Source organism: Etheostoma spectabile, chromosome 7 (genome assembly GCF_008692095.1).
Source record: "Etheostoma spectabile isolate EspeVRDwgs_2016 chromosome 7, UIUC_Espe_1.0, whole genome shotgun sequence".
NCBI lineage: Eukaryota > Metazoa > Chordata > Actinopteri > Perciformes > Percidae > Etheostoma > Etheostoma spectabile.
Genome location: NC_045739.1, coordinates 5,904,091 through 6,020,305, shown reverse-complemented (window position 1 = coordinate 6,020,305; position 116,215 = coordinate 5,904,091). Strand labels below are relative to the sequence as shown.

At 40.1% G+C, this 116,215-nt stretch overlaps 2 protein-coding genes and 1 long non-coding RNA gene across 22 annotated transcripts; 1 reads left to right on the top strand and 2 right to left on the bottom strand.

Moving 5' to 3' along the window:
• Positions 1–15,692: 15,692 nt before the first annotated feature.
• On the top strand, positions 15,693–105,424 carry LOC116693150 (membrane-associated guanylate kinase, WW and PDZ domain-containing protein 1). Of its 20 annotated transcripts, XM_032521897.1 has the most exons (25): positions 15,693–16,497; positions 45,473–45,589; positions 67,252–67,371; positions 69,619–69,807; positions 70,898–71,165; positions 71,474–71,521; positions 71,789–71,871; positions 72,439–72,477; positions 74,408–74,465; positions 74,791–74,900; positions 76,547–76,669; positions 77,269–77,454; positions 78,031–78,642; positions 86,564–86,598; positions 89,319–89,574; positions 92,626–92,717; positions 93,545–93,740; positions 93,893–94,195; positions 97,423–97,626; positions 98,820–98,907; positions 99,036–99,096; positions 100,204–100,347; positions 100,489–100,627; positions 101,254–101,345; positions 102,205–102,410. In XM_032521897.1, the coding sequence occupies exons 1-25, from the start codon at positions 16,200–16,202 to the stop codon at positions 102,259–102,261; spliced, it is 3,918 nt and encodes a 1,305-aa protein (XP_032377788.1). In that variant the 5' UTR covers positions 15,693–16,199; the 3' UTR covers positions 102,262–102,410. The 20 variants fall into 20 exon arrangements, with proteins under 20 accessions (XP_032377788.1, XP_032377790.1, XP_032377774.1 ...); XM_032521899.1 differs by lacking the exon at positions 71,474–71,521 and having other exon boundaries at positions 15,694–16,497; positions 70,943–71,165; positions 72,442–72,477; XM_032521883.1 differs by lacking the exon at positions 101,254–101,345 and having other exon boundaries at positions 15,695–16,497; positions 97,459–97,626; positions 102,205–105,424.
• A 53-nt stretch (positions 105,425–105,477) lies between these two features.
• LOC116693183 (uncharacterized) lies at positions 105,478–106,770 on the bottom strand. Its single transcript, XR_004332861.1, has 2 exons — positions 105,891–106,770; positions 105,478–105,605 (listed from the first exon to the last, which is right to left on the bottom strand). It is a non-coding gene; the product is annotated as an uncharacterized LOC116693183 (long non-coding RNA).
• An 876-nt stretch (positions 106,771–107,646) lies between these two features.
• Positions 107,647–109,144, bottom strand: LOC116693174 (rhodopsin). The gene has a single exon (XM_032521964.1). It carries the CDS (start codon positions 109,037–109,039, stop codon positions 107,987–107,989), a length of 1,053 nt encoding a protein of 350 aa, XP_032377855.1. The 5' UTR covers positions 109,040–109,144; the 3' UTR covers positions 107,647–107,986.
• Between the last annotated feature and the right edge of the window lie 7,071 nt (positions 109,145–116,215).

The window sequence follows — 116,215 nt, the reverse complement described above, 5'->3', positions numbered from 1 at the left end:
TTGACGCAATGCTCAGACTCAAAAATCCTTAATGCCTAGTCATTTTGTGCTGGTTCTCACTGTGTTTTGTTTTTTTACCACAGGGAGAAATCCCAGTGTCTGGCCTGTAAAGTTGGGGTCATGTTTTGGCACTTTACCAACCACCCACCAGTCGAGCCAGAAGACATGTGGGGGTCCACGTCAGCCACAAGCTCAGACAGCCAGAGGAGAGGTCAGAGTCTATCACAAGATACTCCCTGTGAGAAAAGTGATAGAGTGGTTACGCACAATTTAGAGACAGACATTACTTAAAACTGCAACAACACAGTATTGCAGTAAGATTGAGTAACAAATTTGAGCTCTCTATGATTTATGTGCACTTGGACAGTTGGGAACATAAAAGCCTTAAAGTTATCTGTATTTGACCTGTTTAAAAAAAAATTCAAAGCAGTTATAAACAATATTTTATGATAACAATGCATCAAATGACCATGTGAACGCAAGGTTTACCACTCGTAGTGATGAACCTACTAACAGTGGTGGAATGTAACTGAGTACATTTACTCAATTACTGTACTTAAGAATAAATTTGTGGTACTTGTACTTAACATGAGTATTTTCTTTTTGTACAACTTTCTACTTCTCCTCCACTACAGCACTTCATGGAGCATTATAGCGAGTTTGAGCTCATCGTTTAGCTGTTCAGTCTGCAACTTTACTGTTCTGGTTTAGCAGGCCGCTGTTTGCAGTGAGAACGCTCCAATATCCACTGTACACAACCTGCTCGGCACTAAAGAGCTGACAGACAAAGTTAGCAACTAGTTGGTGAAGAAAATGACGCGTTTAACAGCTAAAGAGTCAGATATTTCCCTCAGAAGTTGGTAAAGACCAAAAAGGAATGTGAAAATTGGGGAACATGAATTTCATTGATGTATTACTTTAATTCAGGAATTTAACTGTCTGTCATTTAAACCCAAAAATAAAAATAAAAATAATTAAAATCATGAAATCAAGTGTCAGTATGAAACAAATAAAACAAACACAATGTGTTGGTCTGTACAGTTGTGCTGTTAGTTATAGTTTGCTGCTAACATGAAGCCTGACGTCTGACCCCCCCAATACCAAACAGCTTCCTACACACATTGTAAAATGTTTTGTTAGCATCATGTAAAACTGCAGTAATGCCTGTGTATTTATTTATATATTTATACATAGGCTCGTGGTGTACATGGGCTTGTCAGAGCTTTTTCAATAAAACATTAAATAAGGGCAAAAAGAGCAAGGGGCTAAGAAAAGCTTTGTTGGATGATTTCCGTGGGTTCATCACTATAAGTGATTCCTTTCACTTTACACATTACGTCATTTGATCCTTCAGTGATATTAAAATATTGATTAGTGCAGCTTTAAGATAACGCTTTTAACTCAGCAAGATGCCAGAATACCTGCAGTGTCTGTCTGTCCTACAACTAGGCCCTGCAGGCTGGTTTTGACAGAACATTTTGGGGACAATGTCAGAGACATCTGACTCTTGACTTGCTTTGCTAAATTTTCTTTCCCACACTGCCTGGAGGGACTTATACGTCACCCCTGCTTGGCCTCCCACCTTTCCAGTCAGTCCACGCCACTGATGGGCATGGGAAATGTATAAACCCTGGAAGATGATTTATTTGAGGTTCATGTGGTTTTTAGTGTCCTTGATATGTCCTTTGTGGTCCATGCATCAAGTCAGAACTCTTTGATTGGCTGTAGGTAAATCTTAAAAAGTGATACTTTTCTGTGCATTAAACAATCTAAGTGTGGTTACAAAAGAGTCAGCTGTTGAGTAAGGTGAAACAGACCACCTCAAATGAGTTCCTGCTGATAGACAAACATCAGAGGCAGAATTCACATGAGAAGGATGCTAAGATTGTGAGCTATTTCTCATAATAAGAAAGATATGAACCACAGCAGTTGTTGTTTGCAGGAAATGAGACTTGAGGGAAGTTATCACTCAAACACACAAGGCTGACTCAACTTTAGATAATATGACTAGCTGGTATGAGCTGCAAAAATGTGTGATGTTTCTGGCTTATTTCAAAGGAGTTGCTTCGTACAAATAAGTCCACGAAAAAGATTTCACTGATTCCATGTTAAGTTATGTTTTTTAAGCCAATGAATTCCAATGAGAAGATGAGACTGGGATTCCATCTGGAGACAATATGTATGAAAATATGTGGGACAGTCTTCACAACAGGAGGTCAACTATGTAGAAATTGAGACTGAAGGATGTAGTGAAACCATATTTTATGTGCGTACGTATGCTATCCATCCCCAAGAGCACTTTGAGAATTAAAGCTGGTTAATTTTTTTAGTCAGCAGATTCATCAGCATGAAACACTTTTAATTTTTTACATGTTTTTTTCTCTTTGAGACTTTTTTTTTCCGGCGTTGACATGATGTATCACTCCTGACCAACAGAGAGCAGCATTAGACCTAAAACATATTTGTGTGTGTGTGTGTGTGTGTGTGTGTGTGTGTGTCTGTGTGTGTGTGTTTGTGTGTGTGTGTGTGTGTGCGTGCGTGCATGTGTGCCTGCGTGTGTGTGTCATTCACTTGTTGTTTTATTTCTGTGTCATAGACAGAACCGACTACTACAGACAGAAACATGAAATGTGTGGCAGGGATTAAATCCAATTTAGACATCCTGCGTCTGCATAGTACAAAGTTGTCCATTTATTGGATGCATATTCCTATTGCAGCTTGTTTCTCAATGCTATAGACATCCATTTTTGACCAAACACTGTTTGTAAAAAGTGTAGTAGTGTAAAAGTGTAGTAAAAACACATCAGTGAGCCACATTATTGCACTAAGTGATGTTCCATCATTAAGATAAAGATAAGCGCTGTAATTTATTTTGAGTCAATCTCACATACATGTACAGTGGGGCTCAAAAGTTTGGGCCCCCCAGGTAAAAAATTGTGTTAATGTGCATAAAGAAGCCAAGAAAAGATGGAAAAATCTCCAAAAGGCATCAAATGACAGATTAGACATTCGTATAATATGTTACAAAAAGTTAGATTTTATTTCCAAAACAGAAAACAAAAAAATTGACGTCCGCAAAAGTTTAGCCACCCTGCAGAGTTAACACCTTGTACTGCACCCTTTGGCAAGTATTACAGCTGGGAAACGCTTCTTGTAGCCAGCCAAGAGTCTTTCAATTCTTATTTGAGGTATCTTCGCCCATTTGTCCTTCCAAAAGTCTCCCAGTTCTTTGAGATTTCTGGGCTGTCTGTCACACTGCTCTTTTAAGGTCTAGCCATAGATTTCCAATTATGTTGAGGTCAGGAGATTGTGAAGGCCATGGCAAAACCTTCAGTTTACGCCTCTTGATGTAATCCACCGTGAATTTTGAGGTGTGTTTAGGATCATTATCCATTTGTCGAAGCCATCCTCTCTTTAACTTCAGCTTTTTCACAGATGGCATCAAGTTAGCGTCCAAAATTTGCTGAAATTTTATTGAATGCATTTTTCCTTCTACTTGTGAAATGTTCCCTGTGCCACTGGCTGCAATACAACCCCAAAGCATGATTGATCCCCCCCCCCCCCCCCCCCATGCTTAAAAGTTGGACAGAGGTTCTTTTCATTAAATTCTATGCCCTTTCTTCTCCAAACGTACCTTTGCTGATTCCGGCCAAAAAGTTCTATTTAAACCTCATCGGTCCACAGAACTTGTTTCCACAATGCACCAGGCTTGTCTATATGTTCATTTGCAAACTTAAAACGCTGATTTTTGTGGTGAGAACGTAGAAGAGGTTTTATTCAAATGACTCTTTCATGAAGACCATATTTGTACAAGTATCTCTTTATAGTGGAATGGTGTAGCACAACTCCAGGTCTTTCTGGATGATTGTGCAGTCAAAAGTGGGTTTGGATTTGTTTTTCTCACAATCCTGCGAGCTGTTCTGTCTGATATTTTTCTTGGCCTTCCAGATCTTGCTTTAACTTCCACTGTTCCTGATGACTGCCATTTCTTCACTACATTCCAAACAGAGGATATTTGCATCTGAAAACGCTTTGCTATCTTCTTATAGCCTTCTCCTGCTTTGTGAGCATCAACTATTTTCAGTTTCAGTTTTCTAGGCAACTGCTTAGAAGAACCCATAGTGCTGATTGTTGGGGCAAGGTCAGATGAGTCTGGGCATTTAAAACCTAAAGATTGACATCTCTTGGTCTTTCCAGATGAGGATCCATGACACTGTCAGGTCTCAGCTTTCCAAAGGGGGAGGTTAATGCTATAAACTCTCTGCTATTTTTTTGTTTTCTGTTATTTTGAAAGTGTAAATGATGGAAATAAAGTCTTTTTGTGACATATTTTACAAATGTCTAATCTGTCATTTGATACCTTTTGGAGATTTTTCCATCTTTTCTTGGCTTCTTTATGCACATTGATACAAATTTCCCCAACCTTTGAGCCCCACTGTACACTGTCCTGTTGCTGCTGTTATTCTGTTGGTGACAAAATGTGTATTACAGTAATCCACAGCTGGAAACAAATGCAGTATTACAATGAAACAATAATGTTACTACATATTTGTGACCCATTTCTTTTCTTTCTTTTTTTTTTATATATATGTCTTCAATGAAAATGAATGGTTTTGGGGCTGAGTGTCACAGGCAATTTTGGGTCAGTTAAGGACATTTTGAGATGTTGTTGGTTTTGGTCTCTTTGTGGGATTCGGTGTCAGTAAGAAAAGTAAAAAAAAAAAAAAATCAGCCTTATCCTTTAATGCAAGAGTAACAAGCAGAAAAGCCTTATGTTGGCCTGTTGACTGTTGCAGTCCTTCTTCAAACAGGTACAGTAAATAGTGTCCAAAAAAAGGTGAGGAGGTACACAGACATCAGGAAGATACAACACAAAATACAAGGTCAAAAGAAAACAACATGAAAAAATAAACTAAAATCACATAAATGAATACATAGGCCTTTTAACAGCAAACATTTTAGCAGTACAGTAGTAAAAACCACTGGTGTTACTTATAACATTAACAATAATTCTGTTCTTTTAAAGTGCTAGTAAGCCATGCCAGAGAGCCAGCATGCCCAACACAAGGACCCTGAAACTGCAACAGCTAAATGGGATTGAGCCCTCATTCAGTTTATTATTTACACCTGTGTTTGTCCTATCTAACTATGACATTTCAGAAAAAAATGTGTGAATGTGCGAACTTGTAGATTATACGGTAAAAAGAAATGAGTCTGTTTATCCAGAAAGAATAAAGAACACATTAATAACACAATTATTCAAGATCATTAAGCTCACATGTACAGTGAAATAAGGTTAATCAATGATCTGTATTCACCTATCAAGTTGTATCACACTACATGATGAGTGCATGCATGTGTGTAATATATGGCTTATCTGGTTTGTGTCCTGTGACGATGCACTCCAATTCCCATGGAGCTCTATTAGAAAACATCTGGTGAACACACAAGAAACCATGACAACAGCGTTTGCTTTGCTGCTCAGACGCAACAAAGTGTGCCAATCCATCACCTGGACCCATGCATATTTAATAACAGCAGGCCTGCAGTCACACATGAATATACATGTGGATGGTCTTATTACTATTACTGTAGGAAGCTCTGATTGGTACTTGTTCGCCTCACATATCTTGTTGACAATCTACATAATTTCTTATTCATTTTAAACAGTTTGCTGGTGCAATGCACACTTCTGTAACTACACACTTAGCTATGGTTCTCACTGTACAAATAATACTGGGATTCAAGTATTTAAAGGTTTACTTGTCACACACACAGTATATGTTATCAAATGCAATGTGAAACTACTTCAGCAGTGATACATAATTGCTAAGAAGCAACCTTCAACTTTTAATTTGTGTGTGTGTGTGTGTGTGTTGATAATAGTTTAACTTAAGTAGGTTTTCAACTGCAGGACTTCTACTCGTAATGAATAATTTTACATCGTGGTATTTACTTAAATGTAGAATCTAAATACTTTCAGCTTGTTCTGTTGTGCCCCAGGAGAAAAAAAACAAACACACAAAAAAATAATAAATGCAGCTTTAAGATTATAAGGACTTTATAGGTCAGCATGTCTTTGCAACATGTTCTTATCCGCTGTTGGTAAAAAAAATCAAGAAAATCCTTGCACATCATAGCATTTTATTGATGGTTGCATACAGTTTTGCGTATCTTGACTGTGAAAGTACCAAATGATCCCTGATGTTAGCCTGAAGACCAAAACCTTGTTAATAAAGTGAGAACAAATGATCGACACGTGCAGGATTCTTTGCTTCTTACACTCTATTGAAATAAATTCATTTATTGCACCAATCATCGATCTAATAAAGTCTACATGTGTGGCAGTAAACAAAAGTAATTTAATAAGACTCAGAGAGGTCGTGGTTACCTCAATCACATGACAGGATCGTGTACACAGGATATCCTTATTAAAAAAAGCATCCTCCTTTAATTGCACAGCTTTGTGACTTCCTGGAAAACAAGCATCCATATCCTCACTACCCCCCAAACATCCTCACTATAGTGTTCACAATAACAGGCTGACTCATCTCATGGAAATTACTCATTGTTTCATCCTATTGTTGTCATCGCTGTTGTCTCAAAGGTCTTCGTTGTTTTTTTAATTTTTATTTTGGTGATGAATGCTTTGTTGCTTTGTACTGTGTTTCCTAGCAGTACAGTTTGAACTACGTTGCCAGAATTTCCTAATACCCTCAAATAAACCAAAATCACGTGCAGCTCTCAAGGTTACAATCATTACTCACCAAAAAATAAAACCGTTGACAAACAACTTTGCCAATCTCAGAGTGGCGACAGAGTAAAAGCCATGACATTTCAAACTCTCCATACATGGATTAAACCAACAAGATCTAACGGTTAGTTAGTTAGTTAGTTACTTAGTTAGCATTAGAGGTGCAGGTAGGCAGATTTTCTTTCTTATCATCTTTTCCGCAACAAAGAGACAATGATGATGCAACACAAGACAAGACATTACAGCAAGTAAAGAAACAGGCAACAGAACAAAAAAGGGCACAAAGTAAAAAATGACATACAGAACTAGATAAATACAACATACTGTTATGGTTGTGTGTGTGTTTCTGTTTCCTGTTTTATTTTGGTTTTTCTGTCTTGTCTTGTTTTAGTTCCTGTCTTTGGGTTTTCCAGCCTTTGTGATTGTCTGACACCTCTTTCCAGCCCTTGTGTCACCTGTTCCTTGTTTTACATCGTTGCCTCTTGTATTTAGTCTCTGAGTTGTCTATGTCTAGTGTCAGGTCATTGTGTTGTGTAGGGTGTTTGTGTGCGCGAAGTCTACCCTATTGTCTCTGTGTTCCATATTTTGGAATCCTGTTCTTTTGCTTGGTCTGCTTTCTGGGATGATTGTGCCTGCTGCGTTCAGGACTCCTTTGATTGGTATGGACTTTATGATATTAAATCTTCAAGCTCAATTTCACCTGCTGTCTCTGCATTTGGGTCCGACATTCTCTAACCTTGTGCCACATAAATGTGTAGCACTTGAATTATAAAAATAGTAGGAATATTAACTTTTTTATATGTTTCTTTCTTTATTTACAGAATATTAAGAATATATTAGAAATGAGACCACTCTTCATCCGATTTTACTTGGTGATTATTACGCATATTTCCCCAAATGATAAATTAGTCCTTTAAGGCCTGCCAATTTCACACATCATGTTTTATCAGAAATACTATAGAGGAGAAACGTGTGGGTCGTGTAAGCTCCCATAAAAAGATTTTAACATGCGGGCAGTTACCGTAAAGTATAATGCACATATTAAGACTCCCGAGCAGCTGTGGATCATTGGTAGAGCGGTCGCCTGCCAATTGGAAGGTTGGTGGATCGATCCGGGCCCTTGAGTCGAAGTGTCCTTGGGCAAGACACTGAACCGTGAGTTCCCCCTAATGCTGCGCCATCGGAGTGTACGTGTGTGAGTCTTTATCTGATGAGCAGGTGGCACCTTGTATGGCAGCCTCGGCTACAGTGTGTGTGAATGGTGAATGGTTCCTGTACCATGTAAAAGCGCTTTAAATAGTTGTTGAGACTAGAAAAGTGCTACACGGTCCATTTACATTTACTTCAGCTGAGAGCTAAACCTCAAAATCCGTTGAATAGCAAATGACTAATATCAGTCCAATCCTCACATCTTTGAGTGCTTCTTCTTATTCTTCGCATCACTCGTTGATGCTCACTCTATTTTTAGATCAAAGATGATAACTTTGCTTTTAAGCAGGGGTGCTGAGTAGTATTGTTTGATTCTCTCTCCTTGGCTTCTGTGCAGCTGTGTTTTTTTTTTTTTACATTTCCTTTGCATGGTCAGCCACAGTATCAATCCTAGACTCTTTATACAAAAACATCTCTTCCTGTGTGCTAAATAACCATTTTACCCAAAAAAGTCCAGTCTGTTGCCAGTCGTCAGCAAATATATAATAAAATAGCAATGAAGTGGTTATTATCATAACTGCAAGAAGGGTTCAATCAGCAAATTGAAACAGTTAGATTAAAACTGAGGAAATTGTGCATTAAAACACGTTAAGTGCATATTATAGACATAAAAGATGATAGTAAAAAAGCATTACTGTGAACGTGAAACAGATATTCTGTTTGGAAGCAAATGCAAGCAACAAAGAAAACATGTCATCTCGTCTTTATGTAAAGAACAAGGCACTTAACAGAATGGAGTTTGGATAATAAACCATTCAGATCGGATTTATGTTTTGTCATGTTGCCTTTCTGTCTTTTGATTGTTAAAAGTGTCTAAATATTTTACAATCTTAGAATTAGGTTTAGAATTATGTGGTGTTCATGTGGATATGTGATGTTTGATTGGAGGGAGTTGTGGCAGCATCTCAGAACAAATGAAACACATTTTTGATGCCTGTTGTGAAAGATTTCAGCTATTGATCTCAGATGTAGCTACAGTTATGTCAGGCTGAAAGAAAGTAGTCTACATTTAAATAAAAACTCACAAGTCAGCACAGATCAACAATTCCAGTTAACTCAATTCTTTTCACTTATGCATTTTCTAAATATAAAATCCATCATATTCATTCCTGTCCCACATAGCTCTACCTTGAGTTATTAATCTGTCAGTCCTCATTAGGTGCATTAAACATGCCTCAAAGGCACAAATGTCCCTAATTTGTCATTCACACCCCGTGAGATTAAAGCGATTAAAATAGGAAATGTGGGGACTATGGTTTAATTTAGTGGACAGACTGCTCATTAACATGAACCCAAACAGAAATAAATTGAACATTTGGATTTTATTTGCTTAAATAAATAGTGGACAAGTAAGACAGTGAGAACTCAGGTTCAGATGACACAATCATCAAACATGTGATGCGTGAGGAAATTCACATCAAAGACCGCCACCCACTCCTACTTCAACAACTCGTACTTTGTGATAAAACTTTATGTCCACCTCACTGCCTGAGAACTGTGGGCTACTGTGATAACGAGTAGAGGTGGAAAACAAACTCATTATCTCGTTTAGTGAAGTATTTTTAAACCAAGCCTGACATCTGTGGGTGATGTGACTCTCGTGGCTGCTAATAAAATAAGGGTAAAATCTTGTGGAAGTGTGGCAGCAGGGAATGTGTTTGTGTGTGGTGGAAAAGTACTCCGAACCATGAAGTAGCAATATCCAAATGTAAAGATACTCTTTCACAAAAACGTCCTATCACAAAGTGCTCTTACTTTTTATTATCCAAATACTACTTATGATGAATAATGATGCGACAACATGGCAACATTTTAACGCATCATTAAAATAGTAATAACTTTAATCATATGGCACATTTTTACAAACAGTGTTTACAAAGTAATTTGACAAAGAAGAGGAAAAGCAGGTTTCCCAGAAGGAAGTACATGTACGACAACCGGAAGCCAAACTGTAAGGCCAAACGACCCAAATTGGGTCAATGAAAACCAGAAGACAAAAAATATCAAAATGTGTCAAATGAAAATAAAGAAAAAGCAACAAAAACATAAAAATATCAGCTCTTATAACGCCACCTCCGTTAAAGAGCAGCACACAGCCGCTTGCCTGAGTTTTATTGAACCATTCAGCGATGTAACCCAAGCAGCAAACAAGGGGCTAGTTTCTGTCCATTTGATGAATATAATTCAATATCCCCTATCCTTTTAGCTATGCCTGCTGCATCTGGAAATAATGTTTATGAGAGTGGTGAGACCCAACTATAACTTTGGGCTTTAAGATGATATAGAGCTCAGTTGGGCGAGGGGAACTGCAGAGCCAGGTGATAATTCTGTGAGGGTTTGTCACTGTGAGTAACACTTTTCACGTACAATTGGATCAATTGTTATCATACAAATGTGGATGTGTGTAGCTTTAAGTAAAGTACTTGAATAAATAGACCTGTTGACCTTGTATCACTGGTGTGCAGACATACAGTACATAATAAACACCATAATACACATTTTCACACAGCAAACAGAGAAACACATGGGGAATTTGCATAACATGCTTAACATTATCTTTTTGAATTCTCATTGCTTTGCTTTCCAGACTTAAGTCAACACAGTTCTCTTCCTCTGTTGCTGCAATGTTCTCTGTGCCTGAATAATTCAATATTGCTCACTGTCTGCTCCTGTTGTGTACTGCATGGTTAAGAAGCAGTGAAGGGGAAGGCTCAATGCATGGGGACAGGCCTTGTGTTCTACGCCCGCAGCCAAGCGTGCGTCTTATGTAACGAGGGGGGGGCGCTTGGGGGTGGGGGGTGGGCCAGTGTACAACATCCACTGCATGACAACTCCTGTCGCTTTGTCATAATGTGTCTTCCCCATCATGACTCTCATTTTCTATGAGTTATGACCTCACCAATGCCCTAATTGTTGGTGGTTAAAATCATCGTCACAAACAGTTCTCCTTTGCAATATTTCCTTTTCTGTCAATCTTTTGTCATTCTGTCTTTGAGTCGGTCCCTGTTTCCATATCTTCCTTTAGCTCTTCATCTCTTTCATCCCAACCCCCACATTCTTCTTGGTTTTCTCTTAACAGGCAGACATTTTTGTCATGATTACCATTTTAGATGTCTTAAGGAGCACTTTATTTTGGCAATTTTGTGTTTCCGTAAAGCGATTTTACCACATTTCATGTGAGCAAATGTTTGCATGTACACACCAAAAGGGAGGATTTTTCTCATTAAACTGTAACTGCTGTTCACTCTAGCTCCTTTATTACAAGTTTCTCTAAGAAAAGATTTGAACCCATTTATCCTGTGAGACATCTGGAATATGAGGATTCAGCTGTTAACTGCTACATTATTTAACAAACACCATCTGATCCTTCGCAGGTGTACATCACTGTGTTTCTCATGATTTCACACAGCACAAACCCTGTGGCCCTCAGATGTTTTTCTGATTTACAAATAGCCACTGAGTTCTTCTTGTTGTCAACATGCTTTGTCTTCCACAACTTGGAGTTGTTTCTGCAGGCTTCTCAGGTTGTCTGGTAATGATCAAAAACTTCCCATGCGATTAAAACACTGCTTTTAATACAATTTTGTGCACTCATCAAATGTGCAGCAATATATGGAACACATTGTTTGCAATGCAAAGTCAGGGCATGTGGGTATTTGTTTCATGTGGAATAGAATGAAATCTTTCTAAACTCCACTGGCCAGCTGTTCAACTGTGTTGCACTAATCTCTCTCACATGTACAAGAAGGTAACTGAAAGCATCAGCCTACCCATTACACACACTACTGGCTGGCTGACTCGACTTCACAGTAGTATTTACTTAAAACGGCTATAATCAATATTGTTCACAATAATAGATTATTGAATGTCAATGTCACCGGTACAGTTTGAGAGAGAGAGAGAGAGGAACATATTTCATGTATTGGACGAGTGGGTCATTCGGTCTGCTGTAGGACACCATATGCTCAGAGAAAGAACCAAAACTATTTTTAGATTCTATACAAAAAACTCTGGAGTCAGTTTTAACTCCTTTCTTTTAGTGTTTATGTGTGATACATTAAGCATGAATATATGCAGCAAGACAATGAATACATGACTATAGCAAGAGCATGAAATTGGAATTATGTGATTCATTGAAACACCCTGAGTATCTTCGTTGTCACCAACCTGCAGTATTTTTTATTCTCTGACCACCGAGACAGATCGATACAATGTTTGGAAAACTGGTTAATGGTTAATTACAGAGCCTTGATTGTGGACTCGTGACATTCCCGAGGTTTGGTTGGCCAAATACTGTCACTCATTATTTAAACACCGTCTCTGTTACACAATTCTGGAGGATTTCAATTCTTATTTCACCAGTTGTTGTTGCAGACTTGACTTCATATAGTACTACAGTCAGTCATGTACTACAGCCCTGGTCCAAAGGCTGGTAACAAAAGCTACCTAATTCCTGGTAACAAACTCTGCCTAGCAGCACCTCCAAAGCTCACAAATTGAAACATTTTATTTTTTTATTTTTTAATCCGTACAAAAATTGTGCAGATTCCATCTAAAAACGTTTTTGTGCGATAAGAAAACACTGTCAGACTTTTGATTTTGATCTCTATTCTATGAACTTTAACGGATTGTTTGTCTCGTTTTTAAGGATGTCATAGAAATCAAAGTGCTCATATTATGCTTTTTGGCTTTTTCCCTTTCCTTTATTGTGTTATATATCTTTTTTTATGGAGGTTATAGGTTTACAAAGTGAAAAAGCCAAAAGTCCACCCTAAAGGGACTTACCATTTCCAACAGAACACAATGTTCACTAACTGCTCTATTGTCATCCAGCCTTACTTCAAAGACAAACGTGCATCACTGGCCTAGATTCTAGCGTGGCACGCCCTCATACTCCGCTTCTTTATGGCTAATTTCCGTTAATTGGCTACTGTGCATGTGCGACTCCCAACAAAGATAGAACAGAAGTGATATACCTCACTCTGTAGCTAAAACAGAGAGCTCATCACACAGGGTGAAAAGAGGAGCTGCAGCAATGTGCAGTACAACAAAGATATGGTGTTTTTGTTTTTAAATTAAGCCATGTAAACCTATTCTGGTAGAACCTCTATATACAATTATGAACCTAAAATTGAGCTTAATATGAGTACTTTGAATATCAAGATGTTGTGAAAGCTCCATGACTCAAACTCAATCGCTAATACGCTCAGTGCTGACAGTTTAGAAATTCAGCTTTTTGTAGAACATCAGTGCAGCAAATCATCCAACACAAACTCTATGTAGATGTGACTGGAACTGGACAACACTAGCAACATTGCAGATAAATCTTTAAAGTATGAACTCATGTTTTCAGATGGTGATTTGATCACAGGGCAGTGTGTTAAAACACCTGAGCAGTCAGTGTACGTCAGAGCTGGATAGATGTCGTGTTCAGTAGCCTGCAGCTGTTGGTTCTCACCACTAACTGTTCTGTTCTTCTTCTATCTGGAAGAACAGAACTCACTTTTGCAACATGGAGAGTATGTTTAACAACACAGATACATATGAATCAAGTTAATACAGACCATGAGATACAAATGGAGAATGAGAGCCATGCAGCTGGATACAAATACCTTCCATATGACAAGCTAGAGAGGTAACAGTGATACAGTTGGGTCAACATGAACACTCCCAGCACTCAACACTGAGATGTAATGGGATGGAAAGCTGCCTTTTATGCACTGCTATCCAGGCCACTGCCCTTACAGCCCGTGAGTGCCAGTTACAGTGCAGGAAACACAGACAGACTGTTTTCCCCTGCAGTGGCATGTGTTTCTCACCTGATCCCTCCTTACTCTTTTCCAAACTGCAGATGCCACGGATATTTGCATTATGTTACTGTCGGACATGGACAAGGGTTCCTTTCACTGTCCAAAATAAAATTGGTTTTCCTTTTTTTAGGGCTGTCAGAGGAAAACCTATTTGACCTACAAAATGTGAACGTTTCAGGGACAGGGAAGAAAAACTGCTTGGTTTGCAACTTCAGGACAATGCACTTACAAACAGCAATAAATCAATGAAATGGAAATGTAGAGTCTAAATAAAACAATAACACAAACGATATCTGAGCTTGTCAAAAAGACTTAACAACAAACCTATTGAAAATTGTATAAGTTTCCGATAAGTTTGTGAGAGGGTGTGTCTCTAATCATTTTTGAATATCATGCATTATAGATTTGTCTGATTGCATTGCGCTTAAAGTAGTAAAATGGCCTTAAACAGACTTAAGTAAGTTAAATTACATTGTGTTGATCCATGCATTTAAGTACAAGTTTGATAGTATTACATTTTTTATTGAATGTTTTTTTTAGGAAAAATTGGGCAATTAGAATATTTGTGCTGCAGTGAGATCATAAAATTTTGGTCTGGTCCATCTGGAGATGCAGATCGGTTGCACAAACTAGCACGAGTTAGAAAAAGTTGGTGTAGCGCATTTAAGAAACACGTGAAAGTAAGGTTTTCTAATGTGCGATGTGTAATGTATGGGGGCAATAAAACATTATAGTGCCACCTAGTGGTCCACATGTGTAAGTTTTGGTATGTGAGGTCCATGACCCATTGTACATCTATCCTGTTAATTTAAATTTACTGAAAATAGTGTAAGTGTTGAATCCAAATGTGGGGAGCCCACATTTGGATTCATAGGCCATGGAGCACAGGCCACGCCCACTTTGACCAATCAGTACCCCACTATAGTGGTTGCCTTAGGAGTGGCCCTAGATGGTTCCCTCCAAATTTTGTAAAAAATCAGATGAGCCGTTCATGAGATACAAACGTTTGGCACTTGTAACACCCCCTAGTGGCCAATCTTTGTAAAACGTGTGGGGGACCTCCAAAGGGTCATGGCAAACAAGAATCTAAAGTTTCACATTGATAGCCTTAATTTTGGTCCAGATATGGCAAAGTTGGTGTTTTCATAGATATCTACACATATTTGTTTGTGCGTAATATGCAAAATATTTATCCCGTAAAAAATATTTTCATAAGTTTTTGTCGGGTCTGTCTGGAGATACTATTTACCAAGTTTCATGAAGATCGGTCGCACAATCTAGGACGAGCTCGGCAAAGTAGCTTTTCAATAAATTGCAATTTTTCACATAAAAGTCTGGGCGGAAATGGGCGGGGCCTATGTCAGTAGATACAGTTGGATCCAGGGAACACAAGGCTATATGATTTCTGAATATGTGATACACGGTTTGGGAGTTATAGGGCCAAACATGTTTTTTGTGCTATAGCGCCACCTAGTGGTGGATATGTGGACTTTGATCTGAGTAGTATTCTGCATATTCTACGCACTCTGTGTAGATTTGCTACCACCATTCCTACAGCCCCAGGTTTAGACCCCAAATTAACTATATTTACCTATGACTATAACATTTGCTGTGAATTTGTAAAATTTCCAGTAAAAAAACAAAAACAAAACCCCTCTGGTGTCACATTGCTGCTGGTTTGAAGTTTGAACCAACAACCTCAATAAACTCGCTCTGTGTTAAGAGAGAAAACTGGTTTCTGTGGTGCGGCTGGCTGCATTATTTATGAATCTAGCTCCTGTTGGGATTAGACGCGGAGATGGTTGTAATCCGTTAAGTATTGGTTTGGGAACGCGTACGGGGAGGAGTTTGGACCCGGTAGGTGTGGGGTCGGGTAGGATTCCCTCGTGGAGTAGCAGCTGGACGCATGCGCCACTTTCCCCTACTATTCTTCCATCCACAGTGCAGGAGCAAATAAGATGAACTTGTCGCGTTACCTGCTTAAAGGCGCCGCGGGCTGTGTGAACAGCCTACCTGCTCTCGGGATAAGTGAATGGTTCCCTATGGAAAGTTTAAAAAAGGGGGAAAACTCGACAGAGCAGGGATCAGAACTAGAAGATTAATGAGCACAAGAGTCTTTGAATGTAAAACTGGCGATAAGAGAGCGGATCAGATCCCAGAGCCAGGAATCAGAGCGCGTGTTGTTGTTAAAAGGTGCGGAAACAACAACCGAAGCAACAACAAACTGGATTTTGATCCACTGGGATATTTACACGCGCTGGGAGCAGCATGTCTTGGCTTAGGAGAAGGGTGAAAATTTTGCAACTTGGAGTGACACCCAAACACCCTGAAGTTTTCTGCATGATGGGACTATTTATGTGCTATGCATCGGCTTGTTTTAACACCATTCCGCGGAACTAACGGGTTAAGTTACGACCTGAGTCATTATGTCAAAAGTCATTCAGAAGAAGAACAACTGGATCACCAAAGTGAACGACTGCCTGGTTATCCGGGACGCGTCCGGGGAGCTGAATGTGGACCTGCGCGGCGGAGCTGAGAATGGAGAGTTTCCGTATATCGGGCAAGTTAGGGAGGATGCTGTGATTTACCAGGACGGTAAACTCTGCGAAGGGGAGCTGCTCCTGGAGGTCGAAGGGCTACCTGTGTCTGGATTACCCCTCTATGACATTTTAACTGTGATTAAGTGCTGCAATGGTCCCGTCAGGTTGAAAACTGTGCGCCAAGGTAAGAGAAACATGACCATTACTGTGTGCTGGTGTGTATATTTGATGGTTTGACAAAGTGTGGGATTTGAAGGATGTACAGTGTGTGACTGCAGTCCAACATCACACACAGATACACATTTCCTTTTTAAATTAAAGCAGTTAGACTGAATGCCATAGCATTGTGTCTTCAACATGCAAGATGCTGTACTAGGACCAGTTACACCAGCTTGTCTAACTTAGCCTAGTTGTATACCTTTAAACTCCTGCCATAAAACATACTGGACTTTTAATTATGTGGAATGGACACAGTGCTGTGTGCGTGTGTGGTGTGTGTGTGTGTGTGTGTGTGTGTGTGTGTGTGTGTCAGTTTAACACCCATGCACAAATAAGTCCCAGTGGAAGTTGTTTTTATAATTGCCATGTGGCATAGCATTATGAGCAAAGTGGTGATGTGTGTGAAGTAGGACAGAGTAGCGTGCAGGGTGCTGCTTGCTGCTCATCTTCTCTTCCGCAGCAGCCTGGAGTTTTCACAGGCCTTGACATGAAGCTGCCCTGACAGTCCTCCTGCCCTCGTTTGTCTAACATTGCCAAAGCCACTCTGGGTCAGACCTGCGGGGTCACAGATTAGGCCGCTGTCAGAGACTGCAAGCCCCAGAGCTTTGTGTATACCCAACACCTACAACAAACATTTTGGACTGGCAGTTCTTTGACATGTGAACTCTTGATACCTTACTTTCTTTCCTGAAGCTTTTAAAAGCCACTGTCACCTTTTGTGTGGCTTGTTGTTTCATCAGCTGATGGTAGTGTCCCATCTGCAGTGTACAATTTCAGCTGCAGCAACTAACAATTATTTTCATTATTGATAAATCGGTCTATAAAAATGCCAATTTCACCTTCCCAGCCTTCCAAGGTGATGTCTTCACATATCTTGTTTTTTCCGACCAACGGTCCAAAACCCAAAGACATTCAGTTCAGTGTGATATGAGAAAGAGAAGCAGCAAATCTTACCATTTGAGAAGATGAACCCTGAGAATGTGTCACACAGTACTTTTACACTATTTTTCTCCAACTAACCGATTAATCGACCAATTGTTCCATCTCTGCTTCTTCACGTAAAGTAATGTTCTATTGGTTAACTTAGGGATGCTTTGTTTGTGAGAGCAGGACACCACTCACGGGCAGCTGGGCTTATTTCTGGAAGTGCTCCCTGTGTGTTAGATGAGCTTGACCCATTGCCCACAGTCTGCTGCATCTGCGTCTGTCTGAGAGACTCCTAGAGGAAGCCACTAATTTAAACTTTTTTTCCCTCAGAGTCTCGGGTGTATACTGTCCATAGTTTGGGTTGTTCTTCTTGTTGGCCAAATCTGGATGTTATGTGATGCCTGAGTGAATACTGAAAACATTTTTTGGGGCATTTGTACATTTCACCATAACTGTCTCTTTCGACACACGCTCCCGCTCATGGTCACTCCCCGTTCACACACTCGCACAATATTTGAAAGAGCTCAGAACTCCGTCTCTGGGGAAATCATTAACTGTGTTATGTAACAGTGGTTTCTTTCTTGTGTACTGTATGTCCATTAGTGGTTGCACAGTGAATGCTTGACCGCTGGAGCTGAAGTCTCAACCCCTGGGACAAGAGCTCAGCACCAACACTGCTTTGTGTTTGCAGAACAGGCGTTTATTTGACATATGATCCGACCAGTGTTGCACCATGGGTGATTTCTAATATCCATTAACCATTTTCTAATTATTCTGAACTCTTATGGAAACACTTTTTATGCTACTTCTAAAGACTGCTACAACACCAAAGTAGGTCTTGAGTTTTGTTATTAGTTTCTTACATGAGTCAGCAGATCTCTCCTTGTCCGTAATTAAAGGAGCGGGGATATACCTCTATCTGAGTAGCTCACAAGACCTCCATTGTGCCTCGCAGTCCGCTGGGCTGCCATGCAGAACCGGCCATGGATGGATCACATCTCTCTCCCTTCCCCTCCTCCCCTCAGCTGTGGGTCGTATTACAGGAGGCCACATCACCTGAGTGCTGTAGTTGGAAACCGTCTCGGTTTGTGCAGGTAGGCAGGTCGTCACTGTGTTATACTACCCCCCCCTCCTCACAGGTGTGTGGCTCCCTTGAAAAATGCAGAAGAAAACCACCTGAAAGAAGTCTGGGCCCTCCTGTGGTGAAAAATGTGGAATATATAACACTCCAGTGGTTTTGAGTCTGGGTTTTAATTAAGCTCTTTAAGTCACACTTGAAAAATTGTAAAGGGATGACAGAGATGTGAGAGAGAGTGTTATTTACACAACAAATGTATAAGGATTTGGTCTTTCAACGAAAATGTATATTAGATTTTCAGTGCAAAGTTCACGTTTTTGTCGTGCACTTTTATTTTTTGTGTCTTCTTAAGCATTTTGTTGTTGCGTACGTTTAGCATGGTTACAGGTGGCGTTCTCATTTATCGCGCGGTTAGTGGAAAAGGCACTGTCAACTTTACACACACAGTGTCCATTTGACTGACTCTCCTCAGTAAATCCAACTATTGTTATAAACTGTTTGAACGGAACCGCTCTCTCCTGTTGTTCCTGCTCACCTACAGCATCACCACAGCAACCTGCTCTCTCCACGTGTTTACAGAAGCCCACGTGAATGATGAATAGATTTACGGTATGGCTGGCATAATTCAGAGTTTAAAGTGCAACAAGGAAGTACTTTTAGACATATCAAGACTTTGACTCACCAGTGTAGCTCCTATCTGTAATCATCATCTCACAGGTGAAAGGTTTTGTCTCTTCACTGTATTTTAATGAGCAGTAGTGCTCTTGGCGCCTCCCAACCGGACCTGGGTACCCTGACACCCTATGTCAAGTCCACGGCGACTAACCTTGGTGTTAAAATGGATAGTGAGTTTTAACTACAGAAGCAGTTTCTTTCAACTCAGGCTGGATACCAAACTGAAGCCATTTTTTATCTTTCACTGATTTTGAGAGGGTTATACATGCTTTTATTACAACTCGCCCGGATTACTGTAATGCTTTATATGTGGGTATTAACTAGGCTTCCCTGTCCAGATTACAAATGGTTCAAAATGCTCATTGCTTCATTGGCTACCGGTTTGCTTCAGAATACATTTTAAGATCCTGTTGTTTGTTTTATGGTAGAGCCCCAGCGTATATCGCTGACTTACTGAAACCGCACACTTCTCTGAAGTCATTAAGGTCAGCTGACCAGCTACTCCTTGTTGTCCCTATAACGCGGCTCAAAAATAGAGGAGATCGAGCGTTCTCAGTTGTGGCCCCAAGGCTTTGGAATGACTTGCCTCTGCATGTCAGATTGGCGCCTAGCCTCAGATTTTTAAATCACGACTTAAAACTCACTTTTATTCATCGGCCTTTAAATCTGCTTAAGAGTTGTATTATGCATTTTATTTTTTTAGTCTGTTATTTGTTTTAAATGTTTGTTTTGTTATTTGCGTATTTATGATAATTTTAATGTCCAGCACTTTGGTCAACCTGGTTGTTTTTAAATGTGCTTTACTAATAAAGTTGGATTGAATTGGATTGGATTTAACATAACAGTGGTGTGCCTCTAAAGGTGCAAAGGTTGTGTATCAGGTCATATAAAAGAGACACTTGGTTTAAAGTAGAGCTAATTACAGTATGTCAATTTGAGACTAAAATACTTAAAAAAAAACAAAAAAAAACAAGTCTGAACAAAACTGTGTTTTACAACTTTGAAGGCCTTTTTGGCATTGGGAGTTTTTTACCTTTTTTAAGTGAACCAGAAACCCCTCCAGCACTGAAAAGGTCTGGTGGTTTATGATGCTCTGATTACAGGTAGGTTTGGTTGGGTCTAATCTCTGGGACAAATGGCCCTTGGTTGCCTCAGATCTTGCCTTCAATTGAACCCAGCCAGAGGGAATCAGTGTAGCCTGCTGGATGCCAGGCATTCCTGAGAGGTGGCGTTCACTGGTACACCCTGATGAAACATCATCAAATTCTCCATTTTATTCCTGTTTCACCCTTTCTCTCAGGTTACTTCTTGCTTTTCCTTATCACCCTCCTCACTCCTTGGGGACAGGGTGGAATAGTGATTAGTGATCTGTTAAATCATTCACACCTTCAGGATAGTAAGCGTCTGTCCTGCTGATGTGTGTTTTATTTGTGCTTTGACTTACTTTTTTGTCATTTCACTAGTAGAGTTGTCAAGAAAGGAAAAATTCATACACCTATTTTTCTTATTGAACAGAAAAATACAACCCTACACCTTCTGAATTAAAGTTTCTCTTGACCAACTAATTGTGATTCAAATCCCTAGCTCCATTATAATTGACTCTGTTACGTAAAGATTTAACTAAGCTATGTCACTGACTTTGTGTTTGGTCTTTGTGCACCGTTAAAAAGGCTTACACATCTAGAGGATGGGACGGTTTTGTAGACACAGATCTCTTCTGTGATGTGCTTGTCCCAGAATGTAAGTCCATTATATTTTCCTAAGTATGAAGATTTTGTCCGTCTTTATTTAGCGCAGCCAATTGCACAAGTATATCCCTGAAAGGCTTGTCAACAGCGTGTGACATGAATGCTGCAGCTGTCTCTCCTCCTTCTCTATCTGGACCCTCTGCTTTTTACCTTTACTTTCACATCCACCATCCCTTTATGAGCACTTTGTATGTTTTGATTTTCTTTTTGTGATGTATGCACATTCTATGTGGGGTTTGTGTGTTCTTATCTTTTCAGATGTTAACCCTTAGCGGGCACAAACAGTGACACCACGAGTTTGATATTGCAACAAACCGTGTGGATGTCTTTAAATGAACTGTTAAAATAGCCTTGTTTGCATGTGTTGCACATGTTTGTTTACACACTTGTTAATACATTGGACTTTTACTTTGGTCTTGATGGAGTGACTTGCTAACACTGATAACAATGGCAGCATACCAGTAAAAGAGCAGTGACAAAACACACAAGCAGCTTGTGGCATTTACGCTTGAACAAACGACTGTAATTCAGAGGCTTTGCCTCAGGTGTTGTAACAATGAGGTTGGAATAGAGCACGGACCAGATGGGTAACAAGAAACCACCATCAGTACTGGGGATATAATACTCCAGCGACATTCATTGTGGCCTGTAGCCATCTACCAGTGTTTTTTTCCCTCTTATTATTATACTGTATGTGGGCTGGGCATCAAACCTTATGTGCATGTAACGCAGAATATCCAAAGCAAAAAATGGCATCAAATGTCTGGTCAGATGTGTAATCATGTTTACTTACTGTTGGATCAGATAGTTCCTGATTGAAATATAGACTGGACTAAATAGACTGTATTTTATCCATGCAAAGGTCTTGCAGCTGCTTAGAGGGTTGGCTTCCTTTTTTTAATAAAAAAATGTGCTCATATTTCTTAAAGGTGTCAAATAGATAATTTTAGTATTGGTGTCAAAATGTAAGTATTGTTACGGCACTTTTTTTCATTACCGATTAATCTCCAAATTATTTTCTTGATCAGTCACATTTGGTTGTCTAAATATATCATAAAATAGTTAAACATATCCATCACAGTCTACGAGGGTGTCCATTCAACAAAGAAATCCAGTACTCTTTAACATTTGAGACCAGGGGCTTCTTTTATAGAAGGGAATTTAGGTCAGAAGTGGCGTACGGACAATACAAAGGATGTGAGCACAGAAATATTCAGATTTATAAAACTGTGGCACACACGTTCAATGCCAGATTCCCTTTTTATATATCACAATTGACTCTAAATGTGCCGCAGCCCTGGCGGCTTCATGTCACGCCCATAATTAAAATAGTAAGTGAAACGACCTAAATTAATTTTCAATTAAAAAAGAGGAAAACAAAGCAAAGGACTTTCCCTTAATGTGAAGTTGTAGTTTTTGTTAGAGAGGTGGAAAAGAGGAAAATATGTTTGGAGGACACACTCTGGGCATTTCTAATGCCAAGAAAGCTAATGCCAAAGTCTTATGAGGTTGGAACAAGGCCCAAATTAAAAAGAAATGGTGCGATATTAAAGTTGCCGCAAAAATAAAAGACTAGCACTATGCCGAGAAAGAGGACACCCCTCTTGAAGTGGGACAGCAGGGGCGTCGGACTGGGAGGAAAAAGGGGACTGAGTACCCAGAGCCCTCATGTAAGGAGGGCCCAAAAAGATGCTACAATGAATAGATGTGGATGCGGGGAGGGGCCATAGAAAATGCCTCTCTACAAGGCCCAGAATTTTGCGCTAAGCCCCTGTGGGAAAGGCACGGCGCGGTGCTCCTCTGACACGCTGGGCCCAAAACAGCACAGAGATGCAACAGGACAGCTTGAGGCAGTCTGAACCGGCTTTGAGGCCACTCATCCTCGTTTGCCAGCAAGTCTTCTTGCTGTCGGTCTCCATTTGCCACATCTTCCAACACTGCAAAGCTAGCCATTGTGCATCTTTACGCATGGCATGCCTTTTGCTACCTATCAATTTGATTGTACCTAAAAAGCTAAAGGTGTCAGAATTAATCTAATTGTAAATAACAAATGGTTCTACGCAAGGAGCATGAAATCAGTAAAACTTTCTATTGCACCTTTCACAATTGTTAAAACATACTTTAGACCTACAATAAAAACAAATAAAACGATCTAAAGCCATAAAAATAAACGTTATATAAAACACTATAATACTGTAAATGATAATGAACCATCCCTTAGTTACGCTGCTATAGGCCTAGGTTGCTGGGGGACTTCCCATGATGCACTGAGCACCTCTCTCCTCCTCCTTCTCTCCATCTGTATGCAACCTTATTCCATTACTGCATGTCACTAACTCAACTTCTTCCCTTTCCTGGAGTCTTGTGCTCTCTCGTCCCTCCCCTCTCTCCTCCTATCGCTTCCTGCAGGTGTTTCTGGCTCTGGGTCTGTGGTTGGAGTCACATGCTGCCTCCATGTTCTGCCACCTCTGCCACAATTCTCCATGTCTCTCTCTGTCTGTCTGTCTGTGTCTCTCTCTCTCTCTCTCTCTCTCACCCCAACCGGTCGAGGCAGATGACCGCCCACCCTGAGCCATGGTTCTGCTCGAGGTTTCTGCCTCTTAAAAGGAAGTTTTTCCTTGCCTCTGTCGCCTAGTGCTTGCTCTTAGTGGGAACTGTTGGGTTTCTGTGAATAACATCACAGAGTACGGTCTAGACCTGCTCTTTTCTGAAAAGCGCTGTGAGATAACTGTTGTTGTGATTTAGCGCTATATAAATAAATTGAATTGAATGATGATCATATTAAAACGATGTGCTCTGCCAGATGGAGGTATCAGAAACCGAATCAGTATAAACATTATTTGTCCTGTTTATTGTATTATTCGTGAGAATAAATTCCATAAAATGCCAATATAATTACAGAACATTTGAGTTTTTTTTCCTGCAAATATATCTTCATTTGAAATTTACTATAGTAACTTGTTTTATTTTGTCTGTTTTTCACCACAGATCGATAAAACAGGTGTTTGTGTAGGATATTAATTGTAAAAAAGGTTATGTGAATTCATCATATAATCAATGAGAGGCAATATTTCAGTTTATTTTACACAATGGTCTCAGTTTCACACAGCTTCACACAGTTTCACGTGTTTAATCCATCTGCTGTACGCCTGGATCAGTGTCTGTGGAGGACTGCACATTTTCCCGTCAAGTTTGTTTTTATTAATCCCAATTCTTGTGTGTGGAACTGCGTACGTCTTCATTCGTGCTTACGCATACGTTTTATAAATGAGGCGTCAGAACAGAAGCTGTAGTCAGTGGGTATTTTAGGTAGTGTCAGCGTGTATGTAATGACCTCAGCTTTAAAGGAATGCTTCAGTTGATATAAGAGAGTGGATATGATGCCTGAACTGGTTCATGAAGACATACAGTACTCCTCCACTGCATGCCGGTTACATTATCAGTGTTAAGCATGGAGAGCCCACAGGGTTTCTAAAACACAGCATGTTTTTCTCTCATGGAGTTCACATGCATCATGTTTCATCTTTACCAGAGTCCTAAACAGAGACGTGTGCGTCATGAAGCTCGGTGAAAGCAGTAATTACATAGAAAAGTGCATAACTATCACATGGCTCAAATGTGAAATGACAAACATGTTTTGCCTCAGCACATTCCCTTTTTTTCTTGAGTCTGAAAAATACAATCTTGTCCTCTCGTTTTCTTCAGTGTTGCATTGCAGCCCAGAAACAAAACAAAACCATTATGTGTTTAAATGAAGTACATAACAGACAGCACAACTCGTACTTTCAACTCAGTTACCATGTAGGCTAAGTTTGCTACCAGCATTTACCAACTTCCTGGTTGTAAACTTAAAAATGTCAGACTTTAAGTGCTTTAACACGGCCCGCCTGAATGCACCTTTGGTTTTGTTCTTTTGGCGAGGACATGCAGCCACTCCTTGATCCTCAAACAAAGTCCGTTATTTAAGATAATTATTAATAATAGTATCTATTTCACCAGAGAACACTCAAATGCTGTAACAGTTGATAAATAAGCTTTTTAATATATGCCATAGTATATACCATTTCTTTTGTAAGGGTGGCAGATTTGTAGCAAATGCATGGCCTGTTGGGCACATACATCCTGTATTATTAAACTATAGGAGTTTGAAACCAGCTGAGTTAAAGTTCCTTCTTGTCTTTTTGCCCATTATCACAAACACCTTTTGCAGAGCACCCTTCCTCCTTGGATACGGTGTAATGGGCATTTTCAGCAAAAAAATACGATGCCAGTGAACTCATCACAAATCATATTGAGAGATTCTTTACCAGACTGTGTGTGCCTGTTGGGTTGTTTATCTCAAATTATCAAATATTTGTTATTAGGATTAGTTCCAACACAAAAGGGGAGATATGTAAACTGGTAAATAATTGAAAATGTTAACTTCTCCGGTATTTGAATGTTTATGTGTGCATCCAATATGTGACAGGGAATTTAATAAAAATGTGACATTTAGCTGTAATATTTACATTGTTGGTGATGAATAACATAATGTTCAGGTTAAAACCTTGTATTGTGATACAACAACCTCTTTAGTTCATCTACCAGGGTTTGTTTATAAGCTTTTCACGTGACTATAGTTACATGTGTGGATATGCAATGTGGAAGTAACGCGTGTACAGTATTGAGCTTACTTCACTCTAGTTATTTATATGCTATATAACTGCTATTTCTTCAAATCGATTGACCAGTTTCAATTACTCATGTTCTGTCAGTTAAATGTGTGGAAATGGACGTAGTAGGAGCGGCATGTTGAATGATAATCAGAACAACCATGACCTCTGAAAGATATATTACTGTACAAATGTTTGATTTGCATAAAACACAACTGAACCCTGGACAATGAGAGCGAGTGTAATGAGACCTGCTTGAACAGTCTCATCTGTATTTGACTTTGCATTGTTATGATGTGCATGAATAGCTGTGATTGATTAATGGGGATATAACAAGAAACTCCCTTTCAAAAGAAATACTTTTTTACTGATGTTCCAATGAAGATCTACCTATCTCCACTTAACTGAATATTTTCTTTTATTTAGTTAAACACTTGCATTACAAAACATCTCTTATGTGGCACAGCCAACTAAATGAAAAAAAACACATAATGGTATCACACATGAATTACCGCATTACGGCAAACAAAAGCAAGCAATCGGTAAAAATTAAAAGCCTTATATATGTATTTTCAAATTCGGCAGTACAATGTAATTCACTTGCCGTCTCTGATCAGCTTCCCCTTCACTGTCAACCGCTCAAATGTAAATGTGCGTCTCGCCAAACTAAGTGACAGTTGTGGATTAATGAAATAGAAATAGAAAATGACATCAGTGTGTGGAAATGAGAACACTTTTAACTTGTAGTTAAAATAAACAGTCTATCAAAGGCTTTTTATATTTTTTAACATAAACATGTCGTAGAACTACTTGTGTTGGAGCAGGCCGTGCTGCTGCTGACTGTCGTCTCCACCCTGCCTGCAAGAGTAAACCGCTTTGAATCAGGTCATCCAGAAAGAACAGAATACTGTGATACAGCTTTAAAAGCTGAACATTGGATTCTTTCACTTAGTCTTACTCTGTCTCTATCTGCTGCAGGAACATGCATGTGCAGTGACCTACACACATGCTCCGATCTGCCTCAGCGTTTCTCCTGAAACCTCCCAGGACAAAGCTCCGTACAATGGGAGCTCGGGCTTTTTGCACAGCTGCTCTCAGTCTGTGGAATGCTCTCTCTGACCACCTGAGGACACCACAGGCTGTGGATGCTTTTAAACGCGGCCTTAAAACCCACCTTTTTAGGAGAACTCTTGCCCTTTTCCTTATTGTTTTTGTTCATTTCATTTTTATTTTTCATGTGTTTTTATTTTTAGGGCTAACCTGTTTTGTCATGTAGCACTTTGCGATTTGCGTAATTATAAAGTGCACTACAAATTAAATTTATTATTATTACTATGTCAATCATTCACACACATGCGCGTTCACTGCAAGAGAGTCTCGTTTAGTGGAGATAAATTGACATTTAAGCTGCACTCCTCCTAGATTCACACATCTGGAAGGGATTACGCACCATTACAGGCTCCGTTTTATACATACTGAATCATAGTTCTACTTTTAGTCTGTTTCTTTGGTTTTGTTGCGGTTGTTAGGGTCCGTAATTACACCTTCCTAAAGACGCAAATAGCATAGTGTGAGAGACGTTCTAATTTTCCTAAGGGTCCTCTGTCATCATGCTGGATTTCACAAACTAAAGCAGTACTCATTGACTTCAGGGTTTACTTCAGAATAGTCTGTGCTCATATACTCATTTGACTGTTTGTTTGTTTGTAAAGTGACACTCTGCTACACTTGTAACATCATTCCTTTATGATGTTAATCTTGGCGTGTTGTTTGGCCATGGTAAAAGGTTTGCAGATGATCCTTAGAGGATTTCTCTTGCTGCTGATCTCTCTATCCCTCCCCTCCTCCACGTCCTTCAATCTCCAGAGATTCAGGTTGCTCATAAGCCCTTGAGAGGGCTGACCCGACCCTGCTCTGGTTACCAGTATATGCAGTATGCATATCGTCTGATATCGTGACACTAGTATTCACACTGTTTAATCTGAAAGCTTCTGACTGTAAGTACTAGTAAAACGTATCAACGTAATGATATCAGAGTTGAAGCAAAACAAAATGGGCACAGAAAAGCAAGAAATAGTTAGAACTCCAGTTGTAGCATTATTTGTTGTACTTACATACAGTATGTGTATATGTATGGGTATGTGTGGGATATACATGTGTATCTCTACATTTCTCATACTTTTAAGATGCTAGCTGTCTTATTTATATATCATCCTTTAACATTATTTATAATTGCATTTTTTTAACTGCTGAGTGGTTTTTTATGTTTGTTTTTATGGTGGTCTGATGCAACATAAAGTTCTACATTGCACTTCCAAAAGTGTTTTTGGAGTGACAATAAAAAAAATAATCTTGATTCTTGAATCTTGAATCTACACTGCATTGATGTTGACACCATTGGGTGAAGGCTTTTTATTGGCAGGTCACTGCTTGTTAATATTTAATGAGTTAGAGGATTGTCAATCTAATGTTGTAAGAGATTAACTTTCTCTGACTTGCACGGTACCTCTTCTGTTTCTGGCATTGTTGTCCAAATGGGTCACATTTTATTGAAACAACAAAACAGTGAGGAGGAGGAGGATGAAGAAGAGTTGATATTTATCTGAAATGTTTTAATGTTAATCTGCCTGGAAAGAAAGAGCTAAGCTATCATGTCTTCTTCAGTAAACAAAGTCCTGTCTCTTTGGTTTACAAAACATGCAGCCACAGTCCTCAATGCGGTAGAAATACTAATACAGTTGAAGAAAAGCAGCTGACCGAAATATGCCCATCGTTCAATATCTGCAAATCACAGCATGAAATTTGATTTTATTAGACTGCGGTATTGTGCTGCAAGTAAATATTATTTTTCTTATTGATTAAATCTGCAGACTATTTCTATGATTATGAAATGTCCAACAATAGTGAAAAAATGTCCATCCCAGCATCCATTTTGACGTCTTTTGAAGTTTTGTTTTGTCTGACCTAAAGTCCAAAACACAAAGAAATACTGTGGTATTACACACAGAAAAGCAGAGGGAAGTGAAAAGGTTTGGCTTTTTTATCTATTTTTGCTTGAAAAATGATTGAAACGATAAATAGATTATGAAAATAGCTTCCACTTATTTTTCCATCAAGCCATTAATTGATTTGCCTCTACTCTGGCGACGTAATGATTTCCTGGACTTGTGGAAGTTGTGATGGGAAAACTCTTTGACATTTTAAAGAGTAGATACATACAGTGACTGTATCTTTGTTTAGTCTTGGTGGCCTTTCTTGTTTTTATGCCAAACAAACCACTGTTGTTTATTAAAATTGCATCACAGAGGAAGTTTCATGTCAAAGTGAGAAGCCCAGTCCCTCATAATGTAGGTGTGTACCACAGCAAACCTCAAAGCCTGTAGGAAATGCCTTTATATTGGATCAGTGTTACATGGCATCGGTTGGCAAACACAGGCTTTTTTATTTATAAGAACAGCCTGGGATGGTTGCTATATTGCATAAATGTGTCAGGTAAAGCTGTTGTAGGGAAATATGTAATTTCAAGCACGGAGCCCTCTAGTGGTAGAATCATGGATTATGATGAAGGTGGATATAAAGGAATGATGAGGGCCTGTTGATGAATTGGTTTTAAAGTTATTAAGTGATGCAATCCACAATCTTTAATTGTTTTAGATAGTTTAAGAAAAGACATGGTAAAAAAATACTTACTTTACATTTTAGTAAATATGTGTGAGAAGTTATGAGAAACTTGATAATGATAATAAACCAGTATGACGGTTAAAAAGAAATGCATTTTTTCACAAGTCACATTCCAATTTAATTCTAAATTGATATGTAAGTAACCCACCATGTACCTTGTAACTTTTGGTAATGTTTTTGATTTGTTTATGATGATATGTAATACACTGTGAAGCCTTTACTACACAACTGCTATATTGAAGGATTTTCTCGGTACGAGTTTTGTTATGGTTTTTAGTAATATCGTTATGTCAACATCTGTCTTCAGTTCTGTTGCGGTTTACAGAGAGGTAAACTTGATGGAGAGGCTCTAATTCTCCATGTTGCACTTACACCCGACCACATACACAGGAGCTGGAGTCAGTAAGCAGAGCTAGCTTTGATCTCTGAGGTTTAGAGGAACCCAACTACTTTGCCATGGTCTGGTTCCCAGACTTTTCATCCGGGAAAAGGTGAAAAAGTTAAATCACACCAGATGACTGACAACTTTAAACAGGTGGTGAAGGTTCCTACATCTTCATGAGCTCTGTGTATCTGTGTGTACACAGAGTGTGTGTCCCAGAGCCCACACCATCTCATCCTTTCCCAGTTGTATCTCTGTGTCTTGTGGCAGGACATCCTATCTAAATCAAAGTAGCTTTGCAGGAACCGGCTTCCACCATCTGATATTTTCATTACTGTCCAGAAGCTTGAAGACGGTTCCGGTGTTGTGGTGGTTTGAGTTAGTCACAGTAGCAGATAGACAATAGAGGTGATTAGTTGGGGAATTCTCTCTGCTTTAGTGTGTGGTGCCCTTCAGCTGATCAAAAGAGCACAAAGATTGCAGCTAGTATAATTGACAAAGCTTTAATATAAAATAGTTCAAGTGTTTAGCAGCTTCACACAGTCTGATTGATGTGTTGCATACAGACAGCTGTTCGTGCATCTGGAACTCATCTGCATAATACCCTTAAGGCATTTCACTGTTGATTGGCACAACAGGATGATCAATCCTCAACATGCTAATGTGACAGTTTTGGTTTATTTTCTCAAAATGAAACCTTGTGCCATTTTCCGCAAAACACAGGCTATACACTACCAGTTACACCACCATGCTGTAAAATTGTTCACTTTACAGAAAATGTTGGCATAAACCAAAAAAGTTAGTAGTCGTATATTTTAAACTGAGGAAATTATTAAACTACACGGTCTCCCAGCGCAGGATTTCAGAGTTAGCTGTATAAGGCAAGTAAACCCTTGACAGCTTTTTATTAAAGTCCATGTTCCATATTTGATTGATTCAATTTTAACCAGCAATTAACCAGATACTTCTTTAAGCCTCAGGCAGACCTCAGATTTGCTTCAACCTTCCTTCATTATAGAATATAATAATTTGTTTAAGTATTTTGTAAATTAGTAGGACAAGTCCAAACAAGACTCCAGACAAGGCAGCCATAGCGAATGTCTCAGGCTGTACTTAGGCACAGCAGCGCTTTCAGCTTAATGCTGACATCAACATGCTAACATATCACAATGAAAATGCTAACACACTGATGTTAAACAGGTGCATTGTCTACCATGATCATCATCTTAATTTAGTGTGTCATAGTATGCTTACATGTACTAATTAGCTGAGGCTAAAGGGAATGTCATTAGTTTTTAAAGTATTTGGACAAATTGGCACTAGATGAGAAGTATGTTGGTGATCACAGTGCCTCTTAGGGGGGCATGAATGTCTGTACCACATTTCATGGTAATCCATCAAAAAGACATTTCCCTAGAAGCTCCAAATGTGAACCTCATGGTCGTGCTAGATGAAATGTCAGCAAATCATCAAAAGCCATAATATACTCCATCCTCTTGGCACCACGGATATCTATTGCATATTTCATGGCAATCCGTCTAAGAGTTTTTAAGATATTACATCTTAAAATATTTCAATCTGGACCAAAGCTGCAGATCGACAAAGTAACATTTCCCTCCCTAGAGACGTGCCACTACTGAAAGTAAAAATTCTTTTCATTATTTAAGAATCTAAAGTGTCCGAAAACAGTGAAAGTGAACCCGATTGCATGTTTAAATTGCTTGAAACAGAGAAAAGGAGCAAATCCTCACATTTGAAAAGTTAGTATTGGTTCATTTTTTTTGCATTTATGCTTATGTTGTCCTTCGGGTCAAAAACTGACAAAAAGTTGACATTTTTGTCCCTTTTTCAGACTTTACTTTTTAGTTTTCACGAACACCACCTTACTACTACTAGTTTTAAAGTACTTTTTGGAATTCATGGGCAATAATCCTCATGTATATAGAATTATACCTAATATTTGACTTATAAAAGCAGAAATTATGATTTATTTTGACTAATAGTTCAGAGGAACGTACAGATGAGTTTAGTCAGGAATGCAAGTGATCAATTGTATTTGCAGATAGCGTTGAATGGAATCCAATTGATTTTTTTTCTGTTAATTTGGTTAAAAAGAAACCCATATTTCCGATATAGACATTTTCTAAAGGCGTCAAATTTGACCTGAGGACAACAGGAGGGTTAAAAGATTAATTGATTATCAGTAGCTGGCAATCTGACACATCGATTCTCAAATGCATTTAAAGCCGTATAAACACAGATGTAATTTCTTCCTCTCTTTCCTGCTGTACATGTTGGACTTTCTAGCCATGACCAACCAAACAAACACACAAGCCTTCCTAAAATCCAATGTATTTGTTTAGTCTTTTGGAAAGCTTGCTTTTCATATACACATCTACCACAATCTGACACATGCCTGTGCTTATCAAATCACTTGCTGTTTTTCTTCCAGCTGTGCCTCTGAATCGCTATATTTCCAGATTAAATTTAGACTCTTGACAAAGCAACATAATGATAGAAACATTTTTCTTGAACTGTTGGTGTCAGCTAAATTTCCTTTGAACACTTAACTTGTGTAACTCGCTCTCTGTCACATCTTGTGTTATGCTGCTTTTGTAAACGTGACCTGAAACTGACTCAAATCTCATTGAGCTCTCCGCAGGCAAATTGTATTTTAGTCTTTTATTGTTCTCAATATAGAGCTCCAGAGTGAGGTGATATATGGTAGCTGAGGCTGTTAAATCACTAAACCGTCACTGCAAATAATATAATCTGACTGAAATGTCTTCAGATAACTGTTTTGAAAATAAAGAGCACAGACAGAGGCGTATTTTTAAAACAGGCAAGATGATAAACAGTAAAGGTCTTTTTCTAGAGATATATTACAGTACGTGGTGCAGATTTGTTCTGGGAGTGTTTGTAAGCTCCTGTCTGCTCGAGGGATGGAGGCTACAGGCTACAGTCGGTTAGTCTGGGTTTGGATGGCTCTGTATCTTTATTCAGATAGTAAAGATCTCTTAAGATCTCTTCTGTAGGCGGCCGGCATCTAGGCCCGGGAGTACTGGTCCTACAATCCTCTGTGCCGTTTTCACCACCAGGGCCAAGTCCTTTTTTGAAGCAAAGGTTATGATAATACATGTGGTTTGGCATGTTTTATTCTACAGTAATAACTACTCTTTACATCAACTATTGGAAAGATTTTATTTCTAGCAGAGCTGCGACACTTGCTTATACGCTGAACATTTAGTCCTCACATCTTGACGTTTTCATCTCCTGCTAAAGCATTTGCAGCCAGGGAACGCTCTGAAAACACTCCATTTTTGGTGTGTTCAAGGAAACATGGTTTGAGTAACCGTTTGCCTTTGATTTGTGATGCCATACCTCATGAGTGGAATGCTTGTTTGCAGCCAACTCTCACAAATTGAATGTCAAAGGCTCTGAGCATCCATGAGCTTTTAAACAAATTTTCAGTTTTAAAGGAAGTTGTGTTGTTTCTGTTGTTGTTTCATTTGTGGTGTAGCAGAATTAAACCGTTTCATTTCCATGCACTTGGCCATGCTGTTATCTCATTCATAAAAGCTTATTCTTAGTTTATATCTGTTTATAAGATATCAAGAACATGAACCCTGTGTTCCCTCCAACCAGAATATAAATGGGATAATCTGAGGAATTCTGAACAGGTAGTAACATTTCATTGACACAAAATTTAGCAGAACAGGTCAATTGAAGCGGTTTGATATTGTAACTTAATTTTAAGCTGTTCATCTTAAAAACATGACTCAAACGATTAATCGGTTTAATTCTAGTTACCAATTTAACTTTATGTCCATCAATTAATCAACAATGTTAAAATGTAAAAGATTATTAGTATGTTTATGTTAAAATAGGAAGAAAACCTCCCTGTGGATTATACCTTTCTGGTCTACTGTCTTGCATAGTTTTACTAAGAAAAGCTTTTTAAAAAGACACAAGGTCTTTACTATGTTTGGCCTTGATTAATACACATCCTTCCTTTTCTTAGGCCTTGAACTGATCACTTGCTTGAATGTGTCAAGGTAAGCATTGGGAATTGTCCAGTCCCATTGTCATCACTTCTGCAGCTCTGGTGGATTTCTTTGTCATCAGTTTGAAGGACAAGGGAAGGAAGGAATTACTTATCGTGTGTTACCGTTTATATGGCAATGGCCTTGACTGTAGAAGGAGTTAAATATAGAAGAAACACAAAATGAGAAATTGGCTCCATTTCAAAATCTTGAATCTTGTCGACTGTTTTCGTACTGCCGTCAGGGAAAAACATTCCTAATGATTCCTAATGATTCTCCATTGTGATATATGGTTGCCATTGTTGGGTGAGGCTCTCATTAAGAGAGATCTTAAAGGACAAGGACTTGACATATTGACTTGACAAGCACAGTGCCTCATTAAAGCCACAATTACACTGCAGAGGTAGAATTGCAGAAGTGCTCCATCTCATTTTAGTGATCTCAACATATTATTAAAAGTGTGATCATTTCTGATCCAGAGAAATTCATCATTTTTTTCCACATTTCAAAGGCACAGATTTTTCCACAGGATCCCATTATGTGATATTTTTTGATTGTCTCAACTCTACTGTAAATGAATCTTATAATGTTGAAATTAAACTACTGTATGTTTTGTGGAATCACCCTGGGACTTTTTCAAAGGCCTCCTCATCTTTTGAAGGGACTGCTCCATATCGCCACTCACTTGGCTCAACACAATAACGAACCTGCCCCATGAAGCTTCATCACTCCATTTATTCAAAAGGCCTCCACATCCGATCGAAACCTTTTGTTCCTCTCTCTGTCTCCATCACCTGTTGATATCTCCTGTCATACTTTTATCTCAAACATCTCACAATAATCTCCGTTTTTGGTGCGTTTTCCTACCGCCTGAAGGTCAGATATACTGTATAATGGTTTGACAGAGTGTGGTTTTTGAAGGATGTACAGTGTGTGGCTGCAGTCTAACATCACACACAGAGACATATTCACCTTTTAAATTGAAGCAGCAGACTGAATGTAACACACAAGATGCTGTACTAGAGCCAGTTACACCAGCTTTTTCCACTGTCAGTCAGCTGTGTGTTATCTCTGCTCTCACACACTTTTGATAGAGACCTAGACGTGTGCCACGCTGTAAGTGAATCATTTTTACATTTTTTTCTCCCCCCATTTTTTTGAAAGCAGCTTTCCTGAACTCAACTATAAAAACTGTATTTCATAGCAGTGTTGCCTCACTTTCTGGTTGAGAACACCTTTTTTCTTTTTAAGCATATAAGCTAAATCCTCTAACAAACATGCCCAGCTGGCACTTCTGAAATAGTGCATCCTCTAAGCACAAAATACTGGCGACAGCATCATTTGGTAACTAACTGAGGAAATTCACATGACAGATTATTTAATGAACCTCCCTGTGGGGCTTCTTGTCTGTCAGCTACTGTATCTCCCTAAACACAGCTCTGCATATCTGATGGATGGCTACTTGGTTAGAACTGCTATTTTTGTGAAAGTGGGTGTTTAATATATTTTAATGAATATTTGGTTTAGCAGAGAAGTCAGATAGATAGGTCACTGGATGTCATCATCTTCTAACCTCCCTTTCAAGTCAACACAACTAGTTTATTTGTGCGCCACTGCACAAGAAGCCCCTTCCATTACAACCCTCAAGGTAGAAATTAGTGGTTATTACACTCAATGGAAAAGCTTCTCCTCTTCCAAGCCTTCATCCAGATGCGTATACGCTATGATTCAAGCCTAATGTGTTAATTTCTCGACTTGTGTTTTATTGTGAGTTTCATCAAATTAGCCTATCTGGTGATGATGACGCGTCCCTGTGGTGTGATGATGTGTGGTGTCTGCTGTCGCTCCAGCCGACGGGAGGGAGGATGGGGACGTGTATCTCATCTCCTTCTCATTGCCCGTGGTCATCGACTCCTGTGAAAGAGGGGATTTTAATCACAGAGGCGGTCTTTGTGTGTGACGGCCAGGCAGACAATGACATTTAACAGAGGCAGCCAGTTACAACTGATGGCATGCTCGACTGAAGCGTGATGTTTTCCATCAGCGACAGGGAGGATTCAGTGTTTTTACATGTGTTGCCCAGGGGAGGAAAATAAGATACAATGGACACATTAAAATAGCTGCTCTGTGTGCTTTTTTTTTATAGAAATATGGCACAAAAAAGTGTTTTTCCTTAACTTTAAAAATGAACCCAGGGGATAAGAATGGAGATCCTGCCACCTGGAGTCTGTTGAGTTAAGTATTCCAGTATTTGACAGAAATAGTTTCCATGTTTAGTCTGTTTTAAAATACTTTTAGGCGCAGAATTTATAAACAGCATCTGTGTTTATCTGGGAATGAGCATACATCGTTCAAGACTGACCCTCTCAAGCTTTTACTCGTTGTTCAAGTCTTTACAATCACACTATCCTTTTTTTCTCCTCCCGGCCTCCTTTTCTCTTCCTCCATCCTTTGGCCTACTCAGCTATTAACACAATTCAGAGGGAGTGGTAGGCCTGGGTTCCTCTGGTTATATTTAGCAATGAACAGATGCAGCGCTCTGGAGCGGAACATACCGCCTCTACTTTGTGTTGTGGTGTGTGGTGTGGTGTGTGTGTGTGTGTGTGTGTGTGTGTGTGTGTGTGTGTGTGTGTGTGTGTGTGTGTGTGTGTGTGTGGTGTGTGTGTGTGTGGTGTGTGTGTGTGTGTGTGTTGTCGTTGTCGTCTGTGACTCTTCCTTCATACCAGTTCTCCCATCATGCACTGCTGACTCTGACTCGGCAGCACAGCACTGGAGAACTGGGTCAGAACTGGCCGCCTGCCTCCTCACATAAACCATATTTCTCTGTATGTCCAATATTCAAAACCAAAACCAGTGTTTAAATGGAACAACCTGGAGCACACCTTTTACAAGTTGACTCTCGTAAATTATGTCTAGGGTGACAACTAACGATTTTTTTTCTTTCTTTTTTTATTGATTATTTTCTCAATGAGTCTATAGAATGTTAGAAAATAGTAAAGAAATGTCCAACGCAATTTCCCACAGCACAAGTTGACATATTCAAACTGCTGGTTTTGTCTGACCAACGGTCCAAAATCCAAATACTCTATATTCAATGTAATATCAGCGATAGATTTTTTGGCATTTCTGCTTGTTGTCAATAGATTTTCTGGGCTAATGGGCTAATCCTTTCAGCCTTGTCTGCAAAATAGTAATTCAACATGGTTCTGATCATGCTTGTGTTATATTTCTTTTATTGTGTTGCACATGGTGATAGCATGACATTCATGAACTGTGTTGTCCCAAAACCAATTTCAGAAGACAAAACAAGTCAATGTAAATGCTGTGAAAAGTATATTGTGAAATTGGAAACTTCTTACATGAAATAATGGCAAGTAACTTACAGGTTTTGAATTTTGGAGCTTCCCATAATCACTTGAATGCACCTGCCTGGATGACCTTTCAAAGCAGCCTGTGTTTTTTTTTTGTTGTATCACCAGAAAATTATAACCTTACTTAAAATAAGGGAACCAAAACCCCAAAAAATAAAATGCTGAAGGCTGGTGCGTTTTGTGGACAGAGGTGCGGTGCACGGTGCACCAACACACCATAGATTACACTTAGACATCATTGCAACAAGGTGAGAAGTTTAACCTCTGGAGATCAGCTAAAAACAAGCTGCTGTCAAAATACTCTGATCTATCTTAGTTTCAAATCTCTGTAAGATGATATTCCCACCCTACTAAAATGATAACTGATACCATTTGTAGCCTGGAAACTAGATAAAAGCATTTACCAACCTAAAAAGCTGTGATACACTTCGGAATATGGTCAACAGTTATGTACTGTGAAGTACATGAATACATCATGCCTGTTGAAAATGAACCACAGACATTAAGTTTTCTGATTCATTATGACTGGTGTGAGTTAGGAATTCCGTCAAAAAAAGAGCCTCTTATCTCCTGTGTGGTTTCTCACTGAACACAGCTTTGAACTGGGATTAACATGAAAGCAGCTCTGGGTGTGGCTGGTTATGGAGGTAATAATTATAGAAGAAGAAGGCAGAGGACCAGTCTTAATCTTTACGACAGACCTCTCTGTGATTTTAGTTTTTTCCTCTCCACTCATGCAAGGCTCATGGCAGGCTGCAATAAAACAGCGGCAGCTTTAAGTAGTACAAAGAAGCTAAACACACTGCTTCTTTATCTGTGTGTGAGAAGAAGATGAATAGTGTGAATGTGTTTAATTGATATGAAAAAAAAGTGTTTCCCATGTTTAATATCATCATTATCATGTCTTATGTATCAGCTGTCATGACCTTTCAGCCGGGATAATGGCTGTATAATAGCTGGATATTGCAGCTATCTTTTTCACACCAAGAGAGCTGAGTGAAACCCATCACTGAGAGCAAGTGTTTGATTAGTTTTGTCAGTTGCAACCCTCCCGATGTTCAACTCTCTCAGACGGCCCCTCCTTATATTTCTGGATAATGTAGCGTTAAATGCTCTTATCCGTAACTGGAGAGTCTAGTGTTGACTGACGGGATGTCCTGAGACCCACAGGAAGGTGCTGAAACAATGGAATTTACTGTTTAAGAACCAGCATTTCCAGTTCCTACTTTGTTGCCATTATTTGGAATAGGCCAAAGGAAATCCAACAGTATTTGTCCTCTGGAGGAAATGCCGTCTCTTTGTGCTCATTTTGAGCTCTGGGTTATCAGCCTGAGATGGCTTGGGACGATGACAAAGGGGGCAATTTAAAGATTTAGAAGATGGTTTCATAGAAATACAGGAACTGTAATGGTGATTTTGTGTCTGTAATTGTGGTTAATTTTGTTGCTCCTCTTGTGCCACAGCGGTACCACACCAAATAGAAGCACGCAGACAGAGTGGAGCCTTCTTAATCAAAATGTGATAACAGCCAGGCTTATGAAATCCCCAACTGACCACTGCTTCTGAGATCTCTCTAGTTCTGAGCAACAATGCTATTTATTTAGCACATCTGGGTGTATTTTCTGCTTCTGTAGCATATAGACTGGAAACACGAGGAAACAGCTAGTTTCTATGAACATAAACATATTATGTAATGTATATATTATAGAGCTTTAGAGATGCTAAAGGGTGGATGTTTTTTAACCTTTGGACAGAGCCAGTATAGCTGGCTGCTGGTTACACATTTAACAGACAGGTAGGAATCTTCTTAGCTATCTCTCGGCAAGAAAGCTAACATTTCCCAAACTGTTTCTTTAAAGTATGTTTGGTTGCATGAAGTGTGAAGAAGAGCAGGCCTTGCACTTGGCTGTTTCCAAACACCTAGACAGGGTCACCTTAGCCCAACACCCTCTGGTGGGGATCAAGCTTGGGAGGACGTCTTGTCTTAATCCAATCTGTCATCACTACAGCTGGTGTTTTTATAGGTGTGTGTGTGTGTGTGTGTGTGTGTGTGTGTGTGTGTGTGTGTGTGTGTGTGTCACTCACTGCAGGATTGTCTGCTCTCCTCTACCCATAGTAAGGGCAACCTGCCTGTCATTTAACACCTAATCTCTGCCAGCGGCCACCTCCATGGGAGAGAGCAATCCACAAAGAAAAGCCTGACACACAAGACCAGAGCTCCTCTCAACATGTGTCGACCACCGCTGCATGCATGCGGACTCTCTTGGCTAGCATCCTTGTGGGTTTTCTCTCTTCTCTTGCACCAGCTGACTCCAGAATCTGGGTGGAGTAACAATTTAGTTTTAGCGGTAAAGCAAGAGTTTGTTTAAGAATGTTTCCATTCTCAGTATTACCATGCCATATTTCCATCTTCTCTTGTAATATGTATCTTGCTGGCAGTAATTAGTAACATACCAATTGCAGAGTATTAACTGTGTAGCATTCTCCCAGAGAGCAATTAGAATTTTAGGCTAGTATGAACCTACAAATGTATGTGTGTTCTGTATCTTAAAAGAAAACAATTGTTTTAATATTTTACTAAACCCTTATAGACTTATTTTGTTATTATATATTATTAGACTTATTTGTTACAACTTAGTTGCATGTTTTTTGTGCCTGCTATCCAACTGATGTTGCTGATGTTGGTACTTTTAGACTGACTTTTTTACTTTTTAGATGCATTGCAAACACTTCCACAGTGGTGGAAGAAGTGTATTTTAATTACTGTAAGTAAAAGTAGCAATACCACAAAAATGAAAGTTATACATTCAAGATTTTGCTTAGGTAAACATACTGGCCCCTTACATATACTATTATTCAAATAGTATTATTGATGCATAATAATTAATGTTACAGCTGGTAAACTATTTTATATAATATTTCATAGTTTCATGTATTTCTGAAAAAATGTAGTGAAGTAAAAGTATAAAGTTATGTTGAAAATATATATATAAATAAGTAGCTTACCTCAAAACAGTTGTGAAGGACAATACTGAGTAAATATTTTCAGTCCCTTTTAAGATATTAAAGTTTGTTTTGAATCTTTAAATTCCAACAGGGATTGAGAATCACATCTTTGAAGTGACATTTGGTAGGTCTGTTTTTTTAACTTTATAGACTTAGGATCCACCACTAGAGGGCAGCAGCCCATAATGACCGCACATTACTCATCTCATTCACTGGTTGGCTCTGGGTTGCTATGGTAACGATGTCTGTGTTAAGCAGGCTTTCACTGGTGAGGCTCAGAGACACAGAGGGCAGTGTTGAGCTGGAGGACGGGAGATGAATCCCAATGAGCAGCTGAACAGAGCTTTACACACACACACAGACACACACACACACGTTTTCTCAAATTAATGTTTGAGTGCTATTTGGATGTGTTGTACTCTTTTGAAATGGTTACCACCTGGCATGATTGTCAGGTAGTATCGGTGACTTGTAGTGACAGCTGTTATGTTGTACTATAGGCTGCAGCTGCTTGGCAGTCTTGATGTTTTAAGGAGTTACTACCATATGTTCATGCTCTTTTGCTGTCTGTTTTATATTTTGTTGAATCCTATTCTAATCCTAAAAGAAAGCTAGCTAAGATCATATCTTTATCTCTGTAGATATTTAAGAAACCAGCCCCCCTGCCCACACATACACACAGACACATAGTCCCCAAAATGAAATAGGGATGCATAACTAGATTTAAGGTTATGTAATGCTGACTGGAGGCATGGAGGATTCACTGTTATTTGGGTTAAACCCGTCTCGTCTCACTCTCTGTCTATTTGTAAAACGACATCTGGGGTTAAAAAGCAGCACTCTCTGCCACATACAGTCTTTTAACAGCCGGCTCCACAAACATCTCAGCTCCCAGGAAACATCTCTCCACATGCTAACGTCTCTAGGGTCTCAGATTTTCCCTGATGGAGTGATTTCATTGTTATGAGAATCAAGAATATCCTCTCCAAGCTCTCAAATGATCCATCTTATCATCAAGAGACAGACTGATTCTTAGTTTTCTTGACAGAAAGAATAACGTTTTTCCCAAAAAAAAGACTACTGTTTGGAGTGGTTAATGTTTTTATATAAATATCTTGTAAACTATTTACCTCAAAAACATATTTGCATAAAAACACTGATATTATCCTAATTGTATTGATTGTGCTATTAAAGAGGTTACAGATACAGGCAGCCACTATTGCATATCATTCAAATGTGTACTTGTAATAAATGGTTTAATCCCTTAATATAAGACCATTTTGTAAACATATCAGCGCACTGCAGATTTGTTATATAGAAATTTGGGAAATCCGACAGCTGTGGATTAGCGGGAACAGTGTACACAGCACATTCTCAGTAACAATACGCGGCATCTTATTCTATAACAGACAAGGATCTCCATTCAATACACATGCTGAATTGTTTTGTTCAAAATCAGCAGCGCTGTGGTTGTGGAGCTGAGATGATATCTCCTTTTTTTTCCTCACCACATCTGGTTGTTTTTGTTGGATTCCTTTTTGTTACACACTGCCGGGAAACATCTCTAAATGGGTCAGGAGGACAAAAGAACTATTGATTTAGTCCAAAATCTCAAATACCTTTACTTTCGTGAAGCTGAACGTGATAATACATTCGAAAATGAACCTGTAAAGCACGTTCTGGAGCTGTTTTCTGAACTGAAAATGAATCAAACTGTGACACAAATGTTTCATATCAAACCATGAGTCTGCTCTATATCTGAGAGGAACCGTCAAACAGCTAGATACCAGTACGTTTTTATTTTTAAATTTGACATCTACAGCACCATAACATCTTTCTATTTGTTTAGTGAAATCGCATTTGCATTTAAAAATCCTGGGAGATAATAGCGTATGCACTATACATACACTGACACACACACACACACTCACCACACACACACACACACACACACACACACACACACACACACACACACACACACACACACACACACACACACACACACACATACAAACAAAATGGAGTGATTGTAATCTCTGATCAACACGGTTTTAATCCTCATAAATATTAAATATTTGATGACTTTCTCATTGATGGAGCAAGACACCTGGGTGGCCTACCCTCTGCTAGCTGTATGCACCAACAGGAGGGGGTTGTTCCTGACAGCGGCTCTTATCTCACTGAAAGCATCTGAGCCAGCAAAACTGACACAACGCTGAATGAAAAACACTAATGTACATAATGTATAAAATGTTTTATTTTTAATGAGGAGCTGTGTATATAAGTGTGTGTGTGTGTGTGTGTGTGTGTGTGTGTCTGTGTGTGTGTGTGTATGCGCTGTTGTATCTGTTTTTCCTTTCACAATCTGACTGCTGCTTGCCTAGCAGGGACCGTAATGATGGTTGTCAGCACTGGCTGGTTGCTAGGTAACAATTACCTGACTGTGCTTTGCTTGCACTGAATTACACAGTCGGCTGTGTGCATGTGTGTAGAGGGACGGAAAAATACAGCAAGGTAGACTACCAACCAGTGTCTCCACTTCTGGGGAGAAAATGCCTTGCACCAGAATCAGAATCGTGGCTATGCTAATTTTAGCTTAGCTGTGTTAATGAATGTGATTTACACCTTCAATTGTTATCATCACAGTGCTAGACATTTCTCTGTAACCAATTTTTCAGAAGGACTGTTTTAAAAAAAAATCAGATTTAATATTTGTTCATCATCATTGTAGTATGAGATGTCTGCGTGTTGTTGTGCCTTTTGGGACACTGTGCTTCACATTTTCAGTGTTACATGCCTCAGTATTTATAGTAATGCCATGGGGGGAGGAGGTGGATGTAGGTTGACAGATGATGATGTCACCACAGGGCCACACCTCAGGGCAGATGACAGATAGTCCTCTGCTTTAAGACCATTTTTACTTTCTCAGCTGCTACACTGATGCTTCTAATCCGTCTGTCCTTGACTCTTATGTGTGTCTCAGCAGCAGCACTTCCTCTCAAGCTGCAAGCACTTCCTGCCTGGTTTAGAGGAATTTTCACTCCCAAACCTCAACCTTGAAGGTATAGTTTTGGGAAATACACTTATTTGTCTTCTTGCCATGAGAGCAAGCTTAAAGACCAGTAAAAGACTGAAGTTAGTAACTTCCCGGAGTGTGCTCAGCTTTCTCGGCAACTGGTCACGGCCAAGAAATAGTCCAGCACATAACCACGTGTAAAGCGGCAAATAGATGTTTTAACACTTTTGATTTTTGTACGGATTACCCCAACAAGACATGACATATTAATGAGTGAGCTTAAGAGGCTCTGGTATGTGGATGTTGTTACCTTTAGACTGAACCAGGGTAGCTGTTTACCCCAGTTTTCAGTCTTTATGTTGTATTATGCTAAGCTAACCAGCTCCAGCTAATTATTTATTGTACATTTACCAAATATATTATTGAGCTTCTCATGTACCTCTCCAATAGCCAATAAGTGCATAGAATGTCAAACTATTCCTTTAAACCAGTTATGAATAAAGTAAGCCTTTCACTGGTATGTTTTGCAACACAAGAATAAGCAATGTTAAAAATGTGGAGTTTCAAGAAGACACAATGACCGATTTCTTTTTTTTCTTCTTCTTTTTAAGTATAAAAAAGTCCCCCTATTTTTTTAACCTACTTACTTACTTACTTACTAAGCCTACTAAGCCTTACTTACTAAGCCTACTTCCAAAGACTGTGGTTGAGGTCTAATTTATTAATTTCTCCCTCATTTCAAATCCTGATCTCCTTACACTTTTCTGTTCCCCGTATTCTGTCTTTTATGGTCTGTAAAGTGACCTTGAGTGTTCAGAAAGGCGCTGTTAAATAAAATTATATTATTATTATTATTATTATTATTATTATTATTATTATTATTATTATTATTATTATCTAACAACGCTGTTGAGGAAGGTGTGTGTGGAGGTTAAACAGTCTTCTATAACATCGTATCACTGTGTATTTGCAAAGCCAAACCCACTTTTTAGTGATCCAGTCAAATGTGATCAATTTAGAACTTTACCCTATCCACGTATTCCTTTTCCCACTGAAATACATCTAATTACAAAAGCTAAAGACGCTCTAAATGTTGTTTCACTGTAACTTCAAACCATGTTAGAATTCCTATTACTTCCAAAGTAAACTCTACCTACCCAGTCAGCACACTGACCCTGCCATCTCAAAGCACCAAGCCAAGAGAAACTCCTCCGCTGTGGGCAGAGGCCAACAGGAGGCCATGGCACCTCCCCCAAGAACTGCTTGCCAGCTCTCTCAGACATGGATGATATATTTGGAGATCATTAAATGGTCCTAAATGAGACCCTGGCGTGAGAGCGAGCTCTGACCATCTGGCCCCATTGTGAGCGCTGAGGCTCTGTTCAAACTCAGCCAGCAGCATCGCCACCTCTGATTGGATGGATGCTGAGTAAGCCTGGGAATTCCAGCCAATCAGAGACTCTTTTAATCAATTACCCAAACCCGTCTCAATCTTTGTGTTTCTCTCTAAATGAAACATCCTGTTACATACCGATTGTATTTCTCTGCTCTACTCAAATTGTCAAGTTTATTTGCCTCATTACCATCTAATGAAATAGATCAAAGTTTGAATGAATCAAATCCAGAAGGTTGAGGCTCTAAGGATGGTTGCATCACTCTGTTAGTCTGTCGGTTGACCCACCAATTCAGTCCAGAGTAAAATATCTCAAAAAATATTTTAGAAATTGCCATAAAATTGTGTACACACATTCAACTTTTCACACAGGATGAAGACAGTTGACTTTGGTAATCTCCTGACTTTACCTCTAGCGCCACCAGTAGTTTGATGTTTTTGGATTATAGTCAAAAATCTCAAAAAATGTAACGGTTTACCATGCAATTTGGTGAGAACATTAATGGGATGAAATAATGTAGAGTGAGTCGGTCATTATTGCGAATTATAATGCTGAGGATGGGTCTTAAATCTTAAATCTTACTTTACATTATCCCTTACTTAACATTAGCAAGTTTGCATTGTCACTGTGAGCATGCGTGTGTTAGGCATGTTGTATCACATGGACTTAAAAAAGAAAAATATGTGGTGATTGCATTTTTTATTTATGTGTAAACACAATCTTTAGCAAATGTATTTATTTACTGGAGAACTCCTGTGTTTCTAAATCGGCTAAGGGGGGAGAACAAGGCCTGTCTTGTTCTCCTTTTAGTATCCAGGAGCATTTCAACAACGGAAATGTCACGGCCTTTCATGATCTTACTTTTGGTAAAATGACAGCGTGTAAACAGCGAAGAGACGAGCCGGCTTCTTCTGTGGAGGCTTGTTTATTGAGCTGTTTTTTTTTTTCTGTCTGCTGTTTCCAGGTCACAAGCTCAACAAGGACCTGAAGCACTACCTGAGCCTGAGGTTTCAGAAGTCTTCTCCCGACCACGAGCTGCAGAAGACCATCCGAGCCAATCTGTATCGCCATGCCGTGCCTTGTGAGTAAACTATATTGGTAATCATGATAATGTGGTGGTGGGGGCTTTAACTAGGACATGTGGTTGAGGAATTTAGCCAGCATCATTTCTTCATCTTTACCACAAAGACCTATTTTCTTTTGGCTTCTTTCATATTTGCTTCTTCTCCTTTTAATCTCATTCTTCCCTTTCACTCACCCATAAATTATTCTGTGACACTTAATTTCCCTTTCGTGATTTGAAATCCTGTTCTGAGGAGCTCTGAAAAGAGAAACGAATATACATTTTCCAAACACCATCACTGTAGATTTTGTTTCGCATTACTGTCGATTAGAGCCACTCATGTCTTCACAGAGCCAGATCACCATTTTTGTAGCTGTCTCACATAACCGTGAAAAATACAAAAGTGTGGCTCGAGCCAAACACCCAGCACCGTGCCAGACTCCACAGCTGGTCTTGGTTGCATCACAAACCGTTGAATCTGTGGTGGGGTGACACTGTCCAGCTCTACTCTGTTTATTTTTCTACTGTACTCATGTCATGTTTGTGTTCAGAAAAATGACTGTTGTACTGCTGGAGTTGTGATGACCACAACGCTTGAGGCTTAAAGTGTTTCAACAAAACGACACAGTGGATCTATTGGGGATGTGATTAGAGTGTGTGTGCCTGTGTGCGTGCGTGCCTGCGTGCGTGCTTGTGCATGTGCTTATGCATGTGCTTGTGTGTGTTTCCCCCCTGAGGATTTTTTTGATTATCACATATATGCATAGACATGATTTAATCAAGAAAGGGATCATGATTCCGCTTCCTCTTGTTTCCATGGAATGGGGCTTGGCTGTACGTGTTCGTTTGCATTGTAGTGCTACAGTACCTAATAAAATGTGGCTTCTATACTAGGTTAATGTGTTTTCCCTCTTTCTGTCTCTCTATGTCTTTGCTTATCCGCTCTCTACCTCTGCCCTGTCTCTGTCTGTCTGTCCTACTCTTGGGCTCAGCCATGTGACGGGTAAATCCGCCTCTCTGAGCCTCCCCCGACGCCCTGCCTGGGATTATAATGTTCTGATATATTGAAACTAGATTCTTGCCTGATTATGTGATGAACATGTTGGGCTCTTGCAAAGATCCCAGGACTATGGAAAGGCCTCTGCGCGCAGAGGACAGACCGCATTGATATCAAAATTGAACATAGACAAAGTTAAAAAGAATTGGACGGAGGGGTCACCAGATCAAATGAATTAAATTTGTTGCCTTTATTTCACTAATATTGTCTTTTTTTCCCCTGCAAATGCTGGATACATTTACCTTCTAATGCCTCTAAAATGTACAGACTAAACGTTAACATGCTGGATCCTTTCACCTCTTTGGAGTCATTAGTAGACATTGCTTCATATTTGGGGGTTAGAAGACAAATGTTAGAACCACATGAAGAATGCTGATTGAGTATTTTTTACTTTTCTGACTACTTTTCTCAACCATGAAAAGGGTGAATGATGAAGAAGTCAACAAGAACAAGTACCTGTGGTACAAGTGGTACATGCAGAATAATGTATAGACCCCTTGAAATCCTGTCTGCTGTATTCTCACATCTGAGCGAGTCACTACAGGGACTGCGGTTTTGCCAAAATACTGTGTAAATATGTAAAAGAAGTAAGCAAGACAATCTGTTTATTACACAGTCACCTGTCCTGCACACGCCCATGCAGAAACCAGGGCCCGTGGTTATTTAATAATTGGAAATATTACATTATTATTTTTCTGGGTTGTATCTCAAACTAATAGAGTGTCCCTAGATAAATTGACTCAGCACCGTAGCTGTAGTGAAGACACTTCAAAAGGTAGGGCTAGCATTTAATTTTTCTATTTCTTATTGTCAACTAATCTCATGATAAGAACTAAACTAACAATGTGTTAGTCTGTTAGTCTTAGTCTATGTTGCTACTGAAAACAATAATCTAAATCAGTCACAGAAGTATAGGAACTCAGAAAATGTGGCTCAAACAGGAGTCAAAGTGTTTGTTGGAGACTATTTACAGACATGAATTTGGTGTTTTAGGGAGTATTTACAGCAGCAGGATGGTGTATGTGGGATTGTCTTAAAAATATTGCCTACGTTCATGTTGATAAAGGAACTTCATCCAGTGAAACACTGTGACCCACTGATGGGTTTTTTAACAGTGGTGTATGCCACAGAAGAATAAGACACAGCAGGCTTTGGCTAAATGAGCAATACTTATAAATATGATCAATTCTTTGTTGGTCTTTTCATGAAATGTGTTAACACTAAGAAAAAATAGGTTATATCACTAGACTATGTGTTAGGCTCTTTGACTGTATTTGTCTTCTATCTTTTTCTAGTAATGACAAAGAAAAAGGCAAAAATGGGCCACAACACAATGTTGGTCAGTCTAATGTTTATACTGTCAAGCCCTCCTTCTCTTTCTTCCTGTCCCTCCCTCTATCCCTTTCTTGGTGACCTACTATTGCTGCCACCTCCTGTTTATTGTCTATCTCGCTCCCACACACAAACATGCAAATGTTTTCTTGGCATGACAAGGCAGAATGACAAAAGCCCAGTCAAATAAAAGCCACACTTCTCAGCCCTCTGTTTCCTTTGTCTCTGTGTCTGTCAAGTCCTCCCCCTCTCCTGGGCACATGTGTTGCTCCCTCTTGCTTGACTCGAACAGGTGCCTTTCCCTCCACCACTAGTCGAGGTGTTTTTTTCCTTGTCTTTCGAGGCATGTGTGTGAATGTGTGTTTATAAGAAGCCCCCTCCTTCTCTGTCAAGCCATCCTCCTCCCCTCTCCTTCATAGTCCCGCTGCTACAGATGGCCATTGTTATCATGTGCGGCAAATGTCACAATTGATAGAGAAGTCGGTCTCTCATGGGATTCATTTCCCTCGCACATCTACAGCTGCTGCTTGGGGATGAGGGTTATCTCGGCGTTATCCCATCGTTTGAGCCACATAGCAAACCAACCCTCCCTCCCCCCATCTGATCTCTCCCTCCCTTTCTGCTCCCTTCTCTGTCGCCCTCTTCTCTTCACTTTAAATCCTCCAGTGAGTGTCAGCGTCCCTGTGGCTTGGCGGTGACTGCTGCCTTCCTCTATCTCTCTCTGTCACACTCTAGCTGCTCCCACTGTCTCCCTGCCTCTGCTGCTCTCACCCTCCATCTCCTCTCTCTCTCTCTCCCTCCCCTCCTTGCTGTCCTTCACTCCCTCGCTTCCTTGTTTTCCACTCCACTGTCGTTCTCGGGGAAATCATTGTTGGAGACAAATTTCTCTGTTTGCCGCTCACACAAAGAAAGGGATTACGGCTTGATTTGCTGGCTCCGGGCTCGCTCTGCATCAAGGCAAGTGGCAGCTCCTTATTCTCTCCTTGTTTTCTCCTTCTTCTTTTTCCATTCTCACTGCCATCCGCCATCCGAAGCCTGTGATGTATGCATGGCAGAGAGTGTGTGTATGTGGTTGATGCTGTGTATATAGGCTAAGGGAATCAGGGACGGTGGGGGTAGGGGTGAGAATTATGTGAGGGAAAGTGGGGGGGCAAGCACACTCGGAGCAGGCACGTCCAACCCAGAGGGACAGATGGCCAGTAGCCCTAGTGCTTTTTCCTCTTTGGTTTACTAATTCACCCTGCAGGCTTTGTGTAAGGCCCACTAGTACACAGACCTTCTTTTCAGCAAGCAAGAGATGGCTGCTCTCCTTAGCTAAAAGAGGGAGGGAGGGGAGTATCTGTGTGAGGAGAACGGACATGGTATAGGAGAAGAGAGAAGGCAAGGAGGAGGAGGAGGAGGAGGAGGAGGGGTGCTGTAGAGGCAGAGCCGGCTTTTAACTGGAGGTTAGGATAGGAGAGGATAGGAGAAGAGATCTGGAACTGAGAGGGGGGTCATCAGCCTCAAATGCATGGAGGTCAGGTCCAGATGCTGCTCAAACAAAAGGGCTTCTCTGGGGGAAACGGCAGGGGGAAGCGTGGCACTCGCCATTGTGTGTGTCGCTGCATTGCAGGGTGCAGCCGGGGAGCATCATGCTAATGATGGCCATTCATTCTTATAACAGATGAGTGGGCCCCATCTTCTGTTCGCCTGCTTTTCACATATGCTTGGTTCATATTTTGTTCATGTGACAAAATATCTGCTGTGTTAACACACGATTTGCTCTGGAAACGACAAGGGATGGGAAAAACAAAGGCTTACAAGCTCATTGAGGAAGCTGGGCAAATATGTTTTTTTTTTGCATAGTAATGATGTTTAAAGACAGGTGCAGCCTGTCTGTGTGTGTGGTTGTGTTTACATGGACTATGTATGTGAGGCTTATGTTAAATGCATGTTTGTGTTTTCATTGCCTCATTTAGCATATTTTACAGATACACTCACAAACTGGCATCGTTTGGTATCATTAGAATAAATCACATACATATAGGCCAAAAGGACTGCATATCTTCCTTCTTGTTTCTCTGTGATTGGCATGTGGGTGGAAGGTGGCACTGGAGGCTGTGGTCTCTGATGTTGTTTTTGTTATTGGCAATCTCCTCCAGGCCCCTTTTTAAAGGCATCTTAAGGTCCGTTATACCCAAAAGAAACCATTGCAACAGCACAACCTCTGTTTCTGTTTCTGCACCTGGAGTTTGGAACAAGTTCTACTTTCAGTGTGGCCTTACATCAACTTCATTAATTCTGATGATAAACCAACGTTATTGTGAATATAAAGTGTAGCTCACAACAATATTATTGTTAGTCAAAATCCTCATTTGTGTTACCTTGCCAAGCTCATGTAAGAGTACTCAAGTAAAGATGTTGTATCACCCCAGAGTCACTCGGATCAATCTAAAGTTCCTGATTAATGAGCCACTACTGTGTTCAAAAACTGCAGAAATGCTTCAGGTAGTCCTGTACCGCGGGTGGGATGACTCCAGTCCTTGCCTGCTTTAACCAGAGTGATACTTCAGCCAAACTAGGAGTCCACATGGAACAAAAACAGAGTTTTGGATTGTTGTTTAAAGCAGGTGTGAATTCTCTTAACCAGTATTTGCAGAGTATAATTTAGACAGTGCGTCTGTTTTTGTGGGATGATAATGATAACCTCGTCCTTAAGGTCAAGGAAATGACGTGTGCTAATTCACTGACTAAACAAAAGTTCTCTGTTATGATCTTTTACAAGTCTTTTACAAGACTAATCTGTGTGTGAGTGTCTTGTGATGGTTTGGATGTGGAGAAAGCTAGCCCACATACTGTAGCTCCTGTAGCTCCAGTGTTTGTGAGCCTTGATGCCTCCAAGCAGTGAGTGTGATGATGCCAGCTTGATCTGAAATCTGATATGCTTTAACTTTTTTCACTGAACTTTGTGTTCATGTGGCAGCATACAACATCTGTATATGTACTACTGAGTACTCTGATTATCCCAGGGCTTTATTTGGTGTTTCTCCATAAGAAACTCTACAATCTACTGATTTGCAGATTTTACAGTATGTTTTATGCAGTTTTTGCCCGTTTGCTGTTTGAATAATTGGTTGTCAGAATAGCTGAGCAGTGCCATTTTGCAAACTGTAAATTATATATGTCACAAGAATGTTCTATTCTCTTACCCACCATACCCCTGCCATTTTGTCAATGTAGGTAATCCATGAAGGAACGATTTGACACTTTGGGAATTTATCAACTTTCTTGCTGGGAGTTATACTAGAAGATTAATACCAGTGTCATGTCTGTACGCCTAATGTAAAGCTACAGCCAGCAGGAAGAAATTGCTAACATGTTATATGTGTTTGCTCCTCGTAAAGGCTGCAGTAAATTATTATTATTATTATTATTATTATTATTCAGATTTTTCACAAGTAAAAAACCCTGAGATGTAAGATATACATTAGTGAGCTTTAAAGGTGCTGGTAGGCAGACTTTTTTACCTTTAGACAGAGTCACATTAGATGTTACCCACTGCTTTCGTTCTGCTGGCTGTAGCTTCATATTCTGTGTACAGTATATACACAAGAGTTCTTTTCATCTTTGTTTTGGCTATTAAGTTTATTTCCCAAAAAGTGTAGGTTTCCCACCTGTGTAGGTTAACCAATTATCAAACAGATATCAGGGAATGTTCACATTTTAGAGATATACCTGTATTTGCAAAATCTAATAAAGCACCGCACCAGTACATTCTGCATAAATTAAAGCAAAATCAGCTCGCAATATGTGGAGTCTTCTCTTGTTTGACATTGCAAAATTGTGCAGAAGGATGTTCAGTTTGCAAGCTACAAACTGAGTTTAGGTTTGTCAATGTAACAAAAAACATGTCCAACCTTGTCCTTCAGCTATTCACCAGTAACACGTGTTATTAGAGTCACAGTGCAAATACTTCCATTTAGCAACCAAGCTTGATGTAAATACTTAATAAACAAATAAACTATGTCACACTATTGCTTATCAAAACTGTATTTAAGATAACGTGGAACAGTTACATTAAGGTATAAAATGTAGCATTTAGCACTTTCGTTGATTCACTTCAGAAGTGCCAGTACAGCTACTATGCTTTAACTTGTAGCAGAGAAACAATGAGGGCATGTAGGTAAGAGTGGACCATGTGAATCCAAAGAGAAAACTGCAGTCCTCTTCCCTCAGGGCAGTTCCTGGGTTGTGTGGTCAGGTTGCTTGGGCAGCAGTCCATGTCCATGCAGGTTCAAGCCTGCGCTGCCAGGTGGAGGCTTTTCTTTGGCCGGCCACTGGGCTCTTAATCTCCCGAGGTCCTTATGAAGTCCGGTTAAAACATAGTAAACAAATCCAACCTGTAACCCAACTCTGCACTCTCTCGTGTAAAACCAAAAACCTTGGTCATCATTTTTGCACAGTTATGACTTGCCAAGCTGGTAAGAACAGGAGCATCTTTTACACTATATGATACATTGATTATACAGTAGCCTCCTCCCGTCTTCCTTTCCATCTCATCCTTGTCCTGCTGACCTCCACACCCTTCCTTAACCCAACATTCACCCTTGGAGAACTGCCTAAGGCTGACCGTTTATCAGGACGCACCATGGTTAGGTAATGTCAAGCGTCTATATTTATGGCTAAGATAGGAGAAAGGAGAAGGGAAGACAGAGAAGACAGAGAGAGAGAGAGAGAGAGAGAGAGCACAAGGTAGAGGGAGGGAGGGAGAGAGAGAGAGCACAAGGTAGAGGGAGGGAGGGAGGGAGAGTGGGCGGGAGTATGAAGGGGGGCTGCAGCCATTGGCCTCAGACAGGAACTGGAGTGTGAATAGCTCACAATGGCTTAGCCTCTAAGCTGGGCTGGACCTCTAATTTGCTCTGCTTGTGGAGCTTTGAAGAAAAACGGCAGCTGCCTACTAGCTGCCTGCCTGAATGAGCTCACAAGCTGGAAGCTAGCACTCGCTCACAGAGAACTGGATGATCCATGGATGGGTTGGTTAGGAGAGGGAGACCAGAATTCAGCCTGCTTGGATTTATCTTTTTGAATATTTCTATGGAATAACAAGGAAAGCAGCAACAGCAGTGGCGGTATAGAGGTAAACCTGTGACATTTACTTCTTCTCCTGGGAATGATGCCCTGGCTTCCGGGATACAGTTGGAGGGGATTTGGGTGGGGAGAATAAACAGATACACAGAGGAGGCAGAAATACAGAGGCAGGTGGATTTTTTGTGACTGTGGGAATCAGTGCTGATGCAGATATGTGATGTGGTATTGATAAACTGATTTGTTGTGCCATTTGTCTGTGATGATGGCGGATGTGTGTGCACATACATGTAAGTCTGCCACATCTTTCCATCTCCCCCTCATTTCTACTTCCCTGGGTCACCCCTCCTTGTGCACTAGCTCCCTGCTCTCAGCTTTACTCTTTAAATGAAAGCTCTGTCCTCAATATTTCATCCCAGTGTTCTCCAATAAACAGGGATTTCTTATAGGTAAATAAAAACCTGCCATCTTTTGTACAATCCCTTTTACAAGATTTCCAGCTTCAGTGACGCTTCAGATTGTATTTTCTTGCCCACTATTCATTTTCAGCCCCCCTTCCTTCTCCCTCATTCTTCTCCCCGGTATTGAAAGGGTAGAGATGGGGAGGGAGCAGGGGGAACAGCAGGAGAATAGAGGCTGGGACTCAGCTGTAAGGAGTGTTGTGGCGCGAGCTGAAAGAATGGCCTGTTGTGTTGGGCAGCAGCAGTTGGGCAGCAGTATTGTGTGTCTGGCCTCTCTCTCTCTCTGTCCTCCTCCTCTTTAATGGGTAACTGCATCATCCCTTTATTCAAACAATCCCAGCAAGGAACCGGCTTTTCTTATAAAAAACAATAAAATAGGCTCCTTGGTAAGGGCTGGTTTATGTTTGGAATGATTTGATAGTGAAGCAGTACTTTTTAGATACCTTACTTTAAGAAATATAAGCTGAAGAACTAAAACAATTAGTCAATTAATCAATTAGTCAATTGACAGAATTTAGTATTAGAATTATTTTAATAGTCGGTTAATCGTTTCAGTCTTTTCAAGCAACCCCCACCCCCCAAACATTACCTAGTTCCAGCTCTTTAAATAGGATAATCTGCAGATTTTGGTCTTCTGTGACTGGAAACTGAACTATTGGTCAGACAGTGTAAGACATACCTTTGGACTTCAGGAAATTGTATTGGCCCTTTTCACTATTTTCTCGCATTGTTTAGACAAAATGATCAATCGGTTAATTGAAAGCATAATCTGCAGTACAATTAGTAATGTTAATTGTTCATCATTAGCCAAACATGGACGTACATGAATGAGACTCTTTTTATTGCAATGCTGCAGATACTTCAAAGCATCTTATAGGAACTTGTTTTGTTTAATAGTGACTTTTGAAGACAGTTTGAATGTGGTTTTGCATTTGTGTTTCAGTGTGGGAGGCAAAAAAGAGGCATTGTAGCTCTCTGCTGAAGCTTCCCCAACCCCATGGTAGTTAATTAAACTTGCTACAGCATGGCATGCTCTCAGCAGCACCTCGGCCCCTGATAGGATCTGGAGTGGGGCTGCTATTTGTTTAATCATTAATCTGAGGGCCTCCGCTACATTGATTCTCTCTCTGTTCCCCTTCATAAATCATTATGGGCCAGCAATCCCTTTAATGGGGGATGGAAGTGCTGATTGAACACAGCCACGGCACTCGGGATGTAATATTCACCTTGGTCTCTGGGTCAGTTGACCAGGACGGAGGAAACAGGTCCTACCTGTCCATGTCTAAGCCTTTAAGCATGATGATTTAATTAAAATAAGTTTAACCCATGTTCAGACCAAATATGTTGTAATAATGAGTATTAGTCGTATTAGCATCACTAAAATGATTTGTCCCGCTGACACCCTAATGGATGCAAATGGCCATCTATGCATAGTTTGCGGTTGAGATGCTCCCATCATCTTACCAGTGTATTAAGGGACTACTTGTGTAGATGAGGCCTTAAAGTGCTGCCTCAATCAATGCTGCTCCAGTAATTGGCTTAGAGGCCTAAGAGAGTTGCCTGACTCCCTGTGTGACTGTTGGCTTTTTCTGCCCCTCCCCTGCTCCGTCTGCTCTGAGATATGCAAGCAGTTTTTTCTCATGTCACCTCTCAGCCTCTGTTTTCATAACACACACTTCCCCATCAACACCAAGCATGTGTTTATCCTGGAAACATTCCCCAATTTATGCTTTAGCTGCGGATTTACGTGTTGGGAACGGGCCGTTAAAAGCATTAGTGGTGAAATTTTGTTTTTTTCAGAATTTAAATAAAAACGATTTTCCATTTCCCTCCACAATTTACAGTCCCACCATCAGGCTAGTCTCACTCTCAGGTCAGTTGGAAGTTGTTCTGTCTTGTGTGTTCTCCCCCCTGTCCCGCGCACACTCGCAACCAGCAGGGGTTAAAAACAGCAGATGTTCGGCTGAACCTGTGTGTGTGTGTGTGTGTGTGTGTGTGTGTGTGTGTGTGTGTGTGTGTGTGCGTCTACTAGTGTCTGTATGTCTGTGTTAGACAATGAGTGGAAGCTCCCCAGAACATCAACAGCAGGAAGGCAATTGAGGGTATCAGATGTCAGGGTGCTGACAGCCCCACTGTCTTTTGTTAACACACAGGATAGTGTTTTTTCACCTGGATGTGTGCTTGTGTATGTGAGTGTGAATGGTTTTGTGTTTGTTTGTGTTTTTACTTTTTTCCGCTTTCATGGTATTTATTGTGCTGCGTGGACGTGATCATGAGCAGTTAGTGTCTCTGACAACAACCGGCGGAGGAGTAACGATCAGAAGAGTTAAACCAGAGGTTGTGTGGGTGTGGACAGAGAGGTGTTCAGGTTATCCTGGCCCCAGGTAGACCGGGTAAACCCCACCCACTCCGCCGGCAATTTGATTTTGTCCTACAGGTCGATCTAAAACCTGCACGTTTAATTCTCCTGCTTCAGTTCACAATTTTGCTGTAACCAATCACAAACTGGCATATCTACCTGGCGCGCTATTGGCGAGTTTAACACGATTATGAAAGAGAAGCTACCAAGCAGCTACTTGTTTACATTCAACATAGCAGCCACCGAACACCACCGAAGCGCAGCAACCCGCAATCTGTTGGTTCTACGTCACCCGGATCGTTGGTCTGATTGGTTGAAGGAATATCCAATTGCGTACAGAGTCATTTGAACTATGCTCGTTGGTCACCCCTCTTGTGCAGTGAAAATATAGAGCACACTCCCCAGACCAATGCTAAATCTCAAATCTAATGATCTTTGCTTGGTCTGGTGATAGCCAGACTAGGCCCCAGGTATAACGGTGAACCAAACTGACCCAGGGGACAGAACAGGACATCAAGAGAGACACAGAGAGCGGTCGCAGACATGTAGGGATATACTGTGTCACCATTAGTCTGACGACCTGCACTTCAGTTGCACTTCAAACACCACTTAATTTTCACTCGTCAGCTTCTGCACAACCTAAGCATTTAAAAGAACACAAAACACTATGAACACCATTTTATTTTGGACTTTGAAGCATGCTCAACATTGCACACAATGGCAATCCAGTGCCCTAAAGTGACTATTATTATATTATATAACTTATTATATCAGTGAAAAATGAAGAACAATAGTGGGAAACACAGTCTGTACTGCAGACATTCAAGTGTCTAAATCAGGTTCCTTTCAAGGCTAAAAACAATGTCCAGGTTAAGCTTACTGTTTGTCTGTGCAGATTATAGACTAAATTGGGGATATTGTTATTGCTTCACCAGCCAACTGGTGTTCAACTAACCATTCGAAAAAAACATGTCAACAGAGATTAAGAAAATCGACAAGAGACATTGTTGCTTTTCACCTGATAATCAATACCAATTGTCCTAAATATATAATTAGTTTACATACATAACAAGAGTCTGCTGCCATGCCAACGGCTCTGCACTCAGGCACAGCAGTAATTTGAGCTAAATGTTAATATCAGCATGCTTACATGACAATGCTCACATGGCGTATAGTGTTTACCATGTTTATCATCTTAGTGTATCGTGTTAGAATGCTAACATTAGCAAAATTTCAAATTACCAAGACAATCGGTTTAATAGTTGTTAAGACATTTCCCTCAAAACCACAATTGTCAATCTCAATGTGGCACAATAGGAAAAGTCAGGGGAAGTTATTAAGATACATTGTTAGTACCAAATCATATTTATTTTTATCTGTTAGACTTCCCACTCATGGACCGTGCATAATGTTACATGTGGATATCCCTGGCAGGCTTGAGACACTTTTAGAAGATACAAACATTCACTCAGCTACATGAATGAAATATTTAGTTAGCTTTTACAGATAACAACTTCCCTCTCAGTATAAACTCACACGGATTGCATCAGCCCACTAGATGGGCCAAATGATGTGGAGCAATATATGAGAGAAAATAGGGATTTTTGGCTGCTAAAAGAGTGAAAGTTGAGCCCTGTGCATTGTAAAAGATTCAGTAGCCAGATGGCCTCTGAATCTGCTTTTCTGTGAAGCTAGATAAAATGCCTCTCTAAATGTTTTCCACTAATTCTAGCTCCTTTAAAGTACAGTAGCATTCAAAAGTATTTGGGAATGCAAACTCTAGATTCTGTCCGAGTCCATTTGGAAAAGATAAAGGAACTTGAATGTGGTTTCTATTAACTGTACTTGTTTCAGTGCCTGGGGGAGTGTTGTTTTACTTAAATGTGAAAGAACCAAAAAACAGCTTCTGTCCCTAAAGCCTCATCTAAAGCAGGTGTCTACATCTTGTCACGACATTACTGATCTTTTCCATAGAAAAACAACAGTTTTTTTCCAATGTAGTCTTCTTAAGTAATCCTAAAAGAGAATGTTGACAAATCAATCAGTCATTGTCTGTGTATCATGATTTGACTGTCAGGACATTGTTGCCATTATGTAGTTAGAGAAGGCCAGCCGGTAGAAAGGCCATTTTAGTCTTATCAGAACGCTTTTCTGCTTTCTGTGGTACCTTGCTGAGAGATCTTGCTGTGATACTGCACTTGAATTTGGTCTCTTTGGAAGATGTTAATCTTCTTTTCATACAAATCCTTAGCATTCTCCAAGAGAATGGCAGTTATGTGTGGATGAATAGTCACCTTTTTCAGTTCACCTCGGTTGATGTTAAAATGACTCTTGAAAGTGTCCATCATGATTCAAATACATAGAGTACCTACTGGAAGGTGATAACATTTCTCCAAGGTCTGTAATTAATGACGGAGGACGGAGCTCGGATGCTCCTGAAGTTTATGATCCGTGTTCAGTAGCAATGAGTGAGTGGCCCAGTAAAAGGAGACAGGATTTGGGTCATAGCAGGCACTCAAACAGGCCACTTTGGGGACACATGTCCCCTGCTCCGGAGCTTTTTATGAACTGCCAGTGAGGACAGAAACTGGCCTACACAAACTGCTATTTATAGTTCATACTCTGAATACACTATATATGTGTTTACACACCTCGTCTCTCCTCTATCTGTGTCTTGGGTTGTGTTTCTGTGTGTAGTTCTATAAGTAAATATACAGCAGAGTACAGTGGAGGGGAGTACAAGGTTTGTACTCAAGATTTGGCTCTAAAATGTGAAAAGAGCTATCTTTATGATTATTGCAGTTATTATTTAGTCATTAAAACTAAATAAATGTCTTGTTTGTTTTTCACCAACAGTCAAAAACCCAAAAATATTCAGTTAATGTTATAAAACAGATTAGATTAGTGGATTATCAGGAAACTAATCTGAAACAATTTTGATCACAGATGAATCAGTTAAGTAAATCTTTGGAAAAAAGGCCGAACATTCTCCGGTTTCAGCTTCTCAATTGTGAGGATGTTGCTTTTTTGTTTGTTGTATAATCATAAATTAAATATCTTTTTTTAGTTTTACACTGTTGGTCAGACAACAACAAAAAGCAATTATATGTCATCGTGGGCTTCGGAGAACTATGATGGTTCTGATGTTTTACAGACAATTCATTGATACGTTGAAAGAAAAATTGACAATAAAAATAGTCATTAGCTGCAGCCCTAAAACAGATAAAAGGATGATTCATGTTGTGTGCATTAACTAATCAGGCAACTACACTGGTGTGTTTTGCATTGTGCGGAGAGAACACAGTGCAGTGACAAAGACATAGAGACAATGGTAATATAGTGACAGAAACGAGGGAGATAAGACGCTTGCCTGGACTCCTTAATCCTTTTAGCAGTGATTGGCTCAATACTCACACATACAGACTTGCATGCATGCACACACCCAGCTCATCCTTGTGAGAAAGAGGGGGAAATGCTACTCACTTCAAAACACGATGCTCAGACAAGATGAAAGTGAAAGTGTGAGGAGATGCAGCACAGAGAGTGTGTTGCACAATAAACCAGAGGTGCGGTGTGTGTTTGTGTTTGGCTTCTCGTGGCGTGACGGTTGTTTGCCAGACGGCGAGAGGTGAGAATGAGGGAGGAAATGCGAGCTGTTGCGTTGTGCGAGGGATTTCACGTGCCCATTAGGTGATTGTTTTTCCTGAACTGCCCTTGTCCTCTTCCACGTACAGTACTCCATCTTTCTTCTTTCTGCCGTTCCACCATTTGGCAGATGCCCCCCTGTCACAACAGCCCTGTACTTCCTCCATTCTTCTCCCAGTAGGGATGGACTGGAGCTGCTGATTGACATGTTGTTAAGAGAGAGATTAATACTGATTGGATGTTGTGTGTTTGGTTTCTAAAATCTCCAAAGTAGCAGGGACAGCTCATCACACCTAGAAAACCCACTGCTGTGTCCGACCACTAAAGCCTATGAAAATTTTCCAAAGCAGGAATACAGAAATAGAAATAAATTGAACTTTCTTGTGGTGAGAAATGAAGATGAAAGTAGAGGAGGATTTAATGGAGAGGTAGAGGACAAAATGATTATAATATATGCAGAGCAGACAGTGAGAATTATATCTATTCATTACACAATAAAAAAAATAAATGCGTGGGATTTTTTTATTTTATTTTGAAAGCCATATTATGGATGCAGTCCAGCTGACTGACTTGCAACATTGCCTGCAACAACAGCCTAATACAGCCAGAGAGATTAATGGATTGTAACCTTGGTATTAACAGTGCAGCTAAATCTCTGACGGTAGACATATTTCTATGGTCTATACTAAATATCAGTGTATATATATACATACATATATATATATATATATATATATATATATATATATATATATATTAGGTAAATATATATATATATATATTAGGTAAATATTTCTAGGTAAATTGCAGTAGTATTGTTATCTATAAAAATCATCTTTTTTAGCCAATTGGGATGGCAATGTTGATCAGTCTGTCACTCCACAACTTTAAACCATCCTGAAATATCTCAACAACTATTGGATGTATTGCCATGACATTTGGTATGGACATTCATTTACCCCCTAGGGATCAATTCCAATTTGTCCATTACTTTAGTACACATTTGCAAAACCAATGGCATTACATTAGCCCCAGCTGTAGTCAATTGCATTCATCTACTTCTCCTGAGGAACGTTGTTTTGGAACTTCACACCTTCAGCACACAATGTCTGAACTTTGTTCTTTCTCTAGTCTTCTTTTAACTGCTGTTGTGTTAAATTTGCATTTTTTACTTTTCTACTCATTTCAAAGTAAAAAACACTCTTGAATAAGTCATCTATTGTGATCATGTTTTAGTCGCTCTGTTGAAATACAACTGATGAATGTCCCGTGTGGTTCTGCCTGTCAGCTTTCACTGTTGTTTATATTGTCCACTATTAGGTCCTGCAGGTGCCTCATCAATGTTTAAACCAGGACTGAAATGATCAATTAGTAAAATTATTATTTTTTCTTACCGTCCTCTTACCATTTTTATTTGTTGTAGTTTTACATGGAGTTACTGTATGTGTTGCCAAGAAATGGTCCCACACGTAACCTCCTGTAAAAGGTAAAACACTTTTTTTAGATTAAACTGATGAGATTCAACACGTTAATTAATGAGCTTCAGAAGTGCTGGAAGGTGAATTTTCTTCTGTTCAGGCAGAAACAAGCCCTTTCCCCGTTTGCTTCTAGTCTTAATGCTAAACTAAGGTTCAAGCTTAATATTTACAGAGATGAGACGAGCACAATCGTCTCATCTAACTTCATACAAGTTAACAAGTAGTGAACAAGTATTACTGTCAGTGAATGACGTGACTGCTAAACAGAGGAGTTGAGTACCGTACACATTCTCTGAGGGGGTAAAACTCCTTTCATCAGGTTTAACAAATGTAGTTCTGGTGTTTTGGTGGATTTAAGACAAACCAGCAGTGAACACAAAGCTTTAGCCTGGGCAGGATTAGTAGGCTATGTTTGGGTTACCAAGGAAGGAGCTCTTGTGAAGACTCTCTATCTGTAACAAGCTGTCATAAAAACAGTTGAGCCTGTTATATGAAAAAAAGTACCTCTCTATATGTTATTTTTAGTGGTATGTATGCATGACATGTGCATGTACTGTAAGTTATTTACATGAACCGCATTTCTGTCACTTACCACAAATTGAAATTACGGCACAAATACATTCACATGGCTAGAAAACATGCAGAATCAATACCTTGTAACATCGAAAATACTCTCTTTCTCACACACACACACACACACACACACACACACACACACACACACACACACACACACACACACACTCATACAACCTTGCACCATTTCTTACAGCCACTGCATTTTTTTATGAAACCTCAAAAAAAAAGGTTTAGAAAGTTTTTAGCATATTTTCAGTTGGGTACACTTAAGCCAATGTTAGTGCTGAATGAAAATTCCATCAGTAAAATCGAATATTTCTTTGAGTGAATAATCATAACCACTGGCGAAAGTGGCGTTTTCAGTAGAAGGCCCAGGCCTGTCACATTTGATTTTATGAAAGCAAAACAAAGTAGACAGCAGAACATGGAGATCTAACAGTAATTTTACCACAGTTCAAAGAAATATCAATCAAAACATCTTTCAGTTGTGATTAATTATTATAATAATTGTTTAGCAATGTACGATGGCTTTATAAAGCTTTTAATGTTTTTTCCCCCCTGGAATGTGTCTGTACTGGGAAAACCAAACAATAAGAAAAACAGGGAGTGGAATCAAATAACGTAATCCAATGCAATAGCCCTGCAATAAATGAAGTTTATGTTTAGTTTTTTTGGTGACAGAGAAATGTTGCTTAAGCTCTTTGGTTATTTTTAAGTGGTGGTTTGTGTTGTTGTATTGAATTGCATGTATTTTAGAGGGGTTATTGTGCCCACCCTCTGTGCCTTTTATAAAGGCTTTACGGCTGTTTTTCCTTCCCAGTACAGCAAAGTTCAAACGAAAAAAATTAAAATGAACTCATGTATTTTTGTATGCTCTCTGGATGAATAATTGCCCAATTTTTCCCAGAAAAAAGATTACTCTCTGCTTGGTTTGGTGGTATTTCAAAACTAAAGACATTTTCAAATGTGCTTGTATTTAATTTTTCCATTCATGAATGCACTGACTGGTTTCTCACAGTGAAAGAATGGAGCCCATTCATGACTGTCAGTGGAAGTTAGTTCATAAGAGCCAGGGGTCAGGACTGAATATGGCTCAGTCATTGTTTCTCCGGCCAGACGAAATAGAGACTTTCCACAGTGATAGTACGGAGAAGAGCCTGACCTCGCTTGTTGCTGTCATATACTGAGAGCATTCAGTCTCTCTCTCTCTCTCTTGTGAGTCCAGCTGAAGACAAGCTGCAGGGTAGTCAACAGGAATTATCTCCCAAACTCAATAGAGTCTCCATAGTTTATTATTCTGCCTTTTATGAAAAGTTGTTTCTTTAGCAACAGTGCATTTTATCATCAAATGGGCTTGAGCTGTCAAGTGCTAATGAAATAGATATTTTATCAATTTATGTATGCTATCATTTCTCAGTTATAGAAGATTTTCTATTTAATAGCGGTGGGCGATAAAACAATATATGAACCATGACACAATGTAGATTTGTCTACTGTCAAAGATTTGCTGTGTCGTTAACACCATAATAGCCATCCCATTAATATCTGGTTGTATCAGGCATTTGTCGACACCGTTGCAATCAGTGATTACTTTAAAACAAAACTGGATGGTTAGGGCTGCAACTAACAATTATTTTTGTTGTAAAATATAAATTTATAAATGTCCATCAAACTTTCCAAAACCCATGGTGTCATCATCAAATGTCTGGATTTGTCTTACAGTCTAACCTAAAATCTAAGTATATTCAGTTTACAATGATGATGATGGTGCTCTTTAGAAGCTTTCATATAGACCTTAGTGGTCCCCTAATGCTGTATCTGGACTCTCTTTCCCAAAATTCAGCCTTGGTGCAGAATTACAGCCACTAGAGCCAGTCCCACAATGAGCTTTCCTTAGGATGTGCCATTTCTAAGTCTGCAGCTTTTGAGGAGGGGGGCAAGGTGGAGGCTGGGTGTGTGGCCTTGAGCAACTGCCACTTTGCTCATTTGAATGCCATTAAGTCTCTCTCATGGGTGGGCCAAATTCTCTGGGCACGTACAGCAGAGAAAAGGGAGGCAACCTTGCCCCTTATGACCTCATAAGGAGCAAGATTCCAGAACGGCCCATCTGAGATTTCATTTTCACAAAGGCAGAGCAGGATACCCAGGGCTCGGTTTACACCTATCACTATTTCTACCCACTGTGGGACCAAAGGCAGGCTGGGGAACTCATATTAATGTTAAAAAAAACTCATAAAGTGAAATTTTCATGCCATGTGACCTTTAAACAATCAGGAAAATAGTCTTTGCCAATTGATTAATCAATGTTTCAGCTCTAATGAATTTTGCATCAATGTGGTGAAGCACGTGGATCTGTAAGCTACTTACATTTGCAGGATTAGTGAAAAACAGACATTCCTGTCCGTTTGCTCATTTTATCAATTTATCCATTAACCATGTTAACAATTATTCATTATTGATTCATCTTCAGATTTCTTTCTTGACTAATCAATTAATCATTTGGCTCTATAAAACTTAACAAAGCTGAAAAACTGAAACAGAATGTACTTGAGTATTAGTACACATAGTACTTGATATTGATATTATAATGATACCATGAACCATGTGACCCACTATGGAACGTGTCTTATTGCATATCTTTATATCTTAACATTAATGCCGCCACTTCTGGCATTGAGTCGGACCCACAACTGTTGTTGTCTCTTTGTGCCCGCTACCTTGACTGTAGTTTTTATAAACTGTGCTTGTTTACTGTATGTATGATGCACTGCTGGATGAAATTGGGTTTTACTGCCAAGCTTTTGTTGAACTAGTCCAGCTTTAAACTGCTGATAGATGCCTGTTGACCAATGTCTAATTTTTGTTTTCTAAGTTTTTCCATCTTCAGAAGAAGAGATGCTGCTTCTTGTTTGGGAGTAGGGTTAAAACACTCAAGTGTCCACACGTGAATTGTGTGTTTCTTTCTACCCCAAAATACTGGTATACTGCTGTATCATGATAATCATGACAATTGTCTTTTGTTTAAGTTTGCTGCAGTCAATAGTTTTCCATTAAGAATGTGAGATTCTGTTAGTGGTTCCCACTTTGCCATCGGGACATGCAGTACTGCATCCTTGGGCATCTATGACTGTGCTGTGACATCATAAATTACATCACAATGTGGCGACAGATGATTGATTGCTCCCACGCAGCAAGAGTGATGTCCTACTGAACTGAAAATACTGCATTTAAATTTCTGCAATATTTCATAGAGAAGAGTACAAACAGGAGGTCAACACAGTAGCACAACCAGTATCATTCTCTGATCAATAAACTCTGCCAATTTGATGCAGTACTACTCAAGTCATCAAGTGTTAAAGAAATCAGATCAATTGTTTTATGCCAAACATAATGACGCAACACATAACAGAAGTTTAAAGAGGCAGTGTTCAGCGTTCAATATTCTGTAATATAGGCACATCAGAATTACTCATCCTATCAGATACATCCACTGTGGGGAATAGCCTGGAATAACAGCTCAATTCCCTGACAGCATCATTAGAGCACACAGAGCCTCAGAAACATCTCGCACCATGGGACCACCTCATCCTATGACTCAAACTCCCTGACAACTTCACTTTCATCTCATCCTGATCCACTGAGGCATTTACAAAGCAGCACTTTGCTTGTGTGCTGCTGCTGTAAACGGTCAGTTTTTGTTTTGTTGCTCACATTCTGAGCACTACGTCTTGTCAACTAAATTGCCTCTTCCTTTATCAATTCACCTTGAGAATCATTTTCAAAATGGCAGGAAGAGAAAAGCGATAAAAAGAGAATTAGTGTCTGCCTTTGCAGTGCGGGTGCAGAGTTGGTTATTGTTATCAGGTGTTTGTAGGCTGGATGTACCCTGAGGGATGCAGAGTGTGAGCTTGCATTTTGGAGAGGCTCAGGTAAACACTTGGAACAAGAAAGTGTCTTGTTTCAAACATGAGCTTTTTCACTCATCTAGAATATAACATAGTAATGATGCTAAAGTGGTTGAAGAGTGATGAACTGTAATTTCTACTACTAAAAAGTTTTTTTTCATGGCATAGTTTTAGCGATAATAATGTGGGGCCACCACTTTGGTTCAGACTGAAATATGTCAACTATTGAACGGATTGCCATGGAATCTGGTGTATATATCCATGGTACGCTAAAGATGAACCTGAGTGACATTAGTGATCCCTGACTTTTACATGAGTGCCACCAAAAGGTCAAAGTTTGTACTTATTCTGTGACATATCTCAACATCTACTTGATGGACTGCTCCATAAATCCTAATACCGTTGGTGATTTGCTTTTTCTCTAGCGTTACCAATAGTTTGTGACTTTGACTGAAACTGAGGAATTGTATTGACTTTGTTGGCTCTCTGACTGTTTCTGTACAGCGCCATTGTCAGGTCAAACAATTCATTTGTCCATTGCTTTGATTTATGACCAAATACCTGCAAAACTAATGACATTCCCCTCATCTTCAGATGTAGTTTGTGTGCTATGATGTAGCACACAAATTCTGTTAGCATTCAGCTTAATTACAGCCTCACAGATGTGCTAGCATTACGGAATCTTAGTCTTGTTAAAAGGTTTCCATTTGCCATTACCATTGGCGAGACTCTGTTAGAAGCATTGAGTTTGGCCCACAATGCTTCTCTGCTGCTGCTGCGTATTACAATGGAGTGTATCTCGCTTTAGAGGGGTGTGAGATGTACCCGTGTGTTTGTCTATATGTATACACTCCTGTACTGACCACAGATGGGTTACAACGTCCATCAACCATCTGGCCTGTCATCTCATCTCCTTTTTGTAAAGACAGAGACACAATAGCCCTATCTCTATTGTCTGTTGTCAGTTTCCTCCTACAAAGTGAAGGCACTGCAGACAACTAATCATTAACTCCAGTGGGGGATCAGGCTCAGGTCACTAAGACCAGCAAGGAACATTTTAATGTTGGTTTACCTTTTTACCTGAATTTGAAACCAAAGAGGTGATTGAGGACCTCTAATGTGATATTCTTTCCGAATTATTTCACTGCCTGATGTTTTCTCTGGTGTCATGAAGGAATACATCCTGGTTTATATTGCCTCAGACTGAAGAGCTCTTATTATACTACACTGAAATCTAACACCAAAGAATGCAGTAAGTGTAGCTGTTCAGCATTGCAGTCATAACAAGGACAATGCAGCTTTAACAATCAATAACCGCTTAAGGAAAGTGACTATAATACTATTATGTTGGTGCATTTTCACAATCTCAGACTCACCATGAAGAAATTGATGGATTGTTAACAGAGTCAGGACTATTCCTTAAGGTGACCTTTATTTCTATCTCCTGACTTAGCAGGCAGCGGTTTCCCATGAGGAAGAGAGATGCAGATCCTCGATTTAATTTCCTGACGTAATATTCGCAGCCACTCACCAGTCTTTCAATCACACCCTCTTGATTTTAGAACTCTCTCATTTAGTGCTTCACTGTAGCGGTCATCATATCAAAAAAGCTGAATTAATGTTGGGACTGTGTTGTAACACTAATATTAGGCTTATTGAAGTATGTTGAACATGTTGTGCCAGAAGAAAAAAATCATATTTCACCTCCAGTCAATTGTAAGCAACATAGCTTGAATTAATTAAATTTGAATGGGTTATTGACAGTCATCTAAACTTTGCTTTTTTTCTTCCTGTCCTTAGGTACTACCCGCCCCCCTCGAGACGGAGAGGTCCCAGGGGTGGATTACAACTTCTTGTCTGTGGAGGACTTCCTAAAACTTGAGGATAGTGGCACACTACTGGAAATAGGAACATATGAAGGTGAAGAAGATGATCATAACTGACACTCAATGTAATTCATGAAAGCATGCAGGTGTCCTGATTCACCACAGATACAATGAGCACAGCAACATTTATTGTTTTCTACATGAAGGCTGGCTGTAAGGCTATGCACTCAGTTGATTCCGATTAAACTGTGTATTTGGGGGGGAGGGGGGTGATGCATCCAGGAGACAGCAGGACAGCAGTCCACATCTGCCCCTCTCACTCTGATTAGGACAGTGTTGTGTAGCGATAAGTCTCGTACCAACACAAACCTGTGTGTCTAAACGTGTGTGTGGGTTGGCGGATGTGTTGTATTCAGTTTGTATTTGCGTGTTATGCTGGGCTAAGCCAAATTGTGTGTGTGTGTGTGTGTGTGTGTGTGTGTGTGTGTGTGTGTGTGTGTGTGTGTGTGTGTGTGTGTGTGTGTGTGTGTGTGTGTGTGTGTGTGTGTGTGTGTGTGTGTGTGTGTGTGTGTGTGTGTGTGTGTGACATTAATCTGCTTGGCACTGGTTCTGTTTTGTGTTGGCACGTTCCTCCCTTTCGCGCAGACAATGTCAAATACCTGTCCAGAGGAGTCTGTGGCCAAGAGGAGATATGATTACATAGAAACCTCTTTGACTATACATTCCGTCTTGGGATTTCTCTCAATGTTTTTATTATGTACTTTTGGTAGATCAACCAGTAACCAGTAAAGAGTTGACAGGAAATGAAGGGAGATGAATTCAAACTGTTTAAGGAAAAGTTTGGCATTTAGAAACAAATGTTGCTTTCTTGGTGAATTACCCGGAAATATCAATACCACTTTCATTTATGTACTGTAAATATAAAACTACAGCCAGAAGGTGGTTAGCATAGAATAAAAACACTGGAAACAGTGGGTAATTGCTAGCCTGGCTTGTTCTGAAGATAACAAAATCTGCCGACCAGCATCTCTAAAGCTCATTAATTAACATCTCGTTTGACATCTCGTAGCTGTCTCGCCCTGTTTACAATCTTAATCCTAAACTAAGCTAATCGCCTGCTGCCTGTAGCCTTAAATGAAGGGACAGACATGAAAGTAGTATTGATGTAGCATGTATTTTCCAGACAACATGCAGAGAATCCAAGAAGTTTATGCCGCCAACCAAGAAATGGTCACATATAAGCCCCTGTAAAACAGCACATTGTTGTTTTTACACTTTGGGTTTGTACAGATTAAACAAATGAGACATACCGTTAGAGCTGGGAAATATATCAATATCATATCAATATCGTGAAATGAGACTAGATATCGTCTTAGATTTTGGATATTGTAATATGACATAATTGGTGTCTTTTCCTGGTTTTAAAGGCTGCTTTCCAGTAAAGTTATGTAATTTTCTGAACTTACCATATTGTTCTATCATTTGCCTTTACCCACTTAGTCATTATATCCACATTACTGATGAATATTTATCAAAAATCTCACTGTGTAATTATTTTGTGAAAGCACCGATAGTCAACACTACAATATCGTTGCAGTATCAATGTTGAGCTTTTTGGTCGAAAGTATTGTGATATTTGATTTTCTCCTTATTGCCCAGCCTTACATACCGTTTTAGAGAATTTTAGAGGAGCTGGTGGGTGGATTTTGTTACCTATTGAGAAAGCTAGGTTAGCTGTTTTTCAGTCTTTATGCTAAGCTATGCTAACTGATTGCTGGCTAATCCAACTCTTCTGGAAAGCGAGTAGCCTATAAGTATATTTCCCAAAATGCAGAACTATTCCTTTAATGGTGCCCTTACATGGTATGCATTGGATCCCTTGGTCACCAGGGTGCCTCTATCTCTTATATTTATAAAGAATATATGAATACATGATTTGTACCATACCAGGAAAAAAAAAACTTGATGAATTCTTTGTGTTCAACACTGACAGATTCAGTCACAAGAAGCTGCTAAAACAAGCTGGCTGTTGTGAGCGGGTCCATTGTTTTTGCATAGTATGCTTTCAGTGTCCAGACAATACAGCTCTGCAGCCCCAAACACAAACTACAAGTGATCTGCTTTACCACCAGCTGCGTATTTCGACTATTTGTGATCACATTTGTGATCAAGCTTCATGTCTTCTCGTCTCAGCGTATGATTAGGAGGTTTCATAGATCCTCTCCCTGCTACCTCTCTGTCCCTTGCTCTGCCTGTTTTTATCCCAGGCTTCCTCTCTCTCTGTCTCGGTTTCTCCTTCTGTGTCTCTCTCAAGCATGCTAATGTCCTTCTTGTTGCCTAGGTAACTATTATGGGACCCCCAAGCCGCCAAGGCAGCCCATCGGTGGTACAGTGATTCTCAGTGATGCAGGCTCCCAACAGTCCACCCCAAAGCGCACCAAGTCCTACAATGACATGCAAAACGCCCGAGTAGTGCCTGCTGACGATGACGATGACGACCAGGCCACGGAAATGAACAACAGTTTTACAGGTGAGGGCGTCGCTGCACTTCTCCAGCCTCATCAAAGTTTCTTTTGTAGTTCTCTTTGTCTGTGCATGTGTAATATTCTCCATCTGTGATGTGTTAAGTGCATGTCTGTTAAGGAGTGTCTATGTATGAATGTGTGTGCCCTGAGGTTAGGAATACAGGAGGAGAGAGATAATATGTGTACGTTTATAATCCTCTACCCTGGTGTACGGTGCTGGGTGTCTGGCGGTTACATCATGTCTTTGTGATGCTGACTCCTTTTTCTGTGAGCTTCCAAACACTGCCATCTGCCTGTGAGGAGGGGTGGGGGAAGATGTAGATCACAGGCTACACTCATTTTCTCTCACTGCTACAAGGCTTTAATCTTTTTCTAGTGGTATCCTACCACATCTTTTACTTTTCTTGCTTTTCCTCATTAAATACCTTCTACCATGTTCATCAATGTAAATATTTCTGCCTCAGGTGATAGCAGTATTTTCATACCAGAGTTTTCTTAGCACATCTTAGCTGAATTTGTATCGACATGTAAATCAATTCCATAATATACTATGTATAAAAAAAAAGAAAATAGGTGATGCGAGATTTTTATGCCACAGCTTCAGTGGCTTCAGTTTGAGTGAAAGAGATGGTTTCTTTTTCTTTCTTGATGCTGTGAATCTATGCCGGCTCTGTGTCCCCCTGCCAGGCTGCCAGTGCTGAATTAGCATTGGATCAAATCCTGAAAAGCCCATGGAAGTGGTGGACATTGGGCTAGAACTGGGGAGTAATGGGGGTTGGGACAGCTAGCTTAAGGAGAAAAAGGCTTATGGGTGGAGGGGTAAAACAGGGTGGGGGTCATAAAGAGTTTGGGAGAGACTGTTACTGAAAGAATTAGCATATTTCTGGGGCCCTTTCAGTACACTAGAAATGGGCGGAAGCCAAATTTCAGATAGGGGGAAGGGGAAGTGCTGGGAGTTGGGTTAGGTTTAAGTTGAATATGTGCTAAAAGAGTATCCAGAGTGAAGATATGTGCTTATTTCATCTGTTCTTTTCTTGCATGCACAATACATGAACTTTTTTTTTTTTTCCCTGTTGTGCCCGTTGTGTTACCCAGGATCTTTAGTGCGTAGCCTCTTCCCCTCTCCTTTGTTGTGCACAGGTAACCCTAACGACCAGGACGAGAGCCGCGGCGGCATCCTCCGGCCGTACCCCGCACGTGACAATGCTCTATCCTGTGGTCTGAACAATGCGGCCACCTCCACCACAGAAAGCGGGCAGCAGACCCTTGCTGAACCGCAGGTCTCACCGGAAGACCCGCAGGGGCCGCTGCCTGAAAACTGGGAGATGGCCTACACTGAGAGCGGAGAACTTTACTTCATAGAGTATGTATCAACAAGCTGCAAAATTTTAATTTGATCTGCTGCAGCTCACTCTTTGCACTGCCTGAATAAACATTTCTCACCATAGCTCATACCGTAGTTGGTGTTTTCTGTATTTTACCTGCACAATTATACCTTTTGTTCGTCCAGTGGCTTGTCTTCCCCCATGATTTGGTTTTTAGGCCTTCCCAGCCAACCTGCCCAGCCCCCTGGGTGCCACTGCTTTCCTGTTAATCCCTGCATGTCCCGATCTCTAAAGGAGATCACATCCTGATCACCTGACTACCTCCACCTCTCTGTCCTCTCTGCAGCACGGCAAAGGCACACCACCAGGACATGGCTGTGTATTTTCAGAGCTTGTATGTTCATTTCTGCTATCACTGATTTACAGTATGTTGTTGTTTAACAATAGAGGGAAATGTCCGGTCGTTTATTGTTGATATCCTGTGTGTGTCGCTCTGTTCTCATTTCTCTTTGCAGCAGGCGCCTTCTGTCCTCTGTAAACTTGCTGACGCGGTTTACTCTCTAATTCTTATTGATGCATTCACACACCCCTGCTGTGCTTTTATATGTCGGTTTGACGGCCTGTGTTGAATTATTCTGTTGTCTTGTTTGTTTCCTCTCAGCCACAACACAAAGACCACATCATGGCTGGATCCTCGGTGTAGAGACAAAGGCTCCAGGCCTCTGGACGAGTGTGATGACGATGGTAAGCTGCTTCACTTCATTGACACAATAAAAGTGTACATTTACACTTCAGCAAAGTGCTTTAGGAACCAGTGGGTGGTGTGTGAGGTCTCATACATTGTGCTCTGTAGTGTATTTATAAAACAAAAGATTTGTTTGAGTCCTACATTTGCCATACTGTAAATAGTTTGATTTTGTGATCTTTCCCAACAATTATCACATAACAAGATGACAAATAACTCCCAATGAAACAGCAACATTTTTGATTAATTCCAAATTGACAGTGGTGTGGTTCAGAATCCAGAAGTCTGCTTGCAAAATTGCACCATCAAGTGGTGAAATTTAAAGTGGCATGCACTTTCTACAATTATCCGTTTTGTTTCAATGTGGTTGTATCCTGCTAATAGAGGTTTTGAAACTAAGGGGTTTCTGTTTCCCTATTTGCCTTTCTCTGGACTTCATCACTTTGTCACTTCATTCTTTGTTTACTCTTGATTCCTCCATTCCTGACCCACTTCTCCTCTGCTATCCATCCCCTTTTCTATTCTTCATTTTGTTTTCTTTCTTTCATCCTGCTTTCATTTTGGAGAAGAAGGCATACATACGGAGGACCTGGAGACTGAGCTTGGTAAGGTTTCTCAAATCTTGTGCTTAAAACAAAAGTTATAGTGGCCAGGTTGGTTCAGTGGTAGAGCAGGCACACATGTACTGAGCAGTTAATGCCTCGACGCAGAGTACCCGTGTTTGAATGCCACCTGTGACTATTTCCTGCATGTCTTCCCCCCTTTCTCACCTAACTGTCCTGTCAAAAATTAAAGGCGGAAAAGCCCCAAAAATAATCTAAAAAAAAAAAAAAAAGTCATGCTGCTGCACCTTAGTCTCTAGAATAGGAGCTGAAGATGACTGCAAGCTTATGTAAATAAAGAAAAATAAATTGATTGAAAATGTGTCTTAGACCTCAAGGATCACGTTTTGCTGAAACTGTACACAAATCTTTGTTTGAAGCATTTAAGATTTTCTCTTTTTCTTGCAGAACAGATGTTATGTTTGGGATGGTAAACAACCGTCTGATGACTTTAATGTTATTGGTAGTTGGTTATATTACATTTCTGGCTCTGGTCTCCAAATGTTAACCCTGATCATTTCAGCGTCCAGATATATTATCCTGTAAGATAACACTGTAATGTCTGTGATTTAGTCATATTTTAATCACATTTGCTTTTCATGTAACAAATACAATATTCTGCTCCTCCCGGTCCACGGCATGCATTACAGGAGTTATTTGCATCATAGACACCCTTATGAACTATTGATATATTTACTTGGAGTTGCTTCAGAGACAAATGGAAAATGGCTCAGCTCCTGATTCTTGTCCCAGTTGCAAGTTGCACAAACATCCCCATAATGGAACCAGGGCTCAGTCTCAAACAAGGCCCTATGTGTCTGGCTGTAAGCCTTTATTGCTGCTGGCTGCTCCAATGCAGACAGTCTGTGATTATTGATTGTGAAATCCAAACTCTTATAAAAGTGTTTACTGGACCTGGGAGAAGCCCACAGTAACACAAGGCGGTAATGTCTTTGTCTGAAATCAAATACAGTGAGGAGGAGGAGGACTGAGATTTCAACATCTTAATGGGGATGTGTCAGTTTAATCCGTCTTCATCTGTCCGCCTCATGCAGAGTTTTTTCCAGACTTCACTTGTGTGTTGACCCCCTGTGTTGTGTTCACAAAATTTTTGGGTTTTTTATTTAGTTGTGGCAAGCATAATAAAAGTGGTTGTGGGCAGGAGAGTATGAGTCGGGTCATAATTTTGGTATGCATGTCTGTTGACTAGACATTCATTAGACATACAAGTGCTACTGGCACAGCTTTAAAGTCAGAATTTAATGAGTCCTTGGCAAGTAGAAATCACAGCTAAAATTTAAGAAACAGGATGAAACAGAAAAAGTTGTTTCACATAAAATAAAATTGGTCACAAATTATCCAGTTTTAAAATAATAAAAGTCTTTGCTTTGTTCGGTAATTTAATTTTTCTCATTGATGGAAGAATTTAAAAGTAAAAAATGCAGTGCCATAATTAACCATATTTACGAACACAACAAAACAAAACAATCTCTTACTCAGAACTGTAAAGAAAAACATTAACAAGGGCAGAGCGCAGATCTATGCCAAGGCCAATCCATTGGAAACTTTGACTGGTTCTTCCTGTGCCATGCTGCACCCTTCAACGCAGTTTCATGGAAATCGGACCAGTAGTTTTTTTCCAAAATCCTGCTGACAAACAAACAAACTGAAAACTTAACTGCTTGGCGGATAAGTCATGTGAACCCTTCAATGTCATAATCAGAGATGTTAGATGCAATGGAAGAATGTGATTCAGTACAAATTTGCATACTATATTTGTATATTACTATACTGTAACTGTATTTTAATAACTATGTTCGCTACACTGAATGTTGTGGAATCAACCCAACCACAGTATCTCACTTAGCTCTGCAAATGCCCGAGGTGAAAGTAATATTCTGTGTTTAATGGTGTGTTGCCTTCTGTATTTCAGAGCTGCCTCCAGGATGGGAAAGGATAGAAGACCCAGTGTACGGGGTGTACTATGTAGAGTAAGTTACCCTATTGACGCAAATTGTCCAAATTAAATAAAAAGACATACTTAAGAAGATATTATTATTCCTCAAGGAAAAATAAAAAAATGTCACTCTGTTATTATACACATTACACACACACCTAGGCCCAAATAAACACACATGCAAACAGGACTTTGCATTGCATGGAGAGATGTCAGAACAGTTCAGACCCTGTGAAGCTGAACCTTCGCATTGATAAGAGCACATTTGATGAGCCTGTACATACTGTAACTGTCATTTTTTTCTTCCTAACGAATCTTTACCTTTATTATCTTGTTTCTTCTCCTTCTCACTGTCCCAGTCATATAAACAGGAAGACTCAGTATGAGAACCCAATGGTGGAGGCACGGCGTCGAAAAATCCTGGAGCAGCAGCAGCCGCAGCCTCCAGAAGGTGAGCGGTATATTCGAGGTTCGTTTCCTGCCCTGGCACGGCACCATTTCTTTCTTTCTTCATGTCTGTGAGTGTCATGTCCTTCTAGTTGGTCCAGTGCTCTCCTGGGTTTTGGCCAGATGCTTTTCTTCTCTATTCTGTGACTTGACTTCAATTTCTGTCAAGACACAAGGGGGAAAAAACATTTTTATTCACCAAATGCAAATTTGGATTCTCATAGGGACCAAGTTTGACTAAACTAGAGCTGGCCCAAGCCCAGGTGTCGTCTTTGTTCAGGTTTTAATTTATGTGATGTAAAATCATAAATGCTGTATATCATTCTCTATTTGATCATTTAGTTTGATTCACCATTAAAAGGCAAGGAAGAGAGATTTGTACTTTAGCCCAGAGGTTTTCACACTGTGACGCACCCCCCCCCCCCCCCCCCCCCCCCCCAGGTGGGCCGGGTGGGAGTGACGTAAGGCAGAGAGACTGTGGGAGGGGAAAGGGACAGGTGCAAGCTAGTGTAGTGTAGTGTAGTGTAGTGTAGTGTAGTTTGGCCCAGTGATTTGACTCACTCAATCACTCGCGCACACACACAAATACACACACACACACACACACACACACACACACACACACTGCTCCAAGCCGTAAACATGAAGGGCCCTAGCTTGCATCTTGCATTTAAGTCTCACTTCACTGCAGTTAAAAACAGTACAGTTTTTTGGGACATGCAGCTGATGGAGGCAATTAATTACTTTAAAAAACTTAGCACCCAATTTCTTTTTATTTAGTGTTAGCAGTTCTCAGTCAAAGGTGAAACAACACAGATATGATGGGTTATAGTGTGACTTGCCATGCCAGCTCCATTAACTTTGACAGAAGTGGCATCAAAGTCTGGCACAAAATTCTACAAATATAATAATGAGTAATGATTCTTCCTTTTTTAAAGGTTCCTTGATTGCAAACAGGAACTTCCAATAGCTAATTCTGCATACTTTTAATGGTCTCAAATTGCACAAATATAGGCTAAAACAACTAAATCCATGGCAACATTATACTTTCTGTTTACATCCCCCAATGCCCTCAAATTAAGGGAACTGTAGTTCCAAAAATTAGAACATTATTATCCCCCAAATATATTTTAAAAAAAGTATAATAATAGGAGTGATGGCATCCTTTTAATATTGATTTTTTTCATGTTGCATTATAAATATTTTTTGTCTGTACTCTGCCTCAGATTTTCCCATCACAATGTTTTGTACCTATATTCCTGGAATAATGACACTCTCCTCTATCCATTTATATACAGATGTTTGCCCTGTGTTGAAAACCTCTGGACACTCGATTTTGTCTGAGCGGGGGGCCCACAGTATCAGACTTTGAAAACCCCTTATAAACATATATTATTTTGCAGAGATGAAATTTATATTTTTACATTTGACATTGGAAGACTACAAAAGTATCTTCCATTCAAGAAATAAGACTAGTAGATGCTGATGTAAATGAGTAGCCAATTACAACTGAGGTGTAAAATACTTCCAGATGGCAAGTATGTGTGTGCTTAAAGCTCTATGTGTCTATATGTTGCTGTTAAGTGTGTCTATGTGTGGCATGTAAATACATCTTTGTATTGAGTGTGTGTTGGTAATGTGTTTGTGTGTGTGATTGTGTCTATACAGAGTGGATAGAGGAGCACTCATCAGCAGCGGCTCCGTTAGCAAACTATGCTCCAAACCACCTGGAGACCTACAGGGACCCGCAGGTCCCACCAACTCTACCTCCCATGCCTGCAGGAGCCAAACGTAAATTGTTATGTGTAATAGACACTGTATATATTTCATTACTGCTGATTGATTTTTCTATCATGTGTTCTCGACACAATACATCATGCAGTTCAGATTAATAACAGAAACGTTTTGTTTTTGTTCACTACGTCTACATTGTAAATTACCCCTTTGCTTTGACATTTTCCTTTTATTTTCTGGTGGGAAAAAGGATTTCATTTCTTCTGATTTGTTTACACTCTTTTGACATGACCTTTTGAAGGACACCACCAAGAATTTTGGAAATTACTACAGTATATGTGGAAGAAAGAATGCATGCAGACAAAATTTTGTTTGGCACATGTCAAACTGTCTGAGCTGTTCATGCATCAGCAAACACTTCTAATAAGACAAAACAATCCATTGTTTCATGGCCTGTCACAGCTGATGATCCTGGTGCCTAACATTTGAGGAGTTGTGGTCTCCGCTTGCATATTTATTCACATATAACAATGAAGTCCACAAAGTATAATCCTGATCTCAGAGACAAAATGACAATAAAACATTATTCATGAATGTTGCATGAAGAATAAGTGAATGGACACAAAACTAAAAGTTGTTGCTCCGGTGCTCTGCAGGAGGGAAGCCGTTCTTCACAAGAAACCCAGCAGAGCTTAAAGGAACCTTTATCAACACAAAGCTGAAGAAGAGTCGTCGCGGCTTCGGCTTCACTGTGGTCGGAGGTGACGAGCCAGATGAGTTTCTACAGATCAAAAGTCTGGTGTTGGACGGGCCTGCAGCCGTGGATGGCAAGATGGAGACAGGTGCAGTACATAACCAATGTCTGCAGGGGGCACTGATTTCATTCAACACACTTTTCCACTACTTCTGTCTAGTGTAACCTCACAGACATTGACTTTTAAAGTCCACAACAGCTGGGGCTGTCCCACCGTAAATTTAGCACTAGTCGATTATTTAACCCTTTATACGCATTTTCCATAGATCTACAACTTGACAGACCTTACTTATGGGAATAACCTATAATACAAAGCGTTGTGATTTTAAAATGGCTGTATCTGAGGAATTTCATGTTTACCAAAACCTGCAGGAGACACAAGATGAGATTTTCCTGGTTATAAACATGCATGTCGCTTACCAGCAATGTATATTTGTACTGGTTTGTCTTATGATAAAAATAACAATCGTATAGGAGTGCAATGCTAAATTGGTTGAGGGGGCACACACGGTACAACCATTAGGTTGCCTAATACATTCATTACACTGAATGTAATTTCCCACCAGCATTGTTTTGACTTGATATATGAGTTTAAAACCCCAGATAATAGCTGTTAATTTTGTAAATGATGACATCACTAACAGTGTAATTTCCCTTGGTGCAGGTGATGTGATAGTCAGTGTGAATGACACCATTGTGCTGGGCTACACCCACGCTCAGGTGGTGAAGATCTTCCAATCCATCCCCATCGGTTCCATGGTGGACCTGGCCTTATGCCGTGGCTACCCGCTGCCCTTTGACCCTGATGACCCAAACACCAGCCTGGTGACTTCAGTGGCGATCTTAGATAAGGAGCCTATCATCGTCAACGGACAGGAGGCGTTTGACTCGCCTTCCAACCAGGCTGGAGCCGTTAATGGCATGAGGGAGCTGCGGCCGCACAGCCCCTCAGCGGAGGTGGCGTCCAACGGCTCACACGGCTACTCCAGCGATGTGGTCACCCTGGCCTCATCCATAGCCACGCAGCCGGAGCTGATCACCATCCATATGGAGAAGGGCGACAAGGGATTTGGTTTCACAATTGCTGACAGCCTGACTGGAGGAGGGCAGAGGGTCAAGCAGATAGTGGACTATCCGCGCTGCCGTGGCCTGAAGGAGGGGGATATTCTGATGGAGGTCAACAAGAGAAATGTGCAAAATATGAGCCATAATCAGGTGGTGGACCTGCTGAGCAAATGTCCCAGAGGCAGTGAGGTCACAATGCTGGTGCAAAGAGGTATGTATTACATCTTAATGTCAGATATTCGGATAAATAGATGCAAGAACTGGTGCTTTGACGTGTAAGGATGTGCGATTAAGCACACAAAAGAATGTACTGCTGTCTACTGAACAGACAACTGAACAGACAACAGCTTTAATAGTTGGCATGTAAAGGGTGACATAATGAGAAGGCAGAGAGAAAAGTGAGGAAGAGAGTGGGTGGCAGGTTGAAAATGCTCGGATTGGATGGGATGAAACGAAGAGAGGAAAAGAGACGATGGGCTGAGTTAGCATGGCAGTCGAGGAGCAGATGACTGTGGGAAGGAGTGGGAGGCTAGGTAGATGGGAGGGGGGGTGGAAGAGCACATTAGGTCAGGGGCTTGTATACGTAATGAATACAGATGCTGCTGAATTGGACCTCAGAGACTTTGTCACTCTTTAGGTTGGTGCAAAGGAAATATCGTTGGATGTTGCCTAAAATTTGAAGGGTGTGACTGTTTATTTTCTGCTGTGGATGTGTTTTATTTAAAGCTGTACCTGGAATTAAGAAGATATGAGAGATCATAGTCTGTCATCATTAACGGAAAATTACTTTTTTATTACTTTCATTTCATTGATTTTGATTCAAAAATTGATTATTCAGTTGGCTTACATTCTGCTGCTATACTGCTATTTTAATGTTTGATAATTTAGTCACACTTTATTGTATTGTGTTTAAATGTGGAATTTTAATGCCGGTTGCTACTTTTTTTACGGGATTATCAGCCTTTTAACTGCCACGCTATGCTTTTGGCCTGGAATAACCCCGAGATAAATGTTTTTCTTTTTGAAATGTCAAAACAAAACAAATTGTTTGCCGGAGGGTAAACTATCCTCGCAGACACTGAATGAAACTGGAGGTCCAGTCCTTATTGTTGTTAAATTGCCGACCATGCTGGCTGACCCAGATCTCTATTAGTGGCAGGTTGGGATTTGCACCCCACATCATAAATGCCCTCTAATGAGTTGACCCTGTGCACCGCTGCTGGAATAACGCTGCGGTATTGTGTTAAATGTCAGCATCATTATGGGCCTATGTGAGTGGGTCTTGAAAGAGAGAGACTGATATGGATGCAGGGCAATATTCCTGCTACCAGAGCATAGAGAGAGTGTTTCAAAGAGAGCAAGAGCAGGGCCGAGAGGAAAGGAAATAAAGGAGAGGATGAGAGGGAAGGTGGCTACAGGCAGTCACTTGGGCAGGCATGGCGACAGCCAGCAGAGTGGATCATCTATGTTAGCTTTGACACCAGCCTGTCAGTATTATGAGCTCAGGTGAGAGGCCAGCTGATGAGGGGCAGAAACTGCACATGCACACGCAGCCAGGGTGTCAGTTTTTAGATTATCTATAGTTTCTTTCTCAATGGTTAGAGGTAGGACTGAGTATTGCTTAAAAGTTGAAATTCAAAACAATGTTACACATAGTAAAACGAGTTTTGTTGTATGTTCCTTACATATGTAAAATGTAAGATTTCTATAAAATAGTCAATTTTCTTATTTGATGGCCAATGAGAGCCTGCTGCAAAATTCTGACAGCGTCACAAATTTAGGACCAAATTCCCACAATGTGACTGATCCTACATTCCACGCCTACAAACCAAAAACTTGACACAGAACACACTGACCATAGCAACATTTTGTAAGCACTATTTTCACATAACATTTGTAAGATTGGGGGGGGGGGCATTCACAGACATAAACCAAAGAAAGTTCTTGGTACTGAAATAAGAAAAGTTTGCAGAGCTAAATTTTCCAAACATAAGAGCGGTGCAGATGGATGACGCAGGCTGATGGTGAGGCTCTGCTCCCAGTCAGACACAGATTGCAACAAAGATGTTACTAGACCCACCTTGTACGTTGTCAGCAATAAACTTCAGAAGAGACTTCTTTAGTTAATCAGGCAAAGGTGCCAAACACGTACTGGTTCCAGCCTCTCAAATGTGAGGATTTGCTTCTTTTCCTTTTTATGACATCATTGTGAATAGATTAATTTTGGGGTTTGGACTGTTGTTCACACTAATCAAGCAATTAGAAGACGTCCTCCTGGGTTCTGGGGAATTGAGGGCGTTTTCTAGACTGAACAATATATGTGACGATTCAAAATATACATCACAGATGAATCAACAATAGAAACAATCATTAGTTGCAGATGTACTCTATAATAACGGTTTTCGGGACTAAGGTGTGTGCTCAGCTTTCCGTCTAAGAATGATGTGGTAACCTTTCAAGTGATCGCTAGCAGCTAGCAAATAATCATTCACAAACAACAATTATGGGAGGAGCGGGGTAAGACAGATAAGAAGGGAGAGGAGAGGATGAGAAATAGGAAGGCCAGGGATCATGTTTTGAGAAAGTGGAGGAGGAGGATTAGAGGAGAGAGTGTGAGATTTGCTGAACAGCACAGGAAGTTCAGCGAGGGGAGCGTGTATGAGAGGATTGGTTTAGATAAGTGTACGTGGAGGAGAGGAGGAGGAACAAGGTGGACTTCAGCTGGAGGAGAAGAAGCCTTAATCTGTTTATCTGTGACTCATCAATCTGCGCCGTCTGACTCAGAGTCAGCAGAGTTTTTAAGACAGGCACAAGGTCAAACAAACATCACACAATGCTTTTCCACGGGGATACTTTTCTCTCAAATCGGGTTATTTTATGTTTCCAACAGAAATAGTTTTTACAGTTTTGTATATGATATTTAAGCAGTAGATTTAGTTGTGTCACAGAAGTTACATTTACAGTAATACTTATTTGAAGTCGCATTTCCTATTTATTTAATACTACACAAGTGCAGTCACCAGTTTATCCCAGGAGGCAACATTGCTTTGAACGGAACAGTGTCAGAATGGTTAGCTTGCGGCTAATCTCTGAAAGAAACACGGCGAGTTTAGAAGCTTCACAATTAAAATATTCAAATGTGTTCAGTCACAGAGCATTTGCAGATGCACAGGCTGTGGTGCATTTTGCCATTACCTTAATGCGCCGTGCGAAGGCAAAACAGTGCATCTGAAATGAACACATTTTAGTTTTCGGATTGTCCAATAAATGTTCTCTGATTTCAACTCTGTGGTTGTCAAACACCTAGAAGAGGGGAGAATGGCAACATGTACAGTGGTGCTCAAAAGTTTACATACACAGCTTAAGTTGACTAAAAAGAGGAATAAAAAATCATGTTTTGGAAATTTATTTAATACCTAAATTAAAAATGAGTAAATCCAACCTTTAAGGACACCAATTTTCTTTGTGAATGAATAACGTATTGTAAATAAATAAATGTTCTTATTTAAAATACAGGGGTCATAAGTTACATACCCCTATGTTAAATTCCCATAGAGGCAGGCAGATTTTATTATTAAAGGCCAGTTATTTCCTGATTCAGGTATTATGCATCCTGATAAGTTCCCTTGGCCTTTAGAATTAAAATAGCCCCACATCATCACATACTCTTCACCATGCTTAGAGATAGCATGGTTTTATTTCAGTTAGACTAATACCTGGTTTGATTTGCATTGAGAGATGATTTTATAGAAAGTATCCATGCCTATCTCTAAGCATGGTGAAGAGTATGTGAGGATTGGGCTATTTTAATTCTAAAGGCCAGGGAACTTTATCAGATGCATAATATCCTGAATCCAGGAAATAACTGGCCTTTAATAATAAAAATCTGCTGCCTCTATGGGAATTTAACATAGGGGTATGTATACTTATGACCCCTGTATTTTAAATAAGAACATTTATTTATTTACATACGTTATTCATTCACAAAGAAAATTGGTGTCCTTAAAGGTTGGATTTTACCTCATTTTTTAATTTAGGTATTAAAATAAATTTCCAAAACATGATTTTTTTATTCCTCTTTTTAGTCACTTAAGCATGTGTATGTAAACTTTGAGCACCACTGTAGTTAGTGCAATGGAAAACGACAAGAGGTAGAATAGGCTGTGGTAATAAATGAAGGAGCCGCTAAAGGACTCTGTGGTGACAGCTGTTAAAAAGAAAAAAATAACTTGTCTACAAGCCAGATGTGATCTTCAAGTTCAAAATTTATTGTCATATGCACTTTAGTACAAGTACCACAGCAATGAAATACAGTATGCCCTATTGCACTCTCTCAGCACCAGTCAACAGTAACAATCAATAACAATAATATAGTCTTCAAAGTTGACAATCGTGTTTTTTTTAGACTTTAATGTCCACATCGAATAACACTGCAAATATTCTGCAAGGTCTCAGATTTGGAAATATATATTTATTAAAATATTAATTTGTATGTGCAAATATTTACCTGTTTTAAACATCTATCTTTACCTAACGCTTTTCATTTCTGGGATATTTTTTAATCTTTCAATATGACTAATATTATGTAATAATAATTTGTATTCATTTTAAAGATAACATCTGGCGTTTTCACACACACAATCGTCTCCTGTACAGGAGGCCAGGCCAGCTAGAACTCCTCCATCTTGTCTTCCCACTGCTGTTGCCATGACAATCGTGCACAGCGCTCCTGTCCCCTGAGAGAAAGAAGAGAGAAAATGAGAAGACTGAGAGAGAGGGGATACAAAAATGTAGAGGAAATGAAGGTAGAGGAATGGAATAGGATGATAACCAGGAAGAGCGAGACAATATCATTTAGAGTTGATGAAGAGAAGGGACTATCGGATAATGGGACAATTAGAGCAAGGACAAACATTTAAAGGTTTGTCTTAATAAAAGAGAACATGACTCATGTTGTACACCTTCTAACAATGCATATAGCAAACCTGGAGGAAGGAGCATTTACTCGTTCTGTGTGGGCTCTATAGATTCACCAAGGCCACAGCTCCACCAGCATACTGAAACACAGGGTCATTCACCGTGCTGCAGATTCAGTTTGAAAAGCTCCAGCTTTTTTCAGTGATTTTGCTTCAGGATGAAAGAATAATGTGCATGCACTCACACATTTGTAGCCACCTAATGCAGAAACACATTTTCCAGCGTTTTCCAGAACTTGTGCTCTGTCGTTGCTGCTGTGTGATTTCTCAACTCTATCTATGTGACAAGTTATTGTGATGGGACAGAGGGCAAGGACATTTTAAAGGCCAATTTAATAGATACAAAGGTATGACCAACTCCTTTATCACCAGTATCAGAATCAGAAATCAGAATCAGAAATACATTATTGATCCCCAAAGGGAAATTCTGTAAATTGCACTTGTACACACACATTATACAACCTATTGAGCAGAAACACTACTTGGCATGCATTCATATTGCTATTTTGATAATATGAACTTGTCTTTGAGGCTCTACATCTGTGCCTTCTTCCTTTTAGTGCTGTTCAATAATTTCCTTGATTAGCATATTTCTTTGTTACTCTGCTAGTTACTATGGACTTACTTCACTGTCTACTGTAAAAGAAGTAAAGGAAGCAACCTCCTCCACACTGATGCTAAGAGCCAGTTTAGGTCACCAAACAACTGACGGCACTCCCTTTCACCTCCAATTTGTTTACTTCCTCTCTCATTTGAATTTAAATGGTCACAGTCTTAGTCAGTCTGGTTGAAGGTTTCCTCAGTAATAATAAAATCAGGCCTTTTAAGCTGATGTTGAATCCTTAGTGATCAAGTCTTTTAAATGGAGAAGCGTTCTGTTGTGGGGTGTTGAGCAAAGCTTTACTGTCATTCAGCAGCTTCAACAGGGTAAAAAATATCAGGACAATGGCCTCGGTGCATAATGTAAATTCATTCATGCGGTTTGTGCTCTTTGCATAAATAAATGCTCACCTCCTTCCGTACCTGCCCGTGCTGATATTACATATGTATAGCATGCATGCATTCATGGATGCTTAGTTGCGTGTGTGCAGGAACATGCAATTCCCAAATTTCTTTCGAGCTTCAGCTGCTCATAAATGTTACATTGAGCCAGATTCGATGAAGTCTGAATTACACATATGCATCAACATCACAAAGCCAGAGAAAGTTAAGCAGATTAAAAAACTGCATCATGCATGAAGATGCATGCACACCGTGCAGCATGTAAATCAGCTGCTCCAGCTGACACAGCTAAAACGGATAAATGTAGAGTCGGGGTCAAGTTACGTCCGTTCCTCAAATCTTTATTCCCCTTAAGTTCCATGCCCAAATTTACTAACCATATGGCCATAGTTAAATTAAATTTCTAAATGCTTGGTGCTAATTATGTTGACCTTGTTGCCAGTTTGTAAGATTTTCAGAGGTTGTTTCAAAGTAAAAGGGTTTTTTATTGACCTCCCACACTGTATTTGAGGGCTCCTGGGTCATATAAGCTGCTGTTGAAATGGAAAACACTCATTACCTTATGATGTGTGTCCTTCCTGGGCCAGACACACACACACACACACACACACACACACACACACACACACAGACGAAAATATTCATCAACACGTCAGCAGCTGGGATGTTCTACTTACTCCAGTAACTGGCATCCCAATCTGGGGGAGGGAGGGAAAAGAAGGGGGATAAATTATGAATTGTGTAGAGAGAGGGGCTTTGCAGCAACAGAGAGTTTTAACATTTAATGTTTTTTTGCCAATGCAGCAGAAAGAGCCTAAGATGGATGCTAGCATGTTGTTGCGTGTTGCTAATGTCGTCAATACTTCCAGTAGGTTTTTCTCTGTGCGTGCTCGATATCAAATGTTGCAGAAAAGAACTATTTTTTAAGTAGCAATGCAAGAGAGTGAATGGATCAAACGTCTGATATTAATGTGGTGTGCTGCTCACACCTCTTATTTATATAAAAAAAAAAAAAAAAAAAAAGATAGACTGCTGGCAATGCATACAGAACTAGTTGATTGCCTTGGCAACAGCAACTTTTTTGTCACAATGTTGTTCTTGCATTCATTTGTCTATTTTTGTCTCAATATGCTTTGCTGTAGTAAGTGGCAGGAAAAGTAGCATCGGGAGGGGAAACAAGTGTTTTTTGGAAAGCGAGTGTGTGGGGTAAACAATTTGAATGGGTTTGTGTTAATATGTTTCAGGTAGAGGAACCTTATGTTTAATGAACTGCTGGGCTGTGATAGATGTGAGAATAAAGCACTTTAAGTGGGAATGTAGATGATTCCCTACACTGCTATGCTGTGAATCCTCTCCCCTGACAACTGGCTCTAAGTATTAATATTTAATTAGCACAAATGAGATTGATCTTCTTGGTGACTCTACAGTATGTTAACTGGTATATAAGAGGGAAAGAGAGATAGAGACAGACAGACAGACAGAGGGAGACGGTGCACGGAAGAAGAGGAGGAGGAGAGAAGAGGGGAAAAAAGAGACACAGAGAGAAGATCAGCTTTTCAACGTAAGCTTTGAGCAAAGCAGAGGAGTGGAGAGGAGAGGATACAGCTCTGTAGTTACTCTGAATATGTGCAAAGTGAGGTAGGAGCTCAAGCTTTCCTTTGATATGACACACAAGCTGCTGAGCTCCTTCTCAGTGGGTTATAGTTGAGATTCTGCTGGAGAGCTTGTTTTGGAGACAGCTGAGAAGTAGACTTGAGGTGTGTGTGTGTGTGTTTGTGTGGGGGGGACCTGTAGCTTTGACCAGCAGTCCAGGTTGCTGCTGCAACATAAGTCAGCCTGTCTAATGCAGATAGATCAGTTGCTCCTCTCCTAATAGCACGGGTGTGTGCGCTGAGTGGAGCAGGATACAGTACAGGGGGAGGAGATCACTTAGATTAGCGAGCAGCCTAGCGCAGTGTGTTGCTCAGAGAGAGAAAGCAACAGAGAGGAGGAAGAGGAGAAGGAGGAAAGCAAGCTGGGCTAGTTGCGCTCTGCAGCAGGAACCGGGGACCAGGGTCCAACCGTTTGTCCTGAGGAGTTTTTGATTAGAGGGGACAAGGGAAGAGCACCCCAGGTCATTAATGCTCTCTCTGTCTCTCTGCCGATGCTTTGCAGGAGTGGTGCCAGCCAAGAGGAGTCCAAAGCTGGTGGTGAGTACTATAATCTTCAGCTCTTTTGTGTGTGTGTGTGTGTGTGTGTGTGTGTGTGTGTGTGTGTGTGTGTGTGTTGTGTGTGTGTGTGTGTGTGTGTGTGTGTGTGTGTGTGTGTGGTGTGTGTGTCAGCTCTATTGAATGGAAGATGTGCTATTTAAAGAACAAAAAAAACATGATTTGATATGTAACTCTTGCTCTACTGTTCTGCATCCAGAGATGCCACCATTCCTCTTTACTTCTTTATTCTGTCTGTCACTTTGTCTTCTTTCTTTTGTTTCCCTCCTCTCTTTTTTGCCTCTGGGTTGTCATTTCTCTTTGTTTTATACCCTCTCCCTTTCTCTCTACATCCTTCCACTCCTGCCACGCTGCCATCCTGTGACTGATTAAGCATAGCCTCGGCAGAACAATGTAACAGTGGCCAGCTGTTAGGGAGGGCAGTCAGCCACAGCGGAGGGAAGATGGGTGAGAGGCATGAAGCACAGATAGGGGGGGAAAAGGAGGGTGGATGAGGGAGGGGAAGACCAGTGGGGAGAGGGTTTTTCCCACAACAGTGAATCACTATGATAGCCCACAGATACAGAGAGCACACTAAGGTTAACATACAGGGAGAAGGGGGCAATGACTACAGAGTAAGCTGAAAGCAAAGCAGAGGAAGATTGGGGAAGCTGGAGGAGAGATTGCAACAGATTGCAATGTGACTCGTAGTTGTGACAGATAAGAGAGGACGGGGAGGTAGAAAGAGGCAGAGGGACCAGTTCTGTGTGCAGCTCGAGGGTCTCTTAAGGGACAGTGCAGTTATTCAGGAGTTTAAAGAGCGAACGCCTCCTCATTTTTACGACTCATCTCAACCTGATGAAAAAATCAATACAAACTCAGAATAGACGCTGGTGCAGCTTTAAATTACTTGCACCCTAATTCACCCCTGGAGAGCCACAGAGTTATAGTAGAAGGACGTTTCCCCTAGACAGGCTCATCCAAGGTCAGGGATGGGTACAATTTCCACAACTTGAATGGAAGAAAACCTTGCACAGTGTCTCTTGATTGGCATGAAAAGCCCCTCAGCTGGCTGGCTGGATATTAGCATTAGGGTTAGTTTGAAATGGTATCAGTCAGGGCTGTGGGTGTTACCTATTCAGGTCACGAAGGATGGAGGGGAGGGGGGGGGCTGTAAGGGGGTCGAGTGAGACCAATAGTGAAACTGCCTCCACTGTCACTTTGGATTAGCTTTCCACGAAGAAAAAAGGCAGTTTTCCCCTCCCCGTGTTATGTCAGTGAAATGTCACGCTGCATGCGGTTTCGTGTCAGCCTAGAACAACCATTTTGCCTCCAGTTCAAACTCTGAATAAATTCTCACAGTAAACTCCCATATGCAAGATAGACTCTGCTGTCTCAACCCATTACGGAAGTCTCCATCGTAATGACAAGTCAATTGTGAATGGCTGTTGTCCTCATTAAGAAGCATTACTGGAATATTTGACCCTTCTTCCCGTACAGTGTGATGAGTGATAGACTGTGCGATGACTTCCCTACCATTCCATGCATGAGTTTATTATTCATGCCAGGTCAAAAACGATTCAGTTATCATATTGGCGCCTTTCAGTAATTGCATTTTCTCTGTAAGGCTCATTTTTCATAAAGCTGTGAAGTCTTGTAATGTGCCTCTGCAAGTAATAACGTGGTAATATGTACATTATCTGGACGCAGAATCAGAATACAAAGAAAACAGAAAATGATAAGGAAAGAACAGTGTGCATAGCAGCACAGTAACAGACTGTAAAAACAAAATCATGGTTCTCTATATGTTCTCTATCCAGGTGTTTGGACCAGAAACTGCCCTGTGTTAAAACGCAAGAGGCTTTGTTGGTAGGGGTGTGTTACTTTGTGACACAATGAAAAATGAATAAGAAAGTCCAATTTCAGAATGACATCTGTCAGTTTGAAGGCTTATCAGATGCCAAACACTTTACAATAGCTTTCAGTACAGGATTTTACACTTTTTTTGCTGGTCAACCCTGGTTTTGTTTACTGGAGCCCTGTGTTGCCTGACTGAGGCTGCATTTTTACACACAGCCAATGTCGGTCAGAATGCAGCCCATTACGCAAGATTAACACTAAATATAACAAGAGTTAAACCGGTTTTATTTCACTGTTAAAACAGACAAAACAGGCAAGCTATTTCCCTTAACTGAGTAGCAACAAAATACTCACAAAACTCATCTCCTAACCACCAGGATTCCTACCTACTGTTGAGATTCTACTATTTGCTCTCATGCCAGATTTGACACGTTCCTGTTTGAATCGAGACCAACCTTGATTCTATGCATATGTTTCCATGCTCAGGCCTTTTTGTAATAAACAAAGAATCACAGTTTTCATGAAAGGCAATATCTCTGTTCATTGAAATTCCCTCACATTTCAATCTCACTTTGCCTCGCAACCATGGAAACCAAGTCATTTCTCCTCACTTCAGCAGCAGTTTTAAGTGAGAGATATTCTACTGTAATGTCTGAAAAAGATGACCTTGTATGCTTTTTCTTTCACTTTGTCCTCCCATCACCACTTTTCGCACTCATCTCTTTCCCCCTATCTCCGCCCTTATCACTGACTCACTTATCTCTCTCTGCCCTCTACCTCCATCTTCTGCCTATATCCACCCCCATCCCTTACACACATATGTCTCTCTCAACTCTGTCTCACTGTTCTTTTTGTCCACCCAGCACCAGTTAGAGAGAAAAGACAGCCAGAACAGCTCCCAGCACAGTGTGTGCAGCCATCGCAGCACCCACACTGATTCTCCCAGCCACCCACCCTCTGCCATGCCCAGTGAGGCTGTGGCTCCCACTCCTGCTGCCCCCACCCAGCCTCTGCCAGGCCTGCCCCCTCAGGACCCTGCAGATGGCACCCTCACCCTCCAGAAGAAGCCAGACCCCTTTAAGATCTGGGCACAGTCCAGAAGCATGTACGAGAGCCGACGTGAGTAAAATCCAGTTCTAACTTATTTTAGGAATTTGAATGGTGTGCTGACTTTAGAGTGTAAGCGCTTAGTGAGGTTTGTGCTCTAGCGGCATTACACATCTTTTTATAAGTGTTAATATGGCCAGAGATGATCTGGAATTTGATGGCTTTGATTCAAGATAAATGCTAAAAACAATATTCCACAATACCCTAATGTAGAATAAAATGTGTAAGGATCTGTGGTTATTATCACAAATTTGTGTAGATAATTGGATGTATGTGATGATTTAAAGGAATTAAACTAAAATTTTAAGCTTGTTAATAATGTATATTATTTGACCAAAGAAGTTGTATTCTATACAAGTTAGCATTGCGTTAGCCGATTCTGTGTAGTTTATTTATTAAATCCTGCTAGATTTGAACTTTTAACGCACTTACAGACTACTGCTTAAATCTTGGGTATTTTCCTTAGCTTTCCTAGTGCACTTTTTTAAATTTTTTATTCTATCTTATATGGTTATTTCTTCTGCTTTTCTATTTTTCTGTTGAGTTTAGTGCAACATACTGTATGATTTTGGAATTAGACATAGAGGTCAGAAAGAATTTACTGCTATAATGCCCACTGATTGGATAATTAGACCCTTTTGATAAAGTGAAAATACATCACTCTTAGAGTGTGTCTGTTAAAACCCTTTTTGTGTTTGCCAAACAATTGTGTGCTTACTGAGTCACAACTGATCCTGTGACAAAAGGTGCCTCCAAGACACACAAGAGTGTGTGTGTGTGTCTGTGTTAGAGTGTGTTAGTTGTACGTACACTATTCTTGCCTTCCTCTCAACTGCAATACAAAACAACAAAAAATAGCATGTGTGTTTCACATCACCCAGTGAAGGGAAAAGACCAAGACACGCAACCTTTTAAACCACGCTTAAAAACTGACCACATTTACATAATCAGCAGCCAAACAGCCTGTCCCACACTCTGTTTTTCCTGTTTTACTCTGGAAAAACAGAGCATCTGAAATCTAAAACTAGAACACCAGAAAGTAGGCTGCCTTTCTGTAAAGGCCCTGACACACTCACCCGATAATCGGTCTTTGGACAGTCTGGCGAGGTCGCTGACTCGAGTTTGTTTGGTGTGTTCCGAACCGTCGTCCGTTGGAGGGGCTTTCATTTTGGCCGACCTGACATGCTCAGTCGAAAGGCAGGCACTGCCGGCAGTCAGACTCAGATGACCAATCGGATTGGTGGAGTGCTAACCCGGAAATGTCAAGTAGGATGAATGTGACTAGATTCTCTCAATCTTTTAAAGTGACCTTTGTCGATCTGAAATGAAGACAGATTCAGCAACTGCATGGCCTATTTCTCGCTTAAAATGTTTTCAGAAACACGTTTCGTGAACTACTTCAGTAAAATATGAGATTGTATTCTGAAAAAGCCGCCATGATAGTCTGGCTTTGAATTATCCAGAGAAACCAGACCCACGTGATGCGTACGTCCAATCAGCTGCCGTCGGCAGTCGGCATTGCTTTGGTGCGTTCCGAGGCACTTTTTTGGACCAACTCGGGGAGGCAGTAAGTCCGACCACCTTTTCTGCCAACTGTTGGCCGTCTGGTTGGTGTGTCAGGGCCATGAGACTCCTCAATATCATTTGTAGTCATGGCATATTTTTGCATTATTCATAGGGAAACACTGTATTGGCTGTCAAACTACTTATTTTCTGTTTCTGACAGAAGAGCCTGTGAAAAAGGGGAAGGATCTTCCAAAATAATGTTTTTACTTGACTGCTCCGGCTGAATCACATCTTTCAGACCTCCTATACTTGCAACAGTGGTGATTTTAAAGGGACAATAGGTCTGTATTTGCTGTGAAATACATCTCTGTGTTGATAAAAAGAAAAAAGATTGCTTTGATTGTAGATGGTGATATATCTATGGCAGGTCTGCTGTGTTAGCTTGTCCCACATTGGGATTGTTTCCAGCCACACATGCGCTTGCCGTGTATTGCAGAGTTGGTTAACAATCATGGCTGCCTGTAGAATCTAGGACTGCTGCTGATTAAATATTAACTGGGCCCGGAGAGGGCTGCTTTAAGCTGCGGCTGATTGGTATATCAGTTTGATAACCCCTGAAGGAGCTGCAGCCCCTTTTTGAGTCGGCGAGGGAGGAGAGGGAAGACACAATGAAACAAGAAAGAGAGAAGACAATGAATGACAAAGAGGCCCAGATTCTGTGTCTGCATTTTCATATGTTTGAAATGTGCATGCTGCCAAATAAAAGTGCACACTGATGCATTTGTAAGTAGGTGATTCAGTGCGTCCATTGAGTGCCATAGAAATGCATAATTTCAGTGGCATGACACTGAAATTGTGTGTGACTGAAAAGTGAGCTTTTGGGAATTTAACTTCCCTGGATGCTTGATGTCACCGGTCGCTTGATGTGGCACACAGACACAGGTCAGAGGAGGGTTAGTTAAAAGTCAAAGCACAGTAGTGAAAGTCACACCAGGTTATCAGGGAAAGTAAGAAGCTTAAGCTAATGGGGTCACTACTGGTCTTTTGTGGCAGCCGTGTAGACAGGAGGTGGTGCAAGAAGAAACGGCCTGTTCCTCCTGTGCACACTGGCCCTATGGGTTGAACAGACTGACACCAAATTGTCTGTGTCCTCATCTACAGTCTGCTCTGTCCATGGCGAGATGCAAATGAGTGTGCTTGCGTGCGAGCGTGTGTTGGAAAGCAGGAGAGAAAAAGGCGAATGTGAAGCTACAAATCCATGTGTGTAAGACAACTTCAGCTATAAATGGGGACGAATTTTCTATGTTTGTTTGTGGTCTACACGTGAGAACAAGGAGCCAATCTATTCACGGAGGCAGTGCTGAGGCAAAGGAAGGAGGAGCTGTTGATTCTGTCTGTGATAATGAGACAAAACGTGTTGATTTCAAGCAACAAGCATTCAGCGATTAGCCTACATAGATGGTTATCAGTCAACGCTGAGTGGAGCCTGCGGGTCTTTGGCAGATTTGGTGGTCGATCTCCATGGAGTCCCCTTACTGTTTCTCTTGTGTATTTTAGTGCCAGATTGCCAGGAGCAGGACATTTTCCTTTGGCGAAAGGACACAGGCTTCGGCTTCCGTATCCTGGGAGGAAATGAGCCCGGGGAGCCTGTAAGTATCCCTCTATCTTCACATCAATAGTTTATCACAATAGCTGATGAATTTTAAGATAAAAATGTACATACTCATACACCCCATCCATATTATTTCTTATGATTTAAAATATCCTGTCCTTTTTCTTAGTACGCTTCCCAGTTCTATAAGAGGTTCTTTGCTTCGTTAGTTTTCTCTTTCTTTTTCTTCCTACTTCTGTGAGTGGCCTGCCTTTTAGCAGAGTAGCAGAAAGTCCTATCAGTCTGTCAAACTGAAGCTGTTGCTCTCTGGAGGATCATAAAGACAGCTTGTTAAGAGAACGCAAGGCCTTACCCACAATCCCTCTGGTTGTGCGCCATATATTTGTCTTAAAAGGAGGGAGCAAGAGGAAGAGTTGAAGGCAGATATTGAGGAATAGAAGGAAAAAATTGCAGCAGGCTTCAGTTGTACCCCACAGGAGTTGATAGCTGTAGTTTGTGCCAAAAGGTGTTGCGTGGTAGTTGTGCGCTTGTTTCTGTCAGAGCGTTGTGTACATGCCCACACAATGCCTAAAGCACACAAGTTTCTCTGTGGCCCCAATAGGCTGCATTGGCATAACCTGAAGTAATACAAGAGTAGACTGAACTGATTCATTTAAAATCAGGAGAGAGTCATTGCGCTTTCTTGGCTTGTGGTTTAATTTACTGCAGTTTAATGACTCTTAATTACCAATTTACTGTATCATAATCATTAAAGCTACCATATTCCTGTCAGTCTGTCAATGGAAAATACAATGAATTACAGCTTTATTTAACAAAATTCAGTAATCCGTTGCATCCTTCATTGTATGTGCACTACATTCCCAGATCTACATAGGGCACATAGTGAAGTATGGGGCAGCAGATGAAGATGGACGCCTGCGGTCGGGGGATGAGCTCATCTGCGTGGACGGCACGGCGGTGGTGGGCAAGTCTCACCAGCTGGTGGTGCAGCTGATGCAGCAGGCAGCCAAACAGGGCCATGTCAACCTCACTGTCAGACGCAAGTCCACCGGATACGGAGGTGATGAGAATTTTACATAAAACTTGAGCATGGGTATTCATACATGTATGCATGGTATATAAACACACTGCTTTAACCTTGATAAAACACTTGAATCTAAAGTTAATGAAATGCTTTAATTATCAGTCTGTTCTCTTTCTCCTCATCTTCAGTGTCAAAGGGGGAAGGTGATGTTCCCCCATCGCCAGCCTCCTCCCACCACAGCAGCACCCAGGCACCCAGCCTGACGGAGGGCAAGCGGACCCCCCAGGGGAGCCAGAACTCTCTCAACACCGTCAGCTCAGGCAGCGGGTCTACCAGCGGCATAGGCAGCGGCGGTGGAGGTGGCAGCGGGAGTGCAGTGGTGCCTGCCTCCTTGCAGCCTTACGATGTGGAGATTCAGCGTGGAGAGAACGAGGGCTTCGGTTTTGTCATCGTGTCATCTGTTTCCAGGCCTGACGCCGGCACCACCTTTGGTAAGTGAGGCAGGCTAAGCTGAAGCTAGGGACATCTATTCAGTTTGACATTCAACTTTATCTTGTATACTAAAGCCTGACAATTTAGATTATATACATAATTTAAATATGCATATATATATATTATTAGAGATCCTTATTTCTCTGTGATTTGTTAACTCTCCGACTGTGAGAAGCATGCACAAACAACTGATAGCTGCATTATTTTTCAAAGGTTACTACATGACACTGATGATAATACTTTGCGGAAAAGTATTTTAAACTATACCACTGTTTGGTTTTTTTTCTGCTTGGTTAACAACTAAAATCAAAGACTTTAATTCCACATAGAATGCAACTTAATACCCGTTTCACAATAGTACTGTCTAAAGTATAAAAGTACAGTGGAAGACCACTACAGATGATATGACCAAACATGATTCATCATTATATCACTTATGTTAGTATTTCTCTGCAGTTATAACACAATTCCTAATGCTATAATAAATAAATCAACACACCCTGAACCAATAGCACCATTAAACCAATTGAAAATGATTACCTCATTAAAGTCTTCAGTCTGTTAATATCCAGGCTGTAAGACAATGAGCTTCCTGTAACAAGCAGTAGTTACAGCCTACAATCAGTTACAAAAACATTTTATAACTAATATTACCAATTACTGATGATTTGCTTTTGTACCAGTGTGTAGGATGTAGTAGTATCTATTTTTGAGGTTGCCGATTGCAACAGCCCTCCTTTTCCAAGCATGTAGAGAACCTACAATGGCCTACAGTTACCGTAAAAACATGACACGCCCTCTCTAGAGCCAGAGTTTGGTTTGTCCGTTCTGGGCTACTGTAGAAACATGGCGGTGCAACATAGCGGAGATTGTGGAAGAGGACCCACTCCCTATGTAGTTGTAGGGGCTCATTCTAATCTAATAGAAACACAACAATTATAAGTGTCAGGTGACAATACACTAATGAAAACATAATAATAAATATTATATTCCATTTCTGCCAATAAATTCCCCTAAATCCCGCACACTGCTCCATTAAGACTTTTTAAATACCTTCAATGTCCTTTTTTTTATCAAACTAAATTCAATGCTTTCTAAGCCTATTTAAGACCTGCAGATACCTTGAACGATCCAATCTCAAGAAACCTGAGAGTTGGTGCATGAAACAGCCCCAGTCCCCTATGCATACCTCCAAAAAAGAACATGACCACACATAAATGAACCTCTGAGTGAAAATGAATGATGCCATCTCCTGGCAGAATTACAATATAAAAAAATTTACTCTTTGACTTTTCTCCATTTTATGAATAGCAGGCAAGTGTCGTTTGACAGGAGTGCACTTAGTGCCACAGACATGAGGTCACAAACTATCAGGAGCTTATGGATGAAGAAATCTCCTCATGTGCAGAATACACTCCCTCAGGATCAGGCTGGCTGCAGCTTTATCACAAACACCATCATCACAGATTCATGCCTCAAAGCTGCCCTCACCAATTCATTCAGCATGTAATTGAAGTCCACTCAGCACACTCCACAGCTGTCTATACCATTTACGTATCACGGCAAAACCGAGAACTGCATGTATTAAAGTTGCTCAGGCATTGATGAGGAATTGTAGATGTCCTCCTCGAACAAATTTGGTATTAACCTCTGAGTGATAAATTTGCAACACCAATGTCATTCCAAGGTCCCGTGTATAGTTAGCCATTATGATGATATACTGTGGTGTGGTACGGGCAAAACACCAGAATGGATTAGACGTTAGCCACACTGACTGCCCAGGAAAAATGCCATTGATCCCATGGTCTGCAAAATGCAAGAATTAATTTGTGTTATTTATAGTAACACCATTGAGAGTGCTAGTCAACTACCTTGTCTAAATGTCTCCCAGTTCTTTTGAGTTTCCTGTTTTTGTTGCTGCTTCAATGTGCTCCCCTGCTCTGTTACTATTCCTCTTGGGATGACGAGATGAATGGACTTAGTGCTTTCTTGTGCTGATCTGGAACTGCTTTATAGCATCCTGCGCTCACTCACCTAATGGATTCCAACCATGTAGGACATGAGCTAAAATCTGACCAAAGAATGTCTATTATTTAAAAAAAAAAACATGGCTCTGATGATTCTTCCAGGTTGTTTGTCAGTCCCTAGGAGAACAACACAGTTGCAGTTGATTCAATCTCCTATATATTATGGATACATATACCATTTTTCTCCAGTCAAACAGGGCCCATCCCCCCTCTCATCCCCTGCTACTTTGGCCTGGGATCGCGGTTGTGCTTAACAGATTGAGTATTAAATCCTGGGTACTAGCCACATCCTGTAATGTCCCACATCTCATTATTTAGATAGAGTGACAGGATACAAGCGTATATTTCAATCAAGACAGAGGGAGGGAAGCTGCGAAATGAAGTGAGGCGATGTGATAAATATGGATGTTGCAAAAATACTGGATGGAAGGAGGAAGCGCAGGGAGGAGCAGAGATAAAGGGAGTAAGATGGAGGGAGGATGAGGAGAGCTGGACATCCCCAGGGTCTGTTCAGAGCTTCTGTGTTAACAAGATGCGCAGTATTGAACACTGTCACTCAGGTGCGGATTGTATTTCTTGCAGTGTTTGCATTGACCACATGACTTGTACAATAAGTTGTTGACTGCACACCTCAGATTGCTCCTCCTCATGAATCCTTATCATTTTTTAGCTGGTCAAGATCCCACAGCACAATTACCAAAATGTCTTACACCGCGCAGCAGCAATTGTGTGCTCATTGATCCGCGGCAGGGAGGTGTAGTCATCACTCATGACTCCACCTCGTGACGTGACCATTGTATTGATAGGCTGTCAAGCATTAGCCACTGTGGACCCTGACCAGTGGCAAATAATTCACAACCCATTGATTACTATGTCAGAGGAAGGAGGCAGAGGACAGATTCTGCATTTCCCCACGGAGCCCATTATGTGACATCATAGAGTTTTACCCCCCTTTCTGAGACATTTAGTATTTTGCATGTGTACTGATTGCCACATGTTGAATGAGTTTGAAATGGTGATTTGGATAATTGACCTATGTTCCATCTCTTTTTCTCTGTTTTCTCTTTGTCTTTTCTTTTTCCTAAACTATAAATCAATATAACCAATCAACACAATCAATCTAATCATCACCACACACTATTCCTAACAAACAATATACATGCACACAAAACAAAAAAACATGTATGTTAACATAAAAGCTGGAAATGCTTGTGTGGCCATGCCCCACAAAATAGGACGCATCATCGAAGGCAGCCCGGCGGACCGCTGCGGGAAGCTGAAAGTAGGGGACCGAATATTGGCTGTTAACGGCTGCTCCATCACCAACAAGTCACACTCTGACATCGTAAACCTGATCAAGGAAGCCGGGAACACAGTCTCGCTCAGGATCATTCCAGGTGATGGTAAGGCTTTTGGCTTCCAGCCTCACATGGCTGTTTCATAATGCACCATGATGTGACTTATTCATGGATGTGGTGGGAAGGAAAGGGCACCGCTGCTTTTTACAGGCAAGAGCACTTTTCATCAGGGTATGAACCTTGGTATCTCAGAGAGTGAGTCAAAAGTAAGTTGACCCCCAGAAAATTGTAGTACTTCTAGAAGTCTCTCTCCTCTCTCTCTCTCTCTCTCTCTCTCTCTCTCTCTCTCTCTCTCTCTCTCTTTCTCTCTTTCTCTCTCTCTCTCTCTCTCTCTCTTTCTCTCTCTCTGTGTTTCTGCTGTTTGTTTTTATTTTGTCAGTTTGAAAGGATTAAAAACACTGCTTACATTTAATCAAGTGCTTCCTGTTGGTGTTAATCTCCTCAGCTTAGTTTCAGAAAGGAAATTGAACTGCATAATATAGAAGTACAAGCATTTGCAACCTAAAGCTCTACATTTTGGATGAAATATGTCAAGTGCCGAAACAAGGGTGCTTGGTACTGGCTAAGTCACTGCAGCGCTGTAATGTAATGCCCTTAACAGACACAGAAAATGAAGCTCAATTAAGACCAGGGGAGAGAGAGGTGGGAACATACTCCCCCACACACGTTAACTAGCTCGCTGGTTTGTTTCCTAGTAGAAAACATGGTATGGCTTACTTGTAATTAATGAATGATGGTATTTATTGGTCCACCTTATATCCATTTCAAATACCATGCAAGGTGATAATGGGTGTGGGGTAAAGGAGCTTAATATAAAGGCTGATGTCAGTGTCAGAGGAAACTAATGTGTGTTGCAGTGTTCTTGCTGGTAATAAGATGGAATTGAAGAGAGGCAAAGTACAGACAGTTGTCCTTGCTTTGTCTCCCTCCTGGAAAAGCATGAAACAAAATGATGAAAGTCATCGGAGTTTTGTTTTCCCTTTACTGTGTTTTTCTTTCATGTAGTTGGGGCTAGTGTTGTCCATGAGCAAATAGCAAATGACAACATCACAGGCAGTTAGCATCAGGTTGAATATAGTTGCCCGTGGGTGGTTCAGTTGACTCTTGTGGACAGTAACATGTTGTTCTCCAGTGTCATTTGAAAACACAGCTGTAGGCAAATACATTTAACAAAAGCAGTCACTTAATTTCAGCTCAGTTGTTTCTTTTTTTAATTTGATTTGTGTGTTTCTTTGCAGAATCTTCCAATGCTTCTCTGCTGACTAATGCTGAGAAGATAGCTACCATCACCACCACACACACACCTCAACAGACCACAGAGTCCCGGTAGGTGATGATGCATCCATCATCAGCATCCATTTTTTTTTTAAATATGCATGAATGCAGATGTCTTTGTAGAATGTATTATTTAATACAGCACAATGTGTATTCATATGAGTTTCTCTTTTTTAAAGGAATAACTCAAAGTCGAAAGGAGCTCCACCTCCTCCCCCCATACAAACTCAGACAACACAGGTAAGAATAGATATTTTCACTCCATGGTTAATGATCGACTGGATTTCACATCTATTACAATCCAAAAGATCAGGCACCATAACACTCACTATAGCAATAAACAGAGTAAAGCTACTGATCATGAGTCTATATAAAGCTTTTTTTATCTGAGTTGCCAAATAATGGCACATTTTCAGACAGTCTCTCCTGGAAGGCATTCAAAGTGTTGCACTCATTTGTTCACATGAACAGTGACAGAAACAGTGGTGTAGAGAATGCTAAAAGAGAGCTAGAGAGTTTAATTATGGACACTCATGGCATAAACTGTTTAGGAATGTTGGATTTTTAGTTTTAGTTTATGGAAATTGTCGGACACGGGGTTTCTGAAGCTATTCAACCATAAGACAAGCACATCTGATGAAACATACAGGCAGCTTAGATGTCAAATGTACATCTTTGCCAAGATTTGGATGCATACATGCACTCGGCCATAAATCCACAACAACGGTATATACTAAGGTCCTTCAGCTCTTTATTTTAAAACTATGTTTCATTGTTACGGTCTTCCTGCTCTTTCGTTTCATCAGTATAACATTAAATATAAATCTATGCCATCGTAAATAAGTAGGCAGTAGGCCTGTAGCTCAAGTCATTGTTCCTTTATATGTCTCAGATGCTTTAAGTGCATTATATTAACAAGGTTTTCTATACTCTTCACTTGATTTTTTCCTCTTTTTTATCTTTGAGTTAAATGTCTGGAGTATCTGTAAAATCTGGCATTAAAATGAATAGTTTGATTATGATTACAATTTTGGACTTAGAGAGGAAATGGTTTTGGGAGAGACCATACTTCTGTTCTGGGAACCTTTTGATGAGAATGGTAGGTTTTGGGCCAAGCCCTTGTGATGTCCTTGCTTTGTGATCTGTACTCTACTCACAAGCACATGTGACATTCATTATTCATGCATTCCAGGGTATTGTTCTGCCATTGACATTTTGTGAGTTTTGTGGGAAATTGCTTTATTAGTACTGAAGTTTGGACTCACCTTTTAACTCCCTTGTGCATCATAGATTAGTCACTCCTTCTCTCCTGTGACTTTCTCTTTATCTCTCATTTCTGTCTCGTAGGATGCTGAGTTCTACTCTGTGGACCTCGAGCGGGACAGTAAAGGTTTTGGCTTCAGCCTGAGAGGAGGACGGGAGTACAACATGGACCTGTATGTGTTGAGACTAGCAGAGGATGGGGCAGCCGTCAGAAATGGCAAGATGAGGGTACGAAACAAATAAAAGCTGAATTTGTGACTACTACTCATTAATCTATCGTTTCTCTCTCTTCTTATGCCCTTTTCGCACATTATTGATGAAACAGTATCAGTAGCTAGCTGTGACAATAACATGGCCTCTTTGTTTTAGGTGGGAGATGAGATCTTGGAGATTAATGGTGAGAGCACAAAGAACATGAAGCATTCACGTGCCATTGAACTTATCAAGAACGGTGGTCGGCGGGCGCGGCTCGTTCTCAAACGAGGAGATGGATCTGTACCTGAATATGGTAGGTGAACATGTTGCAATGTTTGTGTCCTCTTCCCGTATGTAATGCATTGAAATCTTATTGTTCCAGCTGAATCAGTCTAGAATAAAGGCTATTATCTGCTTAGTGCATTACAACAGCATGTTCGTAAATTGTATTACTGAAAACAATAAACATTTACTAAAGACACTTTCTGATCTATACATTTAAAGTCGTACTTTCAGCACAAGATTGAGCTGTCAAAATGTATTGCTCAATGAAGGAATGCTTGCTACAGAAGCTTGTTCGGTGATTTATACTCTATAGGATCTTCAGCACAGATGTTTTACAGCTGAAGTCATATTCCCTCCCAGGAGCTGTATGCTCTGCTGATGGATTATTCCTCTCACAGTTTGAGCCATAGTGTTGTATTGCTAAGCATAATTTTTTTCTGGGATTTCATTTTGCAACGCTTTCCCCCCTCTCAGATGGATTTGTGACACTGTATAAAGTGTAATATTTTCTTGTCTTTCACAACAAAGCCCTTCTTCTCTCTATTAAAATGCCTTGTAAAACAGCCTCTTGTCTGTTGTATTTGTTTTCTCCTCTCTATCCTCCCTTCTTTCTCTCTGATTGTCTCTTGTTGCTGGGCTCTTCCTCCTCTCCAGCGATGATGGCTCCTCATCTCGCTGTTGGTACAATGAGGAATGACAAGATGGGAGAGCCCTGTTTCTACCTAATGGGCCAAAATCAGACCACGGTTTGTAACCAAAAGTCTGTCCCAATCCAATCTCCTCATCATATTTTCCTTTCAATTTTATCCACCCTTCCTTTGAGCTCATCCCTACCTGAATCCCACTCTGTGTGTGTTTGCGCGTGGGTGTGTTTACATAGTGTGCATGCTTTATGTCTTGTCATGCCTGAATAAAACTTAATTTAACTCCTGGGAATCCGTACACGCACAAACCCTCCTCCTCCACCAGCCCCACCCCAGATATTTTACTGGGACTAATTTAATGCCACCTCACATGCTGCTGCCATAGCAACCTGTCTCTATTTGACAGACCTGCCGCCAAACACACTCTTGTTTTGTTGCTTTGACTTTGTTCTTCCCAATGAGGTCACAATGAGTTGTTCACCATTTTGTTTTGAATGATTTCCTAGGTGTCTGCTGCGCCATTAACAACCCCTACCCTACACTTGCCGATGTGTTGCCCCTGCTGTTGTTGCTGACATCACCTTGTGTCTCAACCCACAGCCCTATAGAGAAAACATATTGAAGTGATATTTTATTAACTGAAGTAATTTATCATTTCAATACATTTAATGTTTATAGATGTAAAGCAGAATGTTACACATCAATTTAGATTAGCCTGATTGTTTCTAAGAATATATATACACAGTATATAAAAGAGCACATGTATGCATGATTTCCATAAATCTCTGCATTGACTTTTTGTCATGTCAATGTAAGTGCTCACATGAACCAACAAGGAAAGGCATGTCTACTGAACACAATACATGTCACATGTTATTGATGTTAAAGGTTTCCTTAACCTCATTCCTCTTTCATGTTATTTCTGGTCAACACGCTTCTCTTCCTTTCTCCTCTCCTGCAGACGGCAGCAGTGACGGGCACCCTCCCACACCCGGGGCACAAAACACTCCGGAAGTGAGAACGCTGCCACATAACAGCCGATATCACACCTCATTGGAGTCCAGTTATCCACCAGACCTTCACAAACCATCACGCCAGGAGGAGGCTGCGTGTGGCCGAGACAGGGATAGGGCTGGGTCAGATCAGATGGACTACCAAGGCCGGCAATTTAACCCACACCATCATCACACCTGGAATAACAATCACAGTCAAAGTAACCCCAGACAACAGTCTCCAGATAACCGTAACAGCAGTAGCAGTGGCAACAAGAAGAGTCGAGGCCGCAAAGTCAAGAAGTCCGAGTCGGAGAGCGGCATTTCTAAACTCCTAAAGACTTTGAGGAAAGACAGCTCGGGGAAGAAGGCTGCAGCTGCAGAGAAACTGAGGGGGCGAGAGCTTTCAAGCAGCAGTTGTACTTTGGACGGGAGGTTTCGTCAGCAGCGCCGCGGCTCCCTTGACCGGTCTCCAGCACTAAAGCGGGCCTCGTCTCCTGATCGTCGGCGGGCCAAGTCGATGGACCGCAGGGCAGAGCGAGCGCATCGGGACCGCACACCTGAGAGGGAGTACGATGATGGCGGGTTCCTCGCAGTCACCCCTGAGCGCAAGTTCCTCGAGCGGAGGCTCCTCAAGGACTCGCAGATGGCAGGGCGAGTCAGGGAGGCCTCAACCCCTGAGCGCACCAACAACAACGGGGATTCTTTGTCTCTTTCCAGGGGCCGTACATATGATAGAGCCACAAAGAACGGCAACCTCCTGAGAGACTCTTCCTCAGAGAGGAGGGAGGAGGGATATCTGATGAACGGGACACCGGAGCGACGAAACCGAGTGGAGCGGGACTCTTCCCCCGACAGCAACTACAGCCGGGACGAGCTGAACTATGCAGCAGCACCCAGACTGAAGGACTACTGCGGCATGATGAAGAACAACGCTGCACACAACAATGCTGCCTACAACAACATAGGCCATAACAATAACACAATAGGCCGCAGCCCAAACCAGCTCCCTGAGCCCAAGAGAAGGCTGTACAAAGAAAGCCCCAAAGACCTCAGCATCTAGAGCGGAGATCCCCCTCGCCACTCTCTCCTCTATCTGTGCAAACTATGTACCATACACTGGAATTGGACTTCTGAGGATACTAACTCTTGTGCTTTATTCGGTCGACCTGTTTATTTGATTGATTTGATTGACTTAACTACTTGTGATCCCATCCAGAGATTCATAAAACAGCAGGAGTACAATCCTTCTATCAGTTCATACTGGTGGTTTTGTCATTGTTATAGTTATTTTCAACATAACAGAGGTTGTTGTACTATAGTAAAGGTATTGTATGTGCCTGCATATAAAATCAGTGATATTGCTTTTTGTAGGCATTGCTGAATCTAGATATTTGTTCCCCTCAGAGGTATAAAACATGCTTCCAGTTGTGGTATCTTCTAACTACTAAGCTTGTTTTTAACTTGTTTTTAGATGTCTGTTCCATTCCTGAATTGTTTTACTGAACAAACTATAGCACAAGACACTGATGGTTCACAAGAGCTGTGACTTCAGACAAAAATCTAAATTTAAGATCTGATGGTAAAAGTAGATAATTATATAAATAATATATAACTTATTTGCATTTGCTCACTATTTATTTTTAATTTGGCACATATCTTGAGCAAGCTGCATTCCTCGAGGACCAAGGTAGAAGTGCACACTGTACCTGGAAAAGCATGCTGTACCCTTACTTGTGTTGCATCCTTTAAATGTGTGGCAGCTCACCCTCTTTGCCTATATATGTACACACTGACGGAATTAGGTGAAGATAACAGACAGCTGATGAGAAAACTGGTCTCTTGGAGTAGGATTTAAAAAAAAAAAATAATGACTTTGTTCCTCAGTGTGTAGTGATGTAGCTGGGAAGGAACCTGACTCACTTTTAACTACAGGCAAAACTGTTCTGGTAGATTCTCTGTTGCAGGAAAATGAGTTATCTAAATTTGTTGCTCAAACTATTTCAATTTAGTACTTTAGATGAGTCTGCGTTATGCCACAATACCAGCTTGAAGCTGCCATAAAATGTGATTATTCAGAAATGCCAAAAAAAACAAAATTTAAAAGAAACAAAATGTGTAAATTATCCCTGTGCAAGATGCATGTGTAAATTTAAGTGTAATTTAACCACTTTCTCTGATAGCTCTGAGCGAGAATAATCGATAAGGAACATGCACTGTAATCCCACAGTAGTTGTTAGCCCTGTCCTAATGTTGATAACCACATTTGCGCACCGACCGCCTCCTGGGTCCTGACACAAAGAGCTAATGTGGTTCCTTGAGTTGGTAACAGGCTATATGGAGAGTCCGGGTACAGGAGACGACCAATCTGCCATGCTGAGCCATGCTGTCACACCACTGAAGTCTGACTGCTGCTTTATAATCTGTTTTGTGTGTGTTCTCGGTTTTATGTTTCATTAATGAACTAAAATATATTGGACAAACCACAACAAATGCATTGTTTGATCACTGTTGTCGACATGGTACTGTATTAACAAAAAAGAAGAAGAAAAAATAAATACATTTAAGAAGTTAACCTGTTGGCCATCCTCTGTAAAGATTTTTTTCCAATGTAACTATTAGGAACCTGTAAAGGAATAAAATGTTGCCTTTTTCTTGTACAAAAGATAAATTTATGAAAAACCTCAACAGTGAGGAATGTGATATTGTGTTTATATCTCTGAAATGGACCTGATGATTTATGGGAAATACGTTGATTTACTCTGGATCAGGTATGTAAAGACATTTTAAAATGAAAGACTGTATTTGGTCAATCAGAAACTGTTTGATGGTTTGAATCTATCTCGATGGTTAGCCTGCCTTTGTATTATAAAGCACTTGTATGCAGTCTGTGTTCTTCAAGCATTATTTCTTGCAATGTGCTCCAGACATAATGCTGTCCCTGTGTTGATAAAAGCAGTACATGTATATGGGCCAATCTTTTTTTTATAAAACTATGCATATATAAATACTACATTGTTCATAGCTTTATTTGACCCATGAAGCTAACATTAGTCTAAGTACAAGTAGATGTGGACTTATCCAGCTTCTTTCCTTGAGATGGATTACAATGTATATGTAGCTGTCAAAAGAAGTCTGTGAATGCTATTTTTATTATCAAATAAAGTTTTCCATACAAATTCAAAAGGATTTCATATTTCTGGACAGCCGTTTGTCAGTAATATCTCCGGAGAGGCTTTTAAGTTTGTTCAATCTTTTTAATCAAATCACTGGTGTGTCAGGTATGGTCACACTACATTTTAATATGCAGCTTTAGAGACTTTGTTTTATTGAAGATTACCACTGGATACAAATAATACTACATTAAATACTGTACAATGGTTCACACACTTATACGCTTCAATTCACGATAGTAGCAAGGACATACAACAGCGTAAAAAAAACTGTCAACTGCATTGTCATCCTTGTCTACTTAAAACACGTGCAGTTCACAGAATGGAGTTGTAGTACAAGCATAGCTGTCTCAGTCCATACACTCCAACAAAAGCAAAGTTTTTGTAATTGTTTGAAAGTTACAGCCCGTGCTGCAATCATCATACCACTGATATACTTTATAATCTTAAATGGTGCAATATAATATTACTACAAATACGACACAACAAATAAGTGACACTGTATAGAACTAGATAACTGTTTAGAGGGCTGATTTCTGGATTCTTCTAAATTTAAAGATTATAACTGGTATTTATTTCCAATAAGCTAAATTGTATCTTGTCTTTGTGACAGAAATTCCCGATCCAGTATTCTCCAAATACGTTCATTAAACGTTTTCTTTTTTTAGAGCTAAATTTAAGCAGCAAGTAATTGATTTTTTTCCCCTTAAGCTTGACTCCAGACTGCTCAGTGAGTATATCTGTATTCCATGAAATATCCGCTCGTAACATTGTTGCTATAGCTACGCATGAAGGTCATATTGGGAGAGATCTTAGGGTGTTTGTTTTTATCTAGTCTGGCATACTGTAGAACCAAGAATGGAGTAGAAGGAATTGCATCATTATATGAGTTTCTTTCATTCATCATACCGGTAAAACTCATTGTATCTTTCGCAGAGTAAATATAAAGCAGGACTCTTCCAAAATAAGAAAGCTTTAAACCTGTGGACATCTCAAGTGAGCCTATACTTATTGGCAAACTTTCTGTGTTACCTAGGCTATACTCTGTTAGGACTGCAATAGTCACTATAGAGTATTAATGAATTGGTGTATTATAACAAATCTCTAAATTTTAGTTTTTCAAATTTTGAAAAACTGTTGAGAAATGTTGTGCAGCTCACCTGATGATTCCTCCAATAACTGATCCTGATCTTCTGTAACACTTTTCATTAAGTTCCCTTATTGAGCACGTATCAGCTGCATAAGAATATTAAATAACTCATTTATAACACAGTGCACAGTACACAGCTATGATAATACATTTAAGTATGTGTTCATGTACAGTATTTGTCAGCAATCATAACAAGTAATACTTTACTTTAAGTCCCACTACATAGCATTTATAAGCAATGTAAAGAAACATTTGGCTTATGACACATCATAATGTAGTTGTAAAGCAACTTAATGACAGTTTAAGTGTTTATTAACATAAACTATCCACAAATCCTATGTAGAGATAAGTTATATTATTACATCTGGGTTTTACTATATTGTTATTTGTTATCTGTTTTTACATTTTACATCAGCTCTCATGGGTGTCCACAGAAGTTAAAGTCATTAAATTATATACTAATAAACAAATATATAGCTAAATTTAAATCTGCTTACAACTACATTATAGTGTTTTATAAGGTATGAATTAAATGTTTAAACACTATTTATAAATGCTAAAAAGGCCTTCAGGTAGCAGTAGCTTAATTTTAACGTCTATATAGTCTATATGTGTGTCATATGGTAGAAGTTAAGTTACACTAACACAATCAAGTAATTGTATCTATTTCATAACCTTTGCATCAAGGTGTCTCTTTACAATACTGTTATCCAATAAGTCTTTGTCTGTATTAACCTAATTAATGGGATTATTTGTCATCATATAAAGTTGATGTTGTGTCATGTGTATATTAGTCCCTGATTAATAGTCATAATCCCTTAGGTAGGTCAAGTACTAAATTCAAGGTGTCCTGTGATTGAAATCGCATTGCATTAGCATTGTAGATGCCTCTACAAAATTCAAACATTGTTCTTAGTTTTTGTCTGTAATATCAGAGCAGTGGTCACTCCAATAATAGCTCTTATGTAAAAAACAATTACTCAAGACATAAATGCAGTATGAATAGGTTGTTTACATTTATTCACTTGAATAATACTACAGGTATTTGAAATTTGCCGTCCAACTTATGAGTAAAACAAACAGGATGAGTCATTTGCAAAGTGCCTTTTATTTTACGTTGCCTTGTTTATATGCCTCTACATTCAAAAATAAGCCAGTATCATATAGGATCCAACTGTAAAAGATTACATTTTTTCCCTTTACTCTCAGAAAGAAAAATCTCATAAATTTTAAGTTGGATATTCTGTACAAACAGGAACAACTCTTTAATGGGCTGACCTTTCCTGCAACTGTCTTTAGGTTGAACCAACACTTGTAAAAATACAAAAAGAAAATATTTCTGTAGACATTAGTCTTCAGTTGTTTCCCGAGGGGAGCAGAAGTCTTCTTCTTGGATAGTGGATCATGGAGCCTGTGTTGACAGCCCTTTTATGCAGGAGACACAGAGGAGACAGAGGAGGCCTCGGTCTTGGTAGAGGATGCTCCCTCCTCCTCCTCAAAGGGATTCTTCCCGCAGCACAAGGTGGTGATCATGCAGTGGCGGAACTGCTTGTTCATACAGACGTAGATCAATGGATTGTAGATGGCTGAACTTTTGGCAAAGAAGGCCGGGAGGGTCATGAAGAGTGGTCCAAATTCAGAGCCCTGATTTGTAAAGATAAACCAGGCCACACTGGCATAGGGTACCCAACACACCAGGAAGGAGATGACCATAAGCACTACCATGCGTGAGACTTCCCTCTCAGCCCTCTGGGTGGTCTCAGACTCCTGCTGGGCAGCAGCAGCCTCCTTGACAGCACAGAGCAGACGGCCGTAGCAGAAGAAAACGATAGACATTGGAATGATGAAGTGGCAGGTGAACATATAGATCACAAAGGACTCATTATTAAAGCCTTCTGCACGTGTGTAGTAGTCCACCCCACATGAGCACTGCATGCCCTCAGGGATGTAACGAGACCAGCCGATTAGAGGGGGCACAGCACAAGCTGAGGCCATCACCCAGGTGAAGACCAAACCCATCATTGCGTGTTGCTCCCCAAAGCGGAAGTTGCTGATGGGCTTGCAGACAACCACCCACCTTTCAATAGCCAGAACAACCAGTGACCAGAGTCCAATTTCACCACCGAGTGTAGCAAAGAATCCTTCCAAATTGCAGCCAAGGCGTCCAAGGACGAAGTAGCCATGCATAGAGGTGTACAATGTTGTAGTGAATCCTCCAAACACCATGAAGAGGTCAGCCACTGCAAGGTTCAACAGGATGTAGTTTAGAGGGGTTCGCAGCTTCTTGTGTTGGATGGTGACGTAGAGAGTGAGGAAGTTGATAGGGAAGCCAAGAAGGATGAGCAGGAACATGTAGCAACCCAGGGCAGCGTAAGCTGCTGGGTTGACAAGGTAGTACTGAGGGTATTCATAAGGATTTCGGACAACACCGGTGGTGTTTACCATAGGGACATAGAAATATGGTCCCTCTGTGCCGTTCATGGTTGCGGCTTGCTGTTGCAATCAGTCCTTCTATATCGTTTCTTCTGGCTGTTCTGGAAAGTGATGGAGAAGGACTCTGCTACAAATGAACCCTAGGTGGACACAGTCTGGCTTTTAAAGGCAAACCTTGGATTATCACTTTCCAAATCTGTCAGCACAAAGTGATTTAGGCCACAGATAATATGTAATCCAGCCACGACTGCAAACAGAACTGATCACTCATCAAGATATTAAGGTTACACCTGCTCATGCCTATCATTGAGCTATCAGTTAACTGCTTATTTTAAAGCATAATATCAACATGTTACCTCATGTTTGATGTGTACCAAATTTGAAAGATACTGCACTATTGAGGGTGAGTGTTTCTGTGCACAGGAGACAGTGCATGTATCCCCATATGGTATGACTGGTCCTTAAGAAAAAAAAAGTGCAAGTGGAGGGGATTGTAGCCGCTAATTCACTCATACTGTGTGCAAATTTGAATTGAAGCATTAGTATCAATCTGTTTTAGCTGTGCAATGAACTAGTGACCTGTTCAAGGTGTCTCTCTACTTTCAGCTGAGAGAAACTCAAGAATAGAGCTAATTAGGTAAACCCTGAATCATTTTGTAAAGTAAGTGGGTATTATAGGCAACTTTACTTAGTGTGACCCTAGGTTGGGGTGTAACGATACATCAGTCTAGAGGGACATATGGATTCAATCATCACCTAACCAACATCATTAATGTAAAGTAAAAACATTTATACATATTATTGTCTGTAAGATACCCCTTGATTTTGAAATTCCAACCTTATATATTTTTTCAATAAATAGCAACAATTTGTTTTTCATTGAAGTGTCTGAAGGAGCTCAGTATTAAAACTGTAGTTTACCCTCCTGATAAACAGCAAATATGCTAGTGCTTTCCTAGAGACAAAAGTCTCTCAAGTAGGGCTGCAATTAACAATTAATTTGGATTATTAATTGATCTAGCTTTTTTCTCGATCAATTCCTCAAGCAGTGATGTTAGTATTATTAGCTTGTTTCGTCCCAACAGCAGTACAAAACCAAAGTATATTCAATTTTCTGTAATATGTGACAAAGACAAAGCAGCAAATCTTCCAACCACCATTAATGTTTGGCATTTTTTGCTTGATGAAGCATGATGAAATGATGAAGGGATTACCAAATTAGTCACCAATTAATTTTCTGTCGCTCAACTTGTCATTGCAGCTCTACTTCCGAGATCTCTTTATTTCATTTAAGTTTGTATACAGTATACTTTTTAAATCAAACAATGACTCATGGAGTAACAACCCAATCCTTTTGTATATTTCAATAGTTGAACTGCAATATAGGCCAAAAAGAGAACCTACATTTATTAAAATCTGTTTTGCCAGAGCTGCAATACAGGCTTTGTTTAACCTTGGAAATACTTAAATATCTACGTTTATATACTTAATATAAATTGAAATATCTTGCACAGGTGTGTCCTGGCCAGGATAGAAGCAGAACATAACAGACCTTTAAAATGTCTTAAAATATATCATGGTCTCTTGTATTATTGTGTGGTGAGAGGTCAACTTTCTGTACAGTGTTGAAGGCAGAGGCAGTCGCGTTGCTAAGTGCTGGGCCATCTTAGCTGTTGGTAAAGAGCTCAGCACTTTCCTAATGGGTGTTGTATTAAAGAGATTTGGGGCTTATGCATGTGTTACTCTCACAGGCCTGTAATGGATTTAATGTCGTAGAGGTCATTTTCGCTTATAGTATGATGCCGTCTTCAGATGTTATTTCTTTCCTCTTTTTATTCAAAATGTTTTTCCATGAATGGGTAGCATGTCAGTATAATAAAACTGTATAAACATTGACAAACTATGAATTAGTTACAGTATTTCCATCTGGACACTGGGCACTCATTGAAAGGGACATTGCAGAGATTTGGTCTGTTTCAACTGAAGGGTGCAAAACAGTTATGCATTTAGTGTTTTATCAGTTCACTATGTTAGTTGTTTACTGAGTGGTTAGCCATATCAGGCGGCCATGTTGGAAGAACAATGTTACTATATCAATAATCTTCTTCTTATTATAGGCTTTTTTTTTAAATGTACTTAAGTTCATGGGATTTAACGTTTTTCTTGATTTTCTCAAATAATCATTTGGCTTATAAAACAGTTTAAATGTGTAATCATCAGCGCACAAAAGGGACATCTTCAAATAGCCCTTTGTTGTCCAACTAACCGATCAAAAGTAGAAAACACCTGTTGTAAACTTGCTCTTTCCAATTGAGTACAAAGACTAAAATAAAATCTAGGCCTGTATGAATCACAGATATGTTTCAGATACTGTGGAAGAGAAATACTATAGCATTATGTATGTTGTTTTGTATTATTGAAATAACTGCAGGTTTAAAGTGCATGATTCAGAACGTGGGCTTTTGTGCAAGTAAAGAGTTAAAGACAAATAATTAGTGTTACAGTGTGACATATGGCTATTGACATGCCAACCGCAGGGGATGGCATGCAACAGCCACAACAGATTACTAGTTTTTAACACTTCAGAGACTTAACGATCAACGTTTTTTTGTATAGACGATTCAATCTGGTAGTGAGTGTATAAATAAATGATACAGTGCATAGACAACATATATACACTGTAAACCCAGATTTAGTTGTAATTCATCTTTTTATTGGTCACTACTTCTTCTTTCATGTTGAAAACCACATCAATTCCTAAATTACAACATGTATTTGTGATAATCAACTGCAGTGCATAGATCATATTAAGCACACATAACTAAGGACGTGAAGTTTCTGAAGGGGGAACATTTAAACTGTTCTGAAAAGGCTCATGGGAAAAATGTATGTTCTTTTGTCCCAGTTAAAGTGTATTTGAAATGTTTTGGGTGTGCATTAAAGATGTCTTGCCTTTAATTTTGTATGGTTGATTGAGTGTTTAGCCATATTCAATGTTGCACCATGACCCAGATCCGGGGGGAGGGGGATTGATGAGGTCTTGTCAGTGAGTTAATGAATTATTATATAGATCCATGCAGATTAAAGGGATTTAAAGCAATCCAATTATTGTTGACCGCTCTGCTTTATTTGAATTAATGCATCAAATGCGTTAATCTTAAAACTATACGGTTATAAAGGTTAAACATTTTTATTAGCACAGTTACTTGTTCTAGTCTTGATAGTGCTGATTGTCTGTCGTATTTGTAGTCTACGTGACTCCAGGAAAAATGAACTTATGTACACTTGATTTGTCAACTGCTGAAACTTACCAGTCTGTGGTACTACAACTTGATCAGTTGAGTTTCACCTTGTGAAAAAACTGAAACGGTTTAAGTCAAGCCAACTTTATTGTCAATTGTGCAATATGTGCCAGACAGTGCAATTGAAAATATGCTACTCTCTGACCCAAGTACTCTCTGGGTACAAGTATCATGGGAAAAAAGAAAAAGAAAAATGATACTCATAAGATAAAGAAGGATATGTTATATACAATTAAAAAGATAAGTAATATATATACTGTATATAATAATACAGTACTATTTTAAATAGTGCAAACCTAACCCAAATTAAGGCAACATGTTTTCGCGCAACTAATTTGGGCCAAAAGTGTAGTACAAGTGTGATATAGTACTAAAGTTGAACTAAAGCCATTAAACTGCGAACATTAATTAGAACAGACTATGGTCAATAGGAAAGTGTTGAGATCTACAAACTCTACACCAGTTTTACAGCTGCATGCTGTTACAGGATTTACAGATCCAGGAGATCAGGACGCACCTGTTGCTAAGCTCTGGAGCTCTGCTGTGGCAGATCTAGAGATATTTTGCTGCCATCTTTTGGAAACCAAAATAAGTGCACTCATACACAAAATCTGAGGGTCTGTTTTTCATGCTACAAGAATTTTATTGTAAGTATTTTAGTTTGTAGTTTTAGTTTTCACAGATGAATCTGAAACCCCACAATTCTATCAGCTTATTTCTTGGCAACGTTTTCTGTTTTAACCAAAATCAGTGGGTGTGAGGGTTAGGGTTTTCAGCATTCCAGGTCACAGGTTTAATCTTGATTCGATTTTGAAATTAACTATTATTCCATCAACATGTACAGAAACAAACAGTGATGGAAAGCAAAATGTACTAAAGTAGTTGTGAGGTACTTGTGCTATACTTGTAGCATTTTATTTTTATTTTTACTTTATGCTTCTTTACAATTCAGGGGGAAAGTTGTACTTTTTGATTCCACTGTATATCTGACAGGTGGATGCAGTTAGTCATTTTTCAGATTCAAATGATGAAATACACAACATTGTTTAAGATTAGCACAGTGGTTCACAACTTTTTTGGCCTGTTGCCCTTTGGTTAGGATTACTTGGACTGCTTAACTGTACCAACTACTACAGTAAAATTCTGTGTACACATTGATGCGTCCGTATTAATCAAATGACGTCATATGCTGTTATAATTATATATCAGTTACAGAAAGAGTGTTTTTGTCTTTAATACTTGTACTAAAGTAAACTTTGAATGTATGACTTTTACTTGTAATGGAGTATTTTATAAGATTCTAAACTGAAAAAAACTTTTTAGACAGTACTGTAGTGTCTAAAAAGTAGGCCTACCCACCTCGAGTTTATAGATGCCTCAAGCCTCTCTAAGGATCAATATACAAAGATTTAGCCGTATCCATGTGAATAGTGTATGACCTTCTCTCCAAAGAGAAATACATAGAAGGACAAGAGATGTACTGTTACTGCCTTGAGATGTGCTAATGTGTAAAGTAGATATGGTCCGGTCTGTCTGAAATTCTATCAACACCCTATTAGAATATTCTTGACCCATATCCCATATAAACTTCTTCCTCTTATGTTTTACTTCTATTTGTCAGTGTCACATGTATTTTAAGACCTCTCAGGTCTCAGGAGATTTGGCGTTAAAGTGTTTCCATCATCACTTCTGTGGTTGACAATCCTAGCTACATTTAGACACGTTAATGACGTGACAGTAACCTTTTACATTGCACATAAAACTTGTTCCAACAGCTAAAGCTTTGATTCCTGACTTTGGCTTTTTTTGTTTTGTTTTGCTCATGAAGATGACTGTGGTTTTTAGAGGACAAATGTGTGGGCAGAGTGTGATGCTCTCTCACTCTGCCCACAGGAACTCTCTTGCTGAGTGACCGGTAGAGAAGAGGGAACACTGTGACCACGACATGTCACAATCCACCCCACCAGCTCGCACATACATTTCACACTGAAGCTTATACATCATCGGACCCATACCAGCACAACTAACATCAGCTGGTGTAGAGGAAGTCAAGATTCATTTGGAGACTCACTGTCCAAACAATAAAAACTCTTTCACATGCAAAGCTTAAAATAATCTTTGATGCCGTTTGGTTTAGGACTGCAACTAAAGATTATTCTCATTGTTGATTCATCTGTTGTAGAGCTGCAACAATTACTCAATGACTCTATTAATCAATTGCCAAAAAATGTATTACAACTATTGTGACAATTAATTGATTTTTTTAGTTATATTTTAAGCAAAAATGGCAAACATTCCCTGGCTTCTCAAATGTCTGGCTTTGAAGCTTTTTCTTGTCTGTCATGGTAGTAAACTGAACATATCTGTGTTTTAGACCGTTGGTTGGACAAAACAAGACATTTAAAGACATTCCCTTGGTCTGTGAGAAATTATAAGAGGTAGCCTATCTTTCAATATTTTCTGACATGTTATAGTCTAGACAAAATTATTGATCAGTTAATCAAATGAAAAAAAAAATTCCATCTTTATTTCCCAAAGCCCAACGTCTTTAAATTTATTTTTATACATACCAAATATCTAAAATATTCTAAAGGTAAACAAACACAAAGGTGTGTCGATTACAGTTCCGTTGGTAATGTTGCTCTCAACAATTTGGTTACATGATGGTTTGTGGAATTTGCAGCAAATTATGTGAAAGGTGATTTGATCTGAGCATGTGTTTGTGTGTGGGGTACTTGCACTTGTGTCTTTACGTCTGAGTAGAGTACGTGCGAGGGATATATGAGTAAAAACACTGCGACCATAAAGGGATTAGAGGTCAAACAATTCTTATGGTTGATAACTGTTTTGACAATCAAGCAATCAGTAATTGGGGACGAAAAGTTTCAGCATTGATTTTTCAGTAATCAGGTGCTCTGTTGATGATCATCGGTTGGGTTAGGTTTATTAGCACTACAAATCAACAGGCCAGTGAATATAATAGATAATTATCCAGTACATCTGGCCAACCTCACACACAAAACAGATTCTCCTTTCCCTGCATTTCAAAGATGAGAACAGGACTGTAAATCAATCAAAGATTCATAAAAAAGACAGTTGACTGGTAATCTCTGGTGCTGTATGCTTTCAGGATGTTTGCCAGCAGTGGGAGCTGTTAAGCTTCACTGTACTGCTTGACATGAGATCGCTCACATTCAGCATTATCCTTGATTCTACAGTAATCGTCTGGAGCAATATTTGCATCGTGTTGCTGAATTAGTAGCACCATTTCAGGCTGGTGGTATTTGAGGCTGCCAAGCTGCCTCTTTTAAATACATTATTCACATTGTTGGTGCCAGCAGTGCTTCTCTCAAATCCTGGTACATAGCAGCTGATCCATGTCCATGTTTCTTTAACTAAAGAAATGTCTTTTAATCTATCACTGCTAAACCTGTGTGGAGGGGGATGTGTAAGCCCTCTCTGCCGGCGGAAACGTACACAGATGGAGACCCTGTTATCAAAGACTGCTATTTGTCAGGTCTATTCAGTCACCTTAAAGTGTAGGAAAGATAAGGTCAGATGTGTTACGGTTTAATTTATTGAAAACCTGCAATAAATCAAACAATACGGCATTAACACTATCTATTCACGTGAAATTATGAGGGGATGGGGTGTTTGTCAGACTGGCTTGTCAGGAGTCTGAAACACATTTCTGCTTGAACCCTTATTTGCATTTGTGCGTAGCTATTGATCCCTGGTGTGCAATCAAATGTGCAGCAGCTGAAATCTTCATGTAATAGACCTCTTCAAAGAGAGTGCAAGTACATAACTACCTCTTATTTCTTTGAAAAAAATACCCATTTGTGCTGTGAGAAATAAAAGAAAGCCACTTCGGCAAGCTGATGAGAAACATACAGTATATCCTTCTGGTCAATCAGAAATC

Excerpts from the sequence above, each read along its gene's own strand:
- LOC116693150 (XM_032521879.1), top strand. The coding sequence starts at position 16,200 with ATGTCAAAAGTCATTCAGAAGAAGAACAACTGGATCACCAAAGTGAAC. Across the intron at positions 72,478-74,407 it reads GGACCTGGAGACTGAGCTTG|AGCTGCCTCCAGGATGGGAA; the intron begins GTAAGGTTTCTC and ends TCTGTATTTCAG. Across the intron at positions 92,718-93,544 it reads GAAATGAGCCCGGGGAGCCT|ATCTACATAGGGCACATAGT; the intron begins GTAAGTATCCCT and ends CTACATTCCCAG.
- LOC116693174 (XM_032521964.1), bottom strand. The coding sequence starts at position 109,039 with ATGAACGGCACAGAGGGACCATATTTCTATGTCCCTATGGTAAACACC.